The sequence below is a fragment of the Tenrec ecaudatus genome, chromosome 4, assembly GCF_050624435.1.
Source record: "Tenrec ecaudatus isolate mTenEca1 chromosome 4, mTenEca1.hap1, whole genome shotgun sequence".
NCBI classification, from domain to species: domain Eukaryota; kingdom Metazoa; phylum Chordata; class Mammalia; order Afrosoricida; family Tenrecidae; genus Tenrec; species Tenrec ecaudatus.
Genome location: NC_134533.1, coordinates 205,294,760 through 205,424,350, shown reverse-complemented (window position 1 = coordinate 205,424,350; position 129,591 = coordinate 205,294,760). Strand labels below are relative to the sequence as shown.

General features: G+C 53.9%; 3 protein-coding genes and 2 pseudogenes across 5 annotated transcripts; 3 read left to right on the top strand and 2 right to left on the bottom strand.

Annotated features, from left to right (window-relative positions):
* Nucleotides 1-6,915: 6,915 nt before the first annotated feature.
* On the top strand, nucleotides 6,916-43,059 carry DCP1A (decapping mRNA 1A). 3 transcript variants are annotated; one of them, XM_075547524.1, is made up of 10 exons: nucleotides 6,916-7,228; nucleotides 11,366-11,406; nucleotides 13,702-13,829; nucleotides 27,239-27,305; nucleotides 31,656-31,794; nucleotides 34,209-34,322; nucleotides 37,840-38,601; nucleotides 39,760-39,825; nucleotides 40,804-41,083; nucleotides 41,292-43,059. In XM_075547524.1, exons 1-10 carry the CDS (start codon nucleotides 7,094-7,096, stop codon nucleotides 41,459-41,461), a joined length of 1,902 nt encoding a protein of 633 aa, XP_075403639.1. In that variant the 5' UTR covers nucleotides 6,916-7,093; the 3' UTR covers nucleotides 41,462-43,059. The 3 variants fall into 3 exon arrangements, with proteins under 3 accessions (XP_075403639.1, XP_075403640.1, XP_075403638.1); XM_075547525.1 differs by having other exon boundaries at nucleotides 6,921-7,228; nucleotides 40,804-41,007; XM_075547523.1 differs by lacking the exons at nucleotides 6,916-7,228; nucleotides 11,366-11,406 and adding an exon at nucleotides 26,317-26,491 and having other exon boundaries at nucleotides 13,727-13,829.
* Nucleotides 43,060-49,159: 6,100 nt separating this feature from the next.
* Nucleotides 49,160-49,813, bottom strand: LOC142447312 (small ribosomal subunit protein eS24 pseudogene; annotated as a pseudogene).
* A 9,125-nt stretch (nucleotides 49,814-58,938) lies between these two features.
* On the top strand, nucleotides 58,939-59,312 carry LOC142446188 (large ribosomal subunit protein eL22 pseudogene; annotated as a pseudogene).
* A 7,216-nt stretch (nucleotides 59,313-66,528) lies between these two features.
* On the top strand, nucleotides 66,529-84,809 carry TKT (transketolase). Its single transcript, XM_075547522.1, has 14 exons — nucleotides 66,529-66,791; nucleotides 73,906-74,023; nucleotides 74,573-74,686; nucleotides 75,359-75,456; nucleotides 78,484-78,675; nucleotides 79,875-79,993; nucleotides 80,350-80,543; nucleotides 81,017-81,181; nucleotides 81,998-82,154; nucleotides 82,272-82,402; nucleotides 82,748-82,831; nucleotides 82,910-83,003; nucleotides 83,899-84,021; nucleotides 84,549-84,809. The coding sequence occupies exons 1-14, from the start codon at nucleotides 66,685-66,687 to the stop codon at nucleotides 84,722-84,724; spliced, it is 1,872 nt and encodes a 623-aa protein (XP_075403637.1). The 5' UTR covers nucleotides 66,529-66,684; the 3' UTR covers nucleotides 84,725-84,809.
* Nucleotides 84,810-96,262: 11,453 nt separating this feature from the next.
* On the bottom strand, nucleotides 96,263-124,527 carry PRKCD (protein kinase C delta). Its single transcript, XM_075547521.1, has 18 exons — nucleotides 124,287-124,527; nucleotides 110,589-110,711; nucleotides 109,667-109,866; nucleotides 108,841-108,901; nucleotides 108,557-108,719; nucleotides 108,420-108,451; nucleotides 107,337-107,422; nucleotides 106,980-107,109; nucleotides 106,378-106,478; nucleotides 105,305-105,401; nucleotides 105,043-105,140; nucleotides 104,777-104,950; nucleotides 104,528-104,619; nucleotides 103,325-103,387; nucleotides 99,975-100,113; nucleotides 99,712-99,900; nucleotides 99,097-99,225; nucleotides 96,263-96,849 (listed from the first exon to the last, which is right to left on the bottom strand). The coding sequence occupies exons 2-18, from the start codon at nucleotides 110,701-110,703 to the stop codon at nucleotides 96,691-96,693; spliced, it is 2,028 nt and encodes a 675-aa protein (XP_075403636.1). The 5' UTR covers nucleotides 110,704-110,711; nucleotides 124,287-124,527; the 3' UTR covers nucleotides 96,263-96,690.
* Nucleotides 124,528-129,591: the final 5,064 nt, after the last annotated feature.

Genomic DNA, 129,591 nt, shown 5'->3' with positions numbered 1-129,591 from the left:
ATCCTTCTGGTGTCCTAGGGTAATGTAACAGGGCTGCTCCTGACCCACTTCGGCGTCTTCCATCACAGTGGTGGCAATGATGTTGTTGAGCAAGAGAAACTGGTTCTTCTATTGTCTTTGGATTTTTATCGAATAGTTAATCATACTGTGTGCCTTTCTCTGAAGGTCATGAATATTGAAATATATTTCAAGGCCCAGAATGAGCAAGATTCCTTAAATTCAGGGCAGTAAGCAACATATGAGTGAACAGCTTTTCCTAGTTCATTGCTATTGCGTTTATAGAATTCTAGTGATTCAGAGTGGTTTCAGTATATCTGTGTAACATCAACTTCTACGGATAATATAAACTGCACCGTGTTATAGTATAAACAAGACTTCTACATGAAATTGAATAGAAATGAGGAAAAAGTTCTAATACTTGACTCTTCAAGCTGAGTGAATTTAAGTTTAACAGAAAGCAAACATGCATGCCAACAACAAGCAAACAGATGTTCCCACATTTATCATTCCACAATTCACACAATAAGTGGTTTTACAAAAGAAAGACTCCTTGTGAACCCTGTCAGTTTTGTCTCACGTAAAGTTACCCAAATTATGACAAGTTGTTGTCATACAAATTGTATACAAATGTCAACAATTTGTTATTGGATATCCAAATCATAACAACTTGCAAATAGCAAATCAAAATGCAACCGAATCCTTTAAGTATGCAACACGGTGGTTTGACCTCAAAGGGAAGGTACAAAGAAGGTAAGTCATTCATTCTTATAGTCGTTTCTGTGCAAACTCAAGGCATTGGAGTTCAATGGCCTCCCCAAAGCACCACGCCACTGAGTAACCGGAGTTCAGATTCCAGGAAATGAAACTCATCAAATGCACATGTAAGAATGATGGCAGTGTTCATTACACCAGGTGGATAAGCGCCAGCACGTGTCCAATGGTAAGTCAGGTGAGACTAGATGCAGCCAAGGACCAGCACTGGAAAGCTACAGAAGAGAATTGCAAAGACAAGGAAAACCTGCACGCGCTGCTGTCAGGGTTGACGTTTTCCTATTCATCGGCAGCGGCAACCGAGCAGCTTTCTGACTTCAGGGCTGGCACGGCAGAGACGCCCTTCAATTCCTCTGGCTGTGTTGGCTTCAGCATTAGAGGAACTCAGAGCATGTCTGTGGGAGCTCATGGGGAAGGACACTTTAAAATGACACCTTCCATTCTGACTTAGCGGTGTAGTTCATGACGCAATGGCAAAATCAATTGCCTAATGGCGAAAACAAAAAGACTTTTGGTCTGTAGCCACTTTGTGACTCTGCAAATTGTGCCCATAACTGATTGAAAATGCAGCGTTCTGGCTGGAGTTTTAAAATCTTGACTCATTGTCAAAACACTAAGCAGTATGTTCTGGTAAGTCACATGCTTAACTTTAACTCTACTTCGGGAGACTGAAATCTTATTGCTGACACTGTAAACAATCTGGGGCAATGCAATTAGCTGGGATCGACTCGAATGTGGTAACAAGGAGACCCCTGAGTGTAAGGTAGTCGAGAGGTGTCAGAGACCAAATCAGTCGAATTTGAGCAAACAGGCTTTATTGGGGAGAAAAACCCAGCCTGGGTGAAGTCCCACGGTCCACAGTGTCCCGGCTGAGGGAGTCACACCCCAGGCGACAGGGGTGGTGCTTATATGGCCAGGGAACATGTGACTGGGCTGTTTTGAGTCCATATAAGGTAAAGTAGTCAGGGTTTGGAAGATACAGGTATGTCCGGGTTTCTAGAATGTAAGGTGTCTTCCTGGTTCCGGGTGTATTCGTGCAGGGTGCAGACCAGCGGGCGAGAACAAAGTGGGCACTGAGCCAAAAAGGCTATGCAGGGTGCAGGGTGCAGAGCGGTGGGTTGAGAATAAAGCAGGCCGTTAGCCAGCTCTGGTCAGCTCCTCAGGTGTGTGTGGGAGATTCAAGGTCACTTGCTGCTAGTTGTTTCAGCCAGCTCTGGTTAGCTTCGCACAGTTGGGGAAGATTCAAGATCATTTGCTTCTAGAAGCCGGCCTGGTATTGATCTGGCCATACACTGAGTACATAATCCTCAACCCACACTGTCTACTTCGCATTCACATCCTAACAGTCTAAGGAAGATGCTCCTCCCAGAAAGCAGCTCTCCTCCAGGTGTTGACGCTAGGATCTTTGCACCCTGGGAGTCTACCACTCCTGCGTCTCACTTCTGCGTGTACCCAGACTGCAGAGGGGGTGACACAAGGAAGTGTGCAAGACAACCTCATCCCGACCCCTAAAGTCCTGCCAATGACACGCAGCACTTCCACAAACTTTTTGCTGGCCCGAACTGGAGCACCGTGACCTGGAGAAAGGAAGTGTGTGCCCATGGCAATGGCAGAGAAAGAAAAGACTGGTGAATAGCATTCTCCGCCATGGGCGAGTCAGCTCATTTTCTTGTGCCTCTAAACTCAATTGACAAAACCGAAAACCCCTGCTATGGGGTCAGATATGACTCATAGAGACTCTGCAGGACAGTGTAGACCTGCCCCTGTGGGTTTCCAAGACTAACTTTTTATCCGACTAGAAAAACTCATTTTTATCCCCCGGAGCAGCTGGTGGTTTCAAACTACTGACCTTGAGGTTAGCAGCCCAATGTGTAACCTACTATGCCACCCAGGCTCCATCTTCAATTGGCAATCAGTTAGCCTTTATGTACATGCAATACCAATCTTGAGAAATTACAATATTTATACTGGTGAATAGTCCTTTGAGAGGGCAAAGGGGCCCAAAGTTAAAATATAGTTTATATCGTTGCTGCTGTGGCGTGTGCCATCAAGTCAATTCCAACCAGTGGACAACAGGACGGACGCTGCACGGTCCTGGGCCGTCCTAACTGGGGCTCCTATGCCTGAGGCCGTTATGGCAGCCACTGCCCGTCCATCTCGTCAAGGGCCGTCCTCTTTTCTCCACTTTTCCACTTTGCCAACCGTGTCGTCTTTTTCCTGGGACCGGTCTCTCCTGACAATATGTCCACAGTATGCGAGACCACGTCTCGCCATCCTTGCCTCCAAGGTGCAACCTGGCCACACCAGAAAGACTCGGTGCTGGAAGCTGGACTGAGCAAACTGGGCCCCACCTCAAAACTGCCTGTCACCCTTGGAATTAGGAGTGAAGTTCCCTGATGGGAGAGGCAGCAAGGGATGGCCACCCTAAGACTGAGGAAATGGCAGTTGTGGGCCTTGAGCAGGACCCCTGGCTTAAAGGGGACCCAGAACCACCATATATTTAGTCCCTCAATACACCCCTGCATTAATATGGCAAGTATCAATCTGCTAGGTAAGGATCTGCCTTTGTAAGAAATATTACAGTAAATGTTCCCCTAGCACCCCCATGCTCAATGTAAACACAGAACTCAATCAATTAAGAAATGGATCTGTACAAAGCAACAACTCATGGACTGTAACTCAAAGTTGGACTAAACTAGAATAAACTCCTCATAATTGATGCTATCAATGCAATCATATAGATGATAACAAAACCCAAATAGGAGGAAGGGGAAAATATCAGAGCTTAAATAGTGAACACCCAATTTGTAGACAGCTGTGTGGGGCAGTGGAAGCCCATGGAGATCTGCAGAGATCTAGTCAGTTTCTCTGGCAGATCCCCTCTTTACTGTCAGCTTTACTATGAGATAGAGACTATTGTAAACTTGATTATGGTATATTGGGCCATGGTATGATACTTGGTCAGTTGACCTCCCTCTTGACCCAACCTGAATTTGCTCTAGGCTCAAATATTTCTCACTTGTACCCTGACAGAAATTTCTTCTTTTAAAATATTTTTGGTGGTCTCTTCTTATTTTTTTACTTTAGTCTTTATATTATTATTTTATTTGTTTCACTTTGGTTTGTTTTTCGTTTCTGCTAGGTTTCCCAGAGTATGAAGCACAGGAGTGGACGCATAGGGACAATGACTGATGTAAGGACTTATGGGTGAATAGGGGGAAGGGGAGAGGGGAACTAGGGAGCAAACAGAGTGTGGGAAGGGAGCACTAGAACTGACTGTGGTGATGTATATAAAACTCTTTAAAATCAACTTTAATTTTGTTTTGCTTTTTGAAATCATTTTATTGGGGGCTCCTACAACTCTTTATCGCAATCCATATATACATCACTTGTGTCAAGCACATTTGTACATTTGTTGCCATCACCATTCTCAAAACATTTGCTTTCTACTTGAACCCTTGGTATCAGCTCATTTTCCCCCTCTGTCCCTGTTCCTCCTTCCCTCATGAGCCCGTGATAATTCATAAATTATTTTGTCCTGTCTTACACTGTCAGACGTCTCCCTTCACTCACTTTTCTGTTGTCCGTCCCCCAGGGAGGGGGTTATATGTACACCCTCCTTCCACCCTCCCAGTATCGCCACTCTCAGCACTAGTCTTGAAGGGATCATCTGTCCTGGATTTCGTGTTTCCAATTCCTATCTGTACCAGTGTACATCTTCTGGTCTAGCCAGATTTATAAGGTAGAATTGGGATCATGATAGTGGGGGCTGAGAGGAAGCATTTAAGAACAAGAAGAAAGTTGTATGTTTCATCATTGCTACACTGCACCCTGACTGGCTTGTCTCCTCCCTGCGATCCTTCTGTAAGGGGATGTCCAGTTGCCTACAGATGGGTCTTGGGTCCCCAATCTGCAATCCCCCTCATTCACAATGATATGATTTTTTTGTTCTTTGATGCATGATACCCGATCCCTTCAACACCTTGTGATCACACAGGAAAAGCAACTTTAGTATAGAAGTTTATGATGTGAATTTTATACAAGAAAACTGAAAAATAACACCACCACAAGACTAAAGTTGACCACTGGTTACCATGGGTGAAGGAGGAAGTTTTTGCTTAGGGGGCATTCCATTTATGTTAATGGTGGTGGAATCATTTTACAAAGGATATCAATAGTCAACATGAAGAGTACAATCAGTGGCACTGAATTCTACATGTAAAAGTGGCTGAATTGGAGAATGTTCTGTTGTGTCTATTTTTGCCACAATTAAAAAGAGTGACACTAATAACGAGGTATACAAGGGTTGTACAATCATGACACGATCAGTTTCAGAACATTTTCTTCCAACTTTTCTTGATATGATTGAACTATTGTATGATATGCGGAAGAAGTGCCAATAAACTGTTAAAAATGTATTTCCTTGCTAGCAGAGAAGAGGCATTTGAAAGCAAAGATCTAGGTAGTTAGCATTTTTAACCTGTTAACTTCCTTAATAAATCCCCATAATTGTGAGCATCGTGGGTGTCCTGTGTGGTCAGTGCAACAAATGACCGAGCCAACAGAGTGGAGTGTCGTGCAAGGGACTGCCGGTGTCAGAATGGGATGAAGATGGCAGATGGAGCAGTTGGGACCGCCGTCTGCCAGCACTCAGCCTCGGTCCAGCCTGGAGTCTGATTCTCCTCTTTGTGGACCCAAAAGAGGTCAGAGGGGACCTCACCTAGTCCTCTCAGGGAGGGGCAGGCCCTGAGGCAGGCCCTGAGGACGAGCCTGCCCCTCTGTGAGTGCACTGGGTGAGTCACAGCCATCCCCTTTCAAGGGCACCTGCAAAACTTTCCACACAGCTGTTCTACGTTCAGAGAAGGCTCTCACTGTAAACTGTAGCCTTCTGCAAACCGAGTACTCAAAATGGTACTCTTCAATGGCGTGGTCGGGAAAGACCAGCTCTTGAAAAAGGACATCAAGCCTGGTAAAGCAGCAGGCCAGCGAAAGAGGGGGCCTCCACAAGATGGGCTACAACAATGGGCTCAAACATCAAACCAGTGCTAGTGGCGTGGGACCAGGCAGTTTCCCTCTGGTCGATGTGGGTCGGAACCAACGCCACAACAGCATTTCCTTGACTAATCTAGTACAAACAAAACATCATAAATAAAAAAGAAAAGGCCTTGGATTACTTTAAGAACTCTGTGCGGGTGGGAGCCCGGTGGGGGTACTGGTCAGGTGTTGGACTTGGAGGGGGATCCTGCAAGATGCCAGCAGTTGCCACCCAGAAGCCCGGACTTTCTAACCCCATCACCTGTCAGTCTCGTAAACTCCCCGGCAGGTCTAGCACAGACTCCAAGACGGGTGACTTTGGCCACTGCCCAACCCGTGGCACCACCAGGGATCCTAACTGTAAAACCAGAGACTCCATCAAAAAGCTTGCTTAAATTAAGAAAGGATTGAATACACAATACCTGTTTCCTAGTGCACACTTATACATGGTTTACACGTGCTTCTGCCAAGAACTTAAGACCTAAGTTTCTTTCCATTAGCAAATAGACCCAAGCTGTAAAATCAACAGCATTAACGATCAAATGTACTTATTTTTAGTGTAATTCTGATGAAATAAAAATTTTCCTTCCAAAACCTCTCAATCCAGCAATTGCCTCAATTGAAAGCTTTCTTGTTTTGTTTTTAAAATAAAATGTTGCTTTAAACACGTCTTGGGGGAGTGAGTTTAGCTAATAGAATTTGGATCTTTGACATGCCCTAAAATGTTTGCAAAAAGAATGATCTTTTAAATCCTTTCAATGATACTTGACAAACTCAAGCCTTGCCGGAAATGTCTGGGGGAATACGACCCAGAGCGTGAGGTCGGAACGGGAAAAGAAGGGTCCAGAGCGGGCGGGATGAGGCAGTGCCGAGGGCGGCTAAGTGGGTCCCTAAGCGCTTTGGGATGCGCGTCGTTTTCGCGCGCGGCCCCTCGGTCCTGCGCTTTCCCGACGGCCCGCCAGCCCCGGCACTTCCGCCCACGCGCGGGCCGGAAGCAGGCCGCCTCGGTCCGCGGCCGCCCGCCCGACGTTCGTGTCCGCGGGGCCACGCGCCCCTCAGCCCGTGCCCCTCAGCCCCGCCCCGCGGCGTGACGGCCCAGAGCCGGGTGCCGGACGCCGGGGCGGGCGCCGCGGGGCAGGAAGCGTGCGGCCCCGCCCCGCCGCTCCGTAAAGCCGAGCGGAGCGGCGGAAACGGACGCAGCCGACTGTCACTCGGAGGAACTCGGCTCCGCTACTCTTTCCGGCCCGCGGCTCCGCCCCCACCGAGGGGCTCGGCTCCAGGATCCAAGATGGAGTCGCTCAGCAGAGCCGGCCAGGAGATGAGCCTAGCGGCCCTGAAGCAACACGACCCGTACATCACCAGCATCGCGGACCTCACGGGCCAGGTCGCGCTGTACACCTTCTGCCCGAAGGCCAACCAGTGGGTGAGTGCAGCCCGCCGTGGGGCCGCTCGCTCGGGCGGCCGGGCTGAGGCGGGTGAGGGGATCGGGTTGCGGGGAAGGGAGCTGGGCGAGCGGCCTGGAGCCATCGGGAGCCTTCGCGGTGGGGAGGAGTGGGAGAAGGGGGCCCCCGACACCCTGAGCGGAAGCCGGAGAAGGGGTGTGGAAAGCGGACAGGGTCGCCGGGGTCAGCTCCGAGGACGCGGGCGGTCTGCCTTCGCCAGGGCGCTAGGGAACGGGAGGCCGGTGGCGTCAGGTTGGTGTCTGAGGCTTTAAGAGTTGTTAGATAAGTTACATTGTATCGATTAGAAACTCCCCGAACACGGACGTGAGAGCCTCTTGCGCAAAGGTCATTTGAATTTAAAACTTGAAATCCAATTAGTGACAATTTTTGGAAAGGGTTGTGCCGCTTGATGGGACCATTTGTGGAATTTGAGAAAAGATCGTGGGATCCCATGTCATCTGGATTCTTTGGAAAAGAGACCCCGTAAATGTGGTTTTGTTCCAACTGTGATGCTGCTGGTGATGTCACCTCTGAGTTCTCCCATCTGACTCAGTACATTTGGGCTTGTGTGTGTGTGTGTGTGTGTGTGTGTGCACGGGAGGGATTCTTAGTGTGTTAACTCTTGTTTGTTATCCCCTGCTTGAAAATTAAATATCAGTTTCATTTTACTGCAATGGACCCTTCCTAATGAACTGTCAGTTGCAAGTTTTACACCTAGAGAATGGGCCCCTCAGGTCCAAGGGCACCTGAGTTGTGACTGAAGAGGAGCTGATTTCTTGGAGGGGAGTTGACCTTGTTGAAGTGAGTCAGGTAAAGCCTGTGAGAGTAGAGCCTTCAGGATCTTCATTTGCTGGTGGGGCCAGACTCAAGGTCAAGAGAAAGAGCCACAAAAAATTTCTAATGATGGAACTTGGAATGTGCGAAGTATGAATTTAGGAAAATTGGAAGTAGTCGAAAATGAGATGAAACACATGAAGATTGATATCCTAGGCATTAGTGAAGTGGACCGGTATTGGCCGTTTTTAATCCTGACTAAATGTGCCTGGATTACTACACTCAGGAGGAATGGTGTGACATTCACTGTCAGAAAGGATCTTGCTGAATCCGTCATGTAGTGCAATGCTTTCTGTGATTGGATTATATCTATCTGCCTTCAAGGAAATCCAATCAGTACAACTCATCTCATCCAACTTTACACACCAACCACCCAAAAGAAAAGAAAGCTAGTGCTGAAGAGATTGAAGAATTCTACTGAGGGCTTGCATCAGAAATTGATCTGACACGCAATCAGGATGTGTTGATAGTTATTGGTGATTGTAATGCAAAAGTTGAAAACCAAGAGGAAGGAACATAATTGAAAAGACAATACGGGCTTGGCAGTAGAAATGAAGCTGGAGATCCCAGGATAGAATTTTGCAAACCCAATGACTTGTTCATAGCAAATACCTTTCTTCAGCAACACGAGAGATGCTCACATACGTGGACTTCCCCAGGTGGACGACACGGAAATCAAATGGACTCTATCCGTGGGAGAGGCTCAGTATCAGCAGCTAACACCAGGCCAGGGGCCAACGGTGGCTGCAGGAATAGTGGAGCAGTACTACTAGTGGGGGGAATCAATATGATACTTTAAAAAATTATTCCAACAAAATCAACTTCATATGATTAACATTTATCTTTTTCTAGAGTTTGTTGAATTGTAGACTAATATGGTTATTTGAGTTGAAATATTGGCTTGTCTTTCAAATGGTATGACTGTTTAAAACCTAAATGCTCTTTTGTCACAACAAATGAAGATGATAATGAATTGTAGCTTCTTATTCGAGATGTGCACTGTTTGGTGGAACTTCCTGTCAGTGCAGGTCGGCAGTGTGAGCCCATCAGCTGTTCTGCTGCAGGAGGGAACTATCTACTGTGTGGGTTTGGTTTCTAGGGTATCATAAAATAAGACAGAGTATGGTTATCCTCGGGGGTCCGTGGCTAGCGCATGTGGGTCTGCCCTGAGCTGCTAACTGAAAGGCGGACAGTGTGCATTCATCCAGAGGCACTTGGGAAGGAAGTACTTATAAAAAGCCACAGCCACTGAAAACCCTACACCCATGGATCTCCATGAGGATCTCCATGAGTTGGAATCTACTTGAAAGTAACTGAGCAGTTTCTTGTTATTAGTAGTGTCCATATTTTCTTCAACAAAGTTCTAAAAATAGCCAGCTGTGGTTGACACAATTGTTAATTAACAAAAAAATCCTCTGCTCTTTAAAATCTATATCAAGCATAACTCACCCCCCCCCCCCGCCCAAGTTGATGATGCTAACTCATAGTGACCCTGTAGGACAAGCTAGAACTTCCCAGTGTGGTTCTGAGACTAACTTTTTTTTTTAACATTTTATTAGGGGCTCATACAATTCTTATTACAACCCATACATACATCAATTGTATAAACCACATTTGTACATTCGTTGCCCTTATCATTCTCAAAACATTTGTTCTCCACTTGAGCCCCTGGCATCACCTCCTCATTTTCCTCTCCCTCCCTGCTACCCCCTCCCTCATGAACCCTTGCTAATTTATAAATTATTATTTTGCCAAATCTTACACTGTCCAACATCTCAATTCACCAATTTTTCTGTTGTTTGTCCCCCAGGAAGGAGGTTATATGTAGATCCTTGTAATGGGCTCCCCCTTTCTATCCCACCTTCCTTCCATCCTCCCAGTGTCACCACTCTCACCACTGATCTTAAAGGGTTCATCTGCCCTGGATTCCCTGTGTTTCCAGTTCTTATCTGTACCAGTGTACATCCTCTGGTGGAGCCAGATTTGTAAGGTAGAATTGGGATCATGATAGTGGGGAGGGGACATTTAGGTACTAAAGGAAAGTCGTATGTTTCATCATTGCTACCCTGCTCCCTGACTGGCTCATCTCCTCCCCACAACCCTTCCAACCGTTCCTTAAGGGGATGTATAATTGCCTACAGATGGGCTTTGGGTCTCTACCCCGCACTCACCTTCATTCACAATGATATGATTTCTTGTTCTGGTGATGCCTGATACCTGATCCCTTCGACACCTCGTGATTACACAGTCTGGTGTGCTTCTATGTGGGCTTTGTTGCTTCTGAGCTATGGCCACTTTAAGACCATAGACGCTATATCTTTTGATAGCCGTGCACCATCAGCTTTCTTTACCACATTTTCTTTACCACACTTAGTCTTCAACGATTGTGTTGGGAATGTGAGCATCATGGAATACCAGTTTAATAGAACCAAGTATTCTTGCATTGAGGGAGTACTTGAGTGGAGGCCCAATGTCCATCTGCTGCCTTAATACTAAACATATTCATATATGCACATAGATCTATTTCCACATCCTCATACATAAATATATTTACTATGCACATGCCTGTATTTAGACCTCTATAAATGCCCTTTACCTCCTAGCTATTTCCAGTATTTCCTATTACTTTTCTCTTGTCCCACTATCATGCTCAGCCTTCATTTGGGTTACAGTAATTCCTCTGGGTTACATTACCCTTGGTCACGCCCTGCCAGGTCTCCTCACCACCGATTTGGATCATTTGTTGTTCCCTTGTCCCTGGGTCTGTTACCACCACTACTTTTCCCCCCATCTCCCCCACTCCCACCACCCCCCCCCCCCACCAACTGTCAGTTCCATTGTTTTCTCCTCCAGATTATCTTATTTAGACAGACCTGTGGAGATAGTAACATGCACAAAAACAAGACAGAGCAAAACCAAGCAACAAAAGAAAACACAAAACAAGGCAGTGACAAAAAAGCAAAACAAAACACTAGAGGAAAGAAAAGCTTGTAGTTCAAGAACTGTTTGTTAGCCTTTAGGCATGTTTTCCAGTCTTTTAGCTAAGAGAAACATGTAGATACAGAAATGTTGCTAGATTAAACATCAAATATGCTTACATACAATGAAAGGGGATATAAGATACTGCTAATAGCAGTTGGTGGAGGGGAAGACTTCCTTGGCTAGTTCACAGTGATCAGTTTTAAAACTCGGAAGTTGACTGTAGATATGAGACCTTCTCCTTTAGCATTAGTTGGGTATGAATGATTGGAAAAATGCTAATTGATTCATTGTCTATTTTGCAGGAGAAGACTGATATAGAAGGGACCTTATTTGTATATCGGAGGTAAGCTTTTAAAAAAATTAATTGCGTATTTTTTAAATCTCATGGCGAACACTGTGGTTTAAATTGGTTGACCTCTTGAGCAGGAGGGGACACTCCTGCTTGTCCCTTTCCGAGCTCCTGATCATATCCCTTCTCAGATCCTCCCGGAGCCAGACCTTATTTAGAGCCTGGCAGAACCCTCTCAGAATAGAAAGCGTTTTCTAGTAATGATGGAGTCCAAATAGATGTCTCCTCCCTTCCCTGATAGTTTAAGGGCAAAATAAGTTGAGAAAAATCTAATGCATAGACTAGCTCTTGCAAAACAGTTATCAGGTTCTCATTTCTAGAGTTACTAAGTCACAGGTTACTAAATAACAGTCTGTAACTCTGAGTCTGATCCCTTTACCACTACCAGCCCAAATTCTGGATTGCATACTGTGCCTTTAAAATCTAAATAAATAAAACCGCACTGCCATCAAGTCAGTTCTGACTCCGTGACTGGGTGACATTGGCTTTCAAAGGCTGTGATTCTTTATGGGAGCAGACTGCATTATTAGGTTTAAAACAATGACCTTGCAGTTAGCACTTCAACAGCTACCTGGGAGGACTACCAAGGCTCTGAGTCATTTTAGTGTATCAGAGTTCTTTAGAAAGCCTGCATCATTTTAAGTATGCTGATCTTTTTCATTCTTTGTATTATAAACCAGTACAAAGTCCACTGCCATCAAGTCAATTCTGGCTCACAGCAAATGTGTCGGGTACAGTAGAACTCACTCCTTAGGGTTTCTGAGACTCAATCTACAGAAGCAGACTGCCACATCTTTCTTGCTAGCCTTTTGGTTAGCAGCCAAAACACCTAACCACCTATATGAGGGACTGCAAAAGGCTTGTGTAATCATGGAAATAAAAGCTAATGGCTTGTTTACATGAACTTTTTGAAGCCTCCTCATAAAGAAGTGCTTCAATATTAATAGGCCAAGTTTTCCAACACTTTGTTTCCTATTATTCGTCTTTTGTTCTTTTTTTTCCTTAAAGCCCTTTAATCTTCATTACTCCATATTCAGTATGAATCACTAAAAACATCAGCTTTTGTTAGCACCTGAGTATCTGCAATATTTGGAAAGTGCTTTCCTGACTTTAAGTCTAGTGCATCTACAGTGCTTAAAACGTGAGGTTTGGTGTAGTAGGTGGCTTGATTCCACAAGATTCTTGCAAGCCCCCAAGATCAAAAGGCGACAAAAGAAACCTCTGGTAAACACAAAAGCATTTCACTTGCCCAGAGTGGGGTAGGTGCTGTGCATGGAGCTGCAAGGCCAAAGGCTTGTACTTGGTGGTAGTTGCTCTGTAGGGGAGATGAAGCTGTCTGTTCCGTAAAGATTTCAGAAGTCGCAAAGGGACTGTTCTACCTTGCCCAGCAGGACAGGCTTGCTATGAGTCTGAGTCCACTCGATTAAGGCACTGAGTGAGGAGTTTCTATTGGATCACAATAAACCCGGATTTCAGAATCACTTTGCAGGAACCACTTAGAATAGAAGCAGTCTGATTTTGGAGTTAAAAAAAACCCAAAGCTGAATTCTTGTCATGTTTTTGTGTGACTTTAGCCACCAGGGTTAGTCGTGCTGAGTTTGTTTCTTGCTCTGTTATGGCCCGTGTACTTGACCAGTACATAGGGGACGGGTCTTAAGGATTGTGTACTGGGGTGGGAAAGCAGGAATGTTGTTATTGTAGGATTCAAGGCATTATCCCTCTAACTGGAGGACTATTTAAAGACCCCTTTGGTGTGAGGAAAATAATTATTGTAATGATGGCGATCATTTTTATAGCGAAACTCTCCAGCATGGGGAGAAAGGGCAATATAGAAAGGAAGAAGTGGTTTAGAAAGCGTCAGAAAAAAGTCAGAAGAATAGTAAGTTCATTGCACAGACTATTTTAACAAAGGTTTGCTAGAGGGGGGCAAACACAACATGGCCCACTCAGTCCTCGAGGTTAGGAGTGTGGCAGGGAGCCCGTGGCTGAAGCAGGGGCAGGAGAAGGGACAAGGGAGCTGAGGTCAGAAAGAGGCAGAGCCTGGTGGCCTTATCAAGGACTTGGCATTTACAACAGAGGATTGAGTCCTTAGAGGGTTCTGGACCAAACGGGCTTGATCTGACTTGCCTTTCATTTCAGTTTTGAAGTGCTTGTAATATTACGTAGTTCAACCAATACATGTTTTAAACAGTAAGTAAAATTAAAGTAGTAAATAATATTTCTGCAGATTGAGTAAACAGTGACTACAGATTACCTTTGTGTTTTTTTTTTAATTCTATTAAATCTAAGGTCAGCTTCACCTTACCATGGTTTCACCATTGTGAATCGACTGAGTATGCACAATCTAGTTGAACCGGTCAATAAAGATTTGGAATTTCAGCTCCATGAACCGTTTCTTCTATATAGAAATGCAAGCTGTGAGTATAATTGTTTTGTTTGTGCTTGGTATGTATACATCTGAAACGGGGGGCTTTTGTTTTATCACTTCATTGAGGGTTTCAGATTATGGTGAATACAATTTATATGCTTTATGATTAGGAATCTAAGACTGGTCTTGTGAAATTGAAAACAATCCCTTTTGTATATAAAAACATGTCCTTAAAAAAAAAAGAAAATGATTAGGGCAAAGAATGTACGGATGTGCTTTATACAATTGATGTATGTATATGTATATGTATGGATTGTGATAAGAGTTGTATGAGCCCCTAATAAAATGTAAAAAAAAAACCATGTCCTTAAAAATAAAGTAACCTGTCATTTTAGTCAACTACATTGTTCCACTTGATAGCACCCCATTTGTCTCCCATTTTTGTTGTGACATTGAATTGTTGGCTGCCCCGGCCTCTGAGCACCTGAACTTTCTTTGGAAGACGCAGAGTGGAGACAGGCGTTGGCTTTCTGAATACAAAGTGATAGCTTTGCCTTGAACAGTGTGTCTTTTTCAAGTTGAACACCTGCTGGGCACCAGCGCTGTGCCAGGAGCTGCTGGGCCCTAATGATTCAGAAGAGACCTGTGCAAGTGAGCAGAAAGTTCAGTCTGCCAGGACTCCGAAGCGAGCGACAGCTTCTCAACTGCATAATTGGGGTGGTGGCCCTTCTGTTGCTACTCCAGGTCTGCACAGGCATTTTTTAGACTCTGGGAATTAGCGGGTGCTGTCAGCTCCCATGGCAATTTCAGGAAAGCGCAGTACAAGGATGTGCCGGTGGTTCCTGCTTGAGTGTGGGTCTGAAAGGTCTGAGTGTGAGGGGAGAAAGGCCGAGTACTTCTCTTGACCTTGACCACAGCTACATGAGAGCTGCTTATGGCAGAGTGTGTGCTGTAACTACTTTCTAAGAACTAGCTGGAGAAATGTCTCTTCTAATTCCATTGGAATCACACTTGGAGGGGGCGGGGGAGATGTTTTAAGTGTGACATTGCTCTCAACTCCTTGAGGAACGAACAACAAGCTGTTTCAAAGCCTGAAGCCCTGAATGCTTCTCCGTACATCACTTTTGACGTAGTTAGCGAAGTTTCTCTCTCTCTCTAAACTATTTGTCCTGATAAAAGTACCTGACATTTTTTATTGTGTGGACAATCTTAGACGTGTGGGGTTTTGGTTGTTCTTTTATTTTGTTTTGAGCTTGGCAAGTAGAAACGTTATTACTTTTATACCAGCCTTATGCTTTCTTGCCATCTAAGAGTTGGTGTTTAAAGCCTGTGAGGTCAGCTGGATTTTTGAAACTCAGGCTAACCGATTAACGTCAGGGGCTGTTGTTTTTCTGCTGAGCACTCCATTGAAGAGGAACTTCGGTAGAGGAACACAGACTTCTTTCTGAGCAAAATTGGCTGTGTTTTTTCTTCACAGCCTGCAAGCCTAATCTAACCATAACCCCTAGGGAAAATCTGATGGTTGAAATGACTCGAGCAGGAAATTATCGGAGGCTTGTGGCATAAGTCTGCAGCAAGTCATTGTTGTGTTCATTTCACAGTAAGGCCCCTGTGAAGTTGGAAGTGCAGCAGTGCACACAGAACATTCATCTGGTTTGACCAGAGCTGCCGTTAGTTGCAAGCATTTCCGTGCCTGTAGTCTAATCATGGAAGAAATGAAGGCGCATTTTTAAAAACAAAGAAAAAATACCAGCGCTGGGTTTCATTTTGTGAAAAATGTAGCAGATACCTAGAGTGTATCTTGGGTTGGGACATAATAGTGTTACTTGCACCGTGGCGTTACAGATGAGATTAACTTGTAATGACGTCAGGCTTAATCATGGGAGTGTTTTTTATGTTCACTAGAATACCTCGGGGCAAAAGACGTAAACTGGTCCATTTTAGCTGAAATTTCCAACAGAGTTGAAACACCGCTTCTTTTAATAGTTGCATCTTTATTTGAAAATCTCATCTGCCAACTTAGCGTTTTCCACCAACCCGGGGAGCAGAAACGTTCACCGGCTCCACAATCCTTTGCTGAGGTGCTGCCTCAGTGGGAGCCTTAGTAGCAGCCATTGCTCTTTTTAGAAGCTTGCTTTGCCTTGGATGCTTCCTTGGCAGCCGTGATGGCCCTCTGAAATTTGACTGCATGGCGGGTTATTTTCTTTAGAATTTCTTCCAATTGCCCCTTTTTGTGCTTCTGTAGAGAACAGTCCAGTTTATCTGCCGAAGGTTCTTCTTGGAAAGGAATACCGATTCACATTTTACATTAAGAAACTGGAAAACCTTTCCATCAGTCCTGGCGTAGGGTCTCCCTAGTCTGGGGTAAATCTCGTGCCCACGGAAACTGCGCAGCTCAACCTGCATGGCTGCAGCAGCAGAAGGACAGGGAAGACAGTGCAGAGGGAGGAACAGCTTTTTCTTCATGAACAGGAAACTCGATTCACCAGGCTACCCTATGCCTCTTGCTAATGGAGGCCTGAATCCTCTCGTTAGGGCCATACAGTGACTAGTATTGCTATTGGGGGTTTTCAAGCACCCCAGCCTACTTCCAGAGTGCAGGTGGCCTGAGTCTGTCTGAACGGACTAGGGGAGGCCTGGAGCTGTGTTTTAAGAGCAGCCGCACCCAGGGCAGTGGTGGCAGGTAGTATGGAGGGAAGGTGTGGCCCGCATCTCTCGTGCAGGTTTGCACTACCTGGTCTTAAAGTCTGTTCAGCAAGCTCTATGGAGCTGTTCAGGGATTTATTCTTGGAATAAAAAGTTAATTCGTGTCTGCATGTGCATACAGGTAATTATACCTGATTCTGTGGCTGTTCTCTGACAGTCTCTTGTGGAAAATACCACCAGGACACCTGACCTTTTTAACTCATGTGACTACACCTTTGGGTCCAGCATCTCGTCACTTAAATCAGTCTGTAACACCAATCTAATAGAAAATAAAGAATAATTTGCTTGAGTCTTTAAAAAAATTTTTTATAGATACAAAATGTCCTCTGCTACTACATACCCACCCCCCAAAAAAAGGGTAAAATGTTACAGAAAAATGTCTAAAATAACCCAATACTTAGGTTTAGTGACCACTTTGGAAGCAGTCTAAGTCCACAGAGGATCCTTGGTGGCACAGTGAAGTCACCAGTGCCACCCCACCAGCTTCTCCGCTCTCCTCGAGGACCACGGGCTCGGCAGTTCTTCCCTGTCCTGGGGAGCTGCTGTGAGTCCGCAGTGACTCAAGGCTAGTGAGAATGTTTGTTTGTTTGTTTTGGCCTATGTCTGTCCGTGCAGTGAGGACTGGGAGAGGCAGTAGCTTCCGTCTAACTGAGTAGCAGTTATCCTCCCGGTACGGTACCTTGCTTCTGATTCCTAATTTATTGATGAGGAAACTTTAGGCTCTGAGAAGGTAAACAAGTTGTAAGTGCCCGGCAGAATTGGAGTCTAGGTCTAAGGACCTTCAGCACCCACGTTCTGTGCACCTTGTGTGTTGTGACGGCAGCCCCCAGGAGGCATGGCCAGTGTCGGAAAACCACAGCGGGTTGCTCTGAGCCAGCGTTGACTCAGTGGTAGCGAGCGAGTCTAGCTGCTATCTCTCTTGCTCTCTTTCTCTTGGACTCAAGTCGCATGACTTTTACTATGTAGATACTTCACCCTCAGAAACACTGGTGATGGTTTTTATTTGTTGGGTTTGCTTTAAAGAGAAAAAAGGTTTTTTGTTTTTCAAACATATGCCCTGCTACCTGTTTACTGATATTATGTTTTTATTTGTAAATATGAAATTTATTTTGGTAACTAACTACCTGACTAATAAGTTCTTTGGGATTGCTAAATTTCTCAGAATACTATGACAGGCACATAAACTAAAATATTTTTCTGCTTCTATCCAATGGGAAACTTGTTCCACTGCAAGTATTTTGAAATGCTATATGAAAATACTCATAGCGACTATCAGACGGTGTAGAACTGCCTGGTTTTTTGTGGGGCACATGTAATTCACTTATCATACAGCATACAATTCAGTAGTCCTATCTCATCAGGAAGAGTTGTGCAGTCTTCGCCACAATCCTTTTTAGAACCTTTTTCTTGTGCTCATTCATTTCCCCCACCCTCTCCTTGCAAGACCCCTGGGGAACCATTAATCCAGTTACTGTCTCTACAGACTTTACACAAGGAGAGGTCGCATCTCTCCTCCCAGGGGAGCAGCTGATGGTCTCAAACCTAACCAGTAAGCAGCCCGACATGTAGTCCAGTTGAAATCAGCTCAGTGGCAGTGAGTGTATGGTGGATGCTAAAAGGGAGGAAGGGACCCTTCGTGGACTAAATAAACCATGTGAACTGAAGTGGGAGCACCTGAGCAGCTGCTGGCTGCCGGCTTTTAGGAGACTTTTGAGGATGGGAGCTCTCCATGATATCAGGAAGGCATTAGGAAGCACACTGGGATCGGGAAACAAAACCTTGGAGCTGCATGAAGCTAAGACATGCCAACAGCAATAGCCAGGTCCCCTGATGAACTACAGGTCAGTTCAGTATGAAGATAGTTGCGTTCTATCTAACCAAAACCAGACTCCCTGCCAATCAAGTCAATGCCAACTCAGAGTGACCCTGTAGGATGAGGCAGAACTGCCCTGTGGTTTCCAAGACTAACTCTTCACAGGAGTAGAAAGCCCCGTCTTTCTCCCACAGAGCTGTTAGTGGTTTAGAACTGCTGACCTGAAGGATCATAGCCCAATGTGTAAGTACGACACCACCAGGCCTCTCTAAGGAGAGGGCAAACAGGCATACCTATCTGAGCCTTGGCTCTGGGAGACAGGGAGAGTGTGACTCCTCACACATTGGGAATTCAAGATCCCACCACTCTTGTGGGGCAGTGTTCACCCAGGCCAGGGATACTCTAGGACACCTGGTGAGTACTCTGGAACCAACAAAAGAAGCAAAGGCACACCCCTCTGGCAGGACAGACACCACACTCTTATCCAGTAATCCTAGGGAAATGATCAGATAAAGACTTCAAATGTGATAGAAAGTCCAGATATAGATTGTAAGACAAAAAGAAAGTATCCAAAACCTAAGAATAAAAATACCATGAAGAAAACTGACAGGTACACTTGGGAAAAAAGAGAAAGAATGATAGAAATGAAAGTTTTCATTATTAAAATAAACTTTTTACCTGAATTCAACAACTAGAAACAAAGGATAATTGATGCATTGGAAAAGAAACCTGAGGAAATTATCCAGAGAATAAAAGAGAAAATGTGACAGGTGATAGAAATGGAAAGTCTAACATAGGACAGATAAGAATTTTAAAAGATTAAAATCTGGAGAGAGATGGTATTTGAAGATGGCTGAGAATTTTCCAGAATCCATGAAAGGTATAAATCTCAGATGTAAGGAGTAGAATGTGGCTACGCATAATAGATAGAAATAGTAGGTGCACATGTATACCTCCTGGTGAAGTATTAAAAGCAAAGAAACAAGAAAATCAACTTTAATTACTTAATATAAGAACACCAATTATTTGACAGCATGTTTTTCAGTTGAAGCTAGTAAGGTTGAAAGCAAGATTGTTATTTTCAGAGAATTGAAAGGAAGCTATCAACCAACAATTCAGTGCTTTAAAAGAGCAATGTAAAGGCATTTTTCAAATAAAAACAAAATGGTTACTTCCAGCAGACCTTTTCAAAGCAGCTCTGTCCATAGAGTAGCCACTAGTAATGTGTGGCTCTTTAGCCCTTGAAATTGGCTAGTACATCTGAATTTTCAGATTAATTTCGCTGGTTTTAATTCATTTCATCTAAATTAATTGAAATTTAACAGTGCAGTTTTAAAAGATGTAGTTCACAATGGGAGAAATAAGATATGGAATGTCAAAAATGAACAAACAGGTAAAGTAGACTAAGCACTGAGTGTAAAGCCATAAACTCCCTAATTTGCCCTGTGTGCTTGGTTGTTTCCCAAAGGCGAGTGGTTTCAGCTCCCAGCCTTTCCGAGAAACCCTGTTCTGCCCTATAGGTTCACCACGAGACCGAATCAACATAATGGGAGCGAGTTTATTAAAAACAATGTGAAATTAAAGTACTGAAGCTGTACAAACCTAAAACATTGCAGGATTTGGAGGACAGATAAGTTGGTTTACTTTCTACTAGAATCAGGTTGTGTGTGTTCAGGGGGGTTAGGGTAACAGCTGTAAATATATTTTTTTTTTCCAAATAAAATATTTTCATTTACAAACCAGTGTAAACCAGGAAAGGGATAAGGGCCAGGAGGTGTAAAGAGAACATATAGGAAATAGAAAGCCCAAATAAAGTGGAAATAAATACAGGAAATGGAAAGCCCAAAATAAAAGGACAAAAATAAAAGCTTAATTAAAATGAATGTTCTGGAAAACCAACTTGCCATTTAACTGAGGATCAAATGTTAGGTAACAATCACAAAATTAGTCTGTGTGCTGTTACTAGGAAGCTCTGGAATCTGGGAGGTTGAAAGTAAAGGTACAGAGTCAAGGGGCTTCATAAAGGTTGTGGGGAATTCCATTAACTCCTTCTTCAGTTTTCTATAGATTTCATGGGCCCCCTATGGCTACATTCACTATGAATAGTGGATGTTAAGGCATAAAAAGCATCCTTAGGGATAAAAGTCACCATGTAACAAGTCTCTTCAGTAATTGGCAGATAACACACAATTTAGTAAGGCTGCAGATTATGTAGACCAACAGCAAGCTTGATCTGATGGACATAATGATCCTTGCTTCCCAAGAATTTGAGAATTTACCCTTTTTTTTAATACCTATTTGAACTTTTATAGAAATTAACACATTTGGGTCACAAAGCATATCTGTCCATATACCAAATATATACAGTAAGACTATGTTCTTTGGTTATAATATAATTAAACTAGGTATCAGAAACATAATAAATATAACCATTAAATTTAACATTTTGAAAACATTTTTTCTAAATAACTCATGGACCAAAGAGCAAGTTATAATAGAAACTATTTAGAATGAAATAATGAAAACTTTTATCAAAACTGTAGGATTCTGCTAACAGTGTATTAGGGTGATGTCTATAGTCCTAAATGCTTACGCAAGAAAATAATGATTTGAGCATTCAGTCCAAGAAGTTCGGAGAAATGATAAGTTTGGGTTTTGGTTAAATGAAGTTGAAGGAAAATAAAAATTAGATCTAAAGAAGAGAAAATAATACAATAGCGCTGATAACAACTTTTCATCTGTAACATTCAGAGCAAGAAGAGGCCCAGTAGGAAATATTGGGAACTATATGTATATGTAAGACGGGTAGATCACGTAAATTTAAAAACAAGTTACTGAATGACCTTTTGTTTGTAAGTTTATATGATAACCATTTTCCAGATATAGAGTAACCAAACTTCATGAATTAATAAGACTAATTGGATTTATAAAGAGGGAAACGATTGCATCGATGGTCTTTAATATCCTTCCCCCTCACATAAAGTCAGCGCTGCGGGCAAACTGCTAGGCCGTCCGTCCAGCTCTCTGTCTAGAGAACTGGCTGCAGAGTCTCCACATACCTGCCCTGAGCACAAGAAACTCACTTTCCTGTCATTCTTCTCCTGGGAGCAGATCATGTTTCTGTTACTCACCGTTCCTCCACCAGTGTGACATTTAATGAAGGAATGCCCCAAGAATATTCTATAAGGTTAGGTTCTAATCATTTGAGAAAAAAAGTCCACACCCGGTTGAGAAAGAAAAAGCGTTTCTTTTCCTCTCATCCTTACAGCTAGCAGTCTGCAGTATACCTACACAATTTTAAACATTGATAGAAAGGCTGTGACAACATCACATGTGTAGCGTTAACTTTCTTTTGCTCTTTACCAGAAAGACTTCATGCTCTAAAATGTTTTCTTTCATTAAGAAGCGCTTTTAGAATCCTGCAATGTACGTTATCTTGGACTTCCTCTTTCACCAATTTTTGGAAGCCCCTCAGATACCCTGATTTTATTTTACTTTTATGTTTGTAAACAATGCCACTTCTGAGTGTGTGTGTGAAATCTAGTCTCCAGTGTCCTGAAGATGTTGGTGTGCTGCAGCTGTTGGTGCAGCGTGTTGTATAGGAAGACAGCCACCATAGCAACAAGTACAATGGAAATTAAACACCGGACTGCTATTTAATAGTTTGCAGAACTTACCTCCAAAAGCTTGCGAGAAGTGCCTCTTCATTTCCACTTCACTTACAACTTTTCCTTTATACCGAGCATCAGTCTCTTGGTATAAAATATTTTTAATTAAAGTTAGATCACTGGAAAAAGTAGGGAGATTCATTTCCATGGTGTTGAAAATGCAGCTGTCAGGTGGAAATATTAGAAGAAGTATTGTGGGGTGTGTAGGGTGCTTTGTCTTGTTCTTGTTTTTAATGCTTGTCCTTTCTTATTTCAAGGGCAGTAAAGATGGTAGGTAGCTGTTGGCCTGCCTAACACAGCACAGGTCAGGAATCTTCAGATTTAAAGCACAGTGCAAGTTGTTTTTGATTGGTCAAGTCAAAAACTCCAAGTTTGATCTCCAGACTGAAAGAGGAGTTTAGAAACAATAAGAAAAGATCCACAGTTCCTTCTCTGAGCTTTGATTTCAGCGAGTGTTTCTTCCTTCGCCTAGAGAAAAGCAGACAGCCCTTCACCCTCACTCAGCTCCAGCCCCGATGTGGTTGGTATGATTGTGTAATCAGTGAGCGAGAAGAGGTCTGTGGTAACTGCATCATCGGGCCTCCTGGACCCAGATAAGGGAAGTGCGTTGCTGTTTGTACTGCACGGGGGTGAGGACACCACGAAACACGGCGACTTGGACTCTAAGGCGGACCTAGTGGCTGTTGGGGTGGAGGTTTCAAAATAAGCATTGCTTTCGATCTTCTCGGATGCTGCTGCTTAACATTTTAGTAGAGCCCTTTTACCAAGCCCCTCTTTAGAAATATTGTAAATCCTTGAACAATTCAGGGTTTTTAAATGAATGGATTATTTTCATTGTGCTTCACTAATAATTTTACCTGTCCTGCCGGCCCAAGGTGGTGCTGTTAGTGTGTGGTCTCAACCTAGCCGTAAAGGCTTTGAAAATTGAGCCATGCACCAGTCAGCGCTTTCTGATAATTAGCGTATCAAGTATTTAATACTTGAAACTATTTTTCCTATTCAGAACTCACAAGAAAAGCAACCTTTACTTGAGCTAAGTGTCAGAAATCTGTTTTTAATTAGTAGGTACTTGTTCAGTGAGGCTCCGTGCAGAGAGAATTGACGCGCAGAGTAACCACTGGTCCACGGAGGACTGAAGCCGCGCCGGCGGCAGAGCCGGGCCTGTGTGAAGTCACTGCTGGGCCTCACTTGGCTCTTTCCGCTAAGGGAGACACAGGACGAGCATTTGCTCCCAGCGTCTAGAAATCAGACTGTTTGACACACGCACAAATCTGGATGTCTCGCCTTTTTCTCATGACAGAACAGCCCGTGTGGCAGCACAGCCCTGCTTTCCTGCCAGCTGAGACTGTGAGTAGAGCAGACCACCATCACCTACTACTCCCGTCCTGCCCAGAGGCCTCCCAGGCTCCTGGGGAATTTCACTTACAACCCCAGCTTAGATGACCCCTCAGTAAATTGGAAGGAAAACCTGTAAGGATAGCAGTTGGAAAGGAGAGGGCATAGTTCTTATATTTCACTGACCTGACTGTCCCCTAGGTCCCTCACCAGGTTTTTGGAAGCCTAGAGAACAGGAACTCTCATCTTAAAAATACACAGTAGTTCCTTGGCTGCTAAGTGCCACTTGCCAAAATCTGTTGTCATCCTCGCGCATGTGTGTGTGCGTGTGTGTTTCACCCCCGTCCCTAGCCCTTGCCCACTCTTGTATTATAGAAAATTACCATCGGACAAGGCAGAGGCGTTTTCTTTTTCATCTGCTAGGGCATGGTACTCCTGTAGTCCTATATTATTGTTTTATTTCAGTGTAACCCTGTGTCTAGAGAGAATGTGCTTGGTTGTATGTAAAGCCTATAGTCTTGCTTTTGATTTCTGGTATAGAGAACCTTTTTAACTACCATCACACGCAAAAAATGCTTTTTATCAAATGTCCTTTTCTGCTTTGGCACCATTCTCAAAAAATTTCAGACTCTTCACATCCTTGCAGAGGTCAGATCTAAATAATGCAGAAGTAAGACAGACAGCGTGTCCAAGTGTCTAGCAGGCAGCATCTTAGAAGTCTTGAGGGTCTCAGTCCCCACAGGAATTTGGAATTGGCTCGATCTATTTAAATAGGGTTCAACTCTTTAATCGCTGTCACTAAGCCATTGTTCTCCATACTTTTCAGTGGAAGGGCCTCCATTTGAAAATCCAGGGGCATAGTTAGTTTTCTGTTGTTATCGGCATCTTTACAGGAGCCCGGAGAGTGCTGTTGGGGAGCATGGGTTTGCTGTCAGGTCGGCAATTCAAACGCACCAGGCAGCAGGCCTTCCTTGGGAGCACGCTGAGGCGGTTGGCTCCTGTGAAGATTGACGGCCTGGGAAGCCCTTCAGAAGGGCACCTGTGGCTTGGAGCTGTGACGTGGCAGCGGGTTTGGTTTGTTATCTGCATCTTGACATGAGGGGACATCACAAAACTCGAAGGAAAATGGATTTCTTCCCCAGACCTTGTGACACCCACTTTCACTGCTCATGGAAGGGCACCCTAAAAACAGATGCCCTGTGACACCCCTGGATTTTCAATGTTGTGGGACAGCCCTCTGGAGGGTGTGCAATAACTGCTTACTCACTTTCAGCTTAGGAAGAGCCACTTAGAAACCAGAATGCTGTCCGCAGCTGCGGTGAAAGGGCGGGCAAGCCCCGAAATTCCTACATCTCCATGTAGGGGGTGTAGCCCGGGAAATAGATGGTTGAGAATGTAGTGTGCCTAGAGTGTAAGTTCTCTTGAAGGAGGAAGGCGTAACTTTGGTTTGGAGACTAGGTCCTTTGTGGCTTAGTTATCTGGTCAATTTCTCTGTCTTTGCTCATGAGTGACAGTGACAGGCTCTGGGGCTGTTCTCTGGCCCTTCTTCGTAGTTGCCCACACTGAGCAACTGATATGTTGGCAGGCAGAGTCGACCTTGGATGCGTGTCTGAACCTCTACAGGTCTGCTTGTGGCAGAGTCGAGTGTGACTCTTATCCTTTACCCATTAAGCTACCATTACGGCTCCCTTATCTTGCGTTGCTTCTGCAAACATGCCTTCAAGGTGTTTGGCTCTTTTTTGGCAGTTTCTTTGATAAAGGGCAAGAATAGACGAGTATGTCTCACTTTAAATTCTTTGTTTCTTCAAAGAAAGAATTGTTTTAGTCACTTGACTCTGGGATATACTTATTTTGATTTCATTATGAAATGCTTTCCTAACCTTTCAGTTGAGGATCCCCCCGGGAGAATATCTTCATTGTGTTACAACATTAGGCACTAAAGACTCCTGTGCTCTCTTGAGCATGATGTATTGCGTATAATAAACCTCTTGTCAGCACTGGAGGTCCTGTGGGTGTGTCCTAATACATGAGGGGGAGCTAGGACCTTTTGTATTGGGCTTTGTTATGTGTGGGGTGGGGTGTTCCTGAGCCAAGGAGGGAACAGGTATATTTTAAGAGGGTGGTTGTGTACGATTGCCATATATGGAGTCTTTTCAAAGCCCTGATCAGATTGTCTCGATGTACAGCAACCTTTAACTGCTAAGAACATAATTAAGACCCTGCAGTAGATCCTGTTTAGGAATTATCTCCTATCTCCTCTGGAGTAAGGCTGCTTCTGTGCCCTTCCATTAAGATGTCAACGTTAAGCTTAAATGGGAAATTGAACGCTAACCCTTTACCAGATTCACAATAAAGTTGGTTTTTTTTTCAAAGCTAAGTTTATGATAGGTAACCCCGTGCCTAATTCACAATTTAAAAATTAGAGAAGGGAAAGGCTAGGCTTAATCTGTTCTGTAGACAATGGCAACTAATGTACAAATATGCCTGATACAATTGATGTATGGATTGGAATAAGAGTTGTGAGAGCCGCCAATAAAATGATCCTTTAATTTTTTTAAAAGGGCTTTCAAAGTGGATGATATGTATTGATAATATCTCTATAAAATCCAAATAATAGGTCCTCGAAGTTTTATTTTAATGTTTCTTATGTAGCCATTATATTTTCTGTGTTCTATGCCAGTCATATTATTTTAATGGATTATTTATTCCTTAATTTATCAGCTTTCTTTTATGTGTTGCCTTAATCTTTGTATATGTTAAGTGAAGTGCTCATCAGCTTTCTGTCCCTATGAAAAAATTTTACTTAAATTATTAATGCCGTAAGTGTGCAGTGGAAAGACAGCTCACCTAGAAGTGGGAAGATAGAAGTTGTAGTCCCATTTCTGAGGCTGGTTTTCTCTGTGATTTATCCATAAATCTTTTAGTCTTCTTTATAAGCCTTCATTTTTTATCCATAAAAAGCATAAGGAGACTTGTAGAGGGAACTTGCCATAGACTTGTCTCCACGTTCCCAGCCTGACAGTCGTCGCAGAGACAGTGAAAGGAGAGCTTCGGAGGAGTGGTCATCTGGACAACACAGGGAAAGATGACCCCGCCGTGTCCTGTTCTCCTCTGGAAGAAATAGGAGCTCCACCTGTGATCCCTGACAAACCCAACAAAAGCTGCTGGAAGGACTGGAACCTGCCCGTAGTGAGTGGTCAGCAGGAAATGTCTCCCAGCAAACACCTTCCACTTCATCAGGCAGCAGTACCAGAGACCCACTGAGGTCCCCCGCCCACCTCCACCCCCATCAGGAAATTGAATAGGAAGGGCAAAAACTCATATAATACAGAAAAGAGGAGATAATAGAAATAAGGCAAAATGAGACAAAATATGAGTTCTTTGCAGGTGGTAGAGGGATCATAAAAAGTGTCCTCCCTACCCCCCAGTGAAGTGTCAGGGAGAGGCAGCACCTGTCCAGCACTCCCACTCCACAGGAGGGGATGGTGTCAGGCATAGGAGGGAGCTGCAGCTGGGTTGGTTTTGAAGCTTTTTAGGTTTGTTTGTTTTTTTTTACAGTAACCATATTAATTCCACCTTTTAGATTTCTAGAGTCTCAAAGATTTTTGAGGCTGAGTTAACTTGGTTTCCATTAAGATTTCTTCACATTTAATAGCAGTTTGGAATGTATCGTGCAATCAGTTCTGATTTGTAGCTTTTGTTGTTTTTCATCGTGAAAGGTATACCTGCAATCTGGTACTAGTGCCTAAAACCATGTTTGCAATAAGGATGTGAATGTTTTACATGTCCCTTCTTATGTTAAAGTTTGGTGGGTTCCTCCCATCTTGGGGCTGAGGATAGGGTGGTAAATTCAATAGCAGCCCACAGTAGCAGTGTTTCTAGATACCCAAATGGTTAAAGCTGCCTTCTCATCCCTCCCCCTCTTTGTTTTTCAAGTGTCAATCTACAGCATCTGGTTCTACGACAGGGAAGACTGCCACCGCATAGCCAAACTCATGGCCAAGTAAGTGTTCCCATTGCCCGTCCACTGAGTGGACGGCACACAAAAGAGGAAACGTCTCTGTTACCAGAGCAGACTCACATATGCTGCTCTTTAACACCCCCCCCCAGTCTACTCTGTCAAAGACTTAGAAAAGAAATACAGAGTTATCTGTAACCCTTCTACCCAAGTATTAGCATTTCAGCCTGCTTCCTCCCATCTTGTTTGCTGTGTGCATTCAGTTGTGTGGCCATGTTACAAAGATGGGTCATCCTGTTTCTCATGTCAGCAGCTGAGTAATCCCCTATCATGCTCGTAGTGACTGCTGCATATCCAGTCTGTGGGCAGGTCATCACTTGAGCGGAACTTACTGGGCAGCATGTAAGGGCCAGCATGCTGCCCAGGACAGGCTCAGGCTGACCCCAAACACAGTGGTTCTGACTGAGAGGGCTATCCAGATTTCCTTAACAGGTGTCAGCAGTCAGCCACCTGATAGAGAAATGGGTCATGTTCCAAAAGTTGATCTGGTTGTGCGCCGCACTTGGACTTGGGAGAGCAGTGGATGGATGCTCTGCAGGGTGCCTCGTTGCCCGCAAACTCACCGCTCAAATCAGATTCCCTTTGCTGTGGATCTGCCTGCCCACAGCCCTGGGGCCACACGGCTGGAACGCCAGAAGTAGAGACAGCTATTTGTCGCTCGAAAATGTCAGCCTGCTTGTCAGTGCCTGTGTGTTCAGTCATGTCTTCCCATTGCCCTTCTGACCGCTGTAGTGCAATTTTAAATTCTACATATTTTTTTAAAAATGTTCCAGAAGATGTTTATAAAGAGTCAGATGTTATGTAGGAGAGTGAGTGAGCTTCTAGAACTTCTGGACCTGTACCATTTCTAAATTTGGAAATATTTTAGTTTACTACTGGCAGTAGCAAAGTTGAAAATCCCTAAAGCTAGAAAAGGTTGACTTTTTACGAAGAAAATCCCATTTGTCCCTAAACCGTTCCTAACCATAAAAGCTTTTGAGAGTTTTCCCACATTGATTCCTAGTGTAACAAAGACCCTCAGCGGCACAGCTGGGTATTATTTGAGAGAAAGGAAGAGACGTGGGGTTAGGGTGCTATTCATAGCACACAAGCCGGAAGGAGCCTTGTTGTCCAGGCGCACTTTTAAGAGAATCCTTCCGACACCACCGCTAACACCTTGTTTCCAGCAGTAGTGAGCCTTGTCCACTGGCCTGCCCACAGGTCTGAGCAGTGATGATGGTTGGAAATCTTCTTTTCAACCCAAACTCCCTTTGGGCAAGAACCGAGGCCAGCTGGCCTTTGTGACAAATCTCTTAGGAGGTTCGGTGCAGGCTGCTGTGGCTTATAACTAAGTTTAAATAAGCACATGGTCATTAAATCAGATTCTCTTTTCCGATTATTAAAGTAGTGCATGTTAGTTGTGGGAAATGGCAGGGGTGAGGGTGAGGGTACAAAAATGAAAGAAAATGACTTTGCTGTGTTCCACTGTTTATAACAGAAGCAACAGTTTATCTTCTCATCTTGTTGTTGTTGTTTGGAAGAAGTCTCACTGTTGTTCAGCTAAGGATTGTGGATATCTGATATGCTACATTATAAATACAAATCGATCCAATCTGATCGTCACATTCCAGTCATCTTTCTTTTTTTATTTTTAACATTTTATTAGGGGCTCATACCACTCTTATCACAGTCCATACATATACATACATCAATTGTACAAAGCACATCTGTACATTCTTTGCCCTAATCATTTTCTTTTTTTTTTCTCTTTTCTTTTTTTACATTTTATTAGGGGCTCATACAACTCTTACCACAATCCACACATATACATACATCAATTGTATAAAGCACATCCCTACATTCTTTTCCCTAATCACTCTCAAAGCATTTGCTCTCCACTTAAGCCCTCCACTTCAGGTCCTCTTTTTTTTTCCCCTCCCTCCCCGCTCCCCCCTCCCTCATGAGCCCTTGATAATCCACAGATTGTTATTTTGTCATATCTTTCCCTATCCGGAGTCTCCCTTCCCCCTCTTCTCTGCCGTCCATCTCCCAGGGATGAGGTCACATGTGGATCCTTGTAATCAGTTCCCCCTTTCTAACCCACTCACCCTCCACTCTCCCAGCATCGCCCCTCACACCCTTGGTCCTTAAGGTATCATCCACCCTGGATTCCCTGTGCCTCCAGCCCTCATATGTACCAGTGTACAACCTCTGCCCTATCCAGTCCTGCAAGGTAGAATTCGGATATGGTAGTTGGGGGGAGGAAGCATCCAGGATCTGGGGAAAGCTGTGTTCTTCATCGGTACTACCTCGCACCCTGATTGACCCATCTCCTCTCCTAAACCCCTCTATGAGGGGATCTCCATTGGCCAACACTTGGGCCTTGGGTCTTCACTCTGCACTTCCCCCTTCATTCAATATGGTGTGTGTGTGTGTGCACACACACACACATATATACACACACATATCTTTTTTTTTTTTTTTTTGCATGATGCCTTATACCTGGTCCCTTTGGCACCTCGTGATCGTACTGTCTGGTGTGCTTCTTCCATGTGGACTTTTTTGCTTCTGAGCTAGATGACCGCTTGTTCACCTTCAAGCCTTTAAGACCCCAGACACTATCTCTTTTGATAGCCGGGCACCATCAGCTTTCTTTACCACATTTGCTTATGCACCCATTTGTCTTCAGCGATCCTATCATGGAAGTGTGCAGCCAATGATAGGATTTTTTTGTTCTTTGATGCCTGATAACTGATCCCTTCGGGACCACTCGGATCACACAGGCTGGTGTGTTCTTCCATGTGGACTTTGTTGTTTCTGAGCTAGATGGCCACTTGTTTATCTTCAAGCCTTTAAGACACCAGTCACTATCTCTTTTGATAGCCGGGCACCATCAGCTTTCTTCACCACATTTACTTTTGTTCACCCACTTTGGCTTCAGCAGTTGTGTCGGGAGAGTGAGCATCATAGAGTTCCAATTTAATAAAAGAAAGTATTCATGCATTGAGGGAGTGTTTGAGTAGAGGCCCAAGGTCCTTCCGCCACCTTAATACTTAACCTATAAATATAGACACATAGATCTATTTCCCCATCCTCCTATATATATTTGCATGTACATGTCTTTGTCTAGACCTCTATAAATGCCCTTTGACTCCTAGCTCTTTCCTCCATCTCCCTTGACTTTCCTCCTGCCCTACCACCATGTTTCGTCACCACCTGGGCTAGAGTATACCTCTTCTCTAAGCAACCTTACCCTTGATCATTTCCCACCAAGCCTGCCACTCCCCCTTTACCAGTCATCTTTCAGTCCACTCTCCGCTCGTAGTTCTGCATTCACTTTATTTATTTATTTTTTACATTTTATTAGGGGCTCATACAATTCTTATCACAATCCATACATATACATACATCAATTGTATAAAGCACATCCATACATTCCCCGCCCCAATCATTCTCAAAGCATTCGCTCTCCACTTAAGCCCTTCTGCATTCACTTTATATCTGTAATCATCTCAATAAAGAAACCACACATTTCTCCCAAAGCAGCAATTTTCAGACAGGATTCTTGCCCCATGGGAGATTGGACTGAAAATTTAAATTTTGGAAATATACAAACCTACCCTTTTTTGAGAATCAAAGACTACTGTCCATGTTCAGCATGTTGGCATGTTTTGCATGTGAGGATAGTTGTACAGGAAAGAAAGCTGTTTAAGATCTAAGCTGTTTAACCTTAGTATTTTCTAACACCCCACCTGTGCCTAATGTCTCCCTTGGCCTTCCTAGATAAGCTGCTGGGTAGTGGAGAGCTGACACTGGGTGGCCTGAGGCCTTGGTCCTCCTCTTCCACAAAAATAAGCCTTTCACCATTCCATTGCTTTTGTCTGTCAACATGGGAATCTAGGAAGCTCTGGGCTGGTTCACACAAGGATCAAGTTGTGCCCATGATGTCCCATGGCAGTGTGGCCTGAAACCTGCTGGGCAGACCTTAAAGCCAGCAACACTGAAGAAGTTTATTAATGTTGATTATCCAGTCTAACAAGTGAGCAAAGTAATAGATACCCACATGCTCACTGTCTACTTTTAGTTCCTAGCATTTTGCTGTCAAAGTGCCTCAGAGCTTGGTATGTGGGGAGAGCTGAAGACTCTTATACCCCTAGCCCCCGTGACTTTTCTTTAGCTTCAGCAACACCAATCAAAATAAAGAGCATTGCCCTGAGCACCGGGTTCTGTATGGCTAAACAGAGCTCTCATGGAATACACAGTCAATGTCAGTGTATTCTTGGAAGGTAGCCATCAAGAATTCTTGGGTCAGAGCCCAGCTAGAGATTTTTCTGAAATCGAGTTCTCTTCCTCCAGTGTGGTAGAAGAGGAGACCCGGCGGTCCCAGCAGGCTGCTCGGGATAAGCAGAGTCCCAGCCAGGCCAATGGCTGCAGCAACCACAGGCCCATCGACATCCTGGAGATGCTGAGCAGAGCCAAGGACGAGTATGAGAGAGTGAGTGCCAGAGTGCTCACAGGGCAAGCCCGCCTATGGCCTGGGAGAGACGCCCTTGGGGCCAGCAGCGGTCATTCGTTCGTAGACTCTCAGGGACAGGTTGGGGGCGGGGATTAAATCTGGATCTCCACACGCTTGATTTTCACAGGAAAAGAAGGCGCTTTTTCTCTTCCTGTACAATTCCTGGGGGGAGGATGTCGTTTGGGGGTGCTGAGTTGGCATGCCGCAGGTGGTCCAGAAAAACTTCTTGCCTCTCACTTCTGCAGTCCCTGCTAGGATGCTTAGGGTGCTTGGGAATTTGTGTGGGTGTCACCATTTACTTGTGAAAAAACTTCTGATAACTCTACCCTTTAATGCTAAAAGGAATACACACAACTTTCCTTTAACATCATTGAGATCTCAAATTAGACACTATTCTGAAATTCTGGGGTTTGGTTTTTTTTTTTCTTTCATTTCTGTTGCACTTTATAAGTTTAACCAATGACAGTCTTCCTAAAGGGAAAGCTTTGGTACCACTGCTAATGTGGTTACATATTTTTGTGACTCGTCCACTGTAGACCAAGCACACAAACAGTGATTTTTAAAGCCTCTGCCTGGGGAACGCTTCTCTCTTTCATGTGACCTGAGTACCTGAGCGTGCCATGGGTCATTGGAGGCTGCTGGAGAATCACCATTGTCACTTGTCACATCAGATGCTCTGCTCTCCATGGGTTCAGTCTTCCTCACTGAAGTCCAAGGAGTTGCACTGTTGACCTTGAGCTTAGCACAGCTCCACAGGAGCCCCTGGGCCACACAGTGTCAGTCCAGACTCCTGCGGGGATTGGTTTGTGTTTGTCAAATGAAAAAAAAAAAGTGGGGTTTTATTTTTCCTTAAAACAGTAGCATCCATTCATTTTCCAAATTTATAAGCAACAATGATGAACTATTTAAAAATTAACATATTTGAGGAAGGGGCAGGGGGATCAGTAAAAAAAAACAACATCTTTTTAAAATTACATTGAACAAAAAGAAGAGAACTCTCATTTTACCCTTAAAAATAGTCACAGCTAATATGCTGTTATCTATGCTTCCAAGTAAACAACCACATGTCTAGTGTGTATTGGTGTATGTTGGTTTCAGTAAAGCACCCCTGCAGCTATGTCTGTTGGAAGCATCCCTGATGGTACATGACCTGCATGGCCAGCAATGGCAGAGGCTGTTTGGGACCCCATTCAGCTGGAGTGTTTCATCCCTTCATCTTAGCCCATGGGAGCTCCATGTGAAATTTCATGTGTGAGAAAGAACAGTTTTTTGCACACAATATTAATAGCTATGTATTTTTCCTTTCTGAATTTACACAAACATTGGCCTGTGTTTCCCTAATTCTGTTATGAACTTAACCACCCCGCCACTGCGGGTGAGGGGCACACAGGATACAGGAGCCTGGCCACCCGGGGGCTACAGGAACCATTCCTGACTGCAACCAGCGGGGAGGGCCCTATCCTGGGACCACGCAGGCCCCCAAGACTGGGTGCAGCCCTCCACACTTGGCAGAGGAGGAAAGAGCCTCCTGGCAGATGGGGGTCCTTCAGTACCCCTTGACTCTTCATTCTCTTTTTGGGGGGAAGAACCCTCAGAATTTCTAAGAGCCCCCATTTGGGCCCCATCCCTCTTCTTGCCACACCCCAGTCCCCATTGAAATTTTAAAAAAGAACGACCGCCCCCCTCACAAAAAAAAAAAGAACTTCACCGTCCATCTTGGTAATAAGCCCTCAGAGCTAAACCTTTGTGGACAGTGTTGATTTTTTTTTCCTTAAACTGCTTGAAAGGCTGTGTACAACTATAAAACTTCATCTGATAACTTCAAATGCTTTATTATCTGTGTAGAGAAACTAATTCATAAACACGCATATGTGTATAAGAAAGATTTAGATCAAAGAGTAATTGTATATTAGGAAACAGCCCAGTCCAGATCAAGTCCATAGGTCCGATATTAGCCCATATGTCTGCTACCAGTCTATAAATTCCTCTTCAGACTCACACAACACATGCAATGATGTCGAATGCAGGAAGATCACATGCCAGTGGGTGGAAAGTCTTGTGGATCCAGCGGCCACGGGAGCATCTCAGCGCAGGCGTGGGTCTTCACGTGGCTCCTCCAGCTCCAGGGCTCTGGCTTTATCAGCGTAGCTCCATGTGGCTTGTCAACAGGAATGTCTCACAGAGAGTGTATGTCCCACCTCCAGAAAGGAAGACAAGAGTCCCCAGAATCCACAGGAGAAGGCCATGCCCACACAGAGGCTTGATTGGCTATGACCTGGTTGACAGGCTCGAATCCACCCCTTTGCTCAAGTTGACAAGAGATGATGTAACTGCCACATGATCCAAATAATAGAAGCAATCTTTTCACATGATACCCTTTTTCGTTTTTAAAGAATCAGATGGGCGACTCCGATATCTCCAGCCCTGGGCTGCAGCCGAGCACGCAGCTGTCCAATCTGGGAAGTACAGAGACTTTAGAAGAGCTGCCCCTCACGTCACAAGACCAGGTTTGTACAGCAGAGCACAACTTTGTCTCCTCCCCCCCTCCCCTGCAATGAAACACCAAGTGCAGGCTTACTTTCTGACTTACCGGTCTAGGTGCACACACAGAGAGAGCAGTATAAAGTCACTGCCCATGTGTCCCCGTCCGACCACTCCAGGTCCAGAGCGGTCTTTTTCTGGATATCGCCATCACATCTCTTGATGAACCCCTGACAACTGATGGCCTGATCAATGACTAGGTCTATTTTCACAATCAGATGAAGCCTCTAATTGGCTAGCTAAGTGTTATTTTGAAATGAGTGTGGATTTCTATGCAGTTAGGTCCCAAAGCCCCTGTGCCCACTTCCCTAATGATAGCATCCTGCAGAATGTCGTACGGAATCCTTATCGCGGTAATGTTAGCTCTCGATCCAGCGGGCACCGCTTCCTCAGGCAGGGGTGTGCACCTGCGTCTAGTCTGCAATCTGGTCCCCTGTAAGGTGTGTCCATCCACTGCCACAGTCGAGGTACAGAATAGTTTCACAAGGATCCCTCATGCCTGCCCTCGTGAACCTTCCCTGACCCCTCCTGTCTTAACCCCCGGCACCATTCATGTGTCATTCCAAGAATGCTAAGTGGATAGGCTTTAGAGCAGCGGGCCAGTCCACTGTCCCTCAGACCCACTGGAGGGCCGGAAAAAAACAACTATGGACAATGAACAAATTCATGTGCACACTGCACATATCTTATTTTGAAGTGAAAATTAAAAACACACACCTAGCGGGACGGATAAATGTCCTTGGCGGGCCGCAGTCTGAGGATGCCTGATCTAGAGTGTGTAATGACCTCCTGCACTCAGCGTGTTCCTAGAGCATCCTTCACACGACTGCTTCCGTCGGCTCTTGTTTTCCATGGTGTGGTCTTCTTTAACCGGTCAGCTCTTGGAGCTGCTCTGGACGTTGGAGTTGCGGTTTCAGTGCTCGATCCCATGGCTCGGCCGTTCCACCTTACCAACAGCCACGAGCCGGAATGTTGTTAAATCTTCATGCTCAGTTCATCCGGTGTTTTTACGCTGCTTGGATTGAAGGGCAAGTGATGGCTGTGTGGAATGGAGTTTATAAACGGGGTTTGGGGTTGGTTTTGAGCTTTGATGGCATAGCGGTTACACTTTGGTGATGGTGAACCAGCAGTCTTTCTACTCTGTAAGAGTCACAGCCTCAGAAAGCCAGAGGGTGGTTCTCCCTGCCCTGGGGGTTGCTGAGTCAGCACCGACGGCGCTGTGGGTGTGGGGTTTTGTTGTGAGTTCAGATCAGGGAGGCTGGGTTCCTTCTGGGCTGTGCTGTCAGCTCTGGGGGTTCAGTGGAGTAGTCGCTTTGGCCTTTGGAATCATGAGACGCTCCTCCTGCCTGTGCTGTAACTGACAGAGGTAAGGATCCAGGCACTGCCTGATTCACGGAGGTCCACAGAGAATTGGACCAAAGAAGGGAGAGCCATTACCTGCCATATTGAACTAAGAGCTCCCCGCAAAGCCCCTGATAGTGTGTGGAACACGGTGCAGTGGACACCCCTTCCGATGTTGTGGTGGTCCTTACCCACTCCTTCATGATTCTCTTGTTATGTGCCGTTAAAACTCCATTTCTCAGGACAAACTGATAACAATTCTTTGAGATATCTAAATGTGGATATTGTCAGAAGCCATGTGATTGGTAATATTAGCCCAGATCCATAATTCACCCCTAAGTACAGGCACTGCATTTGTGAGGCAATGCTGCCATCTATTGTTGAAAAGGAAATCAACTGCCAGACTTTAATAGCAATAAATTCCATCTCCATTTCTTTATTAAAATGTCCTCTTCAGAATCCACTCAGCATTGTGGCGGGTGCTGGTTTGTATGTATTTTGTTTGTTTTGTTTTTAATTTTTAATTAATTTATTTATTTTGTTTGTTTGTTCTTAAAGTCGTTGAAATTACTTTCCTGCTTCTGTGTCATTGAGTTTGGGTTCTTGTGTAGTCAAGAGGAGCCCTTGTAGTTACACGTTGGGCTGCTAACCACAAGGTAAGCAGTTCAAAACCACCAGCCGCTCCTCGGGAGAAAGACTGTGCTTTCTACTCTGGCAAAGAGTTACATTCACAGAAGCTCACAGGGCAGTTCCCCCTTGTCCTGTAGGGTCACTGTGAGTCAGCATCGACTCGATGGCAGAGAGTTTGGTGTAGTCGAGCGTATTACATGTCTGATAGTGCAGCGAACGACCAGGTAGAAGATCTGGCATGAACCCAATAGATTCACACAGAGATAAATAAACTCTGCTGTGGTGTGAGGAAGGGGCCAGTTAGACTTGAATCACTCCAGGCAGGCCTCGCAAGTGCTAGCAGCAGGCTCACTTCCGTGCCCGTGACAGTGTGGAGAGAGCACGTGAAGCTCCTGTGTGCTAGCAAGGGAGCCAAGGAGCAAGGTGACTTCCTAGGAGCCGCAGCCGTTCTCCCCAGCCGTGCCTGGGAGAAGGGTGAGTGAGGCCGTCGGCTTCAGAACTGCTTCCAGGGGGCTGGCCCCTCTACTCGGTCATGTAGAATCACTGCCAGTCAGGGTCAGTGGATGGCATGGAGTTTGGTGTGGGTTTTAGTGGCCCGCTAGCAGTAGGAGAAGGTTGGGAACATGGTGCTGATGTAGGTTCATTGTGTGTGTGTGCGTACACGTGCGCGGGCTCACAGGGTGACCCTGAATCAGCTCTCCATACAGATATCTTTTGTTGCACTGTTAAACTTTGAGTCACCCAGAGGTGAAGAAAGAAACCTCTTCTGTCAATATTTTTCTTTGAAATTACATATTTATCTATGTTTATAAGCACAATTACAGAAAATGTAGCAACAATACATTATTATCCCAGTATCCTTTAATCACATATCTCAGTTGTTATATTAAAGCTAAATGAAAAAACAAACTTACTGCCACTGAGTCAGTGCTGACTCACAGCACCACCTGTGGGTTTCCTGTTCACGAGAGTAGAAAATCCAGTGTTGGCCCCACAGAACTGCTGGCAGATCGCAGCCCACCGCGTAAGCCCTGCACCCCCAGGGCTGCTCCTCTGACAGCACAGGCCCCCTCTCTTGTCTGTCATGGCCTCTGATGCCCAAAGGCACTGTCAGTGACTGTTGGTAGCCTGGCAGCAGTGTTGCTAGCAGAGGCCGCGTGGAGAAATCCAGGACCTTCTTGCTTCGTTCGGAGTCAGGGCTGCACAGCCGCACCTCACTCTTCAGTCCGCGGGCAGCATTAGTTCCTGCGTGTGCTGTTGGCCTGGGGCACTTGGGCAGAGCTAGGTCTTTAATAAGAAGCTGTCCCCTCACAGGGGCCCCTGAAGTTTGGATTGTACTATCCTTGTGGATTTCGGTCCCTAGCCCAGAAGACCTGGCCTTCATCCGGGACATCCGTCTCAGCAACTTCCCGGCCCTCCTTGTTTACAGACTGTGGGCGTTCGAGAAGGGGGTTGGTGGCCCTGGTTTTCTTGAGATTGCTCTCCTTCATGGTTGTTTGATCTGTTTTTCAGTCCGCTCCGACTGGACATAAGCATCTGACAGTGGAAGAATTGTTTGGAACCTCTCAGCTCAAGGAGCCGCCCATGGCTGTGGGTCTTGATTCAGAGGACATGGAGAAGCAGCCAGGAGAAGCCTTGCAGAAGGAGCCCAGCCCGCTCATGCCCTTTCCCTTTGAACAGCCAGGAGGGGGCCCACAGACAGAAAGCCTGGGTGTGCAGGCCACTCCCCTCCACTCAATGCCACCTGAAGTCCCCGCCCCTGTGCTCATCACTCCTGCCTGCATCACGCAGGCCGTTGATAAGCACACCTCAAGCTATGTGAGCCCCCTGAGCCCTGTGCTCAGCCCCCCTCTGCCAGCAGAGACTCCTCAAGGCCAGATGACCCCCAGCTTACCTCGAAGCAGCACCAGGACACAGGCAGTGAAGACCACACCCAGACAGAGGTCTCCTCTCCTCAACCAGCCAGTCCCTGAGCTCAACCACCCCTGTCTGATTGCCAGCCAGAGTCCCTTTAGGGCCCCCCTCAGTGTGATGGGCTCGGCTGGGGCATCCCTCGCAAGCGTGGGTCTTCTCCAGAAACTCAGATTGACACCGCAGCAGGACCAAATGCAGACACAGTCACTTGGGAAAGGTGTCATGGCGCCCAGCTTTCCCCCAGCAGCTGGCCAGCTGGCCACACCTGAAAGCTTCACAGAGCCTCCTGCCAAAACTACCACAGCCAGAGTCGCCGCCACCACAGGCCCCCTGCACAGCATGGTGCTTTCTCCCTTCCAGGTACCGTCGGGCCGGGCAGGGGAGTGAACCCACAGGAGACTGGGTTTCCCCTGACACTTGGAGTTGTTTGAAAGAGACACCTCTGGGCACGTGTCGAGTGTGCCCTGCTATAGGGGGCAGTAAGAATCCCTGTAGTGAGCAACTAGATAAGCGGCGTCAGGAGCGGGGTGCTGAAGCTTCGTCCATGGGACACAGCTCTAGCTTGGGGGCGGGGCTGAAGATCATCACACAGTGGGTTTCTAAGATCTGTAAACTTACAGAGATTGTTACCAGTTGGGGTTACCCACACCATTAAGTGTTCCTGCTTCATAGTGACCCTAGATAGGTTCTTTACAGGAACACATACCCTCATTTTTTTCCCCTCAGTGGCTGGTGTGTGTGAATTGGCAAACTTGCAGGTAGCAGCTGTCCAGCATCTAACATAATCTCCAATCTTAACATTTCAACAAAGAATATCATATAGAGGAGCCATTGTAGGAATCCTTTATCATCTTAGTGGAGTCTTGTCCCCTTTCCTTTGAAACCCTGTTCAGGAGAAAGGAAAGCTAGTAGCTTGGTGACCTCAGTCCCCTGTCACTTTGGCGCTCTCCACTTAGGGCCCTATCAGCATAAGAGCAGGAGAGAGTACAGTGCAGCAGATGGGAATCACCCCCTGATGTGCACCTGCCTCCACTCTCCCAGTAGCTGCAGGTGTGGCCTGCAGTCTGGAAGGTTTCAGGGGAGCCGGGCAGAATGCTGTCCTCTCCAGACTGGCCTCCACACCTGCTCCTTGCTCTGCTTGCTCCGCTGGGAGCTGTCCTGCACATAGGCGTCCATGCGCCGGCAGCACAACTGTTAGGCTGGGCCTGATGTGTGTGCTCTGCAACAAGCCTTTCCCCTGTGAGCAAGGACCACAGTTTACGTCCCCTCACCCAGATTCTGGTCAGAATCTCCTATCTATGCAAGACTGAGCCACAGATGCCTGCCTAGGCACTCCCAGCTTTGGAAGAGCGACGGATTTCTCCGCTCTTTGCCTGTGTAGCAGGCCGCAAGATTCCCGTGCAGGCCCTTTCGTGGCACTGAGGGTGGGAGGCTCTTCCGTCGCTCTCCCAGCAGCAACTGGACACTGCCTGGCTGCCCTGTGCCGCCCCGCTCATCTTCCCTTTTTATGCCTTGCAGTCTGTGCAGCAAAGCCAGGACGCGGATGTGTTTGCGCAGCCGAAGGGCCTACCCGGTGCCATCCCGGTAAGCATTATTTCTGAAGAGCCCATTAGGGGTTTCTAAGGGCTGTCTAGGAGTGTGGAATAAAAGGTCTCATTAGCCTGCCTATGCCTGCCTCAGCTACCCCATCCTGGAGCCGGCACCTCTGTGGGAAAGATTTCTGTGTGTGTGTGCGTGCGTGTGTCTTCCTTCTCCTGAGTCTGAGGACTAAGCCAGCTTTGAGCTTGTCTATTATTTGCCCTTTCCCTGTGGCTTGTCCTGGTGTTGCGATAAAAACCAGCATAGGTAGTGGAGGTAACATGAGGGCACTCTGAGATGATGAGCGAGAGCCCAATGCCTCTTGGGGGCGGAGGAGGGCGGGTGTCACGCTAGCTCACGCCAAGCCTCCAGGGCAGAACAGGACTGCTATGGGCTTTCCACAGCTGGAGACCCGCTAGGGCAGAAAGCCTGTCTTTCTCTGCGAGAATCCAGTGGGTTCATACTGCTGACCTGAGGTTGGCAGCCTCACCTGTCACCCACTTGGTCCCCAGGGAAGTGACACATCGTGACTGAGGGGTGTACGTGTTTCAAGAAATCCTAGGAGGAGCCCCAAACAGAGAGAAAGTACAATGGGTTCAGTATGTTGACACTATCAAAGTTATCAAAGACAAAACTTCTTGAAAATGAAATTAATATCTCCCTTTTCCCCCATTGAGATGGGCTTGTAGGTTAATTACCGCTAATAACCAGAAAAACAGTAAACTGTACTAGTCAGGATGTTCAGTAACTCTCAGACCTGATGGCACACCGCGTAGACTGGCCTTCCTTGGGACTTGGCTTGATTCCCCTAGCTGCCCTAGGTGTTGTGATCCTAGCGCTGGACTGTTCCTTCTCCAGCATAGCAGAGCGCACAGCCAGCTGTTAGAACACTCAGATTCCATATCCTCTCCCTGAAGCCAGGAGTTAGCATTTGACTCTTCTTCAGTCTCACACTGCCGCATCCCCACGGCCTTCCCTCTGCAGGTTGCAGGCACCCCGGCCACGACAACACCTTCTGTCCTGCTGTCCCCAAGTGCTTTCCAGCAGGTCACTGCAAGGTCCACGGAGCTTGAGAGGACAGCCAGCTCCCCTTCTCCTCTGACCGTGGGGACGTCAGAACATCAGAGAAAACCTCCCGTGATGCTCAGCAAGGCTCAGCTCCAGGACACGCTGATACACCTCATCAAGGTGTGTGGGTGTCAAAGCAACCCTGTGATGTGGGAGACTCTCCATAACGAATCAATTCATAAAGTCAGTGCAAAAGGTTAGCCGGGCGTAGTGCTGCCCCGTCCTATACACTGCCGATGGGAAGAGAGCCGGGAGGAAGTCGCTGAGGTGGTCTTCAGGCATTGATTGTCCCTGGGCGGGGGGATTACTTGGGCAGCTACACAGGTCTTTGCTGAGCTTTTCCCAAGTGGGGAGTAAGCTGTGATCCATAAAGGTGACGTGGGGGTTCTCGCTGTCTCTTGCAGAACGACTCCAGCTTCCTCAGTACGCTTCACGAAGTCTACCTGCAGGTCGTGACCAAGGACAAAGACAACCTCAGCCTATGACTGGAGCTGAGGAAGCCTTCAGGCCACAGCTCCCCCTCACACACAGGCTTCATCACGGGAACATCTGCGCAGAGCATCGAGTTTTCTGAATCCCGACATTGAGCCTAGCAGAAAGAGACTCATTCCCTAAGAATGTTTTCCAAGGGACGTTCCCAGTGATCGTGGAGGTTTCACTGGGAAGCATCACCAGCAGGAAAAAACCGGGCCACTGGATCACGCTCAGCGGGTGCTTCCTCCTCGGTGATGGAGCCCGGGAGCCTGCCTGGCAGCTGGCTCTCCTTTCCCAGGACGTCACCAGCCCTGCAGCTCTCTGAGTTCAGCCCCCCTGCACTCTTGCCCTGGCAGCACCACTCCCTGGAGCGGACAGGGAAGCTCTGTGCAGAGTAGGAGTCAGCCAGCCACGCCTGCAAAAGCTTTGAATTTTAAGGATCAGAGATTTTAAGTTGGAAAATTAGGACTTGATTTGTTTAAATGAAGTCTATTTTATATAAATGCCCCATTTGGGCCTTAAAAGTTCTGTGATTTCTCAAATGTGTTTGATTACCAGTGTCCTCTGTCCTGCCGTACCATAGGTCCCCCTCACCACAGCACTGTGTGAACAGGGCCAGGCAGGCAACGGGCCCCCCCTCTGCACCAGGGATGCTGGGTTAAAACAGCCCAAACACCACCCGGCCTCCCTCGTGTTGAGATCAACGCTCCAGGGATTGTGTGTGGAGCAGAGCCTTCCTTCCCTTCCCGTCTTGACGCAGTATGTCCCTGTGGATGGTTCTCCTTCACACATTGACGGAAGTACCAGTGGACCAGTTCGACACAGCCGTTCTGGTTCCAGTCCTCGTGTATCGAGATGAGCTTTAAAAGCTATGCAGAAAAAGGAATTGGTATTGACACTGCCCTTACTTCATTGTAGAATAAGGAATTGTGACATTCAGAATCTTCCCAATGTATTCCTAGGCCATGAGTATCTTTCTGGCCCCAAGTGTGACAACATGGAAAGATGCTTCTTTATGCTGCTATTAATCTGCCATGATTTCTATGTGTTCTGTTATGGCATGTGACGGTGATGAGGGATATTTTCATGTAGAGTTTGACTTGTTTCAGCAGTAGTGATTTTAAACTACCCCCTGAATGGAAGTCTCCTCGTTCCTACAACGCAAGTCATTTTGAGTCTTCAGTCAATGACGATGCACTGCTGACTTTTCTGAGCACTATGTAAGGATGGGGTAAATGAACGCCCGCTTGGCCCAGCCAGCACACGGCAGCATTTCACTGGGGATGAATGACGCTGGCAGGGCGATGGTTCCTTGGGGGCAGTCAGTGAAGCTTTAATGGTAACTCAATCATAAGTCTATAGATTTTCTTAGCTGAAATTTTTTTTAATTTACTTGTGAATTACTACTTAGTTTGCTTTCTTGGGGTTGTTGTTTGTGTTTTGTTTTGTTTTTTTAACATTAAGAATACTTCAGCTGGTTTTTGTTAACCTGGACATGCTTCCTGAATGTTTAGGACTGTCTAGCTAGTTATATATGTGAACTCTACAGAATTCAGGGAAGCTCTTAAGTTCTCGTGCTCAATTAGGAATTGTTAGTTTGTAAAGACAGCAGATCAACTCTGCAACCAAAAACGAGGTGTTTGCGAGTCATCCAGGAGAGGGGGAGTGCTGCCGCCACCAGGAGACTGGGGGACGGGGAGGGGGTTGGGGGTGTCCAGGGAGCCACATGACTATTCTATAGGTGAACAGTCTACGCCTCAGCTAGTCTCCATGGGCTTTGTAAACAGGAGAGCCGAGGGGTTCTGGTTGGTAATGGACATCTTTGAGCATATGTTATGCTACGAAAGAGTTAAGAGAAAGATCTTAATCTCTGCAGATGTGTTCAATTTCAGCCTTTGATCTGGGCAATGGATGTGCTGGGAGGTGGGGGGCAGTCAGGAGGGTTATGGTAGGTCCCCTCAGGGTGGCACCACTCTATTCAGGGCCCAAGTCACACAGACTAAAAATTCCTGAATTTATATATTTGAAGCTTCTGAAATGTAGAAGCCAAGCCTGAGCCGTTGAAATTCGAGGGCCCTGGCGGGAGTCACAGTGCAGTTGCTTGATTGAGTCGAGCAGACCGGACACCCACAAGGAGATGCTTCGCACTGGGCTCTCTGTGTCCAGGCCGCTGTGTGCCCAGCCCAGGGCTGGTCGGGGGCTCCGGAGAGGAGCCTTTCAGAGCTTGGCGAGGTGGGTTGGCTGTCACTGTGGGGCGGCTGCTGTGTGAACAGACTCGCGCAGCCTCCCAAAGAGCTGTATTCCTTTGAGGCAGAAGGTCGTGCTCCTGTGTGTGTGTGTGCCGCGAGCTTTGAGCTGCAAGGGTCGGCCTGGCTGACTCTGAATCCTGCATTTCCAAAGGGCTGTCCTGGTCAGGAGAAGCATCTCTTGCTATCTAGCTGACAGTGCAGTATTGTTCAACGCCCACGCTGGCTTGGCTCCTGTTGGCCAGAGGACGCACGGGCTTCATTTAGGAAATGACCCCACGGGTGTTACACATCGAGCACTTGTTCTTCTGGCTTGTTATTCAGCATCCTAAGCCCCGTCGAGGCCAGTATGAGGTAAACCACCTCACACCACACCGTTAGAACGCCTCCGCAAAGAAGGCCGCCTGAGATGCCCTCGACATGCCGCATGCATGACCATGCGTACCTAACTGCTTACACGCACGATCCCTCACTGCCCTGTACTTTTGGCCCGGATCAGCGCAGCTGAGTGCATTACCGACCTACCCGCCTACCTGGGGTTTTCTGTCGTGTTCAGAATACCTCCCGTAAGTGATCGTGGCTCCCACCCCCCGGAGTTGTCAGGAGTCCAGACTCGGGCTCGTAGAAGAGGGAGACTGCCTGCACGGGGCCTGTCCAGGAGCTGTTCCTGAACGGGTTTTCTCTTTAACTCCTGAATTAAAGACGCCGAGATGGCAGTATCCTCCCCGCAGATGGAGGGTGGGGGGGGAGTGTGGCCACTCAAGCCCGTGGTTGTGTTCCTGCCCTGGCCTTGAGGCACCTCCCGACCTGCAGCTTCCCAGAGCCCCTGCTCCCTGAAATGGGGGGACAAGCTCTGACGTGACAGCAAGAGTTTGTTCTGTGAGTCCAATTTGCATCATTAACATTTTTAATGTTATGGATTTTATACCACCTGTGTATGTTTGCAAATATTAAGTTATTACATGTTTTAAAATGAGCATTTTTCATTCTAAATTTTCTATGTTTGCAAATATATTTTTTAAATAAAATTTCAAAACCAAGATTTAGCACCTACCAAGTTTTAACTGTTTTTATTCAATTGGGGAAGTAAACTTCTAAATAATCTGCTACATTTTTCCAGAGCTCATACTGGTAATGGGTGGAAGGAAGTGGGGTAAGGGAATAGACTCAACAGGGAGGTTCGCCTCGATCCATCACCAGCCCAGCTCCAGCCCCTGGACCACAGACCACACCAAGCCCAGGTCTGAAGGCCCTGAGTGTTGGTGCCCAGCAGATGAGCCCTTCCTCTCAGGCAGCTAAACACCAAGGGCTCACCCCGCACAGGTAAACATGAGGGGTTTCATTCACATCCCTTACTGCTACCACAATCACAAGGGCATTTCCAATCCCGGGCAGAAACATTTGTCCTGGTCCTGTCCCAAATGTGCTCGCCACTCGTGTGTGCCCCAGGAGGCCTTGTTGACAGGAGCCAAAGGGAAGCTTAGTGGCTACTATCAACCAGCCCAAGGTGGAGCTCCTACCTCAGCCTCTCAGAGATGCAGGCCCTGATGGAGATGATGATTTGATGACAGCCTGCCTAGGACACAGGAGTGAGGCTTCCCTGGAAGCCCAAAACAGCAGCGGCAGGACACAAGCCCCCTGTTGCCCCAAAGCACAGACCCTTGGTAACTTTAATGGAAAGCTGCTTTTTTTTTATCAGGGGCTCTTACATCTCTTATCAAAATCCATACATATATCCAGTGTGTCAAGCACCTTTTGCACATATGCCGCCGTCATCATTTCAAAGCGTTATCTGCTCACTTGAGCCCCTGATGGAAAGCTTCCTTTTTGAAAGCAAGTTTTTACACTTGGTTCTAATAACCCAACTTGCTGTGATGCTCACCTTCCCTGACCTGATCGCTGAAGACAAGATGGGTACAAAAGCAAATGTGAAGAATGCTGATGGTACCAGCTATCACAAGATACCGCACATGGGGTCTTAAAGGCTTGAGGATAAACAAGTGGCCATCTAGCTGAGAAGCAACAAAGCCCACATGGAAGAAGAACACCCACATGAGGTGCAGATGGGATCACACATCAGGCATCAATATTCCAGAGCAAAAAAAATTCAACATGAATGGGGGGAGGGGCGGAGTGGAGACCCAAAGCCCTTCTGTAGACAATTGGACAGCCCCTCACAGAAGGGTCACAAAGAGACAAGCCAGTCAGGATGCAGTATAGCACTGAGGAAACACAAGTTTCCTCTAGTTCTTTAATGCTTCCTCCCCTCCCCACCCCCATTATCATGACCCCAATTCTACCTAACTAATCCAGCGAGACCAGACCATGTACACTGGTACAGATAAGAGCTGGAAACACAGGGACTCCAGGACAGACAAACCACTTAGGACCAATAATGAGAGTAGTGATATCAGGAGGGGAAGGGAAGGTGGGGGTAGAAAGGAAACTGATCACAATTATCTACATATACCCCCTCCCAAGGGGGCTGGACAGCAGAAGTGGGTGAAGGGAGACATCTGTCATTGTAAAACATGAAAGTCAAAATTATAAATTATCAAGAGTTATTGAGGGAGGGAGGGGGTTAAAATGAGCCGATACCAGGAGCTCAAGTAGAAAGAAAATGTTTTGAGAATGATGATGGCAACAAATGTGCTTGACACAATGGATGGATGGAAGGAATGTGATAAGAGCTGTTGGAGCCCCCACTAAAATGATTGTTTTAAAAAGATTCACAGCTTTAAGCCCTGTGTAGAGGGTCACTGTGAGTTGAGGTCACCTCAGGGACAGTGGGAGCGATGGACTCGTTTCTTTTTGGGTCTCCATTTTCTTTTGCTCCACATGAACAGAGTTCCACCTCAGATGGCCACTTACAGGCTTCTTTTTTATTTTAAAACCATTTTATTTGGGACTTATACAGCTCTTATCATAATCCATACATGCATCCATTGTGTCAAGAACGCCTTTACATTCATTGTCATCATCATTCTCAGAACATTTTCTTTCTACTTGAACCCTTAGTATCAGCTCATTTTCCCCTCCCTCCTCCCACCCCTTTCTTCACAATCCCTTGATAATTTAAAAATTATTTTTGCATGTCTTACACTGACCAATGTCTCCCTTCATCCACTTTTCTGTTGTCCATCCCCCCTGGGAGGGGGTATATGTAGATCATTGTGATCTGTTTCCCCTACCTTCCCCTTCCCTTCCTGGTATTTCTACTCTCATTATTGGTCCTGAGGGGTTTATCTGTCCTGGATTCCCTGTTTCCAGCCCTTATCTGTGCCAGTGTATATGCTCTGGTCTAGCAGGAGTTGTAAGGTAGAATTGGGTTCAAGATAGCAGGGGAGTGGGGAGGAGGAAGCATTTAAGAACTAGAGGAAAGTTGTATGTTGCGCTGGTGCTATACCACAGGCTTCTTCCAGACCCGACACTGTTCACCAAGCTAGGATGCAGAACATGATCTTTGTGGCTAAGTTACGCCAATTGACTAGGCTATTCCCTGAGACTGGACCCCAGCCTTTGACCCAATGAGCCAACCCATGAGTTCTTTGGGTCCATATGCTTTTTCTAGTGTTTGGTTGCACATGTGACTGCTGCTTGTCAACAGCTGGAGTGAACCTTTTCTCCCAGCATTTCCTCCATCATGACCTAGGAGAAACCAGGGAACCAGGTTCTTCAGAACTAAGGTGAACAGGTCCTGGTACAAGATGGAGAGTCTTCTTTAAAGTGAGGCGGATAGGGTGTCTGTTGGGTCTGTCCTAGTTGTCACCTATTCATGGTCTCCGGATAAAGAGAGTGTGAGAGGGATTGCTGAGGTTTCGGAGAACTGTCAGAAGGCATCTCCGGCTCTCCTGGAGAAGCTGGAGCCTAGGCGCCTTGTCTCAGTAGGTGAGCGGGGCCTGCCTCCCGGTGAAGCCCAGTGCTTGGAAGGCAGGAAGCGGCAGCTGCAAGAACCAGCCCTGAAGCCCATGAGCGTCTCAGACAGCGTCTCAGACAGCGCAAAACGGATCATCTTCGTGAGAAGTGAGGAGCCTAGCAGGGGCAGAGAACGCGCTCGTTGACTGAGTTTGCTAACTGCAGCTTGGTCCCAGGAGATGGGCGTCACGCAGCCGACAAGGTGCTCCCGTTCACTGGGCTGTGCCAGCTGCGGAGGAGCCCCGGGAGCGCGCGTTCTCGGGCTCGCCGGGAACATCAGCCAAAGCCAGCGCTTCTTACAGAAAGCAGAGAGGCTGCCGGGTCCGGCTGATGGCGTTCACCAACGTGTGTTCCTGGTGAGTTTGGGTTCGTTCCACGTCACCGGCACTCGCAGGGGACTCTGTTCGTGGATTGGGGGGACAGGCCGCCCCTGTCCTGCAGGGTCACCACGAGCGGGCATCGGCCGATGGCAGGGGGTTGGTTTTCGTGTTTGGGGATGTTTTCAAATGTGCTTTCCTTGCATCTTCGGACTTTCCTTAATCAGCTCAGGGAGGCTGGCGCAAACCCGCTCTGACGCATGCGCGGCGCTGACTTCCGGTCGCGCCGGAAGGGGCGGTGCCGGGCCCGGTCAGCTCCTGGTAGTCCGGCTGGTGACGAGGGGCCTCGAGGCGAGGCCCAGCACCTGGATGCTCGGCCGATTCAGTGGAGCCTCTTGGAGGGTGGCCCCACGCCCCGACCTCAGACACAGGTGCAAAACATGAGCCCTTCGATGTGGTACTCTGCCACTTTATTCCTTCTAACGCTGTGTCTCTGCCCCCAGGACAGTAGTCTTTCTCCCCAAAACACTGAAGACACCCCCCACCCTCCACCCCCGTCTGCTGGCATCGAGGGCCCTCCCACTCTCTCTTGACTTGGTCCTGCAGACAAAAGACGGGGCGCTGGAACCCGTGTGCGAGCAATCGTCCTTGTTCGCCATGTACAACAGGGGACTCATCCCAACAGGCACCTCACCCTCTTTTTCTTCTTTTAGCAGTTCTATTGGCACGTAATTTACATGTTATACAATTCAGTCATTCAGTCATATCAAGGAAAACTGTACAATCATCACCACATTGCTTCTAGTGGATACCCCACACGGCATAGTTAAATTGCCTTTAAAATTAGCTGTTCAATAACAATCGTTCTCATGCTCCCTCCCCCCGCCAGCCTTCATTATTTAGTCCCAAAATCTCCTTTCCCTCCCTGTCACCCACCCATTTGCCCTGTATCCCATTGTATCCATTACCATTCTACAACCATTGTTTTGTAAGGACCCCTTTACTATTATGACCTGGAGTTCAAAGAGAATGCAATCATCAGGGATTGAATTCTGTCCTTCAGAAGTGTGTCCTCGAGTTGACCAGGCCATGACTATCATGCTCTGGCAGCTCTGGGATGCTGTGACTCGGCAGTTAGGAGATGATCCTTCATAGTATGATCTGATATGATAAGCCAATCTCTGTAATAAATGGACTAGTGAAAACTATATAAGTAGCAGAGCAATATTGTCTGGTATAGTGCCGGAAGACGCACCCTTCAAGTTGGAAAGTGCTGGAAATATGTCTGGGGAAGGGCCAGCTTTCGAAGTGGAAGTGGCCTTTTTTTTTTTTTTAAGATTTTATAGTTTATTAATTCTCTGGTGAAAATTCCACATAACCAGTGCAGATCAAGTCACTGTAGATGCTTCATTCTTTCTGTTAGCCAATCTCCAGCTCACTTTTTGCCAGCACCCACGCTGGCCTTCGCAGTCCCCTGACTCTCTTCAGTCTGCTCTTGCGCTCCTTGCGTTGCTTCCTGGAGGTCTTTTTCTTCTCATACAGACCATGTCTTGCAAGTCTGTGTTTAGGTTCATTTTTCTTTGCATCATCCAAAGAATCGTAAATCATGCCGAAGCCAGTAGTCTTGCCACCACCAAAATGGTTCTAAATCCAAATACAAAAATGACATCTGGTGTGGTCTTGTACATTTTGGCTAGTTTTTCACGAATTTCTGTCTTAGGTACTGTTGCTTTTCCAGGGTGAAGGACATCAATGACCATTTGTTTTTGCTGAAGTAGTCGGTTGGTCATGAACTTCCTGGTTCGGATGGTTACCGTGTCATTCATGATGGCACAGAACGCTCAGACAGCCAGAGACGGGGAAAAAAAAGTGGAAGTGGCCTTAATGACGTGGATGGAGCTAGGCTTTCTCACAACCCACAGCCATTGAGTCGATTCCGACTCATGGTCACCCTGTGGGAGAGGGGAGAGCTGCCCTGTTGGCTCTGAGACTGCAGCTCTGTGGGAGTAGGAAGCCTCATCCTCCAGAGATCAGCTGGTGGCTTCAAACTGCCGCAGGTAGTAGCTCAGGGTGTAATCCTAGACAACCAGGATTCAGAGTAAGGCTTCAGGCACCCGTAAGGTAATTTTGTCCACTAAAAGAAATAAAAGGGCAAAGGCACAAAATAGTTTGAGTTTTATCTCAGAGCTCCCAGGCAAGGTTCATGGTCCCTAGGTGGAGCCTGAGAAGTCTCACTGTCCAGGCGAGAGAAGAGTTTTATAGCCTGGGTCTTGGGGAGGGAGTAGTTGGGAATTTTCCATAGCAATTTGGCTGGCTGCAGAGCCGGGACTAAGCAACAATGTTCAATGTTATCTGCAATGGTTAGCCTCCTGCATCTGGGTTTGGAAGGTCACCGAAGGGGAGGGGGAGGCTTGGTGGTTTCTCACAGCATCCTTGGGGTATTTTTATATCCCAGGGTATTTTCCACTTGCTTGCCCCAGCAACTCCCGTTTCTGCCCAACAGCACTGTCAGTTGCTGATGTGGCAGGACTCAAAATAAGAAGACATATTTGCAAACACCTACTAGTAATAAGTCTGATTATGAATTTAGGAAAATTATAATTCATCAGAAATGAAATGGGCCACATAAAGTTCATTATTCTAGCCATTATAGAACTGATAAGAGCAGGTATTAGCTATTGTGAATTGGACAGCCAGATGATCTATATAATGAGAATGACACGATGAAGAAAAAAATTGGTTCTCCATTGTCAAAAAGAACATTTCAGTGTGGTGGAAACCACAGGGAAGAGGTTATGAAAAACTTCTAAGCCATAACTGAACGCCATACGTGATGATTCTCTGGGCCTAGGGAATCAGCAGATGGGAGGGGCTGTTGGCATTACAGTGTCTTGCATCCCGCCCTGGTGAGTAGTGGGTGAGGTCGTATCAGCTCATCAGCAACCACCTGAGGCGCAACCATGGGCAGCTTCCTGCCCAGAGAAGAGAAGAGTGACAAAAATCAAACTACATGTAAACCTTCCAGTGGCCTGATGGATCATGCAAACACACACTCCACAATGCTGGGACCAGAAGACTAGATGGTGCCCATCTAGCACCACCAACTGTTTTGAGAAGGATCTCATCAGAAGGTCCTGGGTAGAGCGGGAGAGCCATGTGGAACAACACTCAAAATCATCAAAGAGATCATGCGTACTGGTCAGAGAGAAACTGGCGGGCCTTCAAAGACAATGGCCTTTAGTCATCCTTCAGTTCTGAAACGGCATTCACTCCTGTGTTAGAATAATCAACCATTGATGATCAAAAAGGCAACATTTTCCCAAGGACAAAGTTCTGAGGATTGGAAAAGAAGGAAGGCGGTAAACAGGAAACCCAGGGAGGAGACAGAGAGGTGATGGTCTATGGAGGACTTTGCAAGGGATGACTGGAACCAAACTGTGCATAAAGGGTTTGATGTGGAACTATGACCTCTGTAAACACCTCATTCACAAATGACAGACAAACCCTTATGTTAAAACAAAGGAAAAACATTTCAAGGAAATGTGGGGAGAGGTCAAGTCAATGACTAACTAGGACCTACTGAGAATCAGACACATGTCCATCAAAAGTGAAAAACCACACAATAAAAAAGGGGCTAGTCTCTGAAATCTGAAGAATACTGCAAGACCTCAATAAGAAAAAAAATACAACTAAAAAGTGTACAAAGGACATGAACAGACAGTTCACCAAAAATGACATCCAAAGGACTAACACATTTTTGAAAAAACGCTCACAATTATTAGCCATCAGAGAGATCAAATCAAAACAATGAAGAGACCCCACCTTACACAGCAAGCACAGCCCAATTCAAAAGAACAGAACACAACAAATAGTGGAGGGATGAGGGTGCTCTACACTGCGGGTGGACCTGCAAATATGTGCAACCACTGTGGGAAGTGACATGGCCGCAACCCTGACTGGAAATAGGAACGCCAAATAAATAGGCTTGTCCTAAACAAGCGGCCATCTAGCAGGGAAGCAACAAAACCCACAAGAAAGAAGTACACCTCAGCCTATGTGATCATGAGGTGTCGGCGGGAAGAGGGATCAGAAGTTCAAAAACAGGCATCTAAACCAATGTGAAGGGGCATATTGTGGATGTAGTGGAGACCCCAAACCCACCGTAAGATCATTGAACAGTCCCTCACCCAAGGGCCACATGGAAAGGATGAAAAATCCAGGGTCTGGCACTGATGAACCACATAACTATCCTATAGTTCTCTGATATTTCCTCCCCTTACTATCATGGTTTATATTTGTCTTACCTCATTAATTGTGTTAGATTTACATATGTTCATGTGTATATTTAAGATCAGTACATGAAAATCTAGATAGAGAGCCCTTCAGAAAAAGTAACAGAAATAATGGTTCCCTTAGGGTGTGGGCAGGGGGGATGGGGAGCTGATAGCATTGGTGATTATATAACCTCACACGATGGGATTGAACAGAATTGTATATGAATGGATATATTGGATTGTGTAAGATATGGCCCAAAAAAAACTATCATAGGAAAAAGGAGGGAAAACAAGAAAGGAAAGGGGTGCCTGTGGGGTATGGTAGGGGAGGGAGGGGACATAGGGGAGGTGATAGCAAGGAGTTCAAGAGGAAAGAGAATGTTCTGAAACGGATTATGATAGCAATTTTATAATACGGCGTCATGTGATTAAACTGTGGAATGTTATTGTATCTGTAAGAGCTCCCAATAAAATGATTTTTAAAAAGAAGAAGACCAAAATGCCTATGCAAAGAAACTCTGAAACTTACTCTTGAACATAAGTGGAAGAAATGATACAGTGAAAGCACTGGATGGAAGCTTTCAAAGGGCAGCTTGAGCAGACAGAGGAGAATGATGAACTATGCTGAGACCCGGAGTTAGAATGCCGAAAAGGAAGAACACGCAAGCAATTCTTCAAGAACTGAAGGGAAAACTCAACCGTGCGTGATCATATGGACAGATTCTGTGGGCAAAATATTGGATAACTCAGGGACCATCCGTGATAGTTAAGGTTTAGGTCCACTTGGCTGGACCAGGATTCTCAGTGGCTTGGCAGTTAAAACCTGTCATCTCCATGTCTGAAGAGCACGCAGCTACATGGGTCATAATTCAGGGTGGAACCCTAGAGTATCCATTGTGCTCATGATGAACCTGTACCTAGACCAAGAGGCAGTCATTCTAATAGAACAAGGGGTTACTGTGTGGTCTAAAACCAGGAAAGGTGTGTGTCAGGCTTGGGTCTCCTCACCAAACTTAGTCAATCTCTATGCTGAGCAAACAATCCAAGAAGCTGGGCTGTAGGAACAAGAACGAGGCATCAGGATTGGAGGAAGCCTCATTATCATCAGCCTGCTGATGACACACCCTTCCTTGGACTTGAAGCACTTGTTGATAGAGATAAAAAACTGCAGAGCCTTCTGTATGGATTACAACTCAACATAAACAAGACAAAAGTTCCCCTGGATCGGTAAGCAACAGTACGATAAACAGAAAAGTCTGACATGGTCAAGGATTGCAATTGACTTGGATCCACAAGTTAACAGCCGTGGAAGCAGCAGTCAAGAAATCAAATGATGTATTGCACTGGGCAAACTTGTGGTGAAAGATCTCTTGGAGGTGTTAAAAGCAAAGATGTCTCTTATGGGCTCAGCATGTCTGACCACCAGGGACCTCATGTATAAGTGAGAGCTGCACAAGGGCTGCGCAGGACCAAAGAAGAAGGACGCCTTAGACTGTGATGCTGGGAGAGCACCGAGCGCAACACCCCACGAGCTGCCGTGGCACAAACACATCTGTCTTGAAAGAGGTGCCAGCAGGTGCTCTTTAGGAGCAAGGATGTGAGACTTTGTCTCGTGCACTTTGGACATGTGATCAGGAGATAACATGAATGTCCCTGGATACAGACGTCATGCTTGGTAAAGCAGAGCATCACTGAGAAGAACATGAGACCGTGGATGGACCGACACAGTGGCACTGTGAGGGTCCCCAGGGCCAGGCAGGTGTGCTACTAGCAGGAGCTGGCTCGTGGCACCTGACCACGGTCTCGAGGTCCAGCTGCTGTTGGTTGGCCTGGTGGCTCCTGTGTGTCTGAGGAGAGCTGTGCTCCACAGGGCTTCAATGGGTGTTTGCTGCTCCAAAAGCCTCCTTTCTGAAGCACCTGTGGGTGAATCTGGCCTTCAACCTTCCTGTAAGCATGGCATCCATATACCATTGCAACATGCCCCACAAACTCCCAACATGCCCCATATAGAACCCCCGGTCTTCATGCTGACCCCTACCCTCCCCAGCTCAGCAATCACTGCTCTGAATCACCTGGGTGAGTGCTCAGAGACTGGAGCCCGGCCCAGGACGGGGAGGTTGCTGATTAAGGTTCCCAGAGGACTTGACGCCTTCAAAGATGGGCTCCTGAGGGATCACCCGGCATCTCCCCAGGCTGCATCTCCGGGAGAGAGTGGGGGCAGACAGACATATGGCTTCCTGGGTCCCCTTAGCTGATCTTCGGGGTTATGGGTGACCGCCACTGCTACACACATGCACACACACACACCCCTCACTCTCCACTGGACTGTGCCCTCCACAGACACCTGAGCTACCTGAATCCCACTGCACTCCGCAAGGGACACAGAGTCGAGGTGCTTGTCTCTCTCTGTTAGTGTGACCCCATTTTAGAGATGAGGAACCTGGCCATTGAGTCATTTGCCTGCAGCAATCAACCCATGCTCACCCGAGAGGCCCAGGAACCAGGCGATGCACACGGCTTCCCTCTGGGCATTAGGACAAGGAGAGCGCCCCCGGCAAAGTCGGAAGAGGGTTTTGAAAAGATGGGGGGTGGCCTCCCATGTCGGGTGGGGACCGTCCAGGGACTGATTACTCTCAATAAGCCCTCCCAGGTTGTTGCTCAGTCCTGGGCCAGCCGAGGGGAAGGGCAGCTCAGGGACATCCTGCCTAGCCAGGTGGGGAAGCAGGTCCAAGGCAGGAGCTGGGGGGCTTAGCTCCCTCTACCCTCCGTGCTCGCTGCTCTGGGACATCACGCTGCCTCTTAACGCCGTGCTTTTACGCCTGAAGTGTGTTTATTGCCTCAAGCCCCCACCTGCCCACCCACTCAAACCACCTGGGCCCAGGCTGTTATTTCAAGCTTGCAGTTTCCGTGGTTGCAGGGTGTGCTGCGTGTACACACATGGCGACCACCTTAGAGGAGGCCAAGAGCAGAGCCAGGTTCATCTTTCGACCCAGAGCTCCTGTCCCAGGGTCCCACACAGGCCTTGGTAAATAGAGCCAGCAAAGGATTCTCTCTCCCAGCCACCAAGTCCGTGCCACCTCCGGCGACCCTGTAGGACAGCGTCGAATTGTCGTGCAAGTATGGGAGTAGACAGCCTCATCCCTCTCCGAGAAGCTGGTAGGTTGCAACAGCCGATGCTGAGGTTAGGAGCCTCCCTTGCACCCTGGGCCCCGGGCTCCTTCTCTGGGTAAATGCTGCACATGTTGACTGAGGGAGTGGTTCCCCCACGGGTCTGAACTGCTGACCTTGGGGTCCCAGCCCAACGCGTCACCAAGGATTAGGGAATGGCAAAGCCACGTCCCTGTCCTGCCCAGGTGGCCCCAGCAGCAGCACATCTGTGCTTTGCACCGTCATCACCGGGTGCCACCAGGTTCACCCTGACTCATGGTGACTGTAGGACAGAGCAGAATGCCCCATGGGCTTTCCTAGGCTGTGTCACCTTCGTGGAAGCAGAGCCTGGGTCTCTCCTGTGGCATCGAAGGCTGCTTCAAACGCCAACCTTCTGTTAGCAGCTGGCAGCGGTTACACACACGGAGAGCTGGTGCTTTATCCAGGCCGAGTGTGGTGCCACTGCTAATTCTAAGGACGGGGCATGAAGCTCTCATGTTCGGGAAACCTCTAACTTGACACATATCCTCACTAACCCTCTTGCCCACCTTCTGAGGGGGCACTGTGTGTGGCTTCCACTGCCAAGCAGTTAAACACCTTCCCTGGCTCAGTAGCCACACGCCTCTGCCCAGAGCTCTTTCTTGTAAGCCATCAGGGAGTCGGCCCCCAATTCACAGGGGCTCCAAGCACACCAAAACAAACAGCGACTCCATCCAGTGCTGTCCTCATGATCCACTGCCTGTCTGACCATTGTGATCCATAAGATCTTCATGGGCTGACTTCTGGAAGCCCATCACCAGGCCTTTCTTCCTCGTCTCGCCAAGTCTGGACACTCCACCAAACCCCATTCAACACTGTGACCTTGTCCAAGTCTCCATCTGCAGGTGGGTGGGTGGCTGCTCATGAGGGACACTGACTGAGCCCACACTGGGCTGGGGGCAGAGGCCTGGCGGGGTAGCAGGTACACGATGGGCTGTTAAATACAAGGTCAGCTGTTTGAAGCCACCAGCTGCTTTGAGCAGGAAGAGAACGCATTCTGCTCGCAGAAAGAGTTGAAAACCCACAGGGGCAGTCCTACCCCTCCTCGATCATGGCAGTGTGTCGGCGGGCTTGGAGGGGGGAGATGGCTGCCACGATCCACCCCAGCCTCCTTCGAAGTTCTTTAGCCCACAGTGAGGCACGAGCTTCCCTTACTCCACAACCCAAATGCCAGACCGAACCTGTTCCATCCAGTCAACAGACGGAAACAGAGAGGGCTCTGAGGCTGCAATCTTCACGGGTTAAAACTATGCGGTGGAGCCCTGCAGCAGAGTGGTTACTTGTTGGGCAGCAGCCTGAAAGGTCAGCAGTTCAAAATTGCCAGCAGCTCCGCTGAGGAAAGATGGGGTTTCCCACTCTCATAAACTGTTACAGTCTCGGAAACTCAGGGCAGTGCGACCCTGCCCTGTGGGGTCGCTATGAGTCATACTGACTCGAAGGCAGAGTGGGGGCTGCTGGGTTCAGACAGCCAACTTTTCAGCTCATGCTGAGCACTTAGTGCCACAGCACCAAGCTCCTTCCCTCAACAACCAGCCCAGAACACTGCTCTCGTGTCCTCACACCTGTCGCTGCTACAGCAGCAAATCGCCACCTTTACCGCCCTGCTCTGCTGCCCAGGGAACCTCAGACCTCCCAGAAAAGGGCACAGGGGTGACAAACCAGGCTGTACAAGACAAGGCCTGCCCCCACCAGAGTGCAGCCTGGGGTACGGCATGAAGAAGCTGCAGTGACTGGAGTGGTCTTCGCTCTCTCTGAAGAGCCTCCCCGCTCCCCAACCAGGGAGGGGTGCAGGCCTAACCAACAAGGCCAGGCCCATCCTGGCAGGCTCTGCTACTCAAATTGCAAGTTACAATGACTAGGCACCTTTTCTTTATCCGCAGGAAGAGCAGGGTTTGGCAGTGACTTGGCTGACTTCCCAGGCAGAGCTTGCTTTCTGGGAGTGCCGGATCTCTCCAGCCCTGGGCTGTCTGCGGGTCACTGAGTCACTGAGTCAGCCTGAAGTTGCTCCTTCACAGGGGAGTTCAAGGGCTACCCACTGGGGCTCAACTACCCCTAAACTGCAGCAATCCTGGAGAGACAAGAATGTGGGTTCACGTGGGAAAGGGCTGAAGGTGCACGGGGATGCAAAACTATAGTCACTACAAAGAAGAGCCAGGAGAGAAAAGAAAGTTCTGGGAGACTGGTGTCTAAATGAGAACACAGTGTTTCCTACAGTAAGTTAGACAAAAGTACACAAAGCAGGACACACAGCCGCTCATAACTTTATCTCAACGTTTATGTATATGGAAGGAGACCGGTGGTGTAGGGGAATTATGCGTTGGCTGCTAGTCGCAAGGTCAGCTGTTCAAACCCACCAGCTGTTCTGAGATAGCAAACTGAGGCTGCTTGCGCCGGTAAAGTAGTATAGCCTCGGACACCCAAAGGGGCAGTTCCACTCTGTCCTACAGGGTTACCATGAGCTGGTGTGGACTCAGAGGCAGTGAGTTTGGTTTTGGTTCTTGGAACTGCCCCTGTGGGCTTCCAAGACCAGAAACTCTCTACGGGAGCAGGAAGCCCCGTCTTTCTCTCTCTTTACCCTATCCCAAAGACCAGACTCGTGCCATGCAGTCGATGCTAACTCAGAGCGACCCCACAGGACAGGACAGAGGTGCCCTGTGAGTTTCCGTGAGAAGAGGGAAAATGAAAAAGAAGATGCAGAGAAATGGCGGCCCTGCTAGGTGTATGGGCAGTGACAACGGCAGACTCTCACAAATAAAAAATATTAAACAAAGTTAAACATCGAGTTGTCTCATGACCCGGAAATATCTCTCCTAAGGATATACCAAGAGAGCCCTATGTCCACACAAACACATTCACATGCACGGTTGTAGCACCATCTCTCACAACACCCAAAGGTGGAAGCGCCTCCAGGGCCATCGCTGATGAGCTGAGAGAGGCTGGGGGCCCAAGTGCCTCCAGAGGTGCCTTGGAGGAAAGGCCTGGTGATCTGCATGGTGACAACTCGACAGAGCCCAGCCCCACCGCAGCAGTCACTGGGCGCCCTGAGTCAGAATTGACCCCACTGCAGTCGGAACGGCAGCAGCCAACAGCCTGGGGGTGGGGTGGGGGAGGAACAAGTGGATAGTGTGTCCCTGGGGGGCCGGTGAAAGCATTAGAAACTGGAGAGCCCTGACCTGTAGAGCTAGCCGGAGTGACTTGCTGGCAGTGGGTTTGGGGGCACAATTGGTCATGCACTGGGCCGTCCAACAGGGGGCGCTGTGAGCCAGAATGGACTCACCTGAGCAGAGCGGCTGTGGTTTTGAACCTGCCAACTGTTCCCGAGAGACAGGCTGCTCTGCTGCCTCCATGAGGCTTACAGCCCACGAAACCCTGCAGCACAGTCCTGCTCTGTCCTGTAGGCTTGGTGTGAGCCAACACTGACCCAAGGCAGTGGGGTCAGGAGGTGTTTTTGGAGGGGAACTGTGCATACTAGGACTGCATTGAAAGTCCCTGAGCTCCATGCTCTGGGGGTGACTGTCATGGTATGTGAATGGTCTCTTAACAAAGCTGTGGTGTTTGTTTGTCAACAATAAGTGACAATGGGCGGCCTCTTTGTGTGTGCACAGTGCGCCGAACTCCCTTTCTGCCTCTGCTGCCGCCATGGCACCTGTGAAAAAGCCTGTGGCTCAGAAGGCAAAAAAAAGAAGCAGGTTCTGAAGTTCACGCTGGGTTGCGCCCACCCTGGAGAAGATGGAATCGTGGGTGCTGCCAATTTTGAGCAGTTTCTTCAGGAAAGAATCAAGGTGAATGGGAAAGCCAGAAATCTTGGGGGAGGAGTCGGGACCATTGAAAGGAGCAAGAGCAAGATTACGGTAACCTCCGAGGTGCCTTTTTCCAAAAAGTATTTGAAATATCTCACAAAAAAATACTTGAAGAATAATCTACGTGATTGATTGCGTGTGGTCGCCAACCACAAAGAAAGTTACGAATTACATTATTTCCAGATTAACCAGAATGAGGAAGAGGAGGATTAAATTTTCTCGGGAATATGTTGTATGAGTCCTTTAATAAAACTTGGGAACTAAAAACACTAAGTGACACTGGGAGGCGCAGGGAGAGCTGATGCCCCCCCCCCCGCCCCTGTCGCAGAGCTGTCCTTCCCCACCCCTTTGTCTCTGTGCGGGGGGGCCGGGCCCCCGCATCTGCAGAGCTGCAGCTCCTCTTACTCTGCTCTGCTCTCCGCTGCGTGCCGGGGAACCAGGGCGTGAGGGTGGCACGGTCCCCGAGCTGCTCCTCCGGCAGAAAAGGGCTTGAAAGGGACCGTGTGTGCCATCCCCACGGCCTTTGGGTGTTTGAGAATTAGCCCACTTTTTGGACGGAGGGGCCAGGCTGATCTCAGATTCCTTCTCTCAGCTGAGCACCAGGGCCTCTCCAGCCAGAAGCAAGGGTGCAGAGCAGCAGAACCAGACTTTCAGGGAAGTTCTTGGCCAAATAAGAGCTTTGAAGGGATGGTCACCCTCTCACCCAGTAATTTCTCATTCTGAAACAACCTGTGGGGAGGGCAAAGGTTCAGGTGCCAGATAGCTAGCTGCAGGGTGACAGATAACAATGAGGCGTTCAGACAGCCCAACACCCATCACTAACCCCAAACCTGTGGTCATCCAGTCACGGCGGCCCTCGGGGCCCGAGTGGAACTCCCCTGCAGGGTCCCCAAGGCTGCCCTCTCTATGGACGACACGCTTGGTTCAGTAGAGGGCAGCGGAAAGAGGAAGGCCCTGGGCAGATGCATTGACGCCATGCCGGCAACAATGGGCGCCAGCGTAAGAGCAGGTGTTCAAAAAAAAAAAAAATATATATATATATATATATATATATATATATATATATATATATATATATACACCCTAGTGAATGAAGGGGGAAGTGCAGAGTGGAGACCCGAGGCCCAAGTGTTGGCCAATGGAGATCCCCTCATAGAGGGGTTTAGGAGAGGAGATGGGTCAGTCAAGGTGCGAGGTAGTACCGATGAAGAACACAGCTTTCCCCAGATCCTGGATGCTTCCTCCCAACTACCATGATCCGATTCCTACCTTGCAGGACTGGATAGGGCAGAGGTTGTACACTGGTGCATATGGGAGCTGGAGGCACAGGGAATCCAGGGTGGATGATACCTTCAGGACCAGGGGTGTGAGGGGCGATGCTGGGAGAGTGGAGGGTGAGTGGGTTGGAAAGGGGGAACTGATTACAAGGATCCACATGTGACCTCCTCCCTGGGAGACGGACAGCAGAGAAGAGGGGGAAGGGAGACTCCGGATAGGGCAAGATATGACAAAATAACAATCTGTGGATTATCAAGGGCTCATGAGGGAGGGGGGAGCGGGGAGGGAGGGGAAAAAAAAAGGACCTGATGCAAAGGGCTTAAGTGGAGAGCAAATGCTTTGAGAGTGATTAGGGCAAAGAATGTACAGATGTGCTTTATACAATTGATGTATGTATATGTGTAGATTGTGATAAGAGCTGTATGAGCCCCTAATAAAATGTTTTTTTTAAAAAAGAGCAGGTGTTCGGCTGCAGTGAGGCTGAGTGTTGTGCTGTTCTGTTACACAGAGGGGTCGCTGTCACAACAACAATCTTCATGGGGACAGATGACCACAGCTTCCTCCTGGGAAGCAGCTGGTGGGTTCAAACCGCTGATCTTTCGCTCAGCCACCAAGCGCTTAACCGCTGCGCCATGAGGACCGCTCCCTCGCTGGGCCTGGTCCGTCCTGGAGACAGTGCTGCGACAGCACAGCACACAGCGGGAAGGAGGCCTTTGAGTGGTCATGACAAGCAGACAGAAAGATAAGGTCCAAGTGGCACACTGATATTTTAATGCATGTACATAATGTGTTGTGCAGGGTTTTTAGTCATGAGATCATAGCAAGCATCTCTTCAGGAGTGACTGTGTGTCTCTTGTGTCTGATCCCTGAGCTGAAGGGCACCCCTCCTCCAGCTTGGTCCCTTCCTTTGCTTTCCCTCATGGTCACGACAGTGAATTGGTGTTTGTCACAACGACTGTTGTGATCCTGTGACTGCTGATCCTGTGACGGGGGCAGGACTCTGGTTGTAGCTCGCTTGAAGTCCATAGGATGAGTATGCCTTACTGTATTGCTCCCAGGGGGAGAACGTTTGTGCGTCTGTTTGTTTAAAGTCACTACAAGAGGTTCCTTGAGCTCACCCATGTGCCATTTCACCTTTCTGGGAGCACTTTCTGAGAAGAGGTCTTCTTTGCCCCAGAAATGCTCCAAAGGGGACTCAGGCACTGGGAGGAGAGGAGGGGGGATTACAAAGCAGTTAGTCGAGTCCTTGGGCGGTACGAACAGGGAGAGCTCTCAGCTGCCAGCTGAGGGGCTGGTGGTTCAAGTGCCCCAGGACCTCGTTAGAAAGGCTGGCAATATACTTGATGAGAACCAGCCGTCGGTGCGTGTGGGGCGAATGTCGTTACTGTCAGGTCCTCGCCCACAGTGACGCTGTATCCACCTGCCCCGAGCCACCCACACAGTCGTTGTGCCCGAGCCCACTGCTGCAGCACTGTGTCCGTCCCTCTCGTGCCATCCATTTGACCAAGCATGATGTCCTTCTCTCCCCCACCCCCAACAACGTGTCCCACGTACACGGGCCAAGTTCTTATCAACGGTGCGGAGTTCCTGCGTTCTGTGGTGAAGAATTTTGGAGAGAAAGGTGCTGATTGCCCAACTTTGAGGCTGTCATGGATGTGATCCAATCGTACAATTAAAGTGGCCGCTTTTATGTTCTGTCACTTTCACCGCATTTAAAACACGTGAACACGTTACGCCGACCCCTCCAGCCCTGGACTGTACACGGAACAAAGCAAGTGCCCAGAGTACCCAGATTGGGGAGCTAGTTCCACACTGCAAGCCCCAGGCTGGGCTGGCCCTGCACCCGCCCAGGTGTGCCCAGGAGCAATCACGTCAGCCGGCCCTGTCAAAGCAATGCCCAGCCCTGCACTCAGGCTGCAGCTGCTCTGGGTCGTTCGTGCCTCCCCAGAGCCCACTGGGTGGACGTGCAGGAGCATGCCAGAGCAGCGTGGCACTGTGCGAGACAGAGCAGGCAGGAGGGCTGGCTCCCACACGCAGCACGCACAGGGCAGCAGCTGCAGACAGAGGCAGCAGGCAAGCCACAGGAAATCATGAGGAACTGGCATTCGTAAAACGCACCCCACCCCGAGCCCCAACAGTACTGCTGTTTTTCCAAAATGGAAATGTTGCCTGGCTTTTTTGAGATTACAACTACATTCCAGCAAAATGGAAGCGTTTAAGGCAGAAGCTGGACGTCTCCCTCTGTCCCATTTTCCAGAGCTGTCTAGGGATTGGAGCCTGCCCTCGCACGTGGGTGTGCGTGCACACGGAATGCACACACATCATCACTCATGTGTCCTCAGAGCCCTTCCTCCTTCAACACCATAAATGCCTCTCTCTCCACTGCCACCGGGCCTTCAGGCTTGGCTGCTAGACCTCCCTCTGCTCTATGGGGCACCCAGCAGGACACTGAACCCAGTCTGTCCAGCACTAGGGCCCAGTCACCTAGTGGACCTGAGTTCAGAAGATTGGATTCGGGGTCCAGGGAGCTGCATTTTAATAACTGCTTCTGGCAATTCTTCTAACCTTGCAGGTAGAGGACAGCCAGGTCTGGCCATTGAGTCCATGAAAGGGCCTGGCCTCACATCCGCATACTTTAGTACAAGGTCATTTCTGGGTAGGCGCGGCCTCACAAGGATCAGGGGAAATCACTGCACACTGGGCTGTGTACCCAGCCTCAAGCCCCTGCCCGCACGGCGTCCCTGGGGGTCGTGTCCCAGGTTGAAGGGCTCTGTGGAGGCTCTTCTGTGAGAACCTGGGCCCTGGCGCCTGGGAGTTGGGCTGGGTGCCCTGGTCTGAGCAGTGGAAGGAGCTATGCCTTAACCAACAGGGTGCATGTGATCCCATCCTGCACACAGCAGCACAGGCAGCTCACCCAAAGCATAGCTGTGCCCGTCTCTCTGTCTTCCTCTCTGACGTGGGTGGTTCCAGAGAGGCCGCTGTTGGGACTTGATGCTGGAAGTAGGATGTCGGTGCCACTTCCTTCCATTCAACAGAGCACCCTTGGGCCCTGGTCCCTGCAGGAGGCAGAGCAGAGGCCTCGACAGAGGAGCCAGCATCCACCCTCATGGTCTCCTCCCGCAGCTCTGGCACGTGCTGGCTGCGTGACTGCCATCAGCCACTTAGCACTCACACTTCCATGCATGTTTCTGGCACGTTGTGTCTGAGACACGGTCGTGCTCCCTGAGGTTCAGCTGTGACGGGGGGCCATGTCCTTGCTGTCTGGAGCGTGCGGACAGGAGGAAGGTGCTGGGGCAGCCTGAGAGGGGGGCACCGCTGGGCGAGGGGTGGCAGGTGCGAAGGGCTCCAGGTGCGAGTGGGCTCCACTCCGGATGGTGCTTTTTGAGGAGAGGAAGGAATGAGGTTGGGAGCCAGTGTAGGACAATGGAGAGGGCTTGGGGGGTAGGATGGAGGGGCCTGCATTTGATTCTAGGGACGGTTGGGGGCCACCTTCAGGGAAGGGACTACATGGGGAGCCATAGTTCTCTCTGGTGGGTGTGGCTCGGAACCTGACAAAGGATGGGGGCCTGGCAGGGAGTTGTGACTGGGAGACCCAGTGCCTACTTCAAAGTATCCTGGGACTTATGGGGTGTATGTGGCTGAGTGAGGACCCAGAACCTGGGGAGGAGGACCCCCCCAAGACGAAAGAGTGTTGGCAACACCTCTAACCAGCTCAGGATGCTGGTTCCAAGTTGACTGCAGAAGTCTGAGGCACTCTGACTATGGCTGAAGCCCAGGTCTCAATGGGCTGAATTTTCTGGGAACTGTAGGAGGAGAGGCCGCCCTGTGGTGTGTGGGGAAGGGAGCGGCATTTTTCTCTTCCTTGTAGCTGGGTCCATAATCCCTGGTGAGTCCAGCACCACCCACAGAGACCAGATTAAGTAAAACAAGGATGATTCCTGTTAATCAGAGAGTGCAAGGAGGCCTGTAATCAGGAGCCAGTGCCCTCAGGCCACAGAACTGGAAGGAGCTACCTTCTGGGTGTGCCTGCTCTTTCCTGACAGTGAGCCCAAGTGACTAGCAGTCTACCAGGCCTCAGAAGCAGCACCGCCAGGTGCCAATGGGGTGAGCACCAGGTGGGCAGGCTTCTGCAGGCTGGGGCAACAGGAGGTGGGTGCTCTGGGTTCCCATGTGGAATGAACAATTCAGGGGGCTGCAAAAGCAGCTATCTCTTAATCCCGGGCTATGATTCGGGGTCTGGGGATGAGACCAGCCGAGGAGCAGCCTTTCTTGGCCCTGTCTTCTCCTGGGTCAACCCCCACCTGGGAATGGTGGGAGGAAGACTCACCTCCACTCCGTCCATGACCCCACACGGTGATGAGCTCTGAGTGGGAGGTTGAGGCAGGCCTGGTACCTGCCCTCAGGAGCCCCGGTTGGTGGTGGTGTGGTTATGACTTGGGCTGCGAAACACAAGGTCAGCAGTTCAAAACCACCAGCAGCCCTGTAGGAGAAAGATGGGGGTCTCTGTTCCCGGGGCTGGGGCAGTTCTATCCTGTCCTCGCGGTGGGCGGTTGGGTGGGCATCGCGTTGATGCTCTGCGTGGCTGGTTGGTTGGGTTGAGTGCCTGTCCTGGCTCTCTGAGAGAGACCCCTGCTGCTCAGCATCAGCCCGACCCCGTTTCAGTTAGCAATTAGAAGGGCCCCTCTTTCACTCTCCCAGATAATGAGGTTTTCTCATCTGTAGATCGTGTGTTGTAATAATATAGCCCTCACATGTGGTGGAGACCTTAGTAAAATGATTATCTTTGATAATAATCTCCTCCTACTCTGGACACCCCCTCCTCCCTGGGGTCGTGGGTAACAACAGGAGGGGTGCTCCTGCCCCTGTAAACCAGGAGGCAAACTTTGCGGTTTCTGTGGTTGCATCCAGTGGGCTCCGGCTCATGGTGACTCTATAGGGCAGAGTGGAACTGGCCCTGTAGGAGCCCCACTCTTTACAACAGAGAAAGCCTCCTTGTTCTCCCATGGAGTGACTGGTGGCTGGCTCTGAACTGCTGACCTTGCAGTTAGCAGGGCAGTGTGTAACCACGACACCTCTTTAGCAATATGGTTTCAATTAACAGTAACTGATACCATCACTATTGCCCCTAAATATTCTCATTTTCTTAATTCCATCCCCTTTATAGGCCCTTCAGGCCCTGCACTCTGTTGGGCTGACCAGCACATGTCACCCCTCATCCCTCGTCAGGCCTGGGAATTAGGAGCCCCGTGTTCTGTCACTCACCTCATCATGCCTGGGTTTGTTCTTCTGTGCCAGAGGGTTCACACAGAAGCCTCCCTCTCCTATCCTGCTCAGGAGATGTTAGAAATAGCCTGGTCTAAGCGCAAGTTCCCAAAATCACTTAGCCTGCTGTTCCCACTTCAGTGGGGGAAATATTACTCAGCGCCCTCCTGGTAGTTAACAACTTGTCCAGGATAAAGTGTAGATATCTGCTTTTTCAGCCCCTGGATTGAACACACACACACCCACCACACCCACCACCACACCCACCACACCCACCACCTCCACCTCCACCTACACCACCACCACCACCACCACCCCCCCCCCAGGTGGTAGATAACTGCTTTTTCAGCCCCTGGATCGAACACACACACACAGCACACACAGCACACACACCACCACCCCACCACCCCTACCCCCTACCCCTACCCCCCTGGGTGGTATCGCCACTGTAGTGACCTGGAGTCTGCGGTTCAACAGCCCAACAGCCAGGCCTGCCAGCAGCCTAGTTGCATCCCTCGCACGTGCGTGTGCGTGTGCGTGTGCGTGTGCGTGTGCGTGTGCGTGTGCGTGTGCGTGTGCGTGTGCGTGTGCGTGTGCGTGTGCGTGTGCGTGTGCGTGTGCGTGTGCGTGTGCGTGTGCGTGTGCGTGTGCGTGTGCGGTGGTGATTACTCTTCTACAGCGTGTTGTGGACGTGCGTGTGACCAGCAGAGGCAGCCAGAGGTCGGAGGCGCACAAACGCCGGGAGTGCGGGCCGGGCCCGCGGGGCGGGGCCAGAGAGGCGCGGTCGGGAGATCCCGGCGCCCCGCCCCACGTCGCCCGCCCCGCCCCACGTCGCCCGCCCCGCCCCACGTCGCCCCGCCCCTCGCGGCCCCGCCCCCGGCGGCTCCCAGGAGTCTTAACGCACCCTCACGCGGAGCCCGGTCTCTGCTGCTGCTAGTCGCTGCCGCTGCCGCTGCCGCCACCGCCGCCACCTCGTGTCAGCGTCTGCGTCTGCGTCCGCGTCCCGCCGTCCGCGTCCGCCTCCTCCTCCGCTCCCGGCCGTACCATGGAGGGTTACCATAAGCCCGACCAGCAGAAGCTGCAGGCCCTGAAGGACACGGCCAACCGCCTGCGGATCAGCTCCATCCAGGCCACCACGGCGGCGGGCTCCGGGTGAGTGGGCGCTCGGGCCCGGGGAGGGCGGGCTCGGGGTGAGTGGGCGCTCGGGCCCGGGACGCTGGAGGAGTCGTTTCCGGGAACCGCGCTGCACGCACGCACCGCCCCGCTCCCCCACGAGCAAGGCCGGGGGCGCGGTCAGGTAGCGGGCGAGGGCCTTTCCGCTGCACGCCGGCGCGAGGCCCGCGGCAGCTCCGAGTGCGCCGAGCTGGCTGCCCATCGCCAGCTCTCTGCTCCGTCTGTGCCTGGGAGGAAGACCGCCATCACTGCACGGCACTAGGCCCTCTGCCGGTGCTCGCCAGGCACGGCTCTGGTGCTTCCTGGCCGTGTGCGGGCAGCGCTGGTACCGTTCCGTCTTGCAAAAATAAGCAAGCGAGCAAAGGAACACACACACATTACTCGTTGCCGTGCCGTCGTAGATAGATGGCCAGGTTAGAACTGAATTACAGGGCTGCCCAAGCGAGAAACTGGGATTTGAACCCAGGTGAGCCAACAAAGGCTCCCTGTTTAATTCCACACGCTCAAGAGATGGCTCACATCCGATTGGCCAGGCTTTCTCTTCATTTCAAACCAGCCTCCCCCCTTTGACCACTTCATCATGGCTCGGATTCTGAGCCTGGGGTAAGAGGGAGAAACCAGGGCCAGGGTCCCGTGAAGCCTGTGTGCAGAGGCAGCCTGAAGAGGGGACAGAGATGTGTGAGCTGGGCCAAGGGAAGGGGAGGGAGCAAGGCTAAAGACCAGCTTCACCTCCAGGGCTGGGCAGGAGGTCCAAGTGCAGACCAGCAGCCAGGTGTACTTTACCCAAGGCTGGGGGCAGGTCTTCCAAGGTCCTCCCTGCTCCTAAGGAGACTAGTAGCAGGGACAGTGATAATGGCCCTTGGAGCCCGCGTTAACCTCGTCTGTGGCTCCTGCTGCAGAAGAGCGACCATAATAGGGCTGCTGGGAGAACTGGGGCACCCTGCATGGACCTTGTCAGGGGTGTACACCCTGATTTTAAAAACGGGAGATGGGGGTGGGGTGGTGATTTGACTGGGTTTCAAAGAACCTTCCAAGACAAGTGATGTGCTTGGAAAGGACAGGGCTGGCATCTGGCCAGTCCTTAGGGCCATGGGAAATAAATCTCTGTAGGGCAGTGCAGGCCCACCCTTTGCTTGGTGAACTTACTCGTCCTTAGAAAGGAGGGCACTGCTGCTAGACGCCCTTCCCCTCTAACCCCACCCCTGCCTATGCTCACTTTGGCCCTCTGAACTCTCCTGGCTTTGTGTTCTGTCCTGGTTCAGGGGAAGGCCCTGGCAGGCATTCACCCTGAGGGCCTTCTTGAGCCTCACTGTGCTGTGAGTTTTCAAGTCAGGCTCCTGGGAGTCTAGCTGGGAAGACTGCAATTACTCCAGCACTGTTAGGTGTCTGAGTGAGATAAGGCATGGAGACCATTACAGAGTTGCTGAGCTGGTCAGTAGGTGTCCCTCACGTGGACACAGAGCATCCTTTACTGCTAATATTGTCTCATTTGTTCTTAGAATCACCCTGAGGCAAACTATTCCCATCTAACAGGTGAGGAAATGGAGGCTGATAATTGATCATCCTGCTCAGATTATTACTGGGACGCCTCCTTAAGCAGATGGTCGAGGAGGTGTTTGCACCAAACTATGGAGAATGGGAAAAGATTGGAAAGGGAGCTTTGAGAGAGATTAAATCAGGGTATCTGATGGGCTTCTTGGACCTTGGTTAAATGGTTAAGTGCTTATCTCTACTGTAGTCTGTGGGAGGCTGTGAGAGCTATACACGTATTTACATTGTAACAAGCCAGGGAGGAACTGACAGGCCTCAGAAAGTAGCCATTGCTAGAAGAGCAGAAAAACATTCTAAAATAAGGGGGGGAGGCTGTGTAAAAGATGCATGAAAGACTCCTTGGGGGTTGGGCTGCGGGAGCTTTTCCAGAAGGAAGTAAAGTGTGCAATCACAAGAGAAGTTGTGAAAGGGGTGTGTGCTAAGTGCGTGGTTTACACAAAAAAACACCAGGGGGAAAGTTGAGATGAGAGCTGCTTTCTGGCCCCTGGGTGTTTGAGTCCACCCCACACTAGTTAAGTGCTTGATATTGACTGAAGAGTCCACAGTGAGAACCCCTCGGGGAAGAAAGAATAAACCTGCTGCCTTGCGGGGTGGGGAGTCACTGGAAATGGGTTTGCAGTTTGGTTTTGAGTCCCTTGCCCAAGGGTGGTGGGTTGGCGACTTGCTTGACTGCCAACTATGTTCCCACCCAGAGACCCCGGAGAAGAGGGGCTTGACTGTCTAAAGGCCACCCACAGACACGGGCATTGGGCTGGCAGTGCATGCTGGCCTGGTCATGTGCCCCTCAGTGCAGGGTGTGCTCCTTTACCCTTCCTGGGGAAGGTTGACACCCGAACCCTTGGCTCAGTCTGGACTGTAGTCCCCCTCTAGGCCAGAGTTCTGTCAGGAGCCCTGTCTGGGGACCACGGTGTGGCATCTGCTCCAGGCACATCTTTGAATGGCCCCCCCACCGAGGCTGCCGTTGCCAGCTCCCACCTCTTGGACTCAGTGGGTTCTCCTTTCCTTAGTGTCTTTGCTGTCCCAGACTCCGTGCACAGTGGGCCTCATTAGACCCCGGCAAGTAACCTGTCCTCCCCCAGGGTGAGGATACTGGCCTTTGTCAGGAACTGGGCCTGGGGGTGGAGGGACCAACCTTCACAAAGGGCTCCTTGTTGAAGCGGCAGCGTCCACGGTGGCCGGAGCTCTGTGGGGTCATATCTGTCTATATTCTGAGGGACAGTGGAAGTGGTCCTGGGCCGGCTGGACACCGGTGACACCTGAAGCCTGTGGGCGGACTGGTGGCCCACACGGCCTATACTGTAGCCCCAGCTGGGTGCCAGCCAGGATGCTGCCCAGATTTCCTCACAGCTTGGTGCCAGGCCTTACTCCAACTGTGGTAGGGAGTCGGCTTTAGTCCACAACCCTGCTCTGGGTATTCCTGCAGAGTGGGTTTCATGCAGACCTGGCTGGTGGGCAGCTGGAGAACTAGGTGCTAGCCCTGGCTCTGCTTGAAGAAGCTGTGGCCTTGTCTCTCCAGGGCCTCAGTTTCCCCATCTTTAAAGAAGCTCCTAGATAGATGATTTTCAAGCAGGGTCAGGAGTGGGGCTTGGGGGCACAGTGAGCAGGCTCTGGGGTCACACCCTGGCATCCAGGGGAAGTGGCAGAAGTATGGGTCCCCTCCTGCCACCAGCTCTAGCACTGGAGCGGACATGGGCTGGATGGGGGTCCTGTCGGGTCTCTGGTCACCCATCCCACCACCACCACCCCTGAGGCAGAAGTGGCCGCCAGGGACCTGCTGCTTCACTCAGGCTGGCTTGGGGTCCCTGGCTCAGACGAGACCCGAGTAGAACCATTGCGGCTGCCTGGTGTTTCCAACTCCATGTGGAGACACTGGCAGTCCCAGGATGGCCCCCAAACTCAGAGCTTGGTGGTCAGTGTTTCTGGAAGCTTCCTGGGAACGCGGTACTCTGCGGCCTGTCTCAGCTCTGACTGTTGGACTTCGCCCCTGCTGGGGAACACCTGTTGTCACCTGCAAAATCAGGAACTCCCTGATTGCCACAGACCACAACCATCGCCCTGGGTGCTTGGGTCGGTGCTCTGTCCTCAGCAGGTGGGGGTGGGGTCTGGTGGGGCCTTGGGCTGTGGCTTCTTGTGAGGAAGTCGGTTGCATTCATGGCCCCGATGCAATCTTCGAAGGCTGCACAAGTGGGCACGAGGTGTGGACATTGGAGGACTTGTGCCCACGAGCTTCTCTCCTGCCACGACCATTACCAGGGCTTTGGAACGTGTCAGCTGCATGCACACCAGCCAGTGCTCAAATCCAAATGATGTCTTTCAGTGAACTTGCCACACTGTTACCACACTCCAGACACTGGAAAACAAAGACTCCACCGCCGTGCTCGGGTTTTCTGAGGTGCCTCTGGATCGGCCAAACTACCAGTTTGCCGCTCAGCATCTGAGCGTATCCGTAGTCTTGACGAAGGATGGCATTACGCTTGGTGCGACCGTGCGTTCCTGCTGCCCACAGCAGCCCGCCATCCCCACCCCCAACGGCAAATGCTGAGGACTCTCTTCTTTGATGGAGCGTCCTCTGCTGGACACTCCCCGTCGGTGCATCTGCAGAAGAAGATCTTTTGCACTGGGCTCCTGGGATTTAGCAGTGTTCTCCCAGGGCCCTTCGGTCCGCTATGGTGGGAAGCGACACTGTCCTGCCCACGGGCTGCATTTGTTAGTGTCCACCCGCCACTTGTTCGAGGTACCTTGATTCTGCCCTGGGCCCGCTACAGACAGGCTGGCAGGCCTGCTCTGCCTCAAATCCTGTGGAATTGGTGCCCGTATCATCTGAGCCACAACACTGCCTCCATAGGCTGAGGCAGGTGCAGAGAGGTCGACTTGTGGGGTCTCCTTTTTGGTCGTGGGTGTGCACCTGGCCAGACCCGGGTGGTGCTGGGGCCTGAGCCACGACACAGATCTCACAGCCCCTGTCTTCTGGGAGCTGGGTCCGTAGCAGGGCAGGCGGGTGATAATCACCGCGTGCTGCCAGGTGGCGGCGGGGAGGAGGCGTTTGAGGCTGTGTGGTGGGGCCTCACACCCAGCGGAGGAATAGTTGCGTGCGGCATCTGGAAGGAGCCCGGGTGGCTCACTGAGTCATAGGCATGGCCGCTAACCACAGGAGGCCAGTTCGTCCTGACCGGCAGTGCAGACCCATCAACCACTCAAGGGAGAAAGATGAGGCTCCCTTCTCCGGCCAAGATCAGCAGCCTCTGAGACCCAGAGCAGCCATTGCCCAGGGTCCTGATGGCCGGAGCCCTGCCCTGGGCCAAGCGGGACTTGTCACTGGGCACATACTGGCAATGGCAGTGTCTACACAGCCAGCATAGGGAAAGTCGTTCTTTGGACTGGAACTGCGCACACAGAAGGAGCCCTGGAGCGGGGTGGGTTCTGCCTGGGGCTGCTAACCACAAAGCCAGCGGTTCAACCCTCCAGCCTGCCGTGAAGAGTTACAGCCTTGGAAACCCAGAGCGAGCCGTTCCACCCTGACTCCGAGAGCCTCTGCATCAGAACCCACGGCAGTGAGCACATGCCGGTGAAACCACGAGGCTCAAAGACACGTCGTTAGGAACTTCACTGACAATGGTTGGCGCTCCCACTGGGGCTCAGACTCACCAGCCTCCAACTGCAGGCTTTCAGCTCACAGCGATCCTGGAGGGCAGGGCAGAGCTGGGCCTGTGGGTTCCAAGACTCACTCTTTCCAGGAGTTGAAAACCCATCTTCCCCGCATCTCTCTCTCACTCAGTGGCTGGTGGTTTCAAACTGCTGACCTAGAGAGAACTCAGTCCACAGCCAGCCGGCTAGAGCTTCAGCCTTGTCAATTTGCTGGTATGTGTTTCTTGTAACTACAGGGAGAATTTTATTGTGAAACACATTTCTGCTGGTACACTGCCCAGCAGCTGTGGAGAGCTGCTTTCCTGTCACCTGCTCAGCGTCACCCTGCATGTCTACACCCTGCGGGTGCCACTGCAAGAAGAGCCAGGCCCCAAGGCTACAGGCCCCCTTCTTTCAGCTCCAAAGCCATTGCCATGTGTGCTCCCTCCTCCCCCACTGATCCTTCTGCCCCATGATCCTGGAGGAGGTCACAGTCTCTTGGCTGGAGGTGGAGAGGTACAGCAGGTGCCCCTGGGTCCAGGTGACCCGGGCACTTGTTTTGTATTATCTCACTGACCCCTAGGCGCCCCTGCACAGGGGAAGAGCTTCAGGACCACACTCAGGAGGAACACAGCTCTGTGTAGAGGGCCAGCCTCAGCCTCTTCTCCCGGCACCGAAGGCCCTTGTTGTGTTTTGTAGACTGTGGAGAGGGAGGTGGGAGGGTGGCCGGAGGGAGCAGCCTTGCATACAGGCTTGTGTCTCTCAGATCTAGGCAGAACTGATCTCGACCAGTTTTTCTACTTTTCAGCTTCTGGCCTCTGTCCAGGGCTGGGCCCACCTTTGCCACGTGTGCTGCTCCCCCATTTCACCAGACACCCCTGAGTGGGGATAAGGGACAGGTGAAGCACCTCATCCTTTGCTCCTGGGAGCAGGTGGCTTGTGGAACAGGGTGATTGCTGACACAGGGGCAGACATTGACCGGGTTCTCGGGTCAATGAAAGCACGCCCCGGCAACAAGGGTTTGGGGTGCTGCCATCAGAACCGGGGTTCTTGTTGACCTTTCCTCACCTCCCTCTTTCAGGTGTAGTGTGCCCCCATGACCAGGAGTCCGTAGACAAAGCTAAGTATGTGCACACTGTGTGCCAAAGTGTGAGGACTAACCCAGCATGGGCCGCTTTCTGGATTTCTCTAACGTGTCCTGTCTGCAGGGCGGGACTCGCCCTGACCTGGTGGGTTGTGGGCTCCAAATGGGCTGCATGTGCCCTGGGTTGGCCTTGGCTGTGTGTCCCTGTGAAGGGCCTGGAGGAGACTAGGTCAGAGAGCCGAGCTCGCTGCATGTGTCCCGAGGCTGACGTTTCCCCTAACTGGGCCAAAAGGGTTCATTCCCGGGCAGGGTCTCAACGAGGTGCCGTTCTGTTCTGTCTCTTCTGTGCCCGGACGCTGTCCCAGCCACGGATGGCATGTTTCTTAGTGTGAAGATGCCGACCGCCTACCACCTCAGCCCCCATCCTGTCTGCAGACAGAGGATATCATGATTTTCACCCAGTAGTTGCCTTTGTGGAAGGCAACCTTGTGTGCTCTGCTTTTTAAATTCTGTACAAGGCTGCTGAGTCCCAGCGATGCCATTGGAAAGCTAAGGCTGCAGACCCCATGCCGAGTCTGCCTGTTGTCCTGGTCCTTCTGCACGCCTCAGCCCTTGTGCTCCGGCCCCGAGTCACAGGTGCTGTGCAGGAGAGGGCGGGGCTTGCCCTTGTCCAGCTCCGAGACTCTCAGGCTGGGGACCCCAGGCACCTACCAACTGGCCAGGTCCCAAGCCTCCAGCAGTGGCAGCCTGAGAACCCTGCAGCCCTCCCAGGCCGTGCTTCGCAAGCTCCCTGTGTGGGCGCAGCCCTGACACACTGTCTTCTCTCCGGCTCAGCCACCCCACGTCCTGCTGCAGCGCCGCAGAGATCATGTCCGTGCTATTCTTCCACACCATGCGCTACAAGGCCCAGGACCCCCGCAACCCCCACAATGATCGTTTCGTGCTCTCCAAGGTAGGCACCTCCCTGACCCCACACAGGCTGTGGGAATGGCTGGCTGTGGGTTTGGCCCGGGTTTGGGGTTGGCAGCCACGATCCCAGGTAGGACACAGCCCTTTGACTTCCCGCCTGCAGTCTCTAACTGTGAGGATCATCCCTGGAAGTCCAGGGCAGTGAGACCACAGCCACCATCCCTGCTGCAGGGGCTCCAGGCACTGCTGGTGTCCACCTGCTCCCAGGCCTGGCCCTGTGGCCTTGGGGCTCTCAGGGCAGACAGTAAAGCTTAAGAGGTCTGGCTAAGCCCTTCACATGCCAGAAGCCAGGATTAGGCCAGTCCCTCACCAGGTGGGGCTTTGGCCTTGCCTGCAGCCCAGCTGTGGACTCACCCCGCCCCCGCCCCACACCTGTTCTCAGAGCTGCTGGCTGTGGCTGTGGGAACTTCTGGCTGAAAACCAGGAGGCTTTAACTCGATTCCTACATGTAATAGACACCCTGGCTGGGCAGCTCTGCTCAGCAGGAGCAGTGCCCCATTTCTACGGAACACCCCTCCATTTGCCCCTGCAGGGCCATGCCGCTCCCATCCTCTATGCTGTCTGGGCGGAAGCCGGCTTTCTGCCTGAAGCGGAACTGCTGAACCTACGGAAGATCAGCTCCGACCTGGATGGACACCCTGTCCCAGTGAGTGCCCCTCACCAGGGGCCTCGTGGGCTCTGTCACCACTTCCTGTTTCTCAAAGTGGGGGGGGGGGACCCCACTGAGAAGCTGGAGATGTTGAAAGTCAAGGGGAGGTGGGGGAGGAAAGACGTGTGTCCAGGTCACCTTAAAGTTGCCCCAAGCTGGGGAAGAAGGAGGAAGTCTCACAGTCCCCCCTGTCTCCCTTGTCCCTCTTCCCTGCTGGGCCCCCTGACGTGCTCAGGAGGTGCCCACACGGGGTGTAGCAGGAAGCCAGTGATGCCATGGTAACTAGGCCCCTGGTTCTCTGTGGGGGGGGACACTTGCAGATGTCTTGACTTCTGGACCACAAGAAAAGCTCTCTTTCTCTCTTGCGCTCTCTCTCTCTCTCTCTCACACACACACACCCACACACATACACACCACCCGCCTCCCCATGGTCTGGTACTGAATTCTCCAGCTCCTCTCATGGGCTCTGTGAGCCCAGTTCAAGTCCCAGCCAGTTGTCACGGCTCCTAGTGGACAGAGCTGGGGTTTGAACCCACCACCTGGTATCACAGTGGTATGAGTATGAGACCACACACCTGGGGAGGGGGCCTCCTGCAGAGCCTGCTCCCCCCACCCATGCTGCTGTGGCCGCCCACTCCCCCCGGAAGTAACTGTCCTCTGTTGTGACAGAAACAAGCCTTCACTGATGTGGCCACCGGCTCCCTGGGCCAGGGCCTCGGGGCTGCCTGCGGGATGGCCTTCACTGGAAAATACTTCGACAAAGCCAGGTAAGGGTACTCCCCGCCCCCCACTCCCAAGTCCGGCCCCTCCCCAGAGGAAACACTTACAGGTCCCTTGATTGTTAGAAGCTGTGGCAGGGCTGGGAGGACCTGCACCACAGTAGGCCCCTCGTGTGTTGTGGAGGATATAGGTATTTTTGAGCCATGCCGGTCAGGCAGGAAAGATGGACGCGCTCAAGAGATTGACTGCAGGAGCAGAGGCCCCCCTGCTCCTGCACCAGGTGCTTTGTAGACCGTCTCGCGGCAGAGGTCAGCCAAGGGCTGCCCACTACAGCCCCTCTCCCTCCCAGCAGGAGAAGGGGTACAGCCAGGGACCTCTGGCTGCCAGACCTTCCTAGGGCGCCCAGGCCAGCCTCAGCGGGCAGCTCCAGCAGGTGCCCTTCGGTTCCTGGCCGAGCTTCGGGGCAGGCTGGGACGCGCAGAGAGAATGACGTGTGTGACGGGCATTCTGTGGAGTTGATCCTTCCTTACATTTGCTGGGTCATTTCCTGGTCCCAACATAATGGAGCAAGCCAGTGTCTCGAGAAGGCACTTAGCGGGTTCCCAGCACCCTGGTTGGCGTGGGGCCAGCATGGTTGGCAGGGGTGGGGCAGCAGGGATTATCGGCTGGGCCAGGTGCCGAGGGTGGCACCATCATCACTAACAGCCATCAGCCAGGGCACTTACACCCACCGGCCCCTTCCATGTGTCTTTCTGAACATGCGCTTTTCAATTACGAAATACCGACCCACTGGGAAACTACAGAACGATGCTAACGAGAAAGGAACGTTTCCTTTATTCTCTGCCCCCCCCCCCATCTCACTAAGTGCATGCGTTTCCCTCGTGTTCAGCATGAGAAGCAGCCTTTCAGCCCGTCCTCGTCTGTACTCGTCAGAGCCGAGGAGTGCTTTCCTTGTGAAAAGCATGTGAACGCGGGAGCGTGCATATTCCCGTGAGGTGACCGCTGGGAGCTGTTTTAAGGAGGGTGTGACATTGGGTGTCGTGTAGGCAGCAGAGCCTCTGTCTTGGGAACCAGGGTGCTAACTGCAAGGAGTGAAGGACAGCTGTCCGCTCCCCTAGAGATTTCCTACCTCGGAAGCCCTTGGAGGGAGGGAACCCTTCCGCCCTGCCCTACCCTGCCGCCTCTTTGAGTGGGAATTGTTGGGGGGGGGGGTGGATTCTGCATGCAGTGAGCACACCAGGCTGCCAGCCCAAGCTTGATCTTGAGTCCACCTAGAGGCACCTGGGAGGAGAGTCCAGCCATGTAAGAAGGCTCCACAGCAGCTGGGGTCCTCCTGGCCGTGGGCACTGGTGGCCCCAGCAACAAAGCCTAAAGGTAGGGCAGACTAGGACCTGGGACCCTCCTGTAGGCCACCGCAGGGCCAGCTTGGTCCTGGACCTTGAAGCCGAGGCCACACTGAGGCTCCGCTGTGCACCCAGCCCAGCCTCACTAACCTGGAGGTTGGGTGTGGGGTTGAGAAGGTAGACAGTCTGCTTCCCTGGAATCTTTCAGGGGTTGTGGGAGGGGTTGGGGGGTGGATGGGGTGTTGCATTCCCTGCAGGCCTTGCTGACTTAGCCCACCGCGGACCAGGAGGGGAGGGGTCACTTTGCGAGCTGCTGCCCCAGACCAGAGCACCCGTCCCTGGGCTCAGGGCCCCCTTGCACCCTGCAGGGAAGAGAGGAGATAAACTGGAGTTAGCACTCCGATTCAGATATCACGTTGCTGCAATGTGGACCCTGCAGCCTGTTCCTGGCTGGGCTGTTGGAGCCTCTTGCAGGCTTGATGTCGCCTGAAAGGAAGGGGTGTGGCCAGCAGAGAGCCCGCAGCTCTGAGGCCTGGGCTGGCCTTGTGCTGAGTCATGCTGACAGAATGACTGACCGCAGCCTCTCAGCTGTAGGGGGCTTGAGGGCCAGGCTCCTGAGCCTGCATCAGGCCAAGTTCCTTTTCCTGCTGGGGGTAGCCGGGCACCAGCCTCCCTCCGGGGGACCCAACAGCTGGAAAGGCTGGTCTGTCCTTCGCCCTGCACCCATTCCTCGACAGCAGCAAGTGGAGAGAAGCTGGACTGGGCCATCAGGCTGAGGTTGAGTTTGGCCGGCTCAGTCATACCCAGCTGCGTGACCTTGACCTTCCTGAGCTCTCTTCCTTGTGTGTGCAGCGATGGCTGCCTTCAGCCTCTGACAGAGGGTGCCAAGCACGGGCCTGGAAGCAACCCTGCCAAGCCCCTGAGTGCCACAGAATGGCCGTTGGACGGGCTAGCCAGGGCCCGCAGGGGCACAGCCCTCACATGCTGGGTCCTGGGCTCGGCTGGGCGGGTCTGCCTGAAGAACAGTAGGCTGTGGCCGTTTGGCATCCCTCAGGAGGATGTTGATGGAGACAGACCACCAGGCTCCTCAGGGTGGACTCAGCCAAGTGCCTTAACCAGGGGCTCCTCGTGCTGTGTCCTGGTCCAGTTGCTTTTGTCGTGGTGCATGCAGACCTCTGACCTTGGGCAGTGTGAGGAAGGCCAGGCTCTGAGGCATTTGGTTGCCCTTGAAGCTCCCCGATTTGTGCTCACTCCACTGCAAGCCTCCTGCTCTGGCCCTCCACCCTCCCCGGCCAGCACCTCTGGGCGGAGGCAGAGCGTGGGCTCCAGGGTCTCCCTTCCCCTCTCACCCAGGTCCCCAAGACACTCCTGTTTGTGTGAGACTCTGACCCACTCCTACAGTGGGTGCATCGGGGACAGCCCTTGCTTGTCCATCCTCCGGGCCCCGTTTTTCTCTTGCACTGACAGCCCTGCACCCCAGCGTCTCAGCTATTTCCCAGAAGTCAGTGCTGCTTCCTGGCCCTCATAGCCCCTCATGGGCACTTCCTGTGGAGCTAGGGACTTGGGGGGACAGCAGCAGGTACTTGGAAATGCCATCCAGGGGGCTCTTCTCACCCGTGAGTCTTGCTCATCTCACCCAAGGATCGGATTCCTGGGCAAGGAGGGCTGTGGCTGGGCACAGGGGGCGCTGGGTGACAGGGCCAGCCTGACCCTGCTGTGCTCTGTCCACAGCTACCGCGTCTACTGCATGCTGGGTGACGGGGAGCTGTCCGAGGGCTCTGTGTGGGAGGCCATGGCCTTTGCCAGCATCTACAAGCTGGACAACCTCGTTGCCATTCTTGACATTAACCGCCTGGGCCAGAGTGACCCAGCGCCCCTGCAGCACCAGGTGGAGGTCTACCAGAAGCGCTGCGAGGCCTTCGGGTACGTATGGGCTGGGGTGAAATGTGGGGCCGGGGCTCCAGCCTCACCTGCAGATGGCCTCCCAGACGCGGTTTTGACTCTGCTATTTCAAGCTGGCTGTTTATCTGAGAAGTGGTCATTCAAGCCCGTTGTACTGTGGCCACTTCCAGCCACATAGCTTGGCGGGGGAAGGGCAGGCAGATCCACGAGGCCAAAGTCTGTACGTGTGTGCCTGGCCACATCCCAGGCCCAACGGCAGCCAGCCAGCCTTGGGAGAAGCACAGGCCTCTCGTGCTCGGTGAATGGGACCCAGGCTTCACCTGGGGTCTTGAATCATGGCTGAGTTCCGAGCACAACCAGGAGGTCGCTCCAGGGAAAGTGCTAGCTAGCACATTAGCTTGACACCCCCCCTCCTGTGCCCCAAATACCAGCCACTCCTCAGCTGGTCTCCAGGCTCCTCCTGATGCCTTTCTCAAACAGATTGGTTACACAGGGTCTCTGACCCCCAGAAGGAAGAAGGGTGGAGACTTAGGGCGCGGGGCTGGGGATTTGGGCATGGCCCTGGCAGCGCCCCTGGGGCCTGTGCCCATGCCCTGTGGCTTTCGTGTGGGGTCCTGACAAGCTTTGCAGTGCTGCAGCCAGTCTCAGCTGACCTGCCTGTAAGATGGGGGCAGCTGCAGAGCCCACGCTCTGGCGTCCACATCTGCAGTGTGAACGCTCTCAGAACGGCTGCTATGTATTCTGATAGACGCCATGAGGGAGGTCAGTCCCCAGAAGGACCCAGGGAGCAGCAGGATTGCCTGCCTGTAACAACAGAGCCTCGTGCCCATGGCCACGTGGCACGGGGCAACTGCGGAGGGAGCTTGTGTGTGTCCCACGTAGAGATCGGGCCCGGAAACACCCATCAGGCCTGTAGTAGCAGGCAGATCCCACACCCTGTGCATCAGCCCCAAACAGCTTCCAGCAGGAAATGGACAGATGTTGAGCGAGAGACCCCAGAGACCGAAGCAGCGGGAGGCGGCCTCAGAATCCCTGTGAAGGCAGGAAAGCCTGCCCATGGTGCAGAGGGGAGGCGGGAAAACAACGTGGAAAGAGGGTAAATAAGGCCCGTTGCAGAGCAAGCATGTAGGCCTCCCCGCTGCTTCTTGGGCCACGGCTGGGCTGTGCGGACCTCAGGCGCCCTGCTGAGTCCTCAGTGCATGCTCCCCCTCGGTCTGCAGCTGGCACGCTGTCATCGTGGACGGCCACAGCGTGGAGGAGCTCTGCAAGGCCTTCGGCCAGGCCAAGCACCAGCCCACGGCCATCATTGCCAAGACCTTCAAGGGCCGAGGGATTGCAGGTCAGTGGCCAGCCTCCCACCTGGGCCCAGGAGTGGCATGGGGCTGGGGTGGGGGTGGTGCCCAGGGAAGCACTAGGCCCGGACCACTTCCTCCGTGGGATTTCCTTCCCTGCTTGTTCACATGCCCAGAGTATGGGCCGCCGAGTGATAGGTCGTGAGGGCCAGAGTTCCCCCAGGCTGTTGCATTCTGAAAAGCCACCCTTTGGAAACCCCATGGGACATGGGGCCCGACTCGGGGGTGAGAGTTGGGGCTGTGGGGGCTGGAGGCCCAGGGCACATGTGTGGAGCTGGGTCTCTGGGTGCCGGGACCTGCCGCCCCCCAACACACACACACCTGTCCTGTGCTGCCCCTGCAGGGGTAGAGGATAAGGAGTCCTGGCATGGGAAGCCCCTCCCGAAAAACATGGCAGAGCAGACCATCCAAGAGATCTACAGCCTGATCCAAAGCAAGAAGAAGATCCTGGCCACACCCCCACAGGAGGATGCCCCCACGGTGGACATCACCAACATCCGCATGCCCTCCCCGCCCAGCTACAAAGTTGGGGACAAGGTACAGCGTGCAGCTTGTGCTGGAGGCTGGGGGCCCGGGATCCCAACCCCTCTGAAGAGCAGTGCTGTGGGAAGGGGGCTCTGAGGCAAGAGGAAGTGATTCATTTAGGGTGCGGGTCACAGCTGCCGTCTCCCATGTGGGGCAGCCTGCTCTGCAGTGGCTTAGCTCTGAGAGGTCAGAGGGCAGGGGACGTGCCCAGGGTTCCCGTGGACAGAGCTGGAGTCCTTACCCAGGACTGCAGCGTTGTTGTGCCCAGTGGTTTCTCCACCTGCAGAGTGGGCTCACAGGCGCCTGTGGATGCTCTGCCCGCTCACAGCGGGCACCCTGTCTGCAGGCTCACCAGCCTGAGAGTTTCTCCCAGACTGCGTGTGGTTCCCACTTCGTTCCTCCCTAAGTGATGGGCCTGTCCAGCAGCCCCATGCCCTCTGACATGCTCACGCTCACACCCCCCCCACACACACACCCTCCCACAGATAGCCACCCGAAAGGCCTACGGGCAAGCCTTGGCCAAGCTGGGCCACGCCAGTGACCGCATCGTCGCCCTGGATGGAGACACCAAGAACTCCACCTTCTCGGACCTCTTCAGAAAGGAGCACCCCGACCGCTTCATCGAGTGCTACATCGCAGAGCAGAACATGGTGGGTGGTCTGCCGCAGCACGCTTTCCACGCTTTGCCTGTGTCTGAAACCGCCCCTGTCCTGTCCGCTACCCCGCCCCTCCCTCCCGCACCCACCGCCCACCACACCATCCAGGAGGGTGGGCTTTCTGCGTGGTTGTCTGCTCGGAGCTTTATGTCATCATGGGACAGACAAGAGTCGTCTCTTGAGGACAGATGTAGTACGTTTCCCAGGCTCCTCTAGTGTTCGTGTGTGTGCGTGTGTGTGTGTGTGAGAGAGAGAGAGACTTTCAGGGGGTGCCAGTTCTCTGACTTAACGTCTGGTGTCTGCATTTCCAGTTGTGTCTGAGAGGCTATCTATGTATGCCAAAAACTAGCGCCCTCATTTTGTCCCGGTGTTATGGAAGGTTGCCTGCCCACTGCATGTGGTGGGTTTGCTTCTGGACGCTCAATCCCGCTTCCTTGGTCTGTGTTGCTTGTCCGCCATTCACGCGGTGCCCAGCTGTTGTGAGCACTGGCCGTGCAGGCTGTGCCATGTGTGTGGTCCATGCCGCACAGGTGCAGCTGGGAGGGACTCTCGGATGATGATTCAGTGCACTGGCTGGAGGCGTAGCTACCCAGAGGCTCGGGGTGCCCAGAAGGTGTCTGTCTGCTCCCAAGAGGCCTGCTGCAGAAGTCCCGGGATCTTAGTTCTGCTCTGGCACCCAGGGTGGCCGTGAGTTGGCCTGGACTTGTTGGCAGCTGCTTTGTTAAGACAGCAAGCCCGGTACCCCTAAGGCAGCCTCCAGAGCAGGCCGCGTCCCCATCTCCAGGCTGACCCTGCCCCGCCCCATCACAGGTGAGCATCGCCGTGGGCTGTGCCACACGCAGACGGACAGTGCCCTTCTGCAGCACGTTCGCGGCCTTCTTCACACGGGCCTTCGACCAGATCCGCATGGCGGCCATCTCTGAGAGCAACATCAACCTGTGTGGGTCCCACTGCGGCGTGTCCATTGGTGAGTATGGCCAGGCTTGCGGTGCCTGCACCTGCCTCTTCATTCTTCCCGGGAAGCAGGGGTCCCCGCCAGGAGTGGGGAGGTGTCTTATTCCGGCTTATCCTCCCCGTTCCTCAGGGGAAGATGGGCCCTCTCAGATGGCCCTGGAAGACCTGGCCATGTTCCGGTCCGTCCCCATGTCAACTGTCTTCTACCCAAGCGATGGGGTGTCTACCGAGAAGGCGGTGGAGTTAGCGGCCAATACCAAGGTTGGTCAGCTGAGGTGGCTTCCCCCATGCTGGCGGCTGGGACTTACCTAGGGATGCCGGGAGCCAGACATTCACAACCTCCCATTCCTACTGCCACGTGGCAGGCATCACTAACAGGGATCCCAGTGGCCTTCCACTTTGGCCGCCAGACAGATGGTGCCTGTTAGTCCTTCCACAGTTGGGCTTTCTGACCAGCAAGCAGAGTGTCCTGGGCTGCAGGCAGCTCTTGGGAGGAGAGGTTAGGGAGGTGGAGGTTCAGTCTTAGAGGAGTTGCTGGGGTGACACCAGACAGCCCTCCCCCCAAGAAGATGGGCCCTATAATCCCTGGTCTCTGTCCCACCCTAGGGCATCTGCTTCATCCGCACCAGCCGCCCAGAAAACACCGTCATCTACAACAATGACGAGGAATTCCAGGTCGGACAGGGCAAGGTCAGTAGTGCTCATGTCGTGGAACTGACCCTTTGGTTGCCCGGGCTGTGTCCCAGCCTCACTGCCCCCTCCTCCTAGGTTGTTCTGAAGAGCAAGGCGGACCAGGTGACTGTGATTGGGGCTGGGGTGACCCTGCACGAGGCCCTGGCAGCCGCCGAGCTACTGAAGAAAGGTGAGCGGGGAGAGAGAGTGGGTGCCAGGCGGTCACTAGGTCCCTGGGGTGGGCAGAGTTCACGCTGAACACCGAAAGAGCCACCCTGTCTGTGGTTACCAAGCCCATACACCCAAGACACCCTGAGTGATGGCCAAAGCCACAGCCAGGCTGCTTGACTGCAAGGTGTGGGTCCCTCTCAGTCCACTTCCTGCCTATGAGGGAGCGTCGCCTCCCCTGTGGGCCGTCCTGAGAGTTAAGTTCACAGGGCCTGTCCTGAGAGTTAAGTTCACAGGGCCTGGCGCGCTAGCCTCACGCCACTGATCTTGTTTGGAAGGCAAGTGGGGTCCGTCAGCCACAGCTGTGTGGGCACTGCCACCCTGGGAGGACTGGGGTGAGCAGGGTCAATCATAAACCAACGTGGGGGCAGGCTTGTCGAGGGGCTGGCGGGTTGGACCAGTGGAGACGTCCATCTGTGGAAGTAGGGCGAGGCCTGGGGCCCCATGAATCTCCTGCAGGGGGACAGGGTGGATGGGGGTCTTAAACCAAGCACGTTGTCACAGTCAGAAATGATGGTGGCAGTGAGTATCTTTATTGTCCGGTATGTTCTGAAAGGTTTGCTCTGCAGGGGGCCTGGGCCCAGAGTGCTCCCTTCACTCACAGCAGACCGGGGCCTCTCTGACGGGGGAGTGCGCACAGATTGCTCCTAGACTCTCCTGGCAGGCAGTGGCTGCCAAGCTGCCCTCCAGGACGGCACATGCCTGCCCAGAGCGAGCAGTGTGGGGGGCTCAGCCTTCTCTGACAACAGGCCTCTCCGCTCCTGGTCAGGCGGGACCAGGAGAAGGGGAGGGGTCCCAGGCAGAGGGCCGCCTAGCCCCCTTCACTGCCCTTCCCCCGCAATGCTTCTCCCTCACAGAGAAGATCAACATCCGGGTGTTGGACCCCTTCACCATCAAGCCCCTGGACGTGAAGCTCATCCTGGAGAGTGTCCGGGCCACCAAGGGCAAGGTCCTCACGGTGGAGGACCATTATCACGAAGGTGACGGGGCTGGGGGACAGGCGGGGTGGGGCCCAGGCTGGACATGGCTCCTGTGATCTGAGCCTAAGAGGGTAGCTGTGGCCGAGAGCCCTGTCTCGTAGTCAGCCTCAGGCCAGCCTGGGGGTGACAGCTGCTGCCCGGCTTTGGCGAGGCCCCGGGCTAGAGGAAGGGGATACATCCCTGGCACCAGTGAAGGTTGTGCCATAGCGCACAGGCCTTCCCCAAAACTTGACCCTCCTGGGAGGCCCCGGAGGAGGAGCGATGAGCAGGACTGGGGTCAAGTCCAGTCCACAGGGCTGCCCAGAAATGCTCCTGAGACTCCTCCGTCCCCACTAGTTACTGTAGTTCTCAAGTGCTGTGATTGATAAATGATGTCTGCTCTGGGCCTGTGCTTGGGGAAGGTGGTGTGGAGTGTCCTTGGCTGGGCAATAAATTCAGTGACTGGTGACTGTGGTGACTGGCCACAGCCTGGGGCAGGGCTCTCCTCCCCAGCCCCCTGTGCCTGACTGCCCCCTTCGCTTGCCCAGGCGGCATAGGTGAGGCGGTGAGCTCCGCCATCGTGGGCGAGCCTGGCGTCACTATCACCCGCCTGGCTGTCAGCAAGATACCCAGAAGCGGGAAGCCGACGGAGCTGCTGAAGATGTTTGGCATCGACAAGGACTCCATCGCACAAGCTGTGAGGGACCTCGTCGCCAAGGCCTAGGGCGGCAGGGCGGGGCTGTGCACATCCTGAGAGCCTCAGACTTGTATGGGGAGGAGTGGCGGATTAAATGTACGTTTCAAGAAAATCGAGCTGGCTCCTCAACTGTTTTCCTGGGTGTGGCTTAGCCAGGGATGGTTTCTAGGGAAGGAGGTCGAGCATTGAGGGCTCCATGCTGGGGCTTGGGCCACCTAAAGCCTCTGGAATCACCTCCCCTGCTGCCCCAAAGGCTGCGCATACCCATCCCTGCCTGCCCTCTGAGGTCACCTGGGGCTGGAACTCAGTCACTCCTGATCCCTTCTGTTCAACCGGGACTCAAGCATGCAGAGCAGCCATGACCTGAGACACGGCTACTACAGGGGGTGGGAGAAGCCAGGGCTGCTAGTCCCCCCCAATCCCTGCAGAGCAGAGCTGCCCCTCCTGGGCCAGGAACTTGCCTCTGGCCCAAATGCCGCTGGTGTCAAACTTGCAGCTATGCAGATCCTCAGGGAGTGGGGCTCCCTCTTTCCCATGGCCACACCCCCTCTTGCTGGGGCTCAGCCCTATTGGGCTTGGAGACCCCTGGGAGGACAAAGCACTTGAAGCCATGCCCATTTGTCCTGGCCACCTGGCAGAATAAAGGTCATGCCTGCATCCAGCGAGTGCCGCCCAGAGCCACCAGCTGGGCTTGGCTAGAGGGCACTGTGGGCTGCATTTGGCTTGGGGACTGCTAAGCAGACTGGTCTGTTTTGGGGGGTGGGGGGACAGCTGGACTGACGGCCTGTTTAGTACCTCAGGGCCACATCTTCGTGCTGGGCAGGCAGCAGGGGTGTAGAACATTGATGCTGGGTGTGTAGCAGGCAGCCAGGAGATCCCACATCAGCACCCCATTCAGGGGGAACTTCGCAAACTGGCACTCCGTATCCCCGTGGTTGCACACTAATCAAACAAAACCCAAAACTCACCTGCCACCCTAACAGACAGCAGTCTGCCTAACAAGTGAAAAACGTCTGCCTGGTGCATTCTGCTCTCGGAAGATCTCTCCATAGGGGTCATGTGTGCCCTGAGACCCGAGCTCAGAAAGGGGTCTCCACTGGAGGACCTGGGCAGACATGCAAATGAAACTCAATCATGAAGACTGGGCTGCTCTCACGGCCCCAGAAAAAGACTGACTCTTCAGTGCCTCTCATGCCTGGACCTGAATTCCCCTCACCACCACCCCCACCCAACTTTCAGCCAAGTAGATCTACAAGGATCACGGTAACAATAGGCTGCGGGCATTCAAAAGGGCAGCATCTTCCCAGGGATGGACCTCCAAAGTGGCTACACAATCTGCAAGGTCATCAGTTCAAAACCACCAGCAACTTGGGAGAAAGACAGGACTTTCCACTCCCATGAACAGTTTTGGAAACCCACAGGGGGCGCCGTGAGTCACACCATCTCCCGTGGTGAGCAGATCCACAGGGGGTGCCGTGTGCCGGCACCAACTCCATGGTGAGGGGACCCCAAGTTTGGTTTTGGTGTAGAGCTCAGGAGGGGGGAAGGAAGAGGAAGGAGGGCTGTACTTCACTGGGGGCTGCAATCCGAGTCATAAGTCAAAATGTGAATTGTTACAAACCAACTTGCTCTAAACTTTGGCCCAAAAATAAATACAAAAAATAACAAAAAAAACTTTGGCCAAAATCACAACTCATGCACAGCCTTCTTGAGAGTTACAAACACAGTTAGAAAACCCACAAACTCTGGTGTCAGAAGCCTGCCTTCTGCTCATCACCCCTGGGAGCCGAGTCATCGGACCCTGCCTTCCAAATGTGGGTGTCGTCTGAAGACCTGATAGACACCCACCCCTACACCCACTGCATCTCTGCTTGCTGGACAGGAAGCCGCCGCCCGCCCGCCCGCCCCCAGCTTCATGCAGTCCACCCGGTGGCCAGTGGATACGTGCTGGGTGCTACCTACAAGGTCCGCAGTTCAAAAGCACTGCCCACTTATCCGGAGACGAGGCTCTCTGCTCCCGTAAAGAGTTCACCTTAGAAAGGCACAGGGACAGTTCAGCCTGTCCTCCAGGGTCTGTCCTGCCCTATGAGTCTCCCTTGACTCGAGGGCAGTGGGTTGAGTAAGTGATGGCTCAGTTGAAAAGCTTACCTGGATGCTGACCCAGAAGCCTGGGTCAGAGCGGGCGGGCCCTGGGGAAGGGAGGGGAGGCTGGAAGGGCAGGCGTAAGTCTGGTGTGTGTCCCTGAGATACAACACAAAGAGAACAGCAGTCCCACCCCACCCCCACCCCCAAACCACCCTGGGGGGAGCTGGTGGGTGGGTACTACCTGGTGTCGCCCTTGGAACTGCAGCTCCTGAATGGACAGCCCCTGTGTTCACTGCAGGGTTAGGCATCCGGCTATTCACCCCAGCGTCAACAGTTCAAGTCCACTGCCCGGTGCACGGGAGAAAGCAGTGTCTGGCCGCTTCCATACAGATTTACAGTCAGTCCACAGGGCAGTCCCACTCCGTGCTGTCAGAATTGCTGGGTCAGTTGTGAGGTTTATGTCTGACCAAGAGGGGTGCCGGGGCAGAGGAGATGCTGTCTGACCGCTGAGCAGGAGCCGGCTGGTCCAGTGGGAACAGGAAGGGGCTGGCCAGTGCTGCTCGTGTCTGTGTGCCCCTAGCTCTCACCACAATCAGGAATATCGTGGCTTGCACCATGGGCCGGCGTGCTGTGCCGTGAGTACCACTGCCCTGATGCTCCACGTACCGAGGCGGTCAGGTTTCAACACAGCTTCTAAACTCAGGCCCACTCAGACAAAAGGCATGGCCAGCCTTCTTCCACACGGGAGCCAACGGGCGGCTTCCTGGCCACAGCCGAGCGGTGCCAGCCGCACCCAGCTGCAGACCATAGCCCAGACACGGTGGGGGCCAGGCCAGAGAGAAGGCTCTAGAAGTCAGTGGGGGGACATAGGCACAGCAGATGGGTGCAGTCCTCAGCCCCTTAGACTCGTCCCCACCAGGCCGCCATGGGCTGGACTTGTCCCCATCAGGTGATAAGGGACTGGACTTGTCCCCACTGGGTGGCCATGGCCCAAGGACAGACTTGTGGCACCAGGGAGAGTCCCCAGTTGAAGGCAGGGAGGGGACCATCAGGGCTTGTGCAGGAGGACACAGGCTTGGGTAGGCCCCTTGGGGGCAAGCAGGAGGAGGAAGGGGCAAGATTCCCAAGGCACCTGCCCTGGTCACCATGACCTTGTCCTGGTACTCTGAGACCACAGGACACTCTGGAACAATCAGGGACCCAGAGACACCGCCTCTCACTGAGTAGAGCCATGTGGAATGTTCCGGAAGTCTGGCAGCTAGGCCCTCATGAGAGCATGCAGAAGGTCTATTCTCTCTGAGCCCCTGATCAGGAATGAGGGGGCCCCCATGAGATGTTGGGCATGGGGCTGGGGGCCTCCCCTCTCAGTTGGGGTGGCCTCAACAGACCTCAGGCTTAAGCAGCCAAATAGGAGGTCAGCATGGCTTGAGGAGGAGGGCCAGGGCTGAGTCAGCTGGGCTCACAGTGGCCTCAGGACAAACTCCTGGCCACAGTGGAAGCCCCTTGCAGCCCAGCTGACCAGTGCCTTCCTGTGGTCCCCGAGCGGGTCAAAGGAAGGCCCAGTTCGTCGCAGGTAGGAGCACGTGCCCTGTGGGAAGTGGGCTCAGGAAGTGGCCCGGCATCCTGAAACACTGTGTCCCAGGTGCTGAACAGAAAAGTGGTGCGTGCTTTCAGCGTTCACTTGCAGAATAAAAAGTTAACAGCACGAACACCCCCTGACAGAAGGGTTTCCGGGAGGAGACGAGCCAGTCAGGGTGCAGGGTAGCAACGATGAAACATACAACTTTGCTCTAGTTCCTAAATGCTTCCTCCCTACCCCCACCACCACATCATGATCCCAAATCTACCTTACAAATCCGGCTAGACCAGAGGATGTACACTGGTACAGATAAGAACTGGAATCAGGGAATCAGGGCAGATGATCCCTTCAGGACCAGTGGTATGAGTGGAGATAATGGGAGGTGGAAGGAGGGTGGAGTAGAAAGGGGGAGCCGATTATAAGGATCTACATATAACCTCCTCCCTGGGGGACGGATAACAGAAAAGTGGGTGAAGTGAGACGTCAGAGAGTGTAAAAAATTACAAAATAATAATTTATAAATTATCAAGGATTCATAAGGAAGGGGGGGACGGGGAGGGAGGGGGAAAATGAGGAGCTGATGCCAGTGGCTTAAGTGGAGAGCAAATGTTTTGAGAATGATATTGGCACCGAATGTATAAAGAAAGGTGCTTGACACAATGGATGGATGGATGGATTGTGGTAGGAGTTGTATGAGCCCCAGTAAAGTGATTAAAAAAAGAAAAAGTTAGCAGCAGCAGCAGCCACATCTGGAGTAACAACGTGAGTTCTGATCTCACCGCACTGTGCCAGGGGCAGGGCCACCTCCCACATCTCAGTTCTTAGCTGACAGGTGGCAGGGCCTCCTGGGGCGGCTGTGACCGGAGGGAAGGCCTGTGGATTGTGCCAGCACAGGGCCGGCCACAGCGGCTGCTCCGTAGCCGGTTTACTTCTTTAACTGTTTTGTCTCCCTGGGTTTTCCTGTCCTGGGCCTCGCTCATTGCACAGATGTGGCTACAATGGAGCAGGGGGTTCTCGGGGTGCTCAGGGCCTGGGGTGGGGGGTGGGGGGCAGGGGCAGCCTCCTGTTGTTGCCAGGAGCTTCTCTGTATGGAGAGGAAGTCAGGTGACAACCCCCGGGGATGACTTCCCGTTGCCTGTTTCTGGGGCACCCTGGCTGGGGCAAGAGCCCTCACCCAGAGGGGCCCTGGGCTGGCAACCACAGGGTCAGCTGTTCTAAGCTACTGGCTGCTCCCACACATCGTCACAGCTTTGGAACCAACGGGGCCGGTCCTGCCCTGCTCTCCCAGGGTCGTGGGAGCTGGAATGGGCCTGACGGCAGTGCTTGAGGGTTACTGTGAGGGTTGAGTTGTTTCATTAACTCAAAGGTTGGCAGTGAGACCCCACCCTGGTGACTGGGAGGAAAGGCCCCCTTCTCTGAGATGAGGGTCAGTGAGGGCGAGTGGAGCTGTCCTCATAACCAGGTCCCACGATGTGGGGGCTGCCCCCACCACAGGCTTTTTTGGGCAGAAAGAATTCCCAAGGGTTTGAACACGTTTTCTTGCTCTCTCAGAACCTATTTTTCTTCCCCACAGGGGAAAAACCGCCCCTATTCCCATGCTGCCGGGAGTAGCTGCCAGCTCACTGACAGGCACCAGAAGTGCCAGGAGCAGCCCTAGTGGCCCAAGCCGCCCCCTCTCCCCAGGCATGCGGCCCTGAGTGCCCCCACCCACGTCACTGTTTCCAACAAAATGCCAGGCTCATAATGGGCTCTGCCTGGACAGTGAGCAATTTAACCGCCTCCTGAGGCAGCTGCCCGCGCTCATCCGGCTGCACGCAGGCAGTGGCAGGATCCGGCCTGGTCCACGTGTCTCACCTGGTCTTACGGGCCTTCCTAAGTTTTGTTATCGGATCATGAGACCCACTGCTTCTCAGAGCTCAAGTTCCAGGCCCTCTCTCCAGGAGGCCTCCCCTGGCCCCCGTGGTTCTCCCCAGAAGCCCCAGGTCCCCATTTCCCCAGCCCCCAGTGCCTCGTGGGACACCCAGTCTGTGGAGGACTTTACCCGGGACAGCAGCAGGGCCCCGGAGCAGCTGCACCTGCTGGGGAGAGAGACTGCAGCTGGGCCCTCACAATGGTGACCATTGGCACCTTTCCAGAGGCTGCGGAGCCCCCGGTGGCTTTTGTGGCAACGGTAATTGCCGCCTCCCGTATCCTTCGACTTTTCATCGGGGCCAAGAAATCAGGCGCTTGGCGTTCCAATCTCCTTTTCCATTTTTGTCCTTTCAAACCGCCAGAGACCCGCGTGCTGTCCGTTCTCAATCACAGACACTGATTTTCTGGCTCTCTCAGAACCACAAAAGGGGAGGGGGTGAAGGAGCCCTGGGCGAAGACTGAGCCCACCCCTGCACCCCAGTTTCTCAGGGGCCCTGGACACGGGAACCCTGGGCCCAGCCAGGTCTTGCGGTGCTGCTGTGAATCGAGCGCATGCAAAACTCCGCAGGATGTCCATGGGCCGCAGGACGAGGCTGCAGCACCTCCTGCGACCAGGCTGCGCTCGTCGACTCCTCTGAAGCTGGGACTGCCCTCTAATGCACATTGGAGTGCCCTGGTGACTCAGATGGTTGAACATTCTGGCACATCGATGGAAAGGCCAGCGGTTAGAACCCGCCCCCCACCCCCTGAGCTCTGGCAGAAGAAAGGGGCACGGCTGGAAGCCCGGGGAGCAGTTCTGCTCTGCACCATGTGGTGCCTCTGGGAGGCCAGGGGGCCTCCAGCTGTCTGCGGTCATCACGCCCACCCGCAATGCAGAGGGAGACACACAGCCACTCAGAGGCTCAACAACCGGCTCAGACACACAGCTGGGGGTGGGACAGATCCACATCTGCCCCATTACAATGGCTGTTCCAGCCACCCCCCCCCCGACGTGATATTCCATAATTCTGGATGTCATAAGCCTGTGGGAGGTGTTATCTGCTCACAACAGAAGGCTTGGTGGCGGAGTGGTTACGTGTTGGGCTGTGATCCAAACGACCAGCAGTTTGAAGCCGCCCGCCGTTCCTCTGGAGGAAGATGGGACCGACTACTCCGGTAAAGAGTTGCGGTCTCAGACACCCACAGGGTGGCTACACGTCGGCACCCACTGGATGGCAGGGAGTTTGTTTTATGTCTGCCAACAGGGGCCGGTTGAGCTTGAGTTCTGGCCCGAGTACGGGTCCGTTTACAGTTATTCTCATTCTCCTTATTTACGGTAGGTGGGAGGAACGATATGCTACAGCTGAGCAAGGAAAGAAGACGGTCTCTGGAGCGGCCTGGAGAGAGCCTGGCTGAGCACGTTGAGTAGGAAGCCCAGACCTGCTGGAAGCACCTCGCCAGGGGCCCAGGTCCTATGTGCGTAAAGGAGACACAGACCTGCTGGAAGCTCCTCGCCAGGGGGCCCAGGTCCTATGTGCGTAAAGGAGACACAGACCTGCTGGAAGCACCTCGCCAGGGGGCCCAGGTCCTATGTGCGTAAAGGAGACACAGCCCAGCGTAAAGGAGACACTCCCACCAAAGGACCTCTCCTGCACGGGTCTGGCAAGAAGATGGGGAAGGTCCTGATAGGATGTCAGTGTGATCACAAGCAGAGTCCCTGTGGCACCACCCTGCTGTGTACAAACTCCAAGAAGCAGGGGTGTGCGCTCATCTCTGGCCAGAGACGGGGGTAGAGTGTGTCCCCTGGCCCCAGCATCTGGCTTATCCTTGCTGACCTTTGAACTTCTCCTGACACCGAGAGGCACGGTGGGCATGGGAGGGGACAGGCTGCAGGGAGGAGTTGGGGGGAACAGATGGACTAGTATCTTGCAAGGGTTGGACTTTGGGGACTTTTTCCATTTCCAACTTCTTGGGCCTTGGTTGGCACTAATTCTTATAAGAGAAATCATTACCATGGACCCAGAGTGGCACCACCTTTGGCCCGGGCCCACTGTAACCTGGGCATCCTACAGCAAGCTAGCGACAATAATTCAGCCAGTGAGGGCACTACTGAAATTTTACTCTTGATGTAAAGCATGGTTGGGGCGCCTTATTCCCTGTCAGTGTTATTCATGGGCCGTACCGGTCAAGCCCTGCTCATCACAAGTCCAGCGGTTCGGACCCAGCACAAGCTCTGCTGGAGAAGGACAGGAGTGGCCGTCTCAGAACCAGAGGCAGCTGGTTCCACCCTGTCCTGTAGGGCCGCTGTATCGGCATCAACTCTGTGGTGGTGAGGTGGGTTGTTGGTGTTACTGTGTGGCTGACACTGGTTCTCTTTGGGGAGGTGTGACCTGACCTGCTGGCTGGCACGGATGACTTCTTGGGCCTTCCACGGCCAGATGCTCCCCAGCCCTGGTGTTTTAAAACCCAGAAACCGCTTGCTGGTCCCACGGATGGCAGGTTGCTCATGGGCTGCGACCCACAGTGGGTGGGGCTTCCTTGCTTGGAAACCAGGCCCCACCCCAAGTCAGGCAGAGCCCACCAACCCCATTGGCTGGGCTTTGACCCTCTCTGCAGCTGCTAATGGCACAAGGCAGGCAAGGTGGCCCACCTGCCTCATGCCTTCACCAGCTCTGTACCCTTGCGTCTGCCGACATTGGAGAGGGGGGTTGGGAGGGGAGGAGTTGTGTAGAGGGCCAAGGGCAGGGTCGTGCTGCCTGCCCAGAGGATGCTGCCCAGGGTCACTGGCTTCCTCTGTGCCCACTCATCAGTGGTCACTGGTCACCGCTGCGTCCAGCCACAGGCTTCTGTCCCACTCACAGGAAAGAGTGTTGCAGACACAAGGAGGGTCTCAGTGGTGCTTCCCTGTGTGCCCCCAGCCTCGGTTTCCCCACTGTCGCATGAAGGTACTGCATCAGGACCTCCAGAGGGTCCTCCAGCTCCCACTCAGCCCACCTGCTCCCATGCTCCCTGCTCCACCCTCCCTCCAGGCCCACTTCCCCTCTGCAGGGCGCCCCACGCACCCGGCAGCTTCTCTTCTCCCAGGCTGAGCCTGAGCAAGTTCTGGAAGCAAGGGAGACATCATAGGGAACCAGCTTGAAAAACAACGGGATTCCTCCTGGGGTCGCAGCAGGGCCGGCAGATGATGCCACAGGGCAGTATCAGCCTAGCTCCGGGGAGCTGCAGGCCGTGGCTGCTAGGCGGGGCCTGTTGGGGGCACTGAGTCTGTTAATGGTGGAGGGATAATTTGGAAGAGGTTATCAATAATGGCTGCACAGCAACGGCACTGAACCATAGGTGCAGAAGCTGCGGAACCAAGAATGTTTTGTTGTGTATACTTTTGCCACAAGTAAAAAATTACACGGGGGAAGAAAAAGAAGTTCCTCAAACAAACTGGAACCAGAACGACTATCTGACCCGGAATTTCCACTCTTTGTATGTACCCAAAGACTAGACGGCGGAGCCCGGGGCGGGGGCTGCACCCTGCGAGCACTGCCCCTGTACTCTCCAAGCCACCGTGGGGACCACCCAATGACTCGACAGCTGCAGAGCTCAAGTCCTGCTTCTACAGCCAGGGCGGCGGGGAGCCCCTATGGGATAAGCCAATCGCCTTCAAAGACCTCCCTTACCTACAAGGATCAGCCCCGGCAGAGCTCAGGAGTGGTCCCTGGCCGGGGAGAGGGGGCGGGGTGATGGCGAGACTGCGAGCACTGAGGCAGGGCTGAGCCGCCGAGAACGGCCATTGCTGTCACCAAGCTGTAGTCTCCATGGCTTTTGGCCAGGGACCAGCTTAACGATTGCAGGCCTGAGAGCAGAGCTAGACGTCCAGCTGTGAAACCTCCCCGTCTCAGCAAACGGTCTTCCGGCGCCTCCTCCCCGGGACATTTGCACCAAGGACAGACGGACACTTCGTGGGTGGGTGGGTTTGTACCCCAAGAGGAAGTGCGAAGGGGGCTCCGCCTCTGGGTCCCGTTTCCCGAGCGTGCGCACTCCGCGGCCGGCGCACCCCGCCTGCCCACCGCTAGGGGCGCTGCGGGCGGGACTCCGGAAAGAGAAGCGGGGAGCGCGGCCGCCCGGCGTGCTGACGTCATTCACCAGCCGGCGTTCAGGCTTGGTGTCTGGGAAGCGCCCTCAGTGTTTTCACCTCGCGTTCTCCTTCATCCCTGCATCCCCGCCTGTGCTCCCAGACCTGGGGGTACCTTCTGCAGCTGCCACATGGGACTACAGGCTGCTCTACCAGCTCCACACCAGCAGCGGATCTCGTGCAGTCCGTGCAGTGAGGACATGCGGGGCCAGCTTCCCCGGAACCGCCAAAGGCAGCTCTTGCTTCGGGTGGACTCAGGTTTCCACTGGGAGGGCAGCGGGGCCAGTGCCCACCGCTGTTTACACACCTGCTTGGTGGAGAAGGGGAGCACAGCTCCAGACAAGTCTGGCGTCCAGCCACCGAGGGGCATTTCCTGAAGCCTCCGGGTCAGGCCGGCACCCACCTTTCAGCTAGGAACAGGTCCAGCGCCACACAGCCTCCAGGCTACTTGGCTACATCCCCAGCAGCTGCTTCCCTGTCCCTGGAGGCCCCACAGGCCCAGTCCCTGCCCTTCCCTAGGCTGTATCCAGTCCCAGTCCTGCAAGGGTGCCCAGGCTGGGGGTGCTATAATGGTCAATTCAGAGATGGGTAAGTGGAGGCACAGACCTCAGGCTCAAGCTTCCAAGACCCTATTGCTCCCCCTTGTTCTGGGGAAGATGGGTCGAGGCACCCCTGTGGGACTTCCCCAGCCCAGCTACCTCACCATCTCCCCCACCCGATCAAGGATTCGGGGGACCATCACCTCCACGGGGTCTTCACGCTGGTGGGGGTGTCCACCCAACGCAGAACCTGTGACTTTCATGTGACAAGGGAGGAGGCATTGGTCTCTGAGCAGAGCTGCCGTCCCCCTTCCAATCCTAGTATTCCAGGCAAGTAGCCAGGTGGGGTCCTGCAGCCTCCTCCCCCTCCTCCTCCAATGCCGCTGCTGCCGCAGCCACCACCACTCCTCTCTCCCCTCTCCCCGCCCTCTTCAGCTGTGGAAAACTGTGCCTCAGCCCAGAAAAATGTACTTGCTGGAAACCAGCAGCTTGCTGCCAGCTGGCCAATAGAGCGCTGGGCGCACTCGCCCACCTCCAGGCCAAACAAGTGGGCGGGTGGGCGGGCTTGAGACCTGTGCCCCAGGAGAAGTGGGGGCTGAGGAGAAAGGAGGAAAGCACACTAGGAGAGGAAGGCTTCCCCGTGGGCAGGGACACTGGCATGGGGAGGGAGATATGGCAGGAGCCGCCCAGCACTGCCCAGCTGGCTGCAGCAGGTCCCAGCCTTCATGTCAGCTCGCCCCTCCACCGTGACCACCTAGGGACACTTATAACAGTTTCCTCCCTGAGCCAACCCCTCCCCCCCCAGGGAGGGCCCCTGGAAAATAGGTTCTGGAGATGAGACCCCTGTGTGTGTGGTAGGAATGGAGGATTTGCAAGAGTGAGAGGTGGGGGTTCAACCATCCCCTTGCTTGGTCCCAAGAACAGCTGAGGAGATGGAAGCTTAGTGAATGCAGGTCTGCCTCAGGTCGTCCTCATGCCCAGCCTCCAACCTCCCCTGGGCTCCTACCCAGCACCTCAGGCAGTTCCAGGAGCCCACCCCCAACCTACCCCACACTCTCCTGGGACAGGTTGCTGGTACTGGCCCCACCTCTTCCATGGGCCTCCCCAACCCCAAACCACACAGAAGAGCTTTGAGCTGGGCCCCAGGGCCAGAGAAACCCCATAAATACAAACACATTTGCATAAAGGCCCAGAAGCCTGTGCCTGCAGCTTCCAGCCAAGCTACCAGCAGTGGGGGCAGCCAGCCTTGGCTTCGGGGAACACACATGGGGCAGGCTGGGCCATTGCCTGCCATTCGCTGTTTATGAGACAAAAAAAGCAGCCTGGTGGTTAGAACAGCTTGTGTTCTTTTCTTTTTGGGTCTGATGTATATATTTTTTTAAATACCAACACAACACCAGTCCCCCGCAAGCTTCCTCTCTACTGAGCAAGCAGTATGTACAGCCTATTATATATATGTGCATATATATATAATGTATCTCTTCAATAGATTACTACATTCAAGTAATGACACACAGGATTTACAACTTCCCCCGAGGGCGGAGGAGAGGCACATTCACACACGGTTCACAGAAGACGTACCGTACACAGGCAGCAGGCGGGCTGAGCCCCGGGAGGAGCAGCAGCAGAAATCACAACCGCCACACTGTTGCTCATGGTTCAGGGAGGGGAGGAGCAGGTGTGGGGCTGGGGGCACAGCCCGCGCTGCCTGACGGACCAGGCACTGGCTGGACAGGGCTCCCTGGCTAGGGCTGGCCCAGGGTCGTGTCTCAGGGCCTCACTTTTCCAGGAGGCGCTCAAATTTGGGGTTCACGAAGGAGAAGCCGGAGAAGGCCGTCTGATCCATGGAATCGATGAGGTTCTTGTCACTGAACGAGAGCCGTGCCTTCTCACTCAGGAACTCCTGGTCAAAGTTGCTATAGTCTCCGGGCGACTTCTGCAGGCACAGGGCAGGGCCGGGTAAGAGGGACCTCAGCAAAAGCCTTCCCAATAGGCCTGGACATCTGGGGGCTGTCCAGGAACCCGGGTCCTTCCCCAGGGCCAGACCACACAGGTCCTTGTTCAGGAACTACCAGGAGCCTCCAGCTGTCTCTGTGAACAGCTGCTCAGTCTGCCAGGAGGCAAGACTGGGTGATGCCCAGTGGCTACTGTGCCTGATGATCAAATTCTGACGGAACCCAGATTTCCTGGAGCCACAGAGGCTGAGTGGATCCCCTGTAAACACTGCCCTGAAACCCTAACCAAAAACAGCCCCAACGCCTTCCTCTAAAGTCAAACACCAGCTTAGCCTAACTCGTAAGGGTGTCTGCCTTGAGCACTGTGCTCTCTGTGGGTCACGCTGGCAACAGTGACTGAAGGTGAGCTGAGAACCTCGGGGTGCTGAGGTCACTTCGCCAAGGAGCAACCTCAGCAGAGGGGGGCGGGTGCTTAAACATCTCGCCGACTGTGCCTCTGAAACACGAGGGTTAATGTGTGTGCTGCTGTGCACGCTTTCAACAAGCACAGCACTAGACAGACCGCAGACAGCAAGAGAAGCAAAGCCATCTCTACTTATGCCCGAGAGAAGCCCCAACAGACAGACGCTGCTCCCCTAGAGGATGAAGGCATTGCAAGGGGGCCTGGGCCAAGAGGGGGGCTGCCGGAGGCCAGAGCCAGCCTACTACATGCAAGCAGAGCATGGCTTTTACACTTCCGTGGGGCTGGAGGAAGCCGGGAAGCTCAAGTAAGATGGGCTCAGATGAGGCTCAGGTCCCGGCATCCACAGAGAATTGTTAGCCCCCAGCCAGGCCCGCCAGGGACATGCTGCCTGTGCGTGTGGAGACCATTGGGTCTGCAAAGTCTCAAACAGGCACCATCAGGCCTCTCGTAGGAAGAGGTGGGAGACTTCTGGTCCTGAGGACACAACGTGCCTCAAACAGACCCTCGGATCAAACTGCTTTTGTTTACGAGGAGGGGAGTTCTAAAAGTGAGATTTATTTCACTTATTGAGAACACAGAACATGGGCCAACGTAACAGTTCCTCCCCATACAACGGTGATGGTCTAGGAGCCGTGGGACTCTCTCTCCCACCTTCTCCGAGCTATATCCCCCCCTCAAAGCTGTCCGTCTGAGCCCACAGCAGGAGCTCTGTTTCAAAGGACTCAATTAGACAATCGGACATAAAAACCTTTTAAATCCAGATTCCTAGCTTCTTTGGAAAACTGGTGGAGCAGAGTCAACCTCAGCCCACGTCCTCTCCTGTCGAGCTCCGGTGCAGCTCGCTGGAGCCCCGCCCCCCTTCACAAACACGTTCCCTCCCTGTGGCCCACTGCTGCTCCTGCTTCCATCTGCCTGGCTTTCTCGGTGACGGACTGCTTCCAGCCACAGGGAGAGGCAGTGTGTTTCTCTGACAGCCAGCCAGCGGGCCTACTCCACACCTGAGCTCTGACTGCTCAGTCTGGGTGGCACCTGAGCTTGGGTCTTTGGAGTCTCAGAACACCAGTGTGGGCACATCTCAGAGGTGCCCAGTGGGAACGGCCCGTCCAGGTGGGAGGGGAAGCAGAGCAGAGGCAGGGCGGCAGGGCTGCGGTCAACAGGAGCCGCCAAGGAAAGGCCAGAGGCCCAGCATCTCTGCATCCTGGCACAGCCTTGCTTGTCCCTGAGCAGAATCTTCAGGTTCTGCACACCACCCTCCCCTGCCTGGCCTGATCTCACCAGCCCTGCCTGTGCCCCACTTCTCCTGAGGGCCCCTCATCCCCCACCCCATTCTCTAGACCCTGACCTCTTGTTGACAGACCCTCCCAAAGGCAAATGATCATGCGTGGCCCCTGACACGGCTCGTTCCTGCAGGCTCCTATCACAAGCTATCAGCAGTGTGTGAGTGTGCCCTCTGACTCTGGAGCTCTGCCCTCCACAGGGCTCAGTCCACCTTCACTGCACAGAGGACCAGATGGAAAGAGTGCACAAAGACCCTAACTCCAGTTCCCAAAGCAGAGCCCCCAGCGCCCGGTCCCCAGCGGCTGTGGGAGGGAGGAGAGAAGGTGGGGCACAGGGCAGAGGCAGTGGCTGAACACTAGGGAGGCTGGGGGTGCTGGCTGGCTGCAGGCAGGGCAAGGGGAGTCAGGGTAACAGGTGAAGCGGCACCCATCCCAGCCGACAATGCAGCCTGCCCGCCCGTCCACCCACTGGGGGCTTACATACATACCACTTTGGGCTTGAAGGGTGGCGCCACCTCCCGCTTCTCCAGCAGGGTCCAGTTGATGGTCTTGAAGAAGGGGTGGGTTTTGATGTTCCCGGTCACCCCCAGCCTCTTGGACGGCTCCCGCTCAAACAGCTGCAACGAGCAGGGCCTGGTTAGCACCCAGGGGCCCTGGGAAACTGCCGCCCCAGCAAACCCCCAACAGGCCCCTGAGGGTTTGTTTGCCCAGACGGGTCCAGCCCACCCAGCAGCACGGCCTGGGCTCTTTGGTGGGCTGCACCCCAAGTTCCTCGGGGCCCAGGGTCCTGAGGGGCAGCTGGGACTTATGAGCAAAAGCAGGGGCTGCTGATTGAGTGTGGCGTCCTGCTTGGCACAGAGCGGCGTGACAGCCACTCTACAGACAGCCCCTCTGCGAGGGAGGCTGCTTCTCTGACCAGCCCCTTTGTCGACGGACGGGGAGACAGACCCTGAGAGAGGTCGCATAACCTGGGCCAGGCCCTGAGGAGTCACGGGCAGAGCCAGGGTCTGCCACGCATGGCTGACTCCTGCTCTCCTCCCCGAGGCCCAAGCGTCGGGTCTGCTTGTGGCCTGGTGTGGCACGGCGGCAGTGGCCAGGCCCACCTTCTCCAGGATGTCCTTGGCCTCCTTGGTGATCCAGCGGGGGTAGTGTGGCGTGTCCACGCGGATGGACTCAAAGAGCTCGTCTTCGTCGTCGCCGTGGAAGGGTGACTGTCCGATGAGCATCTCGTAGAGGAGGACCCCGAAGGACCACCAGTCCACGGAGAAGGAGTACTTGAGGCCCTGCAGGATCTGGGTGGGGGAGGCAGGTTAGCAGAGCAGCCCTCTGGCTGAGTGGACCAGGGGCCCGCAGGGGCCCCGCTCACCTCGGGGGCGATGTAGTCGGGGGTCCCGCAGAAGGTGCTGGCCTTCCCCTCCCCCAACACGTTCTCCTTGCACATCCCGAAGTCGGCAATCTTGATGTGGCCATCCCGGTCCAGCATCACGTTGTCCAGCTTGAGGTCCCTGAAGGGAGAGGACGGTCACAAGGGGCTCCCCACCCGAGCACTCATGTCCAACTCAGATCTGCAGGCCAGACTCCCACCCCCCCATGAAAGGGTGCAGGCCAGGTGGTGCCAGCCCATGGCTGGGACAGGGCACCTCACTCAGCCACGTCTCCCAGGTGACCAGGGGCAGAGAGGCCACAGGCTCAAATCCACCCCCACCCCACAGAGTAAAACGACCTCTTGTTTTGTTTCAGGCTGAAGCAACCAGCCCTTTTCTCCCTCCAGGTAGGAGGCCAGAGCCTGGGTTTAGGGAGCTCACCCAGTGGGGACATGCAGGATGGAGGTGCACCTGGCCTGAGGCATTGTGCCCCAATTGCCCACACACACACAGAAGTTGGGCACTGACTAGGGAGACCCGAGAAGACAACGTGCCTGAATTCAGAGGACAGTGAGAGGGCTAGAAGCACCACAGGTGGACAGAGGACAGACAGATGTCTTGGAAGAAGCACAGCCAGAGCGCCCCTTAGAGGCCAGGAGAGGGGTTCTGCCTTGTACAGAGATCAGCCCCTGGAGAAGGGCTGAAACCCGCAACGTCCATGCTGTCTGGTTCCATCATACGGAGGGAGGACACACAGAGAGGAGGCTCTCTGCTCGGCGTGAGCATGCACCTATCCTGAAGGCCCTCGCCCTCAGAGACGGCTCCTGCGAGATCTTCCTGGGGCTCTGTCCCCCTGCTTCCTCTGAAAGCATTCTGCTGGGCTTTATAAAGCAAACTCGTCTCTCCATTCATAAACAGTGGCCTGTGAGCATTTGCTTTCCCCGCACATGCGGGCGCTCCCCGTTCCCCACCAGCCTCCAGCTGGTTCCCACTTATTCCCAGTCTTCTCGTTGCTGGCTTTGGTCAGATGCCGCCTTCCCGGGATCACAGGGCCCACTGTGCCGAGAAACACTGGTGTGGCTAGAAGGTGGCTGGGGAGCATCTCCGGTGCTGGGAAAAGTCCTAGTGGCCCCTCTCTCACCAGAAGGCCTGGCCCCTTCTGAAGCTGATCATCCTGCACCTTCACTCACGCATGCTGAGAAAGACTGTCAGTCGAATGGAGTCTCGCTCGGTGGGGGTGGGCAGCTGTGGAAGTGGGGCAGCATCTAGGCCTCCTGGTCTCGGGTAGGCGGCGGTGGTGGTTCCTGTGGACCCCTAGTCCTCTGGACTTACAGCTTCTCCACATTGTTTCTCTTCATCCTCCCATGCTCCGGAAGGGCAGCATGAGAACAACAGTGGCTCCTCAGGAGGCCGCTCCCAGGTTCCTGAGAGTCTCTAGAGGAGGACGTGAAGCGTCCTCTCGATGAGCTTGTTCTGACAAGTGACTGGGATGTCCTCGAGGCCATGACCCTTAGTCTCCAGGCCAGTGGCTCTGCCCCTTGTGACTGTGCCCTCTGCATACCCCATACGCCACATTCACGTGCGCACACAGAGGCCGTGCCCTTTGACCCCCCCTTTTAATTAGCATACCCGACTGCTTATGCATCCAAAGGGCTGTGAGTCACTGCTGGGTGACAGCCAACTGCCACGTCTTTTTCCCTTGGAGCAGGTGATGAGTCCAACCATCAGCCCTCGGCTGGCAGCCGGTGCTAAACTCTGGCTCCACCAGGGCTCCGTCCTGCCGTGGTTCCGCTCTCCTGCCCATCTCTCAGTGCCTGTTGGCTTGCCCTGCTCCAGAAGCAAGCACCCTGGTGGCACAGTGGAGCTACTAACAGCAAGGGCCGTGGTTAAAGACCACCCACCACGCCAAGGAGGAAGATGGGACTTTCTGCCTCGCTCTATCCAGCTGGTGCTTCTCCTTCCCCCCTCTCTCGCCTCCCTGGTAACCATCAGAGAATGGCTTCTCCTAGTGTGTGAACTCGTGGCCCGTGTTTGATGGGTGTCATTCAGCACACATTCCTGCTCCGGATTCACCCACGCTGGTGGTCAAGGGAGACTGCGTCTCCATGGCTGTTCACTGCTACGCCGTGCCCCCGTGAGGATGCCCCATGCTCGCCTCACTCAGCCTGCTGAGGGGCAGAGGGGTTGGCTCCTCCTGGTTGCCCCTGGGAGCCCAGGGCGGCATGCATGCACATCTCTGCACCTCCAGCTCCATGAGGAGGTGCCGGGCGATGTCTCCATGCTGCGGCGGCAGCGTGGGTGAGTGTCTGGGTCTGGGTCTACGGAGCCCCGCCAGCATACAGTTCTTCAATGTTGTTTAATCCATCGGACCCCACCTTACCCCCTTGACACCTACTTCTGAAAAATGGGTTCTCGAGTGAGTAATGAGCAGTCATGTCCATAAGAGTAAGAACTAAGTAGGATGGAGCAGAGGTCGCCAGACCCTTCCTTCTCCATCCTCAGGCCCCAAGCCCTCCTCAGCAGGATCCTACACCCGGACAAGCAGATCCCAGTGGGGGTCTCGCCTCAGCCTTTACATTTCCATCCCAACGTTGGACACACACTGCCCGCCACCGTGCACCAGGACCCAGCTCCGCCTCAACCTCTCGAGCAGATGTGCTGCGGCACCTCACAGCTGGATGGGGCAGTCATCTAGGAACCAATCACCACCGGTGGCCATTTAGATGACCCGGCTGGGCTGGAGAGAAGGGCTCCCTGGTGCCAAGAAGTGGACAGTGAACATTGGACCAAAGACAGAGAAATCCTGGTCCAAAGAGGGGAAAGGCAGAATTCTGCATTTTCAGAGACTCCAGACTTCTGAGTCCGGAAGACCAGGTCAACCTTTAGACATCCCACCCCAAATCTCTCCTGGAGCCTTCTTGAAACGAAGCAGCCTTTCAGCGTCCCCAGTGCACACTCTGCCGTGGACACCATGCCCCTGGAGAAAGCCCTCCACGGGTCAAACTGACAAAGCAGCTCCAGGCTTAGCCCGGAGCCCGCCCAGGCAGCGACCATGGCATGCAGGGAACAAAAGAGAAGCAGCGTGGAGGAGACTGCGTAACTTACAGATATGAGCACTGCACTGGCGGTGCAAGTGGGGAAGAATAGAAATGCTTAAAATTAAGAGAAGACTGCTTGGTTCAAAGGGCAGATGCTACAGTGGTCAGTGCTGCCCGCCCTGCCCCAGCCGCCCGAGAGCCCCCCCTCTGCAGCTGTGCAGGCATGTCCACACCGGATGGGAATTTGGGGGGATGGCCCGTGCACACTGCCTCCACGCAAGGCCCAGCTGGGAGCATTCAGAGCGAGCCCGCACCTGTAAATGATTCCTTTGCTGTGTAGAAACTGCAGCCCACAGAGGATCTCGGCTGCATAGAACCTGGGGGGAGAGAGAGTGAGCGTTCCAGGGCTTCTGTGGGCCAGTGCAGTCTGCCCGTGTCCTCAACCACCCCAGGGGCAGAAGACGCTGCACAGAAGTGGCTGGGGCCCGAGCAGGCTCATCCCAGGTCAAGCAAGTGGGGGCGGCAGCCGAGGTGCGAAAGAAAATGCTTAGGGAACCACTCCCAAGGAGTCGGCTCTCTCCTCTATCATGGGTGTCCACATTCAGGGATCACCCACACGCTCACACATGCATAAGCGCACACACACTCCAGCACTTACACCTCCATGCACACATGCTCACACACTCATGTGAAACACGCATACTCGCGCACACACATGTATGTGCACACACTAGCACAGTCGCACATCTGCATGCACACATTCACGCATTTACACCTGCACACACATACTTAACGCATTCACACATATACATGCATACGTTCACACACCCCATACGTACATATGCACACACGCTCACACTCACATGTGCACATGCAGATGCTCATGCACTCACACGTGAGCACTCACGTGAACACACACGCATGCAGACGCTCACACTCACACATCTGTATGCACACACATGCACTCACACATCTGCATGCTCCCACGTTCATGCACTCACATGTGCTCATGCACTTACACATCTGCACACGCAGATGCTCACACTCATACATGCTCAAACATGTACACACACATACACATACTCATGCACTCATATGTGCGCACGCACACACATTACACTTGCGCGCACACACGCTCATGCACTCACACATGTGCATGCGCACACGGGCTCACACATGTCCATGCACAAATACTCATGCACCCATGCATATGCATATGCACACACTCACGCACACTATCTCACACACATGTGCACAGTCACACGCGCACACACTCATTCACTCACTGGTGAGGGTAGGTCTCCGGTGGGGAAGCCTGATCATCACACAGGCTGCTCTGACTCCAGGTCAAGGATGGGATAGGGTCTGGCCTGCCTTGCACGTGGTGGTCCCAGGGTACCCCTAAACTCCCACCCTGGCTCCAGTGCAGGCTGGCTTCTCATGGACAGGGTGTGGGGCAGACAGGAGGCAGTGTGATAGTGGCGGAGCCCTGTGCCTCTGCCTGGGGTCTCACGTACGTGGCGCGGTAGAGCTCGAAGCGGCCTTTGTCCTGGATGTGGTACATCAGGTCCCCCCCGTTGAGGAACTCCATCACGAAAAACAGGTGGTCCTGTGGTGGGGGGAGGCACGGGGGTGGGCAGGACGCTCCTCCGGGGGAGACAGGCCTAGGTTGAGGGGACCACCCTGAGGGGCATGGACATGAGGGGGAGACTTTGCCCTGCTCCCAGGGGAGGGGTGTCGGCAGCGGGGCTGGGGAGGGTGGGCACCTTGGTCTGGAAGGTGCAGTAGAGGTGGGTGAGGAAGGGGTTCTCCCAAGCCAGCGCCAGCACGCGCTTCTCCACCATGGTGCACTCCACGTCATCGTCGATGAGCACCACGTCCTTCTTGAGGGCCTTGATGGCGAAGAACGCCCCTTTGCCCTTCAGCTCCGCCAGCAGCACCTGCCAGGGGTGGGGGGTGGGGCTGAGGGCCAGCCCAAAGGTGGGGGGGGGAGATCCCAGCTGCAGACCCCCAGCCCACGATCAGGGCTCACCTTCCCAAAGCTGCCTTTGCCCAGGACCTTGTGGAAGGTGAAGTTCTGGACGGTGCACCTGGTGCTGCCCTCCCAGATCTTGCCGTAGGTCCCGTTATCTGCCCACGAGATGCAGCTCAGGCCCAGGCCTCGGTCTGGACCCTGCTTCTTCCCAGCCCTCGGCACAGAGGTGGGCTGGGGCAAGGGACCTTCTCCCCACGCGACTGCCCCTGCCCCGGTCACATTGGGTAGTGGGAGGAGGCTGGCGTAAGGGGTGCTTTACCTAAGGTATCATCTCCAGAGACTCCAGACTTCTTCTCGAAACTCTGGTAGACCCCCACAGAGTCTAAGGACCCCGAATCTGACTTGCGCGAGGACCTCTGGGGAGAGGGCAGAGGTCCGGCGTTACACCCAGCAGAGCCCCAAGCCTCACCCGACCCGCAGTGCCCGCGGAGTATGGAGAGCCAAAGCCCGGACTCTTTGGTAGTGCCCACAGACATGCCCATGGACCCGCAGTGGCCTGGGAGGCAAGCATTTGAGCCCAAGCCTCATAAGCTGACTCCCACCCACTCCCACGACTAACTCGATAGACCTGCATTTGTGTTACTGCTGATGGGGTCTAGAGCCTGACTTTACAGTTGTGTAGCAATCTTCAAGCCCTACCCACACCCAAGCACAAATGAGTGTACAAACACACAGTGCACTCATATACACTCAATTCACAGGCATTCACACACACACACCCATTCACACACACTCACATGCACGCACACGCATACACTTAACTCAGTCGCGTGCACACACACACATTCACTCACACACCCATGTACTCGCACACTCAAACATGTGCGCACATGCATACACTCAACTCACAGGCGCGCACACACACAAACACCCATTCACTCACACATGCACACTCAAACACTCAACTCAAGGCATGCAAACACCCATTCACACGCTCACACTCGTCACATGCACAAACATGCGTGCACTCAAATACACTCACTCAACTTGCAGGCATACACTCACACATGCACCCTCATATCATACATGCACATTCTCTCGACACTCATACACACTCAATTCCCACACCCACCCACTCAACTCTCGCACTCGAGCACACATGTGCGCGCGCACCCACATACACACACTCACTCGTCCTGTATGTCAAAGACTTCATGTAATTAACTGAGGCCCCTGAGTGCCCCTCCCACTCCTGTGAGCCTAGCTTGGGTGACTGATTCTCATGAGGACAAGCCCCTTTCCCTCTGCCGTCTGCCTCATTCTTGACTCGGGACCTTCCCAAAGGGTGGGCACGCTCCGCTCCACGGGAGGTCTTGAGTCGGCCCTGCCCACCTGGCTGACTTGGTTGAGGGCCTCTGCCAGCAGCTTCTGGTTGATGCCACAGAGGTTGGCAACCTTCTTCTGACACTTGTGGTGCACGTTCATGCCGCAGTCTGCAGAGAGGGGGCAGGGCATCAGGGCGGGTGGAGGGGGAGACGGAGAAGCCAGGGCTCTGGTGGGGTCTGCAGGGTCTCATGTCTTGAGGACAGATGCGTCTGAAGGCATCAAGTGTTGAGTAGAAGATTTGGGCTCTGACTGGAAGCCCTTCAGAGAAGGTATGGGCGAAGCAGCGGAGACCCTCCCATCTTATGGGCACAGTGGGCAGGCCAGGGCCCTGGGCGAACACTCCCTGCACCTCACAGGGGCCGGCCAGGCCCTCTGTACACCTTCGGTTGACACCTGAGGAGACCGAGGCTCAAAGGCATCAGGCCACCCGTCCCCATCCAGTGGTCATGTGAGAGGCTCCTGGCCTTCCCCACGAGACCAGCGCTCTTTGGGCAGCAGCAGTTAGCTCAGCACTCGTGTCGTGGGCGGCTAGACGTCTGAGAGGTCTGGGTGAGCGGGGGCCCACGGCACCCTCCCCCACCGCCGAGTCCAGCCCCAGGGTCACACACCTGCACATTTTAAGCCCTGCTTCACCAGCCCCCAGAGCAGACTGCCACAGTGGTCACAGAAGGTGGGGCTCATGTAGTTGTACACCCTGAACCGATGCGGCATGTCGATGTTGAAGCGCTCTTTCTGGAACTGGGGTGGAGAGGTCACAGGGCAGGGGTCACATCCCAGCTCTGGTTCTAACCTTTCCCCCAACCCCACGGGCAGATACCCAAGGATGTCCCAAGAGCTGGGGCCCAGATGTCCCAAGAGCCCAGGCAAGAAGCAAGGAGGGCAGGAGACACGGGAAAGGAGGGTGAGCCCCCCAGGGAAGGCGGGGGGAGTCCCAACCCCTCCCAGCTCCGCAGGCCCGGCCTTACCATGGTGTCCCGGCTGTTGGCCGCGGTGCCAGTGCACCGGCCGATGATCTTGTCGATGCATTTCTTGTGGATGGCAGCGTTGCATTCTTGAGGGCGGCGGGTGGCAGGGAGGGGGCAGAGCCTATGAGCTGGCGCCTGCTGGCTCTATGCAGCCCTCAGCACAAAGCCACCCTTCTCCTCGGCCGCCCACACCCTCACCCTCACCCTCAGAAGCCCTGGGCCACAGTGGGTCCTCTGCCTGCTGGTTCTGGCAGGAGGGGGCTGGGGAGATGGCCAGGCTAAAGGGTGGGTCTCAGGGATCGGGAGGGCTCAGGCCTCTTGATGGATAGGTGGGAGACCAAAAGCAAGGGGGAGGAGGTTGCTGGAGAGACCCTTCATCCAGGGCAGGCTCTCCGCCCGAGAATACACACACACACAGCCTGCTTTCCGGCCCACCTGCCTCACACTCGTGTGTGCCCTGCCGGGCACGGAAAAGACAGGCTTTACACACACTTTGCCTCGTTTTGAGCTTCATACCACTCTTGCTACCCAAGGCACTGAGCTGTGAGTAAGGCCACGCAGGCAGGAAGCATCGGAGCTGTGTTTCCACGTGGTGCCCCATGGGCACCACCCCGAGAAAGGTAGCTTCCCTGTGGTCTGGAGGCAAACACGTAGGAGCGTGTGGTAAATGCCTAATCTTTAGCTCAGCTGGCTGTAAGGGAAGCGGCCAATTTCCATGGTGAAAATACACCATCGTAGCCAATTTCAGGCTGCCTGTGAAACAATGTCACTAATGTAACAATGAGCAGCAAGAAGAGATACAGAGAGTTCAGATCCAGCTGGCTCCTGTCTGCAAGAAGTCCTAGTGATGCTGTGGGTTAGGCACGGGCCTGCCAACTGCAGGGTTGGCTGTTCAAACCCACCAGCCACTCCTTGTCTGCTATGGGAAATGACTTATGAAATGAGTTAACGAGGAAATGATTTGTGGAAACGAGGCTGTCCACTGCGGAAATGATTTACGGGCTCAGAAACCCTAGGCAGGGTCCCTACGAGTCAGAACCAGGCCCGAATATAAACCATGGGGTGTGGGGGAGGCACACTTACGCCTGCACTTGTAGCCTTGCTTGTTGAGACCCCTGAAAAGTAAATCCCAGAGGGCAGATGAGTGGGGAGGCCACGGAGGAACCTTCCCTGGCTCTGGGCCGCCCTCACCCCCTCCAACAGGTGCAGCTAGGCCTCACCAGACAAATTCCTTGCACACGGAACAGAAGGTGGGCTGGCCAAAGAAGGTGGCGATGAACTCGTGGTTCTTGATGTAGTGGATCTTGGCCTGTTTGATGGCCCCACGGCGGTTCATGGTGGGGAAGTTGGCCTCGTCCTCACCCCGAAGTGACTGCTTGCAATCTGGGGGGACCCAGTTGGGGGCAAAGTGAGCCCCAGCTCCTGGGAAGGAGGGCCCTGATTTGGACCTCTGATCCAGGCAGGGTGGGCCTGGAGGCCCCAGCCTAAGGGGGAAGCGTCTTACCGCTGTCTTCCAGGAAATACTGCACTGACATCAACACCTTGGCTTGGGGCTGAAGGTCCAGCTGTGGGGGTGAGGAGGGGACAGGAGGGTTAGGGGAGCCAGGCAAGATTTAGAACCCACCCCCATGCTTGGTCCCTGAGGCCAAGCCAGGCCTGGCAGCCTGGCTGGACACCTGGCTGCCCAGTGTGCACAGGGCCCCGCCCCGGAGTCCTGCCCACACCCTTTAGCCAGGGGTATTATTACATTTAGGGAAGTGAAAGGCTCTAGCCTACACCCAGTGGGGCCCTCGGCCAGGGAGCAGAGTGGGGAGGGAAAGTCCCTAAAGTCCCCACCCCTGCGCCTGCTTCCCCTCCATGGGGCCCTTGGAATGGCAGCATGCTGCTCCCATGTACATGTGTGTACACACACACACACACACACACCCCGTGCTGAAAAGCTGGCCTTTCCCGTGAAGCCCTCCGCGACTAACCCCCCTGCCCTGCACCTCCGCCTCCTCACAGACCGGGGGAGGCTGAAGGCAGACAGGATTAAGCCTCAATGCTCCCCCCCTAGCCCCAGGCCTGGTGGCTGAAACACTCCCCTGGGGGTGTGAACAGGAGGCCCAGTAAGGAGCCCCTGGCGGCCCTGCCCAGGTGGTCAGGGTGGGCACGGTCCTGTGTCAGCGCCTCTCGGTAGAGGCTGGTCAGACCACAGATGGTTATAGGGCCTTTTCCTATTGAGGTGCCAGGGCTGCAGAGACCCACACAGAGCCCAAGGGGAGCGCTGCCAGCACAGGGGGCACTCCCTGCCACTCACATACACGTACATGCACGTCCAGTGCTCTCACCCAAAACTCGGCCCTGCCGCTGTTCTTCTTGCAGCGCTCAGCCAGCACGGACACGCCCACAGTCACTTCGGAGAGTGGGTCCTCGGCTGCCCGCATCAGCACGATCTGGATGACGCGGCCCTCGTAGATGTGGGCGTCGAAAGACGACTTCCACTCGGGGTACATGGTTGGCTTCTTCTGCACCAGTGTCTTCCCGCGCTCTGCAAAGGGCAGACATGTTGGGGGTGGTGGTGAGGGGTCCTCAGGCTCAGACACACAGCACCGGCCCAATCAGAACTGCTCTCCCTCCTGAAGGGCCCTGATGTCACCATCGAGGGCCGCCCCCACGCCCACCAGATCCTCAGGACCACTGGCTGGCTTCCCCGGCCTGGCGAGCCTGGACCCTGCCCCTGGGCTGCCTGCAGCTCCCCTAGGCAGATGGTAGACCCAAACTCATCCCTCAGGTCAAAGTCAAGTCACAAGGTTCCAGGAGGGAGGCCCACTCACTGCCCAGACCCACCACCTACGGTCAGGGGGGCTCTGCAGGGAGGGAAGCTCTGCCGAGACTCGAGGGAGGGAGAGACTTTACCTGGTGAGGACACTCCAGACTGACCCCCAGCGGGGGGCAGGCGCCACCTGTGCCTTCCTCGCCACAGGACTCACTGCCTGGTAACAGAGCCACCCTCCACCCTACCTATGAGCCCGTGTCCTGTGAGGGCACAGCCAAGCCTGGCCTGGAGCACAGCCAGGTGTCCCACGTCCACCACAGACGGACAGAAGACATAGCAGGGAACCAGCCAGCTTTGGGGGCCCAGGAGGGGCTCAGTGGGCTCTGATTTTGTGTGCACAGCTGGTTGGAGGAGGAGGAGGACAAGGGAACAAGGCAAGCCCGTCCGGCCACCGGGCCTCAGCATCCAGCCCCGGCCACCCCCATGCGGCGTACCTGTGCTTAGTGCCTCCTTCATCTTGACGGCACAGAAGGGCTGGCCAGCCTCGTCCTCCTCCTGTGCAGGGCCCAGCTCGTAGGAGTTGAAGGTGATGCGTAGGAAGGGCGCCATGGCGGGCCCTGCAGAGAGCATGGGTGAGGCAGGGTAGCCCGGGGGGCTCCGCTGCCCTGTGGCCCAGCCCACGTGATGCTGAAGCGCACTGGACCTAGAAGCCAGTGTTAGAGGCTGAGCTTTGATCTAAGTCTGGACGGGTGGCCGCCCTGGCACAAATGGACGACGTGGGGACCGCAGGCAATAGCTGCCCTGGGATGGTCGGCCCATGCCATGCTCCCCTAGCCCAGGGCACCCCCCTTCATGCCTCTCTGAAACCTAACTGAGTCTGCGGCACCTGCTGCCACAAGTCACTCCCCAGGATCACCCAGGGCCTCCCTCAGCACCCAACTGCTGGGCACCTACTGCCTCCAGGTCCCTAGTATGTGCTGTGCCCCAGCACCCCCACAGCAGTAGCAGCTGGGGAAGGAGGGCAGAGAGCAAGGGCCCTCGGCCCATGCAGGCCCAGAGCTTCCTGGCTCTCAGAGTGGACTTCCTGCTGGTCATCAGCCTGGCAGTCATGCAGTCCCTCCTTCTAACAGGGAAACCAGGAGACGGGTCACCTGCGGCCAGGGCAGCACCCAGGGTTCCCCTGAACCAGCCCCACACCTTGGAGCTAGGCCCCCCATAACCTCCTGGGAGGAGCCCCCCGCCTTTCAAATGGTTCTTTCTCCAAATATAAAATTAAATGACACGACTGTCACACTGAACATACACTTGAAACTCCTAGGCTCCCCCACGCTAAAGCGGACCTGTGGACAATGCCATGGCAATTTGTTTTAAATTATTGAACGTGCTCACAGCCAGCAATGGAAGCAATTTACTGCACCCTCGCCCCCAAGGGGTGCCTGAGCACGTGCCCTAGTCACCATGCCCTAGATATGTCTCTGCCCCTGCTCGGCACCCCATCTCCAGTGAACACCCCCACAGGAGGCAGCCACAGGCCTCAGACTGCTGCTCCTGGAGGGGCCTCACGTGCCTGGGCCGGCATGCAGGTGCACATAAAGTGAGTTTTGGAACGTCTGTGGAAAACATCACAGGATTTTGACTTTCTTCCCCACCAACCTTCTCAAGCCCCCTCCACCTTGAACACGGGTCTGCACGCAGGAGTGAACTCAGGGTGGCAGGCACTCCACCAACACATACATACAGCCATCCATCGAGTCCTGATGGCCTCACAGGACTCACTGACCACAGCCCACAGCCTAACCAGCCTGGCCCAGCTCGGAGACCCGCGGCCAGGGCAGAAAGGCAGACGCACCCAGCCCCTACCCTGCAGGGCTCTCCTGCTCATGGGAGGCATGTGGGGGTGTGAGCCCAGGGCCCCAGCCTAAGCCTGGCTGGGCGGGCAGGGAGGGTGAGTCCCGGGGGTGGAGTGCGTGCCTGGTATGGGGTGTAGAGGTGTGGCTGTTTCCATGTGAGACTGGAGCCTGGCTGTGAATGGCATGTGTCGGGGTGAGTGGGCCATGCCACCAGGCACCAGGACACCCTAGCCTTCCTGCCAGGCCCGGCCAGGGGGTCCCAGACAAGTGCCTGGGTGAGTGCTCCCGGGTGGGGGCAGAATAACTGGGTGCTGGCCAGCACACACACACCCGCCACATGTCACAGCCAAGCCTCTCACCTACCTCCAGACAGCCCCTGCGAGACAGTGGGAGGCCACCAACTCAGTGTGGGTGCTTCAGGGTGAGAGGTGCCAGTGGGCTGAGGTGCTGCAGGGGGGCGGGCTCCTGAGGGGTCACCTGGGAAGCCTCAGGTGGAAAAATGACATCAGCTGCCTGGGCCCAAGACCCTGGTACCAGCATCAGCTTAGCTGTGGGCACTGGGCAGGCCTGTGTGCAGAGACCCCATCTCCGGGATGAAGAATGAATGAGAGCCCTTAGCTCGAGGTACTCATGAAAGCTCACAGGTCAGGGGCCTTGGGCCCCCATCACCCCTCTCACCCTGGGCGCCCACCCACACCTGGGCAGCCATCCTGCCACTCGGCAGCCAGGCAGGCAGTGCTGGTACCTGGTCCCCTTTCTCAGACCGTGACTCACGTGTCCAGAAGCAGAGCTGCTTACCTGGGGCCTGGGAGGTTCAAAGCCCCTGCTCCCACCTCTTCCTTCCCAGCCCTTCCCTCGGGCCCAGATGGCCTACACGCTCTAGGCTCCCCCCACCGCCCCCCGGCCCCAGCCTGCCAGCCCGCAAGAAGAGCTGCGCCCAGGGACCCCAGGGGCTGTGTGGAGGAGGCGGGGACAGAGACACCCAGTCCTTGGCTGGCCCTCCAGCTCCCACGGTCACCCTTGGAGCAGTTGCCACTCAGAGAAGCTTCTAGTGGGAAAACCGCCACAGCCAGCCCAGGCCTGAACCTGTACAGCCACAGCACACACCAGGGGAACATGGTCCACAAGCCAGCCCCAGGGACAGGGTACCAGTCAGGTCCGCCCCAACTCCCTAAGACTAAAACTAGGGCATGGGCCCTGGCCAGGTTCCACCACCTCCTTGCCCCAAATGATACCACCCGGACCCCAGGAGGGAGACAGACACCAGGACACCACCCTCTCCGATGGCTGCAAGGCCCTCAGAGAACACTAGGCCCTCTCTGGGCCCCAGCTCCCCCACCCCTCCAAGTGTACTTGGGGCCAGAGCCTGCCCCGCTAGCCCTGAGTGGCTGAGTGGTGGTGGGCAGGCACAGGCTGAGAGCGAGCTGGCTCCTTAGAGCCCCCATGCAAACACGCGCAGACTCCAGCCTCACTGCCATTCTGGGGAACAGCCCCCACAGCCAGTCGCTCTGTGGTCCTATCCTCCCGCACTGTGCTCTGTGGCCCCGGCAAGGCATCCTCTGGAGGAGCATGGGGCTCGAGCTCAAGGGCGTGGTGTGACCTCCTGCAAGTGCTGTTCCCTGAAGCAGCCTGGCGGGCACTGATGGGCTCTAGCCTCCCCCCCTCCCCCGCAGCCCACTTCATTCCACCCACCCCTGGGCGCCGGGCGCTCCCCTGATGAAAAACGGGGTTCAGAGAGGGTGAGCAACTTGGTCAAGGTGGTGCAGTGGCACCAGAGGGGCCTTCTGCTGCAGCCTGCTGGGTTGGGAGGGGGACAGGACTGCCAAGAAGGGCCCATGTGAGCAGCATGGGCACAGCACCAAGCAGGATGAGGTCCGAAGGACAGGGCCTGCCTGCCCCCTGCAGCTGATCCCAGACTCTCCCTGAAGAATGAGGGTTCACAGACCCTTGAACAGCTCTCTCCCTTCCGGCCCTCCTACTCAGACCCACCAGCCTCTGGTTCTCAAAATCTGGGGCTGCCTCTCTGGGGAGAGGGAAGGATGGAGGGTGGGTGAGCACAGACCTAAGGACCGGCTGCCTGAGACCCTAGTCCTTGAGACTAGGGACACCAACCCCAGTTCCCACTTGACTCCGGACCTACAACCCAAGGCCAGGCTGGGCCGGCGCAGGCAGGCCACCTCCTCCAGGGCAAAGGGAAGCTGCTCCCAGCCAGTCCAGGGCAGTGGGCAAGGCCGGCTGCAAGGTGACAGATGGCCCTGGCGATCAGAGCACCCAAGCACAGAGGGTGGCACATGTGGCGGGTCCTGCATGCACACCAGCAGGGGATGGGCAGAGGCACATCTGAGGCCCCAGGAGCAGAAAGCCACTTTGGGGGCTTCCTTTAATGATCATGTGGAACCTGCTTGATAGCCATCCTGTGAAAGAGAAAAGACAGCCTAACAGACACGAACATCTCGGGTGGGGCTGGGAAACACTGAGGTCGGAGGAGAGGCCGAGTGGCCTTGGGGAGGGTCATGAGTACAAAAGGGCTCCCTGGAACGCCCACCAGAGCAAGGTATAGGGAAGGAAGCTATGGGCCGGGCTGGGCCTGGCTCCCTGACAAGCCACCAGTCTCCTTCTGCTCACACTGGCCAGCCCACCCACTTGCCATGGTGGGTGGGTGGGGGGTTGTCACCTGCTGCTGACCAAGACCAGACAGGGGTAGGGGGGTTGGAGGGCAGGCTCTCCCAGGGTGCAAGCTCACGGTCCAGCTCACACTGCGCTTGAGAGCAAGGCAGGAGGGTGGGAGGGACGCAGATGGGGCAGGGGAGCAGCTGGCCGGCCAATGGCCAGCAGCATAGACAGTGTGCAGGACGGGCGTGGCGGAAGCTGCTGGGCTGGGTGGGCGGGGAGGTAGGCAGGCACCTGGCTGGGAGGCTGGCCTCCCTGAAGGCCTTCCTAGTCTAGGGTTGCTTAATCCAGGAAATGGGCTGAGCAGGAGGGGCAGACAGCAGGAGGCTGATAAGACCCTCTCAAAGCCCATGGACCAGTCCCTGTGTCCCGGGCCCTGTGTACCAATCCCTGTACATCAGTCCCTGGGCCCCGGCCCTGGCCTGAAAGGAGACTAGAGGCTCTGGTTTCAGCAGGGGATGGTCCCCACACCTGTTCCACCCCAGGACTGACTCCTAAGCCGGGAAGGCTTCCTCCTCCACACCTGCCCCGAACTCCCCAGCTCTGCTGCCCTGCTCGCCTCCCCTTTCCCAATAAATAGTCCCTCCCAGTCAGGGCCAGTACCCCTCCCTCCCCTCCCCTCCACAGCCTGGAAGCTGACTGGCCCTGCAGAAAGAAAGCTCCACTATAGCCAGCCCTGCTCACCTCCAAACCCCTGAGCAGGAGCCCCTTCAGAGGCTTCCCTAGGGCTCCACCCCTCCTCTGGCAGGTGCTGGAGCCGCTGTGAGGTGGGGTCTGCCTCCGCCCGCTGGGAGCAGAGAAGGGACCAAAGATGGAGTAGTGGACGTCACCCCTAAAAAGCCCACAGAAGCCACGGGCCTCTCCCGGGAAAATGCAGGCATGTGGTAGTGTGACTGTGCACAATGGGGTGGGGGCCCAGGAAGGTAAGACTTTCAGCACTGTCCTCCGGGGACCCCCAGCCCGGTTGGGGACAGACACATATGTAATGACCACAAGTCACGCAGGCCATGAGCTAAAGTGACCAGGGTGGGGTGGGGAGTGGAACGGAGGCTATGGGCTATTGGCTGGGTGGTCAGGGTGGGCGGGGCTTTGAAGGCTGGGCAAAGGCTTCACCAGCAGTGGGGCCTTAGCTCATACCCACCCCGGCCAGCAGACAGAGAGGACACAGTCCTCACAAGCTCGAGGACTAGGGAAGCTATGGGCTCAGCCACTAAGGGGAAGTCCTCAGCACCCCCTGAGCGGGGACAAAGGCCCCTTCATGGCAGAACCAGCTCCTGCAAAGACAAGGAGGCCCTGCAAGGGGGCATGGCGGGGTCTCTCCTAGAATCACCTCCACGTGTGCAGGGCAGGCACACCCACCAGCCCAGGTGCATGAGGCCCCAGTCTATGCTGGACACAAACACACACATCGTGTACACACACACACACACACACACACACACACACACACACACACACCAGTACAGAGCGGACCCTGCAAACAGCCAGTCACACCATGACACACACAGCTATGGGCACAGGTTCACACACCCCTATGGTGACTCTGTCACAGAGCAACAGGGCCCATGTGCCCACACAGACCACCCCCCCACTCCCCGGCCCTTAGGTCCAGCACCCAGGTCCAGACACCCCTTCCTACTGCTGACCCTGGGCAGGTGGGCGGGACCAGGGCTGCCTGTCAGCCAGGCTGGGCCTCCTTGCTGAGGGTGGTGAAGAAAGTCCCCGGGCAAAATCCAAAGTGTGAAAGGGAAGGAAGGAGGGACGGGCTGGCCGCACTGCACTGCTAGCAGCTCTGTCTGTTCTGCTCACATGCTCCCTAAGGGGCCTCAGGGGAAATCTGTAGAGCAGAGGGCCCGGCCCGGGGTCACACGTTGCTATCTCAGCTGGCACATGGAAAAATGGCGACTCGCACCTGGGGAGGTGGGGGTGGTCATGCCAGGCCCCCCACATGACCCCCACTGTGCCTCCAGACTGGGCAGAAACTGTGGGGATGAGGAGCAGCTAGCTACCCCACAGCCACAAAGCCCACGAGGCAGAGGGGGGCCCACACTCACCTAGGCTTTGCAGAAAAGAGTTACTCAGGGCCACCACCACCCCGGCCCCAATTAAACATTTTACTACAGCCTATACCCCAGGATATGCACAAGCATCGCCCTGGGACAGCTCCAAGGTCCTGGTGCCAGAGCAGGTTCCCAGCTGGGCTGCTAACCAAAGGCTCAGCAGTTCAAAACCATCAGCTGCTCTGCATGACAAAGATGAGGCTTTCTGCTCCATGAAAGACCTGTCTTTTCAGAAACCCACAGGAGCAGTTTGGCCCTGCCCTACAGGTCTGGATCACCCCCCCCCCTTCCCTAGGGGCAGTATCACCCACTTAGCTGGGCCACAAGGCCTCCCCTGTGGGCCAAGGCTTCCACCTCCAGGGAGCCTCCAGCTTTCCCGAGAACAGTCTGGGTTCGGAAGACGCCATGTGGGCCATGTACCCTGCTGTCACCCCTCCCCCCACCCCCACTCATTCTGGGGCCTGGTGAGACAGGCGGTGGCTCATTGCCCCACAGTGGCCAGGGCTCAGAGGGCCGGGAGGGCGCAGGTAGGGACAGGTCCAGCTCTGATCGAGTCTGACCTGTGAGCGTGGCCACCCATGGCCTCATCTGGCATCCTCTGTCACAACACGGGGATGATCTCGCCTGCCAAGGGGCTGTGCTGAGTGCAGACGCAGCGGTGTCCCAGTGGCCACGGCCACCGCCACCCTCCCAGCTCCGGCTGCCCTGGCAACCAGAGGCCCCTGCTTCCTTCCCTGAGACAGAATGGGGCTCCTTTAGACTACCCAGCCTGCCAAGGGTGCCCAGCTGAGGACAGTCCCTTGGGCAGCCACTTACCGGCACCCCACTGCCTTGACAATGGAAGGCCCCTGAGCTTTCCCCAGCCCTCATACCTGTGCACCCGGGGATCCTCCTCTGCCTGGCTCCAGCACCCGCAGCCCACCCCAGCAGACACCTGATCTGCTCTGTGGTGCCTGTTTACACAACAGGGCTGGAGACATGATCCAAAGCTTCCAGCTGTTGTGAAAACAGCACTCAGCCACCACAACCTGCCCTGCCATCCCCAGCTCCCCACCCCTGGGCACCTTGGCAGGGACCTTCGCAAGACATCCAACTCAGCACTGTGAGGCCCAGGGTCTCTCCATGCCCAACCCCACCTCTCACCCCAGGTCTGCTGAGTCTGAGCCTTCCACAGGTCTCCTGTAAGGCCGGCTCTGCCTTTCCCACCCCTCAAATGTGCTCCCCAGGCCCTCACTGCCCCAATACCCTGGGAGGGGGGCTTCCATGCCCTTTCTGCCTCTGCATCTATCCTGAAACCTGCCACCACTGCAAACTCCCCCCATTCCCCAACCCCCGACCCAAGTCCGGCCCTGCCTGCTCCTCCTGCCTCTGGTAAAGCAGACCGCATTACTCCCCACCAGGTCACCAGGGCTCTGGAGTCACCACCCAGTTAGCCCCTCCCAGCTTGACCTCTTTACCTCTGACCCCCTGTACCCCACTCAGTCCCACCCACTCCAGCCACAATGACCCCTTTGGTTCCTTGAGCAGGCACGGTCCTTCGCACTTCAGGCCCCACCCCACCGCACTACTGGTTCCTCGTTCAGGCCTCAGATGGACCCCTAAGACCTGCCTGCATCACGGCCAGGGGCAAGGGGACACAGCCTGATCACGTCAAGTGCCGCTTCCACCCTGCTCTGCCTGCTGGCTGTGGGGTCCTGCTCTGAAACCTTCAGGACACCTCACTCACACGCACGGCCTGGCTCCGCTGACCCCCAGCCCTGGATGGAAAGGCAGAAGCTCAGTGTGGCCCTCACTGGGCTGGCCTTCGGTGTGTCCCTGCACCAGGCAGGGCCCTGCCGCAGCTGCCATCTGCAGGGAGACAGGCATACCTGTCTGCAGAGGGGGGGATTCCTAGTCCCCTCCCCAGCCCCCACCTCCATCAATCCCAGACACCACCCCCTTCCCCAATGCAAAAACTGACCCCTGGGTTCAGAAGGGTAGGTTGGCCAGCCAGTAGAAGGGCTCACCAACCACCCCTTTGAGAGTGAGGGGAGGCAGCAGGGGGGCTGGGCTGCATCTCCCAGGGGCCCTCGCCTCTCCTCTGAGGCAGGCTCAGGAATTCCTGAGCTAACAGAAGCTCCCTTCCCCCCACCCCACCCCGAGACAAAGCGAAGTAAAGGGTAGCCTGCCTTAAGTAAAGGGTAGCCTGCCTTGCATACACCTGCAACCTCTCTGAACAGTACCACCAGCTGGGCGCTTGGTGCTTCCTGGCTACGGTGCCTCTGGAGGGACGGCCTCACGGTGTACTGGCTACTCTGCATGAGTGACCTGTTTCCTGTATGCCGCCATGTCCCACCTGTCAGGTGGGGAATCTAGGGCCCAGACTCCTGGACTCCCAAGCAGTCTCCCCCCAGGAAGACCAATGCTGTGACCTCTTTGGAAGTGGACAGCTTTCTCCCGCAGCGGCTGCTGGGTTTGAACTGCAGCCCTCTCAGTGGGCAGTTGAGCACTTTAACCACTGTGGCACTAGGACCCTGATCCAGCTGCTGCCTAGCCCCACAAGGCACTGACTGGCGATGGTTCATTCCTAGAGAGAGGGGAGGGTCAGGATGTGGGGACCTCACTGCCTCAGCCCCCACCCCCGCCCTTGAACCCCCAACAAGTCCGACCTGCCCGGCCCAACGCCAGCACCACCAGCCCTGCGGTGGAAAGGCTGGCCAGACACCACTGCCCTCGGCAGGCCAGGCGGGGGCGGGGCAGGGAGAGCACTGGTCAGTCCCATTCCGAAACCACTTCCTGGGCAGCTAGGAGGAAGCGGGCCTCTAGCAGCGCCTTGGACAGAAGGGCTGCTCCCCTGGGCCAGGCCTTGGCGGAGAGTGACCAGACCCCCGGAAAGAACAAAGAACACCCTCCTTTGCAAAAACACCAGCCCGCAGGGCCCAACAACCTGCTCCCAGCAGGCATGGGTGCTGTGGGGACCCCTAAACTGCCTGCAGAGTATCTCTGCCCCATAACCACAGGCAACCACTTCCCCCTCTGTGGCAGCAGCCACCAACGGTGCCTGCAATTGACACGGCCTCCCTACCCCTGGCCTGCCCCCAAGCTAGGCCCAAACTGTCTCCCGGTGCAATGGAGGCTGAGGGGGTTCAGAAACAGACTAGCTTGGCTGGGCTGTGACCCTGATCAGGGACCGTCCCTTCCTCGGCCCAGAACGGCAGGGTGGGTTGGCAGTGTGGCCCCGCATGTGAACACGTGCAGCCAGTGCATCCCAAAGCACAGCCTTGGTCTCCAACTCCCACAATGCCATGTGTGCACACGCGGGTCCACTTGGGCCAGGCAGGGGACAGGTGGGTGGGTTCCCAAGCTAAATAGCCACTTCTTAGAGCTTGAGACAGAGCTGCCTGACCTCAGGGAGCAGAGCAGTCCCTGCCCCCTGCACCCCCCCGCCCTGGCTTGGGCTTCTTGCCCAGCAGGCTGAGGGTAGAAATCATCCACAGACGACCTAGTGAAGGCCTAGGGGGGCCCTGAACTCCTGCTCCCCCAACCAGGTCAGGCCTAGGGAGCCTGGCCAGTCTGTTCTCAGCAAGCCCAGGATCACGGAGCCCCACAATCAGCAGGGGTTGATGGGGGGGGGCTCCAGAAGAAAGACCACCTTTGTCCGTCCCCCTGATGCACGCCCCCCCCCACCAGCATCACCTCCCAGTCACATCCCTACCTCCTCACAAATTTCACACACAAGGCCCCACAGACCCACAGTGTGAGGCCCATGGCCATCTTCACTACAATGCTGAAGGCAGCAAGACTGTTCTGCGGGGGGGGGGGGACTACAGGAGACTACAACCATCCCATCATTCCTTAGAGGCTCTGTCCAGCCCACCCTGAATCTCGAGAGCAGGGCAGGGGAGAGGGTCCCTTCCCAGGCCCCAGAGAAGCTACAGAGTTGGAGAGGGGACAGGGTACAGAACCAAGCTCGGTTGAGCCAAGAGCTGGAAGCCCAGTTCCGTTCTCAGCTCAGCCTCTCATGCATGCACTGTGGGTTCCAGGACAAACCCCGGTCCCTGGGTGTGCAGAGACAGAAGCGCTGATGTGGCCACTACCCCATACTCGTGTACACACACACACACACACACACACAGACCAGCAAAGTGTCTCTGCTTCTCACCCCAACCACTGATGGGTCTCACTGGGTCTCCAAGCTCCAAGACCAAAACATTCCCTCAACCAGAATCTAATGTCCTGAAGGAAGCCCCCAGTCCAGTGGACAGAGCAAGTCAAGGCCTCTTTTGGGTCCCCAGGTCATACTCCAGAACCCAGACTCTAGGAGCATACTATAGTGGAACACAAGGGGCCTAAACACCGTCCCTCTGCCTGTAGGACCTAGCCCTCCCTCCAGCTCCCAGCTCCCACTTGCCCCCAGTCCAAGCAGCACCGAAAGAAGCAGGCCTGCCATCCTTTCCCAGGGCTGTTTCCCAGCAGACCTGCAAGGACAAGACAGAGCAACCACACTGGGCGGCACAGCCAAAGGCTCTTCCCCTGAGCCAGCCCCAGTATGGCTGACACGGCCCAGCTCAGCCTCAGGGCATGCAGCCTTCTCAGCTGACCTGGGGTCTTGGGCTTTCCTTTTCTTGGGCACTGGCTGTGTCCACTCCAAGCTAAGAAGAGGAATAACGTGTCCCTGCTGTGGCAGTGTTTCCAGTCTGGCAGGGAGGCCACAAGACACGCCTGAGAGAGCTGGTTCTAGCCCTCCCTTCAGGGGAAGCCTGGGCCACACTGGGTGCCCTCACTCTGGGGCCTTGGGCAACTCATTTCCTGAGAGCCTGGTTTCCCCACCTTCAGAAATGGAGGAGAAACACTGGAGGCTCCGAGGTGCCAGTGAGCTGACGTGCCGGGTCCTGTGGTAGGCCCATACTGAGAAAATCACACGGATGGTGACTCTCTTTATTCCTTTTTTTGGACCTTACAGTTCAGGAGATTTCCAATTATGGATGTCCCCACTAAACAGCGGAGAACACTAACTCACAGCCATGGAGACGATGCCGGCTCCTCCTGACCCTATGGGTTTCCGAGGCTGTAACTCAATATGAGAGCAGAGAGCCTCATCACTCTTCTGTGCAGTGGCTGGTGGTTTTGAACTGCTGACCTTGCATTAGCAGCTCAACTCATAACCATGATGCCATCAGGGCTCCTTGGGAACATTGAGACTACAGACACACTCGAAGCAGGGACTAACAAGGGCAGTGGTGGGGGGAGGGCGGGGGGGGGACTACCACACCTTAGCGTCTTCTCTGCCCACCAGGCCCTGCACAAGATGACCCTCCCCAGATGCAAACTCCTCCCTCAGCTGGAAACTCCCATCTCCACTCACTGGGGGGTGGGGGGGTGGAGCCTCAGGCTTTCTCTTCTCGCCCGCACTGTAAATTATTTCTAATTTTAATTTAAGCTCCAATTAGCCATGCTGGCTAAACGGTGTCAGTGCCTTGCAGTCACGGGCGCCTCCAAGTGACCAGTGCTCACTTTCTCTCCCATCCTGCCACTGAGATTCGGGGTGGGGCTGAACAGGGCTGGGGGCTGGGTCTCTAACAGCCCCTGAGTTCTCTCACCAGCCACCTGGTCAAAGAGGGTGGAGATAACATCAATAAACAGCATCCCAGGAACAGGAAATTGGGCTGATGAGTCTATGGGCTTCCATTAGCCCCGCTCCCAGGAGACGGGCTTACACAGTGGGGGCGTGGTCATGGAATAAGACTTCCTATGTGCCCAGCACTCATTCCGGCCAAGGCCGCACTAAGGGGCCTTTGACACAGAACCTCTGTGCTCGGAACCATTCCTTCCTCTCTGCCCAAAAGAAACTGCTCCGTAGAGGGGCCCAGCTCCGGGCTCTGCTCTTTAAGAGGCCCAGTAAACATTGGGAACCAAGTCTTTTCTGGGTCCAGGGTCTGAGGTCTCAGTCACTACAGTACAAACCCCAAGACTCGTCCCCCAACCCCCACACTATCTGGCAACGGGTGAGCAGAAGGCTGCGAAGGACGGAGATCCAGCCTTTCTAGACTCCCCAGAGCCTGCTGTGTGCACACAAACCCTCAGAGAGGGCCACAGGTTCACACTGCAGTTCTCATGTCTCCCGCCATGCCCCCCAGCACAGGCACCATATACTTTGTCATGCCCACTCCTCTCCTCCCGCCACCAACACCCACACTCAGCCAGTCTCGGTTCCGCAGTCACAGCCACTCCCCCAGCACACATACTTGCAGTTTCATACAGTCAGACTGTGAGTCTCCCGCCAGTCATCTGCTCCCATCCTAACCCCACACCACCACCAGCTCACCCCAGCCACAGCCCTGACACACACCGGATCCCTCACACCACCCCACAGCCAGGTGGTGGCCCACCAAACACCTCCACACACCACACACACAAACCATAGAGCTGCCCTCTGCTGCCTGCCTGCCACTCCCAGCTCGGCCCAGGGGGTCGGCTTGGTCCCAGGGCTCCGTGGCAGAGGGACACAGCTCACGGGTGTGTGCTCAGACACTCACTCACACAGATGAGCCTGGTGGATTGGGGCGTCTTCAACTAACAGCTCAATGCTCCACAAGGCTGGTGGGCCGCAGGGCACACCCTGTACACAACACACAGCATCTCTGGGCACACAGGGGCACACAATGAACAGTGTGTTAAACGGGCCGTGGGACACACACTGTACTGAGCTGGACACAACCAGACACACACATGCACATAGATCACACACGTTAAAAAGGACGCACACACAATTCACAGAAAAGTGGTAATGCAACATACCTACACAGACGACCCCCCAAAAGGAGTCAATGTCCATGCATACACTGGGGGACTCATACTCAGCTCCCCCAGGTTTAAGGGGCGGGGCTTGGGAAAGTAGGGTGGTTCTGACATCTCAAGGCCCTGCTTCTCCGGATGGACGGTGGTCCGGAAAGGAGGGCATACCTACTCCCCCTTCTGACCCCCTCCTCACCTGGCAGAGTCCCCGCCTGAGAAGGCAGGTGGGGGCTGGGTGCCACCCGAGGAGAGGGGCAGAGGGGCGGGGTGGAGGCTAGAGCCACGCCCAGTCCAGAGACGACGAAGAGAGAGCGAGACTGAGACAGAGATAGAGACCGAGAGAGGGCGCGGGGACGCGGCCCCGCGGATGGCCTGGCTGCGACCGGCCCGCGGGAGAAGACCCGAGGCGGCTGGCCTGGGGGCCGGGGGACCGGGCGTGGGCTGGGGGCGCGGCTCCCGGAGGGCAGGATCCAGGGGGTGCGTGAGCAGGGGGCGCGGTGGCGGCGCACGCAGGGCGAGTGGCGGGCGGGGGACCCCGAGGAAACTCGGGGGGGGCACTCCGCGGGATCGGGACGTACGGCAGACTGGGAACCGCGCTCGGAGGCCCCGGGCCCCGCCGTCGCCCAGACAGTCCGGAGGCCGGCGGGGGCCCGGGGCGGGGGGGACAGCGCGCGGGCGCGGCGGGACTTTCGCTGCCTCGGACTCAGTTCCTGGGTTTCGGAAAGGGGAACCGGAGGCGGGAGCGGGGACAAGAGGGGGACGCGGGGACGTAGGGCGAGAGGGACGTCGCGCCCTCCGGGTGGCTCGGATCCCGCGCCCGGGCCCGGCCCTCACTCACCTCCGGGCGCGGGGCCAGGCGTCTGGGGTCGCGCGCCTGGGGTCTGCTCCGGGCGAGGCCCCGGGGCGCGGGCGCGGGGGCGCGCGGGCGGAGCTCAGAGGTCGGCGCGGGCCCTGACCCGGGTGGGCCCGGGGGCCGGCGAGCCACGACCCGGGTTTCTGCTCGGCGGGCGGACGCCGGGGTTCGCTCCGAGGCTCCGAGCCGCCGCCGCCGCCGCCTCCTGCTCTGGCGCCTCTGCACACGGAAGTGCGGGGGGGCGGGGCGGCGCGACCTCACCCAGGTGCCGGCCAGCCCCGCCCCCGAGGGTCCCGCCCCCGGTAGGCCCCGCCCCCGCAGACAGGCGCCCCTGGTCCATGGTCCCACGTCTTTCTGCCTACTTCTGTGCGGGCCACGGTGTCCGGCGCTCTCTGCCCTCCCGGGTCCACTCCGTCCTCCCGCCGGCCTTTAGCGCGCGCTGCAGCCCTGAGACTCGTCCCATTTCACCAAGGAGGACGCTGAAGTCCAAGAGGGGCGCCCCTTCATTGTAGCACGCTGAGATTCCGGAGGCGCAGGCGGGGGTTCCCCAGGTCCTCGTGCCTGCGCCATGTCCGCACCCTGCGCCCACGCCCGGAACTCCCCAAGGGCCAGCTGGCCCGCCCAGCCAGACCTCCATCCTTCTCTTCCTGTTGGCTGGAGCGCGGACGCAGCCTAGCTAGGTCCCGGCCTCCAGGCCTGCTCCCCAAATTGGAGCCAGGAACACTCCCAGGAAAGTGGTTCTGGAAGGGTCGAATGGCTGCTGAGAAAAACTACCCAGGCCGTTGCTCGCCTGCTGTCCCTGGAGTCCCAAATGGAACCTGGTTAATGGCCTTACCTCATTCCCTCACTCATTATTCCTTCACGAATGTCCCCTAAGCCAGGGGAGGGGACCAGGTGGGCCAGGCGTCCCATTGCCTTGGCTGCTAAGGTCACAGAGGTGTTTTCCAAAAGGAAAACACTTTTGAACGGAAGCAGAGTGCCCAGGCACCACCAAGAGAGGACAAGGTGGGGCTGGGCAGCTTTGGGGCCTGAGGCCTACAGGACAGGAGGGGAGGGAGCCATCCACGCAGCAGAGTCCAAGCTGAGCCCGGGCTCATGGCAGAGACAGCCAGCACTGGGTTCTTCTGAATAAGCAGAAAGGTAGGTGGTAAGGAGGACCAGCGTTTGGGGTCAGGTCAGAGAAGTGGAGGAAGGAGGCTGGGCCGTAGGCTTGAGGGTGGCAGGTAGGCATGCAGTGAACACCCATCCCCACCTCCGCCCATGGGAGAAAGGAAGATCTCAAGTTGTGTGCAGAGGAGGTGGGAGTCTGGAGAGAGAAAAACAAGAATGATTCTTTCCATGGTGGTGGCAGTTTGGGAGGGGGGCAGTGACTGGTATTCTATAGTACAGAAGGGAGGACCCAGTTTGAAAACCTGACAAAGTCTGACCAGGCTCCTAGCCCTGACACCTGTCCCCTCATCCCTTCAGGATGGCATCTTTCCTCCAGGTGGACGGACGCCTTGGCCACACGGGACTGCTATTTGAGAAATAGCCCATGTCTTCTCATCACCCTGCCTTTGCACACGCTGCACCCGGGGCCCAAGGTACTTCCTGTTCCTGTCCCTCATACCACTCTTTGTCTCACCTGTGTCCACTCAGATGCCACTCTGACTGTATCTCCTCTCAGTCTGTGCCTTATCCTTGAGTTGAAACACCAGGCATTTAGGGCATTTTGTGTTCTAGCCATTCACCCCATCAGGGCTTCCCTTGGGGCGAGGCTGGAAGCAAGGGATAGAAAGGTGAGCCTCAGGTGACCTTTGCCCACCTGGGCTCAAGTTTCCCTTCTGGCTCCTTCGTCCAGGTTCCCAGCAGCTAACGTAGCCTCTCCTTCAACATCAACAATAGGTCCACACTGTGCCAGGGCCTGCTGGGGAAGGGCTGGCCCTTGGAGACGTCCAGGCCCAGCTCCCAGACCTTTGCTCCCTGCCGTTCAGTTGATGCCCTCTGCAGGGACTGCCGAGAGCCAGGCCCGGAGCTGGGTGGTGAATGTGAGATGCCCGACCAGTGCTCCGGACTCATGAGGTTAGGGCCACTGTGAGTGTGGGCTGTAACCATAGCAAACTGCAGCCTCCGGCCACTACTGTGAGGTCCCTTGCTGAAGGGTACACAGCGGTAAATGAAAGAAACAGGACTCGGACTGAGGTCCGTCCTCTCTCTCTGAAGTCCACGTTCTCCCTGCGACTGACCCTTGGGACAAGTAATTCTTTGTTGTAGGGACTGTCTTGTACATGATAGGAAGTTTAGAAGCATCCTTTCCTCTACCCAGTAGATTCCAGGAGCGAATTTCCACGTTGACACAACCCCACATTGACACAACCCCCCAGATGTCTCCTAACATGGCCAAATTTCCCCAGACAACTGCCCTAGCCAGTCCATTCCAACTCATAGAGACCCAAAGGGCAGAGAACAAGGCCCCAAAGCGTTTCCAAGGCTGTAAATCTTTACAGGAGCAGCAGGCTGCTGCATCTCCCCCTCAACGGGACTCCTGGCCATTGAGTCTGTGCGGACTCTTTGGTGACCCTGTAGGATGGAGTAGCACTGCCCCTGGCGTTTCTGATACAATACATCTTTGCAGGAGCAGAAGGCCACATCTTTCTCCAGGAGAATGCCTACAGATTTCAAACTTCTGACCTTCCATTTAGCAGCCTAATTCTTAAGCACTAACCCACCAGGGCTGATGTGTTCTAGTTGCTGACAGAGCACTTTACCAATGAACCAACAAAAGTCTCAATATCCCCAGGGAGTCCAATCACTCCTCATTGGTGGCCATGCTTTAGAGTTGGGCTTGCCGCAGGAGCAAAACAGACATCGATTGGACATTTCCTGACCCTTAGGGTGATATGCAGACACATGAGTTTAGGGTCTGAGATCAACTTGGCCCCCTTCTCTGGAGGCTCCGTGGAGAATGGTTGTGCACCCAGAGAGGGGCCCTGGGGCTGGGGCTGTGTGCCTGTGACCAAGGCAGAGGAGGGAGGCAGGTGGGCTTCCCTCCAGCATGCATGGGGCTAAAGGAGTCTGGGCCAAGCTTGGCTCGAGCCACCAAGAACCTGGAAACTTGTCCCTGGGTGCTTAAGGGATGGCAGGAGGGGTAGGGGTGGGGAGAAACAAGGCAATCCAGAGACCCCGGGACCGTGCTCGGCATCGACCAAAGAAAGCCCTCTAAATCCTAGAAGCAAGTCCTAGCTGTGCCTGTGACTCAGGACAGTGATTGTCCCTGTCTCAGAGTCCCCACCTCTGAAAGGGGCTGGTGACAGAGCCATCTGAGGGCTGGTAGGATGGAGTGAGATGGAGCATAAGCGTCAGTCAGGTGGGCGCCTGGTGGTCACTGAGCAGGCCACGGCTGTCAGCCGCACAAGAGCTCTCGTCAGCCATGAGCGAAGGGCATTACATCCTGGAGCAGGGTCTTCCCAGCACCTCCTCATGGTCCAGGCAGGGGAGCTGGGTGGATCAGGGGTAGCAGTGGACAGAGTTCAGACTCCCGCCCCCAGTGCCTGCCTGTCCAGGCTGTCTGGAGGAGGCTCTGGCTGATGCCTGCGGCTGTCCCCCGTATTCAGCCAAACCGACAGGAAAAGGCCTGACCCTCCCTCTGGCCCGGATCCACCTAACTGCGAGCAGGATGGAAGCCCCGGGCCATCCCTGCCGGGGTCTGGTCCTTGTCTTGGCCATTTTTAACCGGGCCCCTATCTGCCTCTAGCTCGCTGTGTCTCTGTGTGTCCCTGTCCCCTCCCTAAATCCCTGGCTGCCTCTGCCCGCCCATCATACCCAGAGTGCTGGCAGAGCCAAAGGACTCAGGTTTGTGTTTCAGAAGCAGGAGGCCAAGGCCAGCAGAAGCGGCTTACCTGGGCAACTTCTGGAGACACCGAGGCTGGAAGGGTCTGGCAGGGGGTAGCAAGGAAGGCAGTGGGTCATCAGCCTGGGGCACAGAATGGGCAGAGGTCACGGGCAGGAGGGAATGGCAGTGGCCCTGGAGTCCGTTCACATAGCTTGGAAGTATCCAGTCCAGAGGCTCTGCCCTCCTGGACCTGTGGCCTACACATGTCTCCCCTTCCTCACCTGTGGCAGCGACATACAAGAACACCCCTCGTGGGGTGGTTGAGAATGGACCAGTAGCAAAGCTGTGGAGTCTGCCTTGCTGCTAATGCCTAAATACAGATGCAGGAGGCAGAGCGGAGGGGCCCTGTGTGCCTTCCTCAGTGAATGGTGGAAACCTGGGGAACCCCTGGATAGCATTAGGAAGGTGTGGTGGGTGGGGAGAGGGGGTGCAACGGATGGCCTGAAGCTGTCGCAGGCTAGGCCAGTCCTGGACCAACACTAACCATGAAACAGCCCCTGCCTCCAGACACCTTGCAAAGGGGTGAGAAAGGCAGGGTGGGCATCGTGTTGGGTGTTCGAGGGGCAGCTACCCTTTCCATACACAGTCCCTAGGGGCTCCCCCTCCCAGGCCTCTGACCCTGTCTGGCTCAGTGCTTCCAGCATTGAGGCTGTGCTGGCTCCCACAGGGCAGGGACACCTGGAGGACCTGAGGGCTCAGTTATTCCAGGCCCCCCGGACACAGCCTCATAGGCCCAAGCAGGACTCTCCTTCTTCCTCCTCTTCCTCCTCCTCTCCTCCTCGTCCTCCTCCTTTTCCTCCTTGTCCTCCTTCCTCTTCCTCCTCCTCTCCTCCTCGTCCTCCTCCTTTTCCTCCTTGTCCTCCTTCCTCTTCCTCCTCCCATGGAAGCTGGGTGGGGCTGCCCTAGGCAGGGGGTGTAGGACCAACCCCCGCACATTGACTCTGCTCCCTAACCCACAGTCCCAGGCCCCAATTTGGGCAGGCATCGCCTGCGGCCCCGCCTCACCCCAGTGGCAGGCCTGCCTATAAAAGCCCCGGCTCTATTCCCGGGATGCCACCTGGAGGTTGGAGGGGTGTCGCCACCTTGTCTGCGTGCCCAGCGCCTGGCAAGGGGGACCCGAGCAGGGCCATTTCCGGCGCTGGAAGAATGACTTGTTCATCAGCGGTCTCCCAGCCCTGCCCCTGTAGGAGACCCGTCTGCGGTTCTCCACGGAGCCCCAGAATACACGAGGAAGTACACAGTCCACGGAAGCAAAAGCGCCCAGGATGCCTCCCCTCCTCTCACGCATGCACACGCGCTAGCCAGCCACACCTACCCTGCAGACAGACATTAGAGTCTTACAACTTGTTCTGGTGGGATGACGAGCAGTCAGGGTGGATTTTTGGAGGAGACTGAATGGCTCAGGATCCCTTAACCATA

Coding starts and splice junctions, on each gene's coding strand:
- TKT (XM_075547522.1), top strand. CDS start 66,685: ATGGAGGGTTACCATAAGCCCGACCAGCAGAAGCTGCAGGCCCTGAAG. Junction 74,024..74,572: donor ATCGTTTCGTGCTCTCCAAG/GTAGGCACCTCC, acceptor TTGCCCCTGCAG/GGCCATGCCGCTCCCATCCT. Junction 78,676..79,874: donor AAGCGCTGCGAGGCCTTCGG/GTACGTATGGGC, acceptor CTCGGTCTGCAG/CTGGCACGCTGTCATCGTGG.
- PRKCD (XM_075547521.1), bottom strand. CDS start 110,703: ATGGCGCCCTTCCTACGCATCACCTTCAACTCCTACGAGCTGGGCCCT. Junction 108,720..108,840: donor GTATTTCCTGGAAGACAGCG/GTAAGACGCTTC, acceptor GGGTCCCCCCAG/ATTGCAAGCAGTCACTTCGG. Junction 107,423..108,419: donor GCAAGGCTACAAGTGCAGGC/GTAAGTGTGCCT, acceptor GCCGCCCTCAAG/AATGCAACGCTGCCATCCAC.
- DCP1A (XM_075547524.1), top strand. CDS start 7,094: ATGGAGTCGCTCAGCAGAGCCGGCCAGGAGATGAGCCTAGCGGCCCTG. Junction 13,830..27,238: donor TCTATATAGAAATGCAAGCT/GTGAGTATAATT, acceptor TTGTTTTTCAAG/TGTCAATCTACAGCATCTGG. Junction 38,602..39,759: donor TGGTGCTTTCTCCCTTCCAG/GTACCGTCGGGC, acceptor TATGCCTTGCAG/TCTGTGCAGCAAAGCCAGGA.